Source organism: Trematomus bernacchii, unplaced genomic scaffold (genome assembly GCF_902827165.1).
Source record: "Trematomus bernacchii unplaced genomic scaffold, fTreBer1.1, whole genome shotgun sequence".
Taxonomy (NCBI): Eukaryota; Metazoa; Chordata; class Actinopteri; order Perciformes; family Nototheniidae; genus Trematomus; species Trematomus bernacchii.
Window position 1 is genome coordinate 3,221,976 of NW_022987710.1, and position 144,179 is coordinate 3,366,154.

General features: G+C 42.6%; 2 protein-coding genes across 2 annotated transcripts; one reads left to right on the forward strand and one right to left on the reverse strand.

Moving 5' to 3' along the window:
- The first annotated feature begins 18,035 nt into the window (after window positions 1-18,035).
- LOC117491157 (voltage-gated potassium channel subunit beta-2-like) lies at window positions 18,036-104,122 on the forward strand. Its single transcript, XM_034141022.1, has 11 exons — window positions 18,036-18,109; window positions 19,023-19,067; window positions 20,244-20,288; window positions 34,843-34,886; window positions 35,071-35,157; window positions 58,150-58,235; window positions 58,916-59,036; window positions 59,254-59,348; window positions 87,706-87,826; window positions 88,677-88,765; window positions 104,033-104,122. The coding sequence occupies exons 1-11, from the start codon at window positions 18,045-18,047 to the stop codon at window positions 104,120-104,122; spliced, it is 888 nt and encodes a 295-aa protein (XP_033996913.1). The 5' UTR covers window positions 18,036-18,044.
- Window positions 104,123-121,997: 17,875 nt separating this feature from the next.
- On the reverse strand, window positions 121,998-135,792 carry dedd (death effector domain containing). The gene is given in 6 exon segments (XM_034140974.1): window positions 121,998-124,827; window positions 130,000-130,090; window positions 130,092-130,138; window positions 131,218-131,322; window positions 131,864-132,503; window positions 135,504-135,792. Coding segments are annotated over 5 exon segments (1,215 nt in total). The 5' UTR covers window positions 132,429-132,503; window positions 135,504-135,792; the 3' UTR covers window positions 121,998-124,420.
- Window positions 135,793-144,179: the final 8,387 nt, after the last annotated feature.

The window sequence follows — 144,179 nt, forward strand, 5'->3', positions numbered from 1 at the left end:
ATGGTTCAGGACGGGCAACTTGTGGAGGCTCCTCAAAAGAGTCCTCAGACAGAGGTGTGAGGTTCATCACAGCTTCCACCTGAAGTTACCTACTGTAACTCCAGCTTCTATGAGTATTGGCGTAGCCCTCTAAGGCTATCGCTATTGGGTAATCCCCCTGCGCACCCGCGCAGCACTGAAACACTTGTAGTCCACGCCCGCCCGCAAGGTGGGCCCCACCCTCGGGCTCCCTTCCGGTATAAATAGGAAGGAGGCCCGACAATCTGCTCCCACACAAAACAACTTTTGTTCAGCTATTCGTGGAGCCAGTGGGGCCCAGAACTTAGAGGGCTACGCCAATACTCATAGAAGCTGGAGTTACAGTAGGTAACTTCAGTTCCATTTCGTATATGGCTTCGCCCTCTAAGGCTATCGCTATTGGGTTAAGGGCGAAGCAAGATGTAGTCTGCGCCCCACTGGGTCGCCCCGGTACAAGAAGCACAACCACACCTGCTCAGATAATAACCCATGCCTATTGCGCCATGCGAATGGCGCATCACAGTCCCTGGAATATATCATAACATGAATATTTACCATGAGAGGACGAAGGCTGGGAATAATACATACCCGTCCGCTGTGAGAAAGTAGAGACGAAAGGTCACACTTTGCCCAGTGACAGAAGGAGGGGGAATAGCAGCTCTCTGTGTGCAGACAGGCAGAAGAGCGCACAGCTGGGTCCCCAACATCACACAGTCTGACAAGACATTCCGTACGAAATGTGTCAGGGGAAAAAAGGGGGACGTCCCTCTCATAAGAGGGAAATACAGGCCACTCTCCGTGTGCCGAGGCAGGAGAGGCGCACAGCTGGATCCCTGACGTCACTCACTCTGACAGGACACTCAGCACAGGGTGTGTCAGAGAGGAATGGGAGACATCCCTCAAATAAAATTGAATAAATGAACAGGGAGAAGACCAAGATGCTGCAGTTCAAATGTCTTCCACTGACATTCCTCCGTGCAAAGCCGTGGAGGAGGAAACATTCCTCTGGCTTTGAGGAGGGGGAAAGAAGCCAGCCAGGGTGATCACTCTTGACCTAAAAAAGTTTGTGATGACCTTAGCCTTAGGCATGAAGCCGGTTTAGCATAAACGGCTGTCCTCCCTGGCGATTGAGGTAGGCTGCCGTGGCCTGTTGGCTGGGCGAATCAACACATGTTTGATTGTACAGCAACGGGGCGAAGTGCTGGAATACTTCCCAACCCGGAGAAACAGCTCCAGCACATTTACCCCTGACGCACGGGGTCGGTGCGTGGGCGAATGAACCACCTCTGGAGACCCCTCCTGTGGGGGAGACCCCGGGGAATCCCCACGTGATCAGCTGACGTCATGCTGAGCAGCTGTATCACGGAGAGGGCTGTCACCACGCTGTGGGATGTGACACGCTGGATAGGGAGCTGTCAGTTCCTCCACTCGCTGCAGCGAGAGCCGCACTCTGTTGCTGAGTTTTATTCCACTCGCAGATAAATGAATGTCTGGGGGGGAAGAGGACAACTCGAGCGAGCTATGCAGTTTATAAACCAATAGGTTAAAACAGCAGGCTTCTGCAGCGAATGACCCACCTCTGGAGTCTCCTCCTGTGGGGGAGACCCATGGGGATCTTTGAGCTTTGACAGATGCGATACGAGATGTAACGTCTGTAAAGCGACTTCCTCATGCTGGATCGAGCCTAGCAAATAGCAAGGTCGTCGCTGCAGTTCCTCCACTCGCTGCCGCAAGAGCCGCGCTCTGGTGGCTGAGTTTAATTCCACTCCCAGATAAATGAATGTCTGAGAGGGGAGAGGGCAGCTTTTCTCCAAATTCATTATGAAACCCAGGCTTTGACAGATGCGATACGAGATGTAACGTCTGTAAAGCGACTTCCTCATGCTGGATCGAGCCTATAGCAAATAGCAGGTCGTCCAGAGAAAAAACCTCATTCTCATCCCTCCTCTCTGTGTAGTGGCTCCAGCCTTCTCTACACAAAAATGCGAGGATCCAGGGAACATCCAAACAGCAGACGATTCTCTGCTCTGATATTTCCTGAAAAGAGAAACGCAGGAATTTCCTGTGTTTCGGGATGGTGGGTATGGAAGTATGCATCATCCTTCAGGTGGAAGTGAACCAGTCGTCCTGGTGAACACATTCCAGCACCTGTTTGATCGTCAGCATGGGAATACTGACAGATCAAGGATGGATCTCACTCCCCCGTTGGAGAGGCTTCTCTGTGATATGCTGTAATGGTCGTCATGACCGTGCTCTGTAGGAGGCATATCTGGGACAGAGGAATGCCGCGAGCTATGCAGTTTATAAACCAATAGGTTAAAACAGCAGGCTTCTGCAGCGAATGACCCACCTCTGGAGTCTCCTCCTGTGGGGGAGACCCATGGTGATCGGACGCACATGCTCGAGATGTGTTGTGGTCGTCATGGCGACGAGCCACGTCAGAGCCCTCGCCGCCGCAGCCCGTGAGGCAACCCAAGGTGGGCCTGGCAAAAGGGCTGTGAGGGAGCCTCCACACGCTGCGTTTCACTCCGGCTCTCATCATGAGGCGTGTACACGCTCAGGGGATGAGTGGAGGTGTGTGTCGTGACGTCCACATGAGGCGTCATAACTGCGCTCATGGGTTTATTATGTGTGGAGGAGACCTATCTCGGACAGAGGAATGCCGCGAGCTCTGCGGTTCATTAACCGATAGGTTAAAACCAGCAGGCTTCTGCAGCGAGCCCGGCTGTCTACTAATCAACAGATTGGTGGCAGCTGGCTTAATTAGCGAACTCTGCAGTTTATTAACCGATAGATTAAAAACTGCAGGCTCTTACACAGAGTGGGGGGTGAGAAAACACTTGATACTGATGACTCAGACAAAAAGTTTGGAAAATGAACTCTCCTTTTATTTTCCACACAACCCCAACACGTCAAAAACGTCTCTGCTTCCTCGGAGGCTCTGGTGGAGCAGACCAAGAGCGGGAGTGCCTCACTCCCCGTTGACCCACCGCTGGAAGACCCCTTTGTCTCTGGGGTGGCGGGGGAGCGGAGACGTGGGACGGAGCCCCTGCAACCGCTGAAGGACCCTGACGCCGCGGCTGTGGGCGTCTCTCCGCCTGCCGCTGTGGCCGGGTCGGACGCTGCGGCTGCTGCGGGCGTTGATGCCGCTGTGGCCGCCCAGCAGGCTGGAGCCAGCTGACGTGCTGGCGGATGTCGTCCGCCTGTTCTGCAGCAGACTTCATGGACTCCACCATGGCGTGGAACTGAGGTCCGAACAGCCCGTCCGGGCTGATTGGAGCGTCCAGAAGCACCTTCCTGGCCGTCTCTGTAAGTGACGCCTGCTGCAGCCAGAGGTGGCGCTGAATCTGCGTCACCCACGCGGCGATCCTCGTCTGGGAGACAGCGACGGACGCGCACAGTGTGAGCGCCGTGCTGGCCGCCTTGCCGATCTCCTCCGCTTCATCAGCGGCCAAGGTGGTGGACCGCTCCACCAGCGTCACCACCGAGTTTGAGAGCAGCGCGATGTTGTTCGCCGCCGCCGCCGCCTGAAAGGCACACTGGTGCACCCGGTCGGCCTGGCGGGCGACATACTGGTCCCTGGGGGAGGCCAACGTAGGGCGCCGTCCGGCGATCACGTTGGCCTGTCTCACCCCAAAAAACGCCGTCAGGCTCGGCTCCAAAGAAGGGGTGGCTGGGAAACCATCATCTGTGAACCCCTCCACCTTGGTGAGGGGAACAAATGTGGCCACCGGAGCCTTCAGGGTTCTCCGCCGCCCCCTCCTGGTACCTCCTGATGGCGGGGAAGCGTGGCCAGACCGGGTCACTCCTGACCGTCTGCACCCACGAAAAAACTCCGGTCATATCGTCCGGAGCACACCTCTCCTGAGCTGGGGGAACGGGGAGACCTCTGCAGGCGGCCGCCTTGCATATGATCTCCGGTAGTTCCCCTAGGATGCCACCTATCACCGGCAGCGCCGTGGTGACGGAGCAGGGTGCCGGCTTGGCGGACGAGCATGCGGTCCCCTTCTCCGTCACCACGGCGACTCTGTCTCCCCCGTCTGGGGGAGAGGAGGGAGGGGAGAACCGTACGGTGAACCGTGGAGGGAGGCGGGGTAGGAGTCGTCCGACACCTGCCCGGCACTCGGCTCCAGGGACATGAGGCCGCCGTCCACGGGCTCGAAAGCCTGGACGGGCCAATCGTCCTCCTCGGCCGCAGCAGCGAGAGCGTCCGCTCTTCGCTTCCTGTCGTCCGCGGGGAGACGGGCACAGTGTGTGCATGCGACCTGCTGGCTGAGAGCCGCGTATGCGTGCTCTGGCCCCAGGCAGGATTCGCACATCGTGTGCTGGTCGTAACCCATAATGTATCCAGAGCCACATGAGGGACAATCTCTCACACAATTGCTGCTCATGATTGCTCTGTTAATGAAAGTGTCTCTTGTGCTTCAGTAACGGGGTGCTGAAGAAAAAGAGGGAGCAGATTGTCGGGCCTCCTTCCTATTTATACAGGAAAGGAGCCCGAGGGTGGGGCCCACCTTGCGAGCGGGCGTGGACTACAAGTGTTTCAGTGCTGCGCGGGTGCGCAGGGGGATTACCCAATAGCGATAGCCTTAGAGGGCGAAGCCATATACGAAATAGAAATGCCTCTTTCTTTCCCTACGTCGCCTCTGATTGAGCCTCCACTGATTGAGCCTCCCTCTTCTTTTCAGCAGCAGATGCTGTCAGTTCTGTGACGGACGAATGATCATGCTGTCCAGCTTGCGTCCTCTGTTTATACCTACAAAGTATTTATTTATTTAGTCATGTATTTATTTATTAGATATTCATTTGTTTATTCTTTTTAATGAAGATTTAAGCCAAGTTAACTGCCAAATGCACTTTGTAGTGGTACTGTAGATATGGAAAACAAATTCAGGCTTAAAGACAATGCATCCTATACTGTTTACTGCCATTACTGCTCTCATACACCTTCAGTTATACCTGTCCCTTCTCTTTGCTAGTCTCTCCTCCCTAGCAGCAGGATCTGCCCTTATCCTTGCACGGAAGCGTACACCCCTCTCCTTGTTGGACACAGGCATCTGTTAAAATGTTTTTTTTTAATAACAATAAAAAATAAAAATAAATAATAAAATTAATTCAGTTATACAAACTCTATAGCATGTTAAAACAATCAATAAAGAAAGAAAGAAATCAGTTAAATCCACTGTGTCATTCGGGATAACAGATGTCATTCAGACAAACGGTTTTACTGAATGACAAATTCTGTTTTGCTGAATGACACATTTCATAGACATTCATTCCTAACAGGCAGTTGCTTGGTCGCCTATTAGCAACAATGACCTTGACCTCAATTTGTAAACTTCAAATTTCATCTATAACTTAATGTTTTTAAAATAACAAACTTTATAAACACTTTTTTGACGTTTCACCGAATGACACTCAAATCTGTGACACATGGTACCACACATGGAAAAGGTGTAATCATCTCAAATTTAGGAGCAAAATGTAAACTTACCTTCAACTTGGGCAATCTTCAAGGGTCCTCTGAGTGATGTCATCACATGTGGCCTGACTAAAGTCATATGACTATAGTTCAAAATGGCCTCTGATCTTTGTTTTACCGAATGACATTCAGGAAAAAATGTCTTTGCGGAACAACGTTTTTTAGATATTTCTTTATGTTTTTAAAGGTGCATCTTATCAAAACTTTAAAATGTTTATCAAGAGACTTGAAAAAATATGCCGCATAGAATAGTTCATGATTTTAAATTATTTTCATCATTTTACAAACAATTGTCTTCATTGACTTTAAGTGAGAACCGTTTTTCCGAATGACATCTTACCACTTTAATACTAGAAAAATCACCCAATTTAGTATTATTTACACTATTTACGAATAGTGGTCAAGAAAGTGATGTGAGATTAATGCCTTCATACAATATTTAACTATTTTTATACAACAATATAAAGTTAACTGCTTGTGGAAACAGATATCTAGGCGTCACGTCACTGACCCATAGGTTCATGCTACCTCAATCAAACTTTTACATTATCATAGTGACATCCCAGGTACAGTCCCCTCCAAAACTATTGGAACAGGTTACTGACAGGACACATTTTATGGACAGATGAGACAAAGATCAACCTTTACCAAAGTGATCTAAAGGCTAACGTGTGGAGAAAGAAAGGATCTGCTCATAATCCCAAACACAAAAGCTCATCTTTGAAAAATGGTGGAGGTAATGTCATGGCTTGTTCTTGCATGGCTTCTTCTGGGATGGGCTCATTTATCTTCATTGATGACGTAACACATGATGGCAGCAGCATAATGAACTCAGAAGTCTAGAGAAACATTTTGTCTGCAAATTTAAAGAGAGATGCAACCAAACTGATCGGGAGATCCTTCATCATGCAGCAAGACAACGACCCAAAACACACTGCCAAAACCACCAAGGAGTTTATCAGGGAAAATAAATCGAAGGTCTGGCCAAGTCAATCTCCAGACGTAAACCCTATTTAGCATGCATTTCCCCATGCTAAAGAGGAGACTGAAGGGTGAAACCCCCCGAAACAAACAACAACTGAAAGAGACTCGGTGAAAGCCTGGAAAACCATCACAAAAGAAGAATGCAAAAGTTTGGTGATGTCAATGGGTTGCAGGCTTGATGCAGTAATGCAAGCAAAGGATTTGCAACTAAATACTAAGTATTATTCACTTTTCACACAATTTTAAGTCTCTGTTCCTTACTTTTGCTCACTTGAAAAATTGGTGGGTTTAAACAAAAGGTGCTATCTTCTCAATTTTTTTACAGATCTAGATGTTAAATACCTGGAATTAAAAGCTGAAATACTGACCTTTTGTCTCATATTCATCTTTTGATGTCAAACCTATGGAAGCCTGTTTGCACCACAGGATAACAAATACAAAAATCCTGTAAGTCAATATATTGACTTAGCTATCTCAATATATTGAAAACTTCCAAGCTCGCGCCAGGGCCGAGGGAGGGGTTTCAAGGCTTGCGTCTTGTGCTGCATTCACTTGCACTTGGACATTAGAGATTTTCTCTCATAAATGTCCAATGAGCCACAACTTTTTTTTCAAAACAAAGATGCCAGCTGGGGTGGCAAGGCTATTTTTTAGGGTGGCAGTTGCCACCCCATGCCAAACCCAGTAGATCCGCCCCTGCTTGTTTTTAGTCAAAACAACACAGCCATGCAGTACAAATATGTGCTCAGTGCTACGCCAGAGTATTACAATAATTGTGTAGTTTTCAATGTTGTGGATGAGATGACTAGCTGCTGAGCTAACGGAAATAGGTAATTCTTAGCATAAGCTGTTTCTTATGATGCTTTAGAGCAGGGGTGTCAAACTAAATTTCGTCGCTGGCCACATTAGCATTATGGTTGCACTCAAAGGGCCGGTTGTAACTATATACATATATAAATATATAATATATATATATATATAAAATAATGTATTATATTACATTTTTGCCTCTGCATTGGATTATTATCGGATAGGGTAATAACTTCATAATTAACTACGTCTGAAAGCAGAAGTTCAGGGCAAATAATTCCAAGTCTCTTCAGTGTGCATGTCACAAAACGAGATGCATTGTGGGACATGTAGTTTATGGGCAACCTGCTTCTGTAAAGTGGCATGTAACCGTATAATAAACGTATTATATTCTTTGCAAGCTCTTGCGGGCCACATAAAACGAAGTCGCGGGCCGGATTTGGCCCCCGGGCCTTGAGTTTGACACCCCTGCTTTAGAGGTTAAGGCAAGCCATGTTTGTGCTCTATCTCACACAGGCTCCGCCCTCTACTGGACTCTATGGGTACTACTCTCATCAATGATACGCGAGCGTTCACACACTGAAGTTGTATAAACGTAGCCGGCCAATCAGGGCGAGCCTACCTGAATGTGCGCGCAAATAAGGCAGCTACACCTCCTGACTGTCATCCTTTTCTCTTCAGCGAGCAGGACAACACCTGACAGAGAAAAGTAAAATGTTTGAAAGAAGAAGAAAGAAGTTATCATACCTTAATAGCGGGCGCCGATCCTCACCACCTCTGCTTCGAGTGTTTGGGGGACCAGGATATGGCGCCATTCACGTTCGCCATTCCAGCGGGGCGGATGGCTCCGTTTGCCGGTGAGGAGGATGAACATGTACTGGTAAGGAGCGACAACCGCACCACAGTGGCTTACATCAACAGGCAGGGCGGAGTCCGCTCTGGTTGTGGGCCTCAGAGAATGTTTTTTTCTCTAAAGGCCCCCCACATTCTGGCTATCCTATTTGCATGCTCTACGCCTTTCCACCGCTGCGTCTCATGCCCCACTCCTGGAGGGGGTGAGACGAGAACAGTTGTCAGTCATTCTGGGAGCCCCAGGTCGCCGCTCGACAAATGTGTGACCACAGCGCTTCAACCGCTTCGCGGCCATGGCATGAGGGTTTTATTTTATCTCAACGACCTCGTAGTCATGGCCAGGTCCAGGGAATGGGCAGATGTTCCACACAGCCCAATTGATCTTACACCTAACCAAGTTGGGGGTTTGCGGTCAATTGGAAGAAGAGCAGTCCCATACCTCACCAGCCTGGCGGCAGACCAGTCTTTAGCCAACCGCTTATGAAGCGTTTTTTGCAGGGGATCAGGAGACAGCGCCCAGTGGTGCATGTCTCCACCCCGCAATGGGAACTGCCATTGGTGCTCGAGGCTTTGGTTACAGAACCGTTTGAGGCTCTGGAGCTCTCCTCCCTGTAGGCGCTATCATTGAGAGAGAGAGAAGCAAAAATAAATAGCTTTGCTGCTTGCTTTGACTTCTGCCAAGAGAGTATGCGAACTAACCGCTCTATCGGTGCAACCGAGTTGCCAGGGCGACACTCAGACCGACACTCAGACCGAACCCCTCCTCTGTTCCCAAGAACCTAAGGAGTTCTTCCAGGTCGAGGGTTATACAGCTAGACGGCTTTAGTCGTCCACCTATGCACGGCGGCGTCTTGGTCTACGCCAGGCCCGTTCATAAGGTAAGTATCTCTTAGACATGTCTGGCTCCTTTTTCATCGTTGGTGCTTGCTGGGGCAACACAGGACTGGTGAAAGGAGGAGGGCTGTGGGTCAGTAAGCTGTATCTGACCCCCAGGGACATAATGCACTTACGTTGTCCCATGCTCCTTAGGGACCTGGGAAACGTGGTGCGCAGTAAGCCCCATACAGGGCTGGAAGACCTTCCCCACTACGGTCCATGCAAACTCTACACAAGGTAAGCGTGTGTGAGTGTGGGGGACATGGTGCACTTACGTTCTCCCCATGCTCCTTAGGGACCTGGGAAACGTAGTGCTGGCACCTGCAGGGTGGAGCTATGGGCTTGTTCAGACCCATTAGGCTCTACCGAGCCAAGTATTGCTGGAAAGGTTAGATGCCGCCTATCACAGTGCTCTGAGATTTGTTACTAACTGTAAAGCACTTACTCATCACTGTACCCTGTATGCCAAGGCAGGTCTGCCTTCACTTACGGGCCGTCTCCACGGCAGCGTTAAAAAAATCTTGGAGGTGGGCGTATCTGAGGCTTGGGGATTTTTTTGCGATCAACCAATCACATGAATCTCCCGCCCGCGACATATGAAGCCAAAAAGCCCGAAGTAAACTGGATATAAACTCCCCAAAACAGGCGAAAACATACCACTGTCTCTGCCACCTCCCTCCATGCCTGGCTCCTCCGGTTTATATCCCGGTAGGTCTGGTCATAAAGCACCGGGTGATTGATTCGCTACCGCTAATTTCTCCTCCATGTTTTGGAATATGAGGAAATGACCTGCGGTCTGTCTCTCCCAGCATACACGCCGTTTGATTGGCTAGAGCTTGAACTGTCAGATTTGCGTACACAGGGATTTGATTGGCTGACGCTTCCTCCTCAGCTTCAAAAGTTGAACATTGTTCAACTTTGGATCTTGAAAATCCTGAGAATCTCCGCTCGCCTGCCCACAATGCATTTCGGCGAAAGCGAAAAAAAGTGACGTCACCCCATTCAAAGTGAATGGGCAGAAGCGTTTCAAGATTTTTTAACGCTGCCGTGGAGACGGCCCGTTACTGTACGGAGGCTCAGTCATTGGTACATGTTCATCTATAAAGCTATGTTGGCTAAACTCCCAACTTATATATGCTCTTTGATCTCACAGAGAGTGGCAAGTAGCTATTGCCTGAGATCCCAGGATGTGTTTTTATTACATGTGCCAAGTGCTAGGACTGTTTTAGGTACTAAAGCTTTTATGTGCGCTGCTCCTCTGGCTTGGAACACTATGCAATTTTTTTTTAAACTGAGCATTTTGATTCCCTTGCATCATTTTAAAGCGCGGCTGGATGAAATGTTATTAGATACCTGTCATTGTGAATAGGTTGCTAATTTATACCCCTGTAATTATGTTGTGATGTCCTTTTGGTTTTCTGTTGTTTTTATGTGTAACCAATGTACTGCAGGTCTCCCTTGAAAAAGAGATCGTTGATCTCAATGGGATTTTTAACCTGGTTAAGTAAAGCAGTGTGAGAAAAAGTTTTTAGAGAGTACTTGTCCATGGACAAGTGAGTTTGGCAATTTACTTGTCCGAATACATTTTTCACTTGTCCATAGCTATACTTTGTGCATGCATTGCTGCACCTATTTTAAATATGATTAAATATCAACATAAAGCATACAAGAATCTGGGTTACTGTAGGTAACATTTTATTGTTTATTTGTTCATATTGTTCACAGTGTCTGGTTTCTGAACTTCTACCATCAAGGCACATCAAATGAATGTCAGATATAAAATAATAAGATAAAACAACTAAGTACTAACAATATAATGTTTTCTCCTCTGTGGGACTAGTAGACGTGCTAGCAGAAATGTATGGCTCCAGGCTCAGGGTGGTTGTTCACTGCAGCTGTCTCCCGAGATGGCTGTGGGGCAGCAGGCACAGGTAAGTTGCTGTTCACTCACTGCAGCAGGCTTTGGGGCAGCCTTGACATACCTCTTGGTCTTAGCAGATGTTTTCCATTTCTGGATGGCTGGCTCTGGGTCAAACTCTGCCACTGTGGTGGTGATGTGGCTGACCCTCATGAGTGACCCCAGAGTTTCATTGGTCATCTGGGATTTTCTGGATGTTCTTATGAGGTTCATGAGGGAAAATCCACGCTCCACGGCAGCAGAGGAGGGAGAAAGGGTGACCATGATGTACACCAGAACCAGGACGTCCTTCACATCTGGGTGGTTCTCAGTGAGCAGGTCACTTATGACCTCCTTGGGGGGCTGCCTCTGCCTGTACTTCAGTCTGGCCTTGAGAGCTGGCCACTGTCTAGGGATGTTGGTTACCTCCTCCTCACTGAGAACGGACTCGAAGTGGGTCACCATGTTCATCACCTGAACATCACCATATGCAGCTAGTTGTGCATCTGATCTTGGGACGTTCCTGGGGTCAAGAACATGGAAATCACTGAAAGGGGTATCCTTCAGGAAGGAAAATCTCTTTTCTAGGAACTTCACAGAATTCTCCAAGAAGGAATTCTTCACTGTTTCTGGAATACCTGTTCCTTTCAGTGAAGTGATGTGTCCATTGTTCTTACTGTCAAACTTGCCATCCTTGCAGGTTGCCATGTAGGCAGTGTAGACATCACCTCTATTATGCTTAAGGCCTTCCAACTTGATCCTGGCCTCACACAACTTTACATCAACATCATAAATGAACAGATCATTACTCTGGAATGCCAGACTCACGTTGGCCAACACTTCTAAGACATCTACCATAAAGTGGAGCCCATCAACAAACTTTGCAGACTTCAGTACCTTCAAGTACCCCACACACTTAGCTCCTTCTTCTGTTTTTCTGTTTGAAGCCTCTTCCATGTGTAGGATGACGGAGTTGTAATTTTTTATTACAGCCTTGTATGCCCGGAGTCTTGACGCCATCCACCTAGTGCCACAGGGTGCTGAGAAATAGACAGGATCCTCGTCTATAACGACTGATATGGCATTCACCTCCCTCCTACGTTTACCAGATCCATAGTAGAATCTGTAGATGGGGTCCACTCCTTTCTCTACGATGTCAATGAAGTCAGTGGCTTTGGTGGCATCTAGGAGCGACAGCTCCAGCTTATGTGGAGCACACCAAATCGAAATGAGCACATGCCCCAACCATTCCCGCAACTTCACAATAACTCCTCCCTTGGCACCTTGGTTAACGCTGGCACCATCAAATGTGCAGGCTATTATGTTCTTCTTTATGTCTCCATCTGTTAGGTCGACATGATGTAGTGCCTCAAGGAGGGCTGCCAGCACACCATTAGCATCAGCTGACTTTACAGCCATGATGTCAATGAACTCTGTGGTTGGAAGTCCATCTTTGACATACCTGAAGATAGAAAATAAATAAAGTACATCAATAAAGTGCAATACATTTTTTTTTAAATGATTTGGCTTATATAAACCTTCCCACACCAGTGTTGCCTTCACCTTTTTTTAAGACTAAGAACACTAAAAAGCAACTTCGCCTTCATTTGCTTTAAAACATTTATTTATATACTTTACCTGTTACAAACTTCTAAGTTAACTGAAAATTAAAACTAATAAAATGCATCAATAAAATGATTGTGAATTAATGACTCATAAACAAAAGGCCCTTTTGGAGATAAAATGTAACTTAAAGACAATATATGCACTTACAAAAGAATTAAAAATAATAATTACCTAACATATACATTCTCCTGTTCTGTCACAGATATATCCGTGGATCCATCTCCCATCAGAGCGAAGAATCTTGAAGTCTTGAGGTCTTCAGAAACTGTCCTTCTCGACTTCTGCAATGGCCTGCACAAATGCCTTGCACCCCTTGTCGTTCCGGTACTGTGTCGGCATTTTAATGCCATTCTTCTCTTGAAGTTCGATGAGGCCCTCAAACGAACGGAAAGGCAGCTTTTGTTTGGCAACATAAAACGCTGTGTTGAACATGGGTTTCAATTGGTCGTCCATATTTTCTGCCTGCTTCTTGAGAGCCACAAACATTGGCCCTGTGCCTTTCTCTGTGACCTCTTTCCTTTTAATGCAGAGAAGGTGATATTTGCTGGACTCGTGTGACTGAAGTGTCTCAATGCGTTTTGACCCTGTGACACCCTCGTACAGTTTACTGTTGTGGTCAGCAATGGATGGATATTCTCTGCAGACCCCACAGAACATAATGTCGTCCACACATCTTACCCACGGAAACTGGGTTTTCCAAGTCTCAATAAATGTTCTTTTCCTCTTGGGTGTCAGGGCGATGTCACTCTTGGCCTTTTTAGATGGACCAGCCATTGGTGAGATAATGGAACATGGCCTTTTAGCAGAGGCTTTCTCGTGACTGGGGGTGTCATCGTTCTGCTCATACTCTGGGACTTTCTGAGGACTCGTTTCAGCATGTTCAGTCTTTTGTTCAGACTCCTGTTCTTGCAGACAAATTATAGATTTTTGTCAACATGAATTTTAGGTACTCGTAGACTCCCCACAAACCTTTCTGCATTTTTTTTTTTTTTTTTCTGAAATAATTTGATATGCCCCCTTTCAAGCCCCTTGGTACATAAAGACCCCCCTTTCAATCCCCCCCTTTTAAAAAAAAAAGTGTTTTACATAGGCCTACCCCTTTTTTATTATTATTTTTTATTAATTTCTTATTTCATAGTTTTTCATTATTTTTATTTGCATCTTGTTGCTGTTTGAACTAGGCCTACTGAATTTCCCCACAGGGATTAATAAAAGTCCATCTTATTTTATCTTAAATTGTAGAGCCCCCTTTCAAGCCCTTAATCCACTATTTTCTGACAGAAGTTATTTCAATAATTTTCCTTGTTAACTTAACACATCATTTTACAACTGTGAGAATTATGTGTACAAACCTTCTTAGAAAAGAAAGAAATCTTCTGTTGCCCTCTTGGGGCCACTAGAACCTTCTTCTTCGCCATCGTATTTTACATTTTCACAGTTTTACGACATGACGTAAGTGAGCAAAAAGGAAACGTAAAGCGGTCGCAAACAACAACGGCGGACACTGTCACTACAGAAAAGCACCGAGAGAGATGAGTTATTGTTATTACAACGTGACTTCACTATTATTTAACAACTCTTTTTATTGGGTTCTTTTATTTGGGTTTAAGTACAATGTCAGAATAAGTGAGAAATGGATTTAACTTCTGTTACAACAATAACTCATCTCTCTCGGTTTTCGGAGTTTTCTTTATGTGCTTTGCCAAATGCCACTGTGTCAAGTGTCCTAGTTGGGTTGCCGTACGGAGTTGTGCAATATCGCGGACCATCTCGCACATGAGCACTGCAGATAGGGCAGGGCGGCAGATCAGGTAGTGACAGACACGGACAATTTGCGAATGAGTTATGCCTTTTGTAAGCTGAATTTATCAATGATTTGTCAATAAATAGCGGCGAAAAACGTCACTTGTCTATCGGACAAGTCAATTGAAATATCTACTTGTCCGATGTTGTGAATAACACGTCCCGGACGGTGGGACGTGCACTTTTTCGCACACTGTAAAGGCTACAAACAAACAAGTAAGTTGCGGCCCGACTTCTCCACGGTCACAACCGGATGACAGGAAGTTGGGGTGCGGTGGCTGTTAACCAAAGGCCGGTCAGGGGCAGTGTGGTGGGTCGATGTTGTAGGGCAGGGGTTCCCAACCTTTTTCAAATAACTCCTGTTGGAATTTGCATCCCCCCCCCCAAACTTTGAAACTTTAATTACCGCTGTTGCCGTCTCTGGTAACAGCGGTTACACACACACACACACACACACACACACACACACACACACACACACACACACACACACACACACCACACACACACACACACACACACACACACACACACACACCACACACACACACACACACACACACCACACACACACACACACACACACACACACACACACACACCACACACACACACAGCGTTAATTAGAGTTTCAAAGTCTCAAAATGCTACAACTACTGTCACAAACTGGATGAATGTGAAGTATTTCGTTAAAGGAGGATGAAAGCGTAATTAAGGAGCACTATTGGAGTGACTTTGATGGGTATTGGACTCGAGATTAATTCATTTGGATGCCCGCTGTATGAATAAATTAAAGGACGGCGCAAGTGGAAACAATTCGCAAAGAGATTAAACTGTTTAAAACACATGCTCAAAGTAAGCCGGATTTTGCCGATGTGTTTATGTGGATTCAGAAGTCGTAAATAATCTACAAAATGGAGGATACCGATCTGATCGGAGCAACTGTGACAAATAATCTAACTGAAACCGACACTTTAGAAGAAACATTTCTATTAAAGAAAAAATGATACATTTCTGTCTTTTTATGCCTTTATTAGCTACTAACTTGCAATTGTATGCATCATATTTATTTCAAATTTTGAAGAACAGGACACTTCAAAATAATAGACTATGCCTAATAAAAAAATGGTAATATGGTGGCATAGGCCTGTATAAAACAAAAATAAAAAACTGGCATATTAAGCAGGTAAATCAAATGCTTGTCTGCCATGGAACAGGTAGCAGAGAGAAGACGAGGTTCAAGTGGTTCATTAATGTGAACCTTGGGCTTGCATGCCCGCAGCCAGGGATGGAATGTCCGGTGTAATGTGGGGCCTTTTCTTTCAAGCGACTGTTAAATCCCTTGTTTTTCCCCATCATTGAGGCAGCTCCGTCTGTACAACATGCAACTAAATTCTCATAGGAAAGATTGTGGGAGAGGTAAGAATCCACTGCAGTAAAAAATGTCCTCACCCCGGGTGGTAGTGGTAAGGTTGACTGACATAAGAATGTCCTGCTTCAAATCTTCCCCATCGATATATTGCACATAAACGATCAGCACAGCCTCGTCTGCTACAGTTGTAGTTTCATCAAGTTGTATGGCAAATGGCCCCTTTCCAAGCTTTTCGAGCAGCTGCAGCTCGCAGTTACTTGCCATCTTGTCAATTCTGTCTTTCACCGTATTGTTTGACAGTGGTACAGTTTTTAGCTGCTCCGCCACCTGCGGGCCCGCACAGTTTCTCAACCATTTTAATGCAAGCTGGCTTAATGAGCTGCTCGCCAATGTTGTGCGGTTTCTTTGCCTTTGCTATTAAAAGTGCACATTCAAAAGAGGCCTCGGTGGCCTTCTGTACATCGCTGCCAGCCCTAACAAACGCTGTTCTGATATCCATTGGCTTGTTTGCCTTTGCAAGCTGTTGTTTCTTTATGAAAAAGTCCCGATCAAGCCCGACCGTTTCTGGGTGCATGGTCTGTTGGTGTCTCTTCATTTTGCACGGTTTCATGCTGTCGTTGGCTAGCTTCTCTCTGCATATCACACACTCTGGGCGGGTTTTGTCCGTTCAGTTAAGTTAAGTTAAGATAGCTCTCTAGGTAGGTCCTCATTTTCTTTTTGATTGCAGATGAGCTGTCATCTCCTTTACGTTTTTCAGAAATTTTTAGACAAAATATTCACCTTATGAAGTCGGTCGCTAGCTAGCAAGCACAGCAAACTGTTATTATTACGAAAGCTGACACAGTAACGTCAATGTTGGCGCGAATCGGAGGAGTATCAGATTCATTTGTAGAATTTTTAAATTAATTAATCAATTCATTTCTATATTTTATTGTAATGTAGAGACAAGGCTTTTAGCGACAATCATGTATTGCGTTACAATTATATGTAAAAAAAAAATATATATGTAATTTTTCTTTTTTTTAAAGTCTAAATATGATATTAGGCCTCAAATCATCTGAGGCCTGGCGCCCCCCCTGCGCCCCCCAGGTTGGGAACCACTGTTGTAGGGCGACAGGGCGTTTATCCATCGGGGCTCCACTCACTGTACCCATAGAGTCCAGTAGAGGGCGGAGCCTGTGTGAGATAGAACGGGGGGTTCTATAAGCACAGGCGGAGCCCTCTACCTAGGGGCCCTGTCTTTCCTATGCCGCTCGCTGAAGAGGGTGTAGGATGACAGTCAGGAGATGTAGCTGCCTTATATGCGCGCGCATTCAGGTAGGCTCGCCCTGATTGGCCGGCTACGTTTATACAACTTCAGTGTGTGAACGCTCGCGTATCATTGATGAAGTAGTACCCATAGAGTTCAGTAGAGGGCACCGCCTGTGCTTATAGAACTAGGGTTACAATACGTAACCCCCCATTTTTATTTATTATCTTTTTATCTAAATGCTTTTGGAATAATAGGCTGGTATATTTTAATGTTGTACAAGAATGAGTTCTTCCAACCTCTACTAGTCAGGAAACCCTTAATTCCTTATGAGACTTCATTAATTGGCTATCATAACTGCATTTGTGAGGTATTGCCCAAAGAAATTGCTTGGTGTAAATCAAGTCAATATGATTTACCATTATTTGTAAGAAAATGTATTACAATAATTATTAACTCCTAATAGCTATTTTGTTTGTCATGTTTTTTAAACTTGTGCATCTTAACTTAAGTGCCAGTTATTATCAACCCTATTCAGGATTTAAGTATATGAATAGTTGTATTAATAGAGATTAACATTAATAATTGATCATATCTATACTTGCTCATAGAGAGAACCTCAACAACCCTCAACATGGGTTCAGGCTTATGGCTATACATTAAATCAGGAATTTTAAGCTAAAATCTCACCAAGGGCAGCAAATTGTCTAGAGCCGGCCCTGACCTGGTGGTCCTCCAACGAAAACTCTTGGATCGCCAAAGTCATTGTGATTCATCCTCTGGTACAGAATTCTTTATCCATCTAATAGATGTTGAGTGGTAAGTGTTGAACATACCAAGCCCAAATCTGTCACTGCCAGTCCAATAGCTGTGCCACCGTCATAGTTTTAAAGCCTTTCTTATAAAGGTTATCTAGTGAAGCATTCCTCATACAACTGCTTGCATTCTGAACAACCTTTATACTTGTAAGCAAAAAAGGCTTTTCAAAGGAAAGAGGGAGAGAAAACACAACAGATTTAAACTTTGCTCATCTTTATAATCTCAAATGTTGCTTTTGAAGGTAGCAGAGGAGCTGATGACACTGGCATATGAAAATGGGATCAATCTGTTCGACACAGCTGAAGTTTATAGTGCTGGAAAGTAAGTATGACTCATCAAGTACATATAAAAAAAAGTTTTCTTGATACATTTTTGTCAATCATGCCAATCTACATAACCTCCTTTCCAGTCCAGAGGCCGCATTAGTGCACATGAAGCCATTTATTACTGAATGATCAGTCAGGGCAGAACCACATACCTCTCATGTCTAAAGCATGAAAAATGTATAGTGACAAATGCATACAGTATAATTGCTTTAAATTACTTGACATCTTACATCAGTCTTTTTAAGAACATATGTTGCTGACCTTCTAACCTAACAATTCAAGACCTCAAAGCCCTCTCCACAGAGAACCTATGTGTGAAGACAAGTATTTGTATATTATTTCAAAAGGGGGATCCTTTGCAATATGATTGATGAAATAATAAACAAAGGGTGAACTAGAGACTAATCGTGTGTCTATTCTTTGTAGGCAATTACACTAACGTGGAATAATGTAAACATTATTTGCAGTAATCTAGCAGCAAACAACTTTGTAAAGATACAGTGGAATAATGTAGTTCTGAGCTCAAAATGAAGACATTTTCTTTCTGTGTGGGTGTTTCAAGCCAAGCTTCCTGTGCTTCATTAAACTCGCTGTTGTTAGTCTAGCTAACGGTAGCTTGGCGTTGTTGCATTAGCTCACTGTTAGCTAATGTAACACTTTTAACTCTGTCAGCACTGTTAAGTTTTTTTTTTTCAATAGCTCTTAGCAATCAATCCCCTCAATCATAGCTATGCTCTACATTTTAACAGATACATTTGCCATGTCGTTTTACTTTTGTTTTTTTAACATTGGTTTGTTTACAGTTTACATTGCATGCAAATATTTTTTGTTTAATTTACTGAATATTTATAAAGATAACTGGTAAGGGAAAAATGCATGAAAATATTTCCCTCTCTCTTTTTCCCCAGGGCTGAATCTGTCTTGGGAAGTATCATAAAGAAGAAAGGATGGAGGTATAGTTTTAGATTGTTTGTACAGACTTGTAATTCTAAAACAACCATGACTATTTTTCCCAAGTCCATTATTTGTATGCATTGCCATATAAAGGGTTAAGAGTTTCCAGACTGGCACATTTACTGTGGTTGAGCTGCTGTTCAGTCTTATGGCTCTGGAGAGATCCCTACCTCACTGTCTGATAATGCAAACAAAGACTGCTCACATTGTCACATACACAATAAAAAGCAAACTAAAATATTTAAAACAATTTGGTGCATCAGTAACTTAGCTTATCCATGCTAGCATAGTAGTTGTGCCAGTCTTTTAGGCTCTAGTCATATCACCAGGTCAAGTAGTACAGTATTTCACCTCCTTTACTTAGAAAAAAATCCTTGCCCACACACGCTCATTTAAAAAAGGAGTTGGGATAACTGGTTAGTTTCTCATGGGACTTGGCTTCGGATGGTTGCCGGTTCAAGTCCTAATCAGATAATCAGATCAAAAAAATTAAATAATGTGGAGTGTGGACTGGTGAGCTGGAGAGGTGCCAGATTACCTTCTGGGCCCTGCCGAGGTTCCCATGAGCAAGGCACCAAATCCCCAACCTCTCCCTGGCAACAGACAGATTGGCAGCCTCTTCGCTCTGACTCCCCTCTAAAATGCGTTTGCACGTGTGCACCTATACCTGTATAACTGTGTGTGTATTTGTACTGTGTGTATTAAAACATATATTTAAACAGAGTGGAAAACTGAATTTCACTTATAGAAAGCTTAATCTTAGCAATACCCCTACTGTTTCCAGGGGTTATTACGCAGCGTCCACACGGCGGCGTGCGTTGAAGCTTGCCGGTGGGCGTGTCTGAAACTCGACCAACAACCAATCACATGAATCTGCCGCCCCGGACACACAAGCATGCGGTTTGATTGGCTAGAGCTTGTACTGGCATATCATTTGATTGGCTGACGCTTCCGTCGAAGCTTCAAAAGTAGAACATTGCTCTACTTTTGAAGCGAGCAACGCGAGCGAAGCGACGGAACCACAATGCAGTTCGGCAAAGCGTGACGTCACCCCATTCAGTGAATGGGCAGAAGCGTTGAAGCTTCAACGCACACCTCCGTGTGGACGGGCCGTTATTGACTGAATGAAACTACCACAGCCTGAATTCAATTTTTTCATATGTTCTCACATGCAGGCGCTCAAGTTTAGTCATCACCACCAAAATCTTCTGGGGCGGAAAGTATGTATATGTTATCTTTTCTTCTCCTTTTTTCACTTGTTCTATAATTGCAATAATATCAATTCCCTCCCTCTAGTCATAGGCTAAGGCACTATGTGTATTATACAGTACATCCTTACATGTTATACATTCTAGGTCATTTTATTATTGTCCAATACAATTCAAATGGGAAATTGTTGATGAAGTCACATTACATTTCACTCAAATGGAAACTCCTGTCAGTCATTAATCCAGTTGAAGGGAAATGTCATTACATTAGCAGAGAGAGGAGAGAGAGGAGACAAATTAAGAGGGTTAAAACAGCTATTGATAAATGTATGGCTCTTGATCAGTAGACGTTTTTCATATTATCTTTTGGAAACTTGCCTCTCTACGGAACATATTTTTTAAATATATTTCAACAGACCGCTCGAAAATAATTACTGAAATGTTTACAAGGCCTGTGACATATATTGTAGCAGACCAGAATATGTGAACTCAGCTTTTTACATCTACTTAGATCTGTCTATCAAGGTAGAAATTAATTAATTAATTCAGCTTTTGTTAATGCCACTCAAACAGGTTAAGAAGAGCCTGCAATTTTTCAGTTAGACACTATAACATTTGTTTGCTTTTATTTTCCTCGTCAAAATATTGACCATGATACCTTATTTCTCTTGTTCCTATGCCCCTACAATCCGAAACACATCAGTGGCAGAAACAAGAAATAAACCGTAAGGCCTGTATTCAGTCTGCTTCAACTGCGGACCCGCTCACACCAACAAATCTCACTGCCATTTTCTACACACTCTTTCTTCATTCTATGATATATTGACGTTGTTGAATTATAAATATATCTGTTTTCATGATATACTAAAATGCCTGTGTTCCACCTCAGTGTTAACAAAAGATTAACATTTCAAAAACATTTTTCAAGCAGCCACAGTAGTGTAAAAATGTGGTTCCCCTATAGGTTTCTAAAATACAATGGAAATGAACCATTATCAAACCCAAGTAGCTCCACTCTTAAGGTTCAGATAGTAATTAAATACAATATCACACAAACACTTTTTTTGGATGTAGGTTAAATCACTTGTTTTGCAGCAATAATTGAAAACATTTAACACAGAATAGATATTTTGTATAGTAAAACGTAATAATTATGCTTACAGTGCTGTCACTTCAGAATATTACATATAATTTACAAGAAGTGATAAGCTGCATAGAGATGCAGTTGTGATGAAGGTGGACAGAGGAGTCATTCCTTCTTGTAAGTTGGTTGTGAGAGATATCTGTGGCCTAGAAAAAAGTCCATCACACTCTTCCACTAGACAGCAAAGGTTGCATTTATCTACTGGGAACATCTTCATGACTAACTCATAGACACTAGGTTACGGGCCCGTCGGCCTTTAAGAATTGTTCACAAGCCTTGCTAAGCAGGATACCGTAAAGAGTGGGGTCTCTTGTCCACTATGTGAAACTTTGTGTGTGTTGTTCAGAGGATGTAGTTTAGAAGTAAGAAAATCCCAGCGAGCAAACCTGGCTCACCAAATTGGAGAGATTGACAAACAATATGCACAGACTAAAGATCAGGTCCTCTAAAGAAAATTACTGGAACTCAAGACCAGGTTTGACCTGCTGACAACACATTCACTTATAAAACAAAAGACCATGTTCTATATCCATGGAGACAAGTCAGACAAAATGCTGGCTTATCTGCACAAAGGCTCTAAGGTGAAGCAAAGCATTTCCAGTATCAAAAGGTAAAATGGCCATACAACATTGTCATGGCCTGGCTCTTGGCCATAACAAAAAGCGTGGGAAAGGACAAGAACATGTATGAAAAATATATTTATTAACAAAAGTTTGTCATAAACAAAGAAAAACGAACACAAAGGAAAAAGCCAAAAAAGGCTAAGCAACGTGGCTGCTCCGTGGTCAGGCCCTCTGCGGGAGAGAGCGATCGAGACTCCGGCTCCTCCTCTTAAATCCTCCGACAGCCGCCAGGTGTCCTCAATCAGGGCGTCACACAAAAGAGGAGAAACGTTAAAGGGCCATGCACCCCACAGGAGACCTTGAAGCAGGGGTCGTCACACCCCCCCCCCCCCTTAAAGTCGGTGTCCCCAGGACCACCGGCATACCGAACCAACCCCATCCCCAACGAAAACACAAATTCATATACCACCTTACACTGCAATCTCCGCCTTCAGCAACCAGCCACATCTTTAGCAACACAGGTATCTGGGAAGCACACTTTAAAAAGATGGGCAGAGCGAGAAAGATTTAGCAAAACAGTGACAGGTAATATATAAACCTCAAGGTCCAACCAACACCTACTTAGTGCCATGGAGCACGCGATAGCGCGTCAGCAATAACATTGTCCGATCCCCTAATGTGCTTAACATCAAGATTGTAAGCCTGGAGAAACAAAGACCACCTCGTCAGTCTTTGGTTAGGACATTTCATAGAATGGAGAAACGTCAGAGGATTATGATCTGTGTAAACCAAAATAGGTCCTCCTGCTCCCACATATACATTGAAATGTTGCAACGCCCAGATGAGCGACAACGCTTCCTTCTCAATCACTGAGTAATTTTTCTGGTAGCAGTTAAGTTTTTTTGAGAAGAAACTGACTGGTCTCACAACCCCTTCATTGTCACCCTGGAGCAAAACCGCACCCGCTCCGACCTGGCTTGCATCTACTTCGAGACTAAAAGGTCGATCAAAACATGGAGCAGCTAGTACAGGAGAGGAACACAACAGAGATTTAACATTATCAAACGCTCTCTGACAGTCAACCGACCAAGTATATTTGACCTTATCCCTAAGAAGTTCAGTCAGATGAAACACTGTAGTGGAACATTTTTCACAGAACCTCCTGTAGTAACCCACCATACCCAGAAACCTTTGGAGTTCCTTTTTGGTTGTGGGCTGTGGATATTCAGATATCGCCCTGACCTTGGCCAGAACTGGAGCCACACAACCCTGACCCACCACATGGCCAAGGTATGTCACTGTGGCCTTTGCAAAGGCACATTTGGCCAAATTAATAGTCAGATGTGCCTCCGCCAAACGTTCAAACAACAGCTCGATGCGCTGAACATGAGAAGACCAAGTATCACTGCAAATCACCAAATCGTCTAAATACACAGTACAGCCCTCCAAACCCGACACCACGCGATTCATCAAACGCTGGAATGTAGCGGGAGCATTTTTTAACCCAAATGGCATTACTTTATATGAATAAACTCCAGCTGGTGTGATAAATGCCGATATTTCTTGTGCCCGCTTGGACAAGGGAACCTGCCATAAACCTTTCAGCAGATCAAACTTTACATAATCAACCAAACTCCGTGGTGGCTCAGTGTCAACACAACCCTCTTTCAGCACTGCCAAGGGACCACGTACAGCATGTCCGAAAACCAACTCATTAGGGCTAAACCCCGTACCTTCATGTACCGCCTCCCTTGCAGCCAACATTAACCATGGAAGACCCTCTTCCCAGTCTCCATCTAGTTCAGTACAGTATGCACGTAACAAGGATTTCAACGTCTGGTGAAACCTTTCCAAGGCACCTTGGCTTTGAGCGTGGTAAGCTGTTGATTGGTTCTTTTTAATTTTCAAAAGTTTCAACACCTGACCAAACATGTGAGATGAAAAATTGGAGCCTTGATCACTCTGGATGACTTTAGGAATACCAAATATCGAAATAAACTGCGACAAAGCCTTAACCACCGCTTTAGTTGTAATCGACCTCAACGGATAGGCAGCTGGATACCTAGTGGTTTGACACATCACTGTCAGCAGATACTTGCAACCAGACCTTGCACATGGTAATGGTCCCACACAATCCACAATGAGATGTGTAAATGGCTCACTTACAACTTCTATCGGCTGTAATGGTGCTGGTTTGACCTTCTGGTTTGGTTTCCCTGTTAACTGACACACATGGCATGTTCTAATATACTGCGACACATCTCTTTTTAGACGTGGCCAAAAATAGTGTTTCAGGATGTTTAAATATGTTTTCCGAACACCAAAGTGTCCACACTCATCATGTGCGACTTTCAGGACAAGAGGACGAAACTTAGTTGGCACCACCAGCTGGAAAACATTATTCACCCCACCACCATCAGCCACAGGAACCCATTTTCTAAACAACAAGCCATTATGTAACAAGTATCCACTCAAAGCATTCTCCAGCTCTGCAACCGACACAACACAGTCGAAAATGTCTTTCAACGAAGAATCCTGACGTTGCTCATCTAAAACTTCATTGTGTGTAAGTAATACCGAAAACTCAGACAAAGATGGAACCCCCACTGTATCACCAGACTTTCCATCTGGTGACAAGTCATGATCTGTTTTGGCCATAGCCCGAGTGATCACCACCAGTGACTGAAAACGCTGGGGGAACATCATCCCAGACTCTGCTACCTGCCAAACCATTGCCCAGAATGAAATGTATCCCCTCGATTGGCAAAGCTGGCCGTACACCAACAACTACCTCACCCTTAACAAGATCACAGTCAATATGCATCCTGTGAACAGGAATAGGGAGAACCTTTAATCCCATCCCCCGACTCAGAACAGTGTCACTTTCCTCAGACAAAGGTAAAACAGAATCAACAATAAAGGAGTCAAATGCCCCTGTGTCCCTCAAGATTTTAACTGGAACTCTGACATCGCTACCTACCAATGACACCGAGCCGTCTCTTATAAAAGGGGCATACGATGCCAAAACCTCTGATCCACATAAGTGGGCTGTAAGCACATCGGTAACACAGCAGCTTTTCACAGGAGCAGCCAATGCAACCGGTTTAACGAAAAAACCTCCTCCCTTGGATTTTACCCTGAGCACAGGACAGTCTCCCTTCCAATGGCCCTTTTCCCGACAGTAGTTGCAAGTGTCGTTTTTTTTATCCACATCAGATTTTACCAAACTAAATTTCCTTGGATCCATCCCAACATCCCTTCTATTTCCTTCACAAACAGTTAGTGCCCCAGAGCGCCCTCCGAACCTGCTCTTATGAAGCAACACAAACTCATCAGCTGCCACAGCAGCTCCAGCCGCGGAAATTAACTTGTGCTCGGTTATGTAGGTAGCAATCTTGTCAGGAAGAATATTTTTGAACTGTTCCAAAATCATGAGTTCGCACAAATCGTCAAAAGAAAATCGATTTCAAGAGCAGTTAACCAACGCTTAAAATGAATAGACAAATCCCTCGCCATCTCCACATATGTTTGATCTTGTTTTTGCTCAAAGAACCTAAAACGCTGTCGATAGGCCTCTGGCACCAGTTCATATGCTCTAAGCACCGCCGATTTTATTTTACTATAGCTAGAGCTATCTTCCAGACATAAGGAGGAATATGCAGACTGCGCTCTTCCTGTGAGAACACACTGAAGCATCAAAGCGCAGTCCGCATCAGGCCACTCTCTAGCCCTAGCTACACGTTCAAATAACAAAAAAAACGTGTCAGGATCACTTTCATTAAAGTGAGGCAGCAAGCGCAGGTTACCAATATCAAAGCGATGAGGAGACCTGGTCACCTGTTCACCCAGCCCCTCACCGGACAACGCGCCATCTCTGAGAATAGCCAGACGATGTCCCTCCCACTCTATCTTGGCTTTCTCAGATTCTTGTCGCATCCGCTCCACTGTGATTTCCTTTTCAATTCCCAACTCATACTTCCTTTTGTCATGTTCCCGATCATGTTCCCACTTTATTTTTTCGTGTTCCTGCTGCAACAACAACATTTCCCTCTGCTGCTCAAAAGAAAGTACACTTGCCTGAAAACGAGGTTTTAACAAAACCCCCTCTTCCTTTGCAGCAAAAACTCCCGTCTCCCTTAACGTCGACACTATAGAGTCCTTTATGTTGTCTTTCACCCTTCTATCCCCGACAATAGACACAGAGAAATGCTCAGCAATTAAGAGCAGCTGCTCTCTTGAAAAAGTACCAAGCAACTCCTGAGACGGAGCTTCAATAAATGCCTCTACGTCAGCCATATTAACTTCCAACGACCCCTCACCGGAACACAACACCGGACCTTTAAACCGAGAGATGAGAAAGAAAAAAACACAAAAACAACCCGGACAGATACCACCACACTTATTATGCGTCCAAAGTGGAACAACACTAATGTTCTGATTGGAGTTTCCCCACTAACTCACCATCCCACTGACTAATCTCCTCCCTAGTCTTCATGCAGTTACTTGTGGTGGGTATTTATGCACCGGAGACCGCTGGCCCAGCAAAGCGACTAGCAAGCTAGCAACACTACTGTGACCACGGCCATGCTCCCAAGCCGAAGCTTCAACCACTTTCTCCGCAACACTACACACCCCGCTCAACAATCCCAAGGGAACCGCCGCTTAACCTGCCAGGGAAAACTCCGCACCGCTCCGCACTGCTCCACCTGCAACGCACCAACAAACCCCCACGAGAGAGAAAGGAGAAAAAAAACAAAAAACAAACAGCTGACCACGGCTAAGAACAACTAGCAACCACTCTCCCAAAATATAATACCAAACAAATCAAAGCCTCACAAAGTAATCAAATATGTCCCCAAACAACGATCTGAAATGTCCTTCCCACAACGAGCCGAAACAAAGAAACCGGCCGCACTGCAAACGCACTCCCAACAAACTTTATACACGCGCACCAACTCCCAACACAAATCTTACCTATCCGTTGCTGTATCACAGATAAGAGAAGTGGACGAGCCCCCATCTGTCATGGCCTGGCTCTTGGCCATAACAAAAAGCGTGGGAAAGGACAAGAACATGTATGAAAAATATATTTATTAACAAAAGTTTGTCATAAACAAAGAAAAACTAACACAAAGGAAAAAGCCAAAAAAGGCTAAGCAACGTGGCTGCTCCGTGGTCAGGTCCTCTGCGGGAGAGAGCGATCGAGACTCCGGCTCCTCCTCTTAAATCCTCCGACAGCCGCCAGGTGTCCTCAATCAGGGCGTCACACAAAAGAGGAGAAACGTTAAAGGGCCATGCACCCCACAGGAGACCTTGAAGCAGGGGTCGTCACAACATCTGACCACACACAAGCCTTTAGAGACTTCTACTTTCAGCTCTACACCTCAGAGTCTCAAACGGATGACAGTGAAATTCCAAATGTTTTAAGCAGTCTCAATACTCCCAAACTTTCACCTGACTTCAGGAGGACGTTGGAGGAGCAAATATCTCAGGCAGAAATAATTTCAGCCATCTCCTCAATGCAGTCGGGAAAATGTCCTGGGGCCTGATTTATAAACGTGGCGTACGCCAATTTCTAAGCAATCTTTGCGATTAATAAAAAACAAAGTTGACGGGAAAATGTGCGGTCCTCCACTTTGACCCATCCGTACACACAAAAACGGGAGAGATGAGAAACTGCGACACCTTTGGCAGAATGGAGAGAAACATGTAAGATAATACCGTAAATAAAATGTTACCTCATGTATTAGGAGGAATTAATTTGCAAAAATGAATTAAAACCAATCTAAAAATGATTTAACAAACGCCTGTTTGATACTCATGAGTGCACACAAAAACATAACTTGGAGAAATAAATAAATACGGATATGTTATTGATCACCCCTCAAATATGTTCTCTTACATGTTATGAAATGTATTCTCATGAATGATGCGGTAATTCAGAAAGACAGAATTACCTCTAAACTGACGCAGTTTTGCATTTCTATAGGTTGTATAGATACGAGTATGGTTTTATATACTATCATGTTTAATCATGTTTTATGCTGTTTGCCAAGACTTGATAAGTCGCTCGTAAAACACAGGAGGTATGGACACTAAGAACACCATATATTTGGTAAATTGTACAGCTGATATAATACAACACATGTTTTATTTCCTTTAAAGGTCCCCTATTATACTGTTTTTCATCAATATATTATAGGTCTCAGATATATACAAAACATGTCTCTGAAGTGTTTTGCTCGAAATGCCCAACAGATCATGCATCCCATAAATCCCTCTGTTTCAGCCCTGCTTCAAAAGTGCTGATTCTCTGTCTGTTACTTTAGATGAAAATAAGGTGCCACTCCCAACGCCCCTCTGCGAGATATTTGGTTAAAATTAACACAATGGTGCTCTAGGAGGAGATTCAGGTGATAAGGTGGGGGAGTTACCTTGGTTGGTTATTGGCTAATGGTTACACATACCAAAAATTCGTCATGACATCATAAAGTGGCCAAAATCTGATCAGCTCATTTTCAGACAGGTTTTTATATAAATGGATCAATAAAGCAAATCTTTTTACACAGAGGGGACACATGTGTATGTATAAAAGACATGAACAAGTGGATTTTGCATAATAGGCAGTGGTGTAGTGGGCGTTGGACTGGAGACGCTGTAGTACATATGCCAGGCCTGTAAGTGGCGCTGTAGTCTGCCACAAAAGCAGCGAAGAAGACTTCCCGCCCATGGTTACCCTTCTGTTTATTCTCCGTTGTGGCTTTTTTTCTCCCTCCCCGAGGCAAGTGTTTGCTCCCGCAGCGCTGCTTTAATTCAATGCAATCCCTCCCCGTCGAGGCAAGCACTGTAATTCTCTCCGGTTAGTCCACCAGCAGATGACAAACACCCACCTCTCCGCCTCTTCCAAGGAACGAGGGGACCGTGCGGCAGAGTTTCAGTTTCAGTTTCTTTCGCCGGTCAAGATGTCCGTTAAAGTTTAAATCTTCCGGACAAAATTAGAAAAGTGCCGGTCAAAGGTCGTCTTTGTTATTTATTGAGCTTTAAAACAAATGAATAACGACTCTATATAATAAAACACGGAGGACGGAGATCTCTTTTTCTCCCCCTCTTCTGACAGCCCAGCAGCTGATCAGAGCACGTCTCCCCTCTCCTGCAGGGGGGCGTGGTCAGCAGAATCAGACCCGTAGACAGCAAACAGCACATAGAGCGAAATGAGGCATGGCTAAAATGCATGATCTGTTTGGTATTTTGAAAACAGAAACGTATAAATATACCTTATATAGGTATGGCCCTACAATATATCATTTAAATATAGCATGATAGGTCCATTTTAAACTATACAGGTCCAGCCCACACATGACAGCGCAGTTGCTCCATCATTCCATCTCTTCTTTTTTCCTGCTCAATACGCTCCTTGGCCTGGGACACACATATTTATTTAGATATGTTTTAAACAAGTTTAAATAAAATATGCATAGTAATTTAATAAATCCTTCCAACACACATTGTAAGAACAGTTCTGTTTCATATGAGTGTTGAGAGCTGTATCCATAAATCTCTTAATTTTGCCCTCAAAGTACACAAGATTGATGCATTTAACTTCAATTTAAAGAAAAACATCTTCTGTTGTAACAACAATAACATTATAAATAGTAACATAGCTGAACATGGTATTGCACATTTAGCTTTGAGTGTTACTGACCTGAGATGTTTTTATTACATGAATTAAGGTGACTGAGGCTTTTTAACATAGACTTTTCAGTGTCCCACATTTTGCACAGAACTGTCCCACATTAGGAAATGCAGATTGTCTGAGACAACTTGGCACTAAGAGTACTGATATGTCTACCATTTCTTTTATGAGTATAATATCTGCATTTTCTCTTTTGGTTTGATTAGGACACATCCTGGGGATTGTGTTTACAAACATTGACCATACTGTTCACCAGCCCCCACCCCCCTATGTTGCCTACTGTATCTTGATTTTTGACTTTGTTTAGAGCAGTGATCTTCTCTTCCTCTCTGCAGCAGAGAGCTAAGCGCTGTCAGACCGGACCTAACCCTAACCCTGAAAAGTATTATCATCTGAAATTAATCATTATGTTATTAGTATTAAATTAAATACTAATACAAATTAAAAACTTGTATTTAGAAATACTCTGTTGTAATTATTGATGCATAAATGTGTTCATCCATTCAATGTGGCATCTGCTATAATGGGGTTAATGTATGATATTACTTAATAATACAATACATTATAATATATGATATGATAATTACATTTTAATTTTATTCATTTCTTATTTCATAGTTTCTCATTATTATTATTTTTATTTGTATCGCTGATCTTATTTTTGATTTGATTAATCTGTGTGAATCTGTGCTGTCCTGTTTTTCACTCTCACCCTGTTGCTGTTTGAACTACTGAATTTCCCCTCGGGGATTAATAAAGGTCCATCTTATCTTATCTTATCTTAAAGTATAAGTTGATTTACTTCGATCTACTGTACTGTGTAAAAACACCACAACAATATTACAAAAAATATACTGCATATTAAAGCAAACTATTGTAAAGGTAAAAGTATGAGCATAAAAAAGAAAGAAGTGTAAACATTTACATTATTATGATTATTTAATATATAAAGACTATATATTATTGAATTACAATTAAGATAATAAGATTAGATATACTTTATTTGATCTAAAATATTGATGTTTTTTCGTTATAGCAGCCTGTGAAAACCATAACAAATAAGTGATTAAATGCTACAGTATTCAGCAAACACAACTGCAGAGCTGCAACATTGCAAACAGACTAAGTTCTACAACACCCGGGGCCGTTCTCATTTCATCAAATCCCCCTCCTCGACTCCTCGGTCCTCCGGTAGTGACCCGGAAATGAATTTTAGCGCGCCATGTTCTCTAAATGCACATCGAGGACCGAGCATCGAGCGTCGAGGAGGCTCTCTGGAGGAGCTATAACCGAGGATACACTGATGGGTCCTCCACGGTCCTCCACGGCTCCTCCGTGGATGCATTTCCGGGAACAGAGATGTTTCAAAGAGACGTGACGCACGGCCGGACTTATCTCAGCCAATGACAGCTCTGCATGCATCCCCTGGATATTATTTTATTAACTGCTTTCATTGCGACGCGATGTTTACAGTGAGAACAGCTGTGAGGTCCGTGCAGAAAGCAGAGCAGTGTGTATAATATATATCACTCAGTATAACAGGCCTACATTACTCTCTTTATTTGCTTTAGTTTAGTAGATATCTACAAACAAAGACTCCATATTTTTCTAAAACCATTTAGTGCTTCACATAATAAAATACACAATGGCTGTAGCCTGATTATATGCTTTAGGAGCTGTAGGTGCGTGTGTGTGGTGTAAGTGTGTGTGGTACAGTGTGTGCGTAGATGCAGCGGACAGACAGGTCTCAGTTGGTTTGGTGTCCTCTGCTTACTTTTAATACTTGTAAATACAACTTTTGGCCCGTAATTTATTTTCCTCATTGTAGCGACCGGAGGGGGGGGGGGGGGGGGTATATCCAGTCTCTGATAGTGTTACGTTATTATGAGAGTGCTCTGTTTGATTCTGAAATTGTATATATTTATATAAATATATGTGTGTGTGTGTGTGTGTGTGTGTGTGTGTGTGTGTGTGTGTGTGTGTGTGTGTGTGTCTGCATCTGCAGCCTGTTATTGTCTCATTATACCGCACTGTCAATTAATTAAAAGTAAATATATAAGTCGTCATGAACACATCTGTCCATCAGACAGAGGGCTGCTGTGCCTCCTGTCATCATTAATGGACGTCTCTTTAAAATGACCGCTCAGAGGAGAGGAGTTCTCATTTCTCTAACCGCCTGCTGCTTCCCCTCCTCTCTCCTCGGTTCCCCTCCTCGGCTCCTCCACTCGCATCTCCTGTGGGCGGGACTAAGACACAAGGATAGGAGTCGAGGAGGGGAATTTGATGAAATGAGAACGGCCCCAAGTTGTCTGTGTGTATTTGTGAATGAAGCGCCATCTCATGGTTAAATCCTGTAATTGAACAAATGGGGAAATTTGGCAACGCCCTCTAGCAATTTGGCAACGCCCCCAGCCACTGGGATCCGCTGGGTTTTTGGTTGGGACACACCCATTGGAGTCCTATATGGAGTGCTACATCTGTATCTGAAAATAGCAAAATATTACTCTTTACTTAAACAATCTCATCCTCCTCAGCTTTTGTATACACCCCCTTTTTCAACTAATGTCTAGCGCCATTCTATCGGTTTGTTTTTATCTAACTGTTCTTGTCATCTTTTACTATGTCTCTGGTGAAATGTATGAATCTCTGCTGGTTTTAGTAGATATAGTTCTCCCCATCCACATTCTTGTTGACTGCGGGACAGAAGAATAATAATTCAAAACCTGCTGATATCTGGTTTCTATCTGTAAACTCATCAGGAGGCACCCTAATGCTGTCTTTAGCTAAAAACTCCCTCCTCGGACCATTTAGTTCTGCTGTCTATGGGGTGTTCTGCAAGTATGGTTAATTTAAGATTGAGTTACAGCCCTTTGATTGTTCATTAGATTTTCTAGTAACGTTTTATACTTTCACATGTCAAACACATGCTCTTTCATTTACACTTTTCTATTTAAATCTCACATTATTTTCATGTTTATCTTAAACTCCCTGTTTTAGAAGAAATAACGCATTCTGTTAGCTAACTGTACACTTTCAAAGTACACCCTGTAGCGAGTAAAACTCTAACACAGAAAAGACCTGTCTATGCTGCCCCAGAACGCCTCGTTGGAGATTTCTTGGAGAAAACTGTGCCACGCTTACACTAATTGCGCCGCTTCAGCGCATAAAGGTGCGCCGCATTTGCGCTTCAGTTGAGGCACCCTCCGCAAGATGAGGCCCCCTCCGCAAGATGAGGCCCCCTCCGCAAGATGAGGCCCCACGCAGTCTGCGTGATCTGCGTGGATGTGTACATTTGTGAGAAAATCCTGAGCACAATCACGGCGGAATATTACTGCCAAAGGTCACGTGAGAAGAAAAAGTTTTGTACTTGTAAAAAAAAGGTTGAACTTGTAAAACCTATGCTGAATTTGTCTCTGAAACATGATTTATTAGAAAAATGTAATGTGTTTGTTTGATAGATAGAAATTAGCTCCATATCCGTTGTTCATTTATGTTTGTTTATAAATATAACCATTGTTTAATTTGAATATGCATATATTTCGCTTTCAATTTCTAAATTTCAAACATAAAAAGATTTTTGATCGGAGGGTGTAGTTTGTGTACAAGTTTAGACATATAGAACAGACCGTACCGGACCACTTGTCGTCCCCGGAATGTTTTCCTGACGTCAGTGAATGCCGCTCTGGCTCTAGCGACACTGGAGGGGTAGTCGGGGGATATAGCGATTCAGTTCCCGTTATGGTTCAGCGGGGCCCGGTCTCTGGCTTTCCTTGAAATCTCCACACAGTCACTGTCTTAGTGCATCTTCGCGATGATGACCCGGGAGTTTCCTCTTTCTTGGTCCGATGCTGCGGGGTGAGCGATCTATTTTCACCTCATTGTCCAGTTGTAGCATTTCTTTCAGACGTTTGGGACCCCCACGATACGAATATTTCCTCTCAATATTCCTCATTCTTCCTTTCATGTCCTCACATTTATCTAGCAACTGTTCCACTTGTTTTTATCTGACCATTTTGAAAAATCCCCCCTCAACGTCCTTCATCCACTGTTTACACACAGCCCCCAACTCACTCTTTATCATGTCAAAAGTTTCTAGCACACTTTTAGCTCTTCTTTTATACCTATCGAGATGTACGCCTTTAAGGAGGAAATAATGTCCATTGTTTTCGCGTTGGTTTCCATGTTCCTATCCACGGGTCGCTCTGTATGGGTGGGAGACCGACCAGCGCCACCTGACGCCCTCTGCCCTGAGGCTTCAGGCCTTGCGCACGACGAGAACTTGTACTTTCGGAGATTTGCTGCCATCTGCACGAGGCTGTGGCTCAGTGGGATAGTTGTTGATCTTCAGATCAGGGGAGCACTGGTTCAATCCCCACTGCAGTCAGCATGTCGTTGTGTCCTTGGGCAAGACACTTCATCCCAAGTTGCTCCTGTGGGGATTGCCCACTGTATTGAGTGAATGTATGTCGCTTTGGATAAAGCGTCTTACAACTGACATGTAATGTTATGTAAAAAAAAGCTGTTTTGCTGTTTACCTTAGGTTATTGTGTGCAGCTGAGAAGTTAAATCAAACACATTTTCTGTCTTACAATCAATTCAACGCATGCGCTGAAGGAGCTCTGCCAAAATACGTCTCACCACATCTCTTGCAAATATCCTCTTGATGTCAATTTTAATAGTATTATTGTAGCAAATGAATTTATAATAAATAGTTTTTCCTAGTTAAACTGATTATCTTAAATATTGTATTGATGTATTAAGTTGTTTGTAATGAATATTATACTCTTGGGAGAAAATCCTTGTCTCTATCCTTTTGTTGTCTGCCAATTGTATTGTTTTATTGAATCTGTGGGGTTGGCTGCTTTTGCTGTCTGATTAATTCAATGAGTAGAACGGCAATTTTGGTCTCAAATAACACAGCTAATTTTAGGCCAGAGACACGGCCTTGGTCACATATGGTATGAACCATAGCAATATCAAACATGATGTGTATCTGGGTAATATCTACCATGCTGCTACTACGATTTTTTAAGTACATACACATATATCCTTCCAGAAAAAAACGAAAGTGTTTCTGTTTCGTCGTTTTGTTGGAAAACTGTGATTGCATTGGACTGTTACAGTTCATAAACCTTGAGTTTTAAAATAAATATATGTGTTTTTCAGAGCAGAAATGGAAAGAGGATTGTCTAGAAAACATATAATTGAAGGTAAGACGTTATGCTACCATTGCAAATAACTATAGGACTAGCCTTTTATCATGACAACAGAGGTACATTAATTTGTATAGAAAACAACAACCAAGGTGTTCATAACTGCACATGTCCACATGGCTACATTACCTCAGAATGAATGTTATGATACAATAAGTATGTCATTGTTTTTATGAAACAGGTCTGCGGGCATCACTAGAGAGACTTCAGCTGGAGTACATAGATGTTGTTTTCGCTAATCGACCAGACCCTAACACTCCAATTGAAGGTGGGTTTGCTTAGCTTTCAACAGATCAGTCTTGTTTTTATTTTTGCTTTGGTTGGATTCAACATTTTAATGAGACTTATAAACTTAAGTCGAGCCTGGTCAAACAAAAAACATATTATTCTAAACCATTAAATCTTATTCCAGAAATATGACATTTTGCTTAGGTAGAGTAAATGAAGAGCTAAAAGATGTGTTTACGGTGACATATTGTGCCAACTGCACCTTTTGAATTGCTTTTTTTTTCTGCTTTATATATCAGAAAATATGCTTACCAGCAAGATATTCAGATTTGCAGAGGTGGGAGAAGTACGGTGCCCCTAAAGCAGTGATTCTCAAACCTTTTATGTCATTCCCCACTTTGAACAGGTGGGCCTTTTCAAGCCCCACCTGTTCCTCATCGCTCCAATAAAATGGTAGGCCAAGCTTAAAATTGTCAATGTATCGTTCTATAATAATAATAATAATAATATATTTTATTTTTATAGCGCTTTTCTCGAACCCAAAGACGCTTTAACAGGCGTCTCCAACCTTTTTTAGGATGAGAGCTACTTTCAAAAAATAAAACAAGTCGTGAGCTACTTTTACTCCTCTTTTTTTTGTTTTTTGCAGTGTATATATTTAGCACATTTTAACATTATGATATGCTGACCTTTAACCTTTGTGTGCTGTTTGGGTCTGTGGGACCCGTTTTCAGTGTTTACTCAAAGAAAATGTATGCAATCTAATTATTTTAACCTGCTTTATTTGGGGGTGGACCTCACATCCTCTCGGGGGGTCCGGGGGCATGCACCCCCGGGAAGATTTTGTTTTCATGTTGAAGTTAAATGCATCAATCTGGTGCACTTTGAGCACAAAATGAATTTATGGATACAGCTCACAACACTCATATGAAAGAGAGCTGTATACTTTTCAATAATCCAAACATCTTTAGAATATGATCACAACCAATAACCTATAGCATTCTTTCTTTTTATTTATACATATTTTACTAATCACTCCCCTTTTAAACCGTTTTTTTTTTACTGACCTATAGTACACATTGGAATGATTTCTTACTTTATTTTTTACAACTAGGCTATATTAAATAGATAAAGGTGTGCTCTCTCTAGCTCTCTTGCCCTGTCTCTGTCTCTCTCTGTCTCGCTCGCTCACAGAGGCTGTGTGCTCCTCCGTGGCGATGACGGCTTGCGTTAAAAAATTATAATAAACATAGGCCTATTTGTAAAGTGGGGGGACACAAACAGGATTTCGAAAAGTGTCACGGTTAAACTCCTTATGAAGTGGTGAGATGCCGCTCCACATTGCTTTTCTTCCCGACTGCAACGCTGTTGTGTGTGTGTGTGAGAGCGTTTCACATGTGTGTATGAAAGATTTTTACATATGTCTGTAAATGATTTTGGTTTCAGTTGTGTGTGTGTGAGCATGCTCGGATTGGCCATCGGGAGATTCTGGACTTTTCCCGGTGGGCCGCTGCCGTTGGTGGGCTGCTGCCTTCGGTGAGCCGCTGGCTCTGGCATAGGTGGGCCGTGGACTTTCACAGCGCCGCTGCACCGGTAGCGCATCCGCCGCCGCAAACACCGGCGGCTCTGTGAAAGTCCACCGCCGTTGCGCGTCTCCGGCTGTAACAGTCCACTACCGCCCACGAGGACCCAGGTTCGCTTCCGGCCTGAGGTCCAAAAAATGTATTTAAAAAAAAGTCGGGATAACGGGTTAGTTTCTCGTGCGCACGAAGAGAAAGTTACCGCTGAAAGTTACCGCTGCTGTGTGTCTCCTGTGTGGAGCACACAGGAGACACACAGCAGCGGTAACTTTCTAAACCCTTACCTTGCCTGGCCTGGTCCTTGAACACAACACAAGCCTAACGTGTCATCACGTGGTATATGTCTCGTCTGACAGGGGTGCAGTGCTGACGGAGAGCACCAGAACGCCGCTCCGGCACTTGCAAATTGCAGTACCCATAAGGAGCCGTACACATGCCGCAGTTTTTGCGTGGCTGTGACTTTAGTTGAAAGCCCAGTGGCGATCTGTTCATCTGTCATACTGATAATACAGTCAATAACTTTGTTGTTATTAGCATCTGGTTAGCTAGCTATGCTAACGAATATAAGAAGCTTTTTCTACAACCAGTGAGGTAAAGGCACATCTTTATATGATCATTATACAGATACGTACATTACGTACATACGTACATTATACAGTACGGGTGCTGGAAATCCTTGAAAATGCTTGAAATTGTACGAGGTGTTTTCAAGGTTTGAAAAGTGCTTGAATTTTGGGAATGGTGCTTGAATTTGGGATAAAGTGCTTGAAATTGTAAATGCTTTACTTCGCTTTTTAGATTAAAAGAAAATAAAGAAGTCGGAGCGCGCTTAATTGCTTCGCTTTTACATAAAACAGCTCCGCTCCGGCCTTCCCGCGCAATGCGCGTGACCGGCAAGTGTTTTTGTTACGTGTGTGACCTGGGCATTCTGATGAGAGTGATAGATGACAGTATGCCAGGAGGTTGCCGTTTCAACGAGCGTTGGCTAGCAGAAGACAAATACAAGCCATGGCTAAGACGAGGGTCAAGCGAAGCCCAAGAGTAGCCTCCTGCAAAGTGTGCAACAATAACGATGCGAGAGTCTGCGCTGACGAGCCACACACCACACGAAAGGTACGCCAGAGTAGAGCATTTTAGATTAGGCTATCGTTGCATGTAAAATACATGACACTTTTCTCTGTGCGCGGCAAAACAAGCTCGCCAAAATGGCTTCACTAGTCTGGCAGTATTTTAAGTGTCCGAAAATGACAATAAAATAGCGGTATGCAACGTGTGTGTGAAGCAGAAATCCTGCAGCTCCACCCGCTGTGACGGACCGGTGAGCGGAGCAGAACACACATTAAGAGTTAGACCTAACACACTTAGCTATTTTATCTACCTCTGGAACAAGCTAAACTAGTTATAAATATATTTATTCTTCACTGTCGGGTCGCTCATTACTGGATCAGTGAGCTGCAGGAGATACTGACGGGCTGTCAGGAGAGAGAGAGAGAGGGGGAGAGAGGAAAAGAGAGCGATATCGGTATTGATATCCGGCGATCGGAGCATCCCTAATAATTGTATATGATATGTTTTATAATGATTGATCATGAAAGTGTTCTCAAAGCTGGTAAAGTTGCAGCTAGTTTGAATGCCTTTGTATACTACAGAGTAGCTTGTGAATTTACTCCAGGTGGAACTAAAGTCTGATTTAACACTTGATTATATTTCACATCATTCATCCACATCTGTAAAGTAACTAAAGGTATTAAATACATGTAGTGGAGTCAAAGTACACCATTTACCTCTGACTTGTGTTTACTGCCAACCTAAAAGTACCTCACAAATAGTAATCAATAATATATTGAAAAGTTATTTGGCTGATTGTTTTATATTGGCTCAGCCAGGTTATATGGGATGCCCAGTCACTCATTTTGAAATATTAAACTTAGTTTTCTTTTCTAACATTTTTAATTTGTCATCCTCATGTAGAATGCTATTATGAAACACACATGTGGTTGTTTATAGCATAAAGAACATCTGATTTAATGTGAGGTAGGGAAATAATCATTTGAGTATAAGTATGTGTATATAAATATGTAATTTACAACAGCTGTAAGATGCTTGAAAAGCTTGAAAATGCACCTTGAAAATGCTTGAAAAGTGCTTGAATTTGACTTTGGAAAAGGTGTAAGAACCCTGATTATAGTTATACAAAAATAAGAGAATAAAGTAAACGGGTATAAAATACTATATGACAGTAAAAAAAAGTTGTTATTAATTAACAAGAATACAGTTTAAAAGGAGAGTGATTTGTAAAATATCCATAAAGAAAAAGAAAATCTGCTTGCAGTTCTGTTTCATATGGGTGTTGAGAGATGTATCCATAGATCTCTCCATGTTGCTCTCAAAGTGCACCAGATTGATGCTTTTAACTTCAACATTTAAAAAAAAATCTTACCGGGGAGCATGCCCCTAGAGGAGGTTAGGTCCACCCCCCACTTAAATTATGTTCACATGGATAGGAAACTCAATACGTTTGCACACATCTTGTGTCCATATCTTTCTGTTTTGGTGGTCATGCCACAACCGTCCACGTGCATGCAAATGCGAGTCATGGTAAGATATCTGGATGAAGTGGTTGTTTTTTCTTTGCACAGCATGAAAGAAAGGCCAAATGAATGGGCTGTGATTTTAGTATTTTTAAGCAGAGGTCAATCATTTGTACGGCCATCGGAGGATGTTGAAAAAATTGAAATGGCCCTTGAGAGGAAAAAGGTTCCCCACCCCTGCTTTAGGAGCTCCATAGAGAAGTACTCATATCTTGTACTTAAGTAAAAGTAGGAGTACTATACCAGGGTGTAGGAATACTCTGTTACAATTAAAAGTCCTGCATTAAAAATGTTTCTCAAGTAAAAATACAAAAGTATTAGCATCAAAATATAGTTAAAGTAGCAAAAGTAAAAGTAGTCATTGTGCAGATTGGTCCATTTCAGAATAATATATATGCAGTGTTTCCCCTATATACAAATAGTGGCGGCGCAGCGCCGCTGCTGAAATATGCGCGCCGCTGCTAGGGGGCACCAGCCAGGTGCCCTTTTTATTAAAAATAATAATAATTGGCAGGGCCGATTTTTGGCGGTCGCCTAGGGCGCCAGATCTGGGGGGCGCTGCACTGGTAGCTCTGGGAGGGGAAAAAACATTTTTGACCGTTGGCACTCATCCTAATTTTCCTAAATTATGTAAACACATATTTCCAAGGCACTCCTTTATAATTATTAGGATAAATAAAAACAGGTTTGAAACCATTCCAATGTATATTATAGGACAGTAAACCAAACATATCGTTTAAAGTTGGAGAGATACAAAAATATGCATAAATAAATAAATGTTAACTAGCTAAAATAAGATATAAATGAACAACAAAAATAAAATAGTTACATTTATTTGTTATTGGCTATGGTAGGTTATTGGTTATGTTTAAGGTTGCAAAGGGGCGGAACATTTCTGGAAATTTTCCATGGGAAGTTAAGCTGGGGAATTTTGGAAATATTCGAAATTAAACAAAAACATGACATTTCAACAGATTTTTTTTTTTTTTTTAAGTAGAACAGAACAAGTTTTAATTATTTTATTGAACAATTATTTGTTTCATTGAAGAACAAAAACAGGAATTTTGAGTTAAATATTACTCATCCCCCCCAACCCCACTCATTAAAAAATGAACAAAAATGCACCCCCCATCCAAAAATTCCCACAAAGTCCCATTCAAAATGTTAAATGAAAAGAGCCCTTCTCCCCAGTGTTAATTTCGTCAACGAAAACTATGACGAAAAATGTTCGTCAACGACCTTTTTTACATGACTAAGACGAGACGATAACGAGCTAAAAATAGATTCTTGATAACGAAAATTTGACGAAATGTATATTTAGTTTTCGTTGACGAGACGAGACGGGACTAAGGTGTTAATGGTGGACTAGCGGACATTCAAAATGCAGCATATTTTCCCCCAATTGCCCGTCTTGTCTGTCAAAATGCATCTTACATTTCTAACTTGCAATATCATTATTTCCGCTCTCTTCACTCCAGAAGAGCGATCTCCCTGTGTCTCTCTGTGTGCGGGGGGCGGGGCCTAACAGACACGCTGCAGCGGCACACAGAGATCTGCCGGGGACGGAGCGTTCAGAAGTATAGAGACACTACAAGGCTCAATGTGGACAAAGCTCGTTTGTCATGTTTTCGCGTTAGCGCGTTGACACGAGTAGAGTAGTCTGTCCAAACAGCCGGCCAAAAGGCGTCATATTCAGTCGGAGAAATGCACAATTTTCGACTTCCTTAACTCGTAGCTCTGTTGCCCCAATTACGAGTAACGTTATCACATCAGGTGTGCAGAGGTGGGAGAAGTACTCAGATCTTGTAGCTAAGTAAAAAAATACCATAGTGTAGGAAGAGTTCCTCAAGTCAAAGTATGATCATCAAAATATATTTAAAGTAGCGACAGTACAAGTAGTCATTGTGCAGATTGTTCCATTTCAGAATAATATATATGATATGTTTTATAATGATTGATCATTAAAGTGTTCTCAAAGCTGGTAAAGGTGCAGCTAGTTTGAATGATATATTATATATCTGTATACTGCAGGGTAGCTTGTGAATTTACTAAAGTCTGAGTTAACACTTGATTATATTTCACATCATTCATCCACATCTGTAAAGTAACTAAAGGTATTAAATACATGTAGTGGAGTAGAAGTACACCATTTAACTATGAACTGTAGTGGAGTAGAAGTACACAGTAGCAAAACATTTAAATACTCCAGTAAAGTACAAGTACCTCAACATTTTACTCAAGTACAGTACAATATTTTAACATAATTATATATATTTAATTTATTTCACATTTTAAATAAAGCAATTAATTCGGTTAACAATTTGTTAGTTTTTTCCTTTAAAAAAATAACAAAAAGTAAATACAAGAATACCGTTAAAGTACCGGATCGATAAGCAGTATTGATAAGACTAGCAGTACCGTAGAAAACCTTAACGATACCCATCCCTAGATATTACACAAGTAAAGTGTTAAGAGAGTGAAATGTTGCTTTACGAATTTCAACACTTGATGCTGTCACCTTGATTACAATTTCAGATACCTGTATTTGCCTAACTGAATTGGTTTAAAGAGAGAAAACATTTTGACTAAAAGTTGACTAAAATGTAATTTTTCATCGACTAAAAGTAGACTAAAACGTTTTGAGTTTTCGTCGACTAAAACTAGACTAACACGTTTTGAGTTTTCGTCGACTAAAACTAGACTAAAACTATGAAGGATAGAAATGACTAAAATGTGACTAAAACTAATTACCATTTTCGTCTAAAGACTAACGGGCCGTCTCCACGGCAGCGTTAAAAAATCTTGAAACGCTTCTGCCCATTCACTTTGAATGGGGTGACGTCACTTTTTTTCGCTTTCGCCGAAATGCATTGTGGGCAGGCGAGCGGAGATTCTCAGGATTTTCAAGATCCAAAGTTGAACAATGTTCAACTTTTGAAGCTGAGGAGGAAGCGTCAGCCAATCAAATCCCGTGTACGCAAATCTGACAGTTCAAGCTCTAGCCAATCAAACGGCGTGTATGCTGGGAGAGACATACCGCAGATCATTTCCTCATATTCCAAAAAATGGAGGAGAAATTAGCGGTAGCGAATCAATCACCCGGTGCTTTATGACCAGACCTACCGGGATATAAACCGGAGGAGCCAGGCATGGAGGGAGGTGGCAGAGACAGTGGTATGTTTTCGCCTGTTTTGGGGAGTTTATATCCAGTTTACTTCGGGCTTTTTGGCTTCGTATGTCGCGGGCGGGAGATTCATGTGATTGGTTGATCGCAAAAAAATCCCCAAGCTTCAGATACGCCCACCTCCAAGATTTTTTTAACGCTGCCGTGGAGACGGCCCGTAAGACTAAATCAAAAACAGCTGCCAAAATTAACACTGCTTCTCCCTCCAAAAAGTCCCATTAAACATGCACATCTTCCTTCAAGCAATCCTCTGCATTTTTGCTAAACTCTTTCAGTCAATGGGCTCTTCCTGGGCCTCATCAACATCCAACTCTGAGTCTTCCTCTTCAGTGTCACTGTCCAGCCTTGTTGAGGATGGCTCTGTGTCAGGCTCAAAGAGCCTTAGGTTTGCCCGAATTCCACCCAGTTTTTCCACTTTTCACATTTGTGAGCCTGTTGCAAACCTTTGTGTGGTCTCAATAGCCATGCAGTAAGAAGTGTGCTATGGCATGGATATTCAAGTGTACTTGAATGGCATCTGTTTGTTTTAGTCAAGATTATGCTAAAATATACTTTCCCCAACTATATTTAAGTTCCCTATGAAGAGCCAACCTTCAATTTTGAAAATTCCCAGTCTATTCCCATAAATTCCCGTTTATTCCCGTGGAAAGTTTCCATCTTTGAAAATTCCCGGAATTTTGCAACCCTAGTTATGTTCATATACTTATTTGATTATTAAAATGTAAACCGATCTTTTTCATATGGGTGTTTTAGAGTTGTACCCCCTAAATCAGGTCTCTAGTAATTGTGTGCTCAAAGTGCACCAGATTGAAGCATTTTACTTTATGTTCAAAAAAATCTTCCCTGGGGGGCATACCCCCGGACCCCCCTAGAGGATGTGACGTCCACCCCCCAATTCAAACATGTTCATACAATACTGAATACATTTGAAGCCATTTTGACGTATATTACCTATGTCAATAAGTTTCTGTTTTTGTAGTGTATTTGTCTTTTGTAGAGATTTTTAATTTATTCTTTATATATAAAATCTCGCCTAGGGCAGCAAATTGGCTAGAACCGTCCTGGTACTAGGCCTCAAGAGCCTTTCTTGTGCTGGCAGACACATAGAAACAAATTGGCGGGGCGCACTTCGCACGTGCACACACACAAATATTCCACGCGCTCCGCTCTCACATTATGCTTGGCCCACGTGCCTTAGCACCGCTGCTATGACTCCATCCTAGGGGAAACACTGATATGTGACCCGCTCTATCGAAATCAGTCGGAAGTCGCAATGGCTCATTTCAAAATAAACGTGGATTTGCGTAAAAAAATAGTTTTTCGGGGTTCGGGTGTTTTGTTTGATTTTAAATAAACAAAGTCTTGGCTTTCAGAATATGAAACTTTTATTTCCAAAATCACACGATAAATGCATTTTTGAAGCTTGTAAAGGGATGATGACAGCTCTCAATCGCCACTCTGCTGTTCCGCATCGCTGCTTCCCCTCCCTCCCGCTGACATTATGAATGTAAGGCGTATAGCAATCATAGATAACACGGCAGGGTCCGTTACAGTTTGTTTTCATCTGATTTCAATTAAACAAAGTCTTGGCTTTCAGAATATTAAATTCAGATGATAAATACAACTTTGAAGCTTGTAACGACAGAATTACAAGCGGAGAACGGAGTAACTCAGGGTTGCCAACTCTCACGCATCTGGCGTGTGACACACGCTTTCACTCTCAATCTCACGCTGCCCAAACTATTCTCACGCCAAAAACAAGATGAACCGGCGGCCGTTTTTGGCTGGTTATTTACAATGTTGAGTTGACAGCATTATTTGTAGTACTTCCATTTACTGACGATGGGGGCGCTGCATAACTACGTAGCCTCGATTAAAGCAAACAGAAGAAGACGACATATATCAACAAACCACAGCAGCCCGACTTGTATCGGAGCAGCGGAGGAGTGATGAGGTATCTAGAGATCTGAGTCCAGTGGGCTGCTTGTGTTTCTGTTCATCAGGACATCATATGACCAGCAGATCCTGTGTGAACGCTCTACGTTAGTCAGTGGACGTCCGACAACATGCACACTAACTTATATTGCAGCTATAGGCTATACTTTGGTTTAAATTGTGTGAATAAACTAGTTAGAGAGCTAAAGTTAATTTCATTCATCCAATGTCAGAAGGATTACCTTTTAACAAACGTTGTAATGCTTTTCTTTCATTTCAATTTGAGTAAAACATTGAAGATATAACATTGTATTGTTTTTCTTTTTACACTGACTCAGATATAATGAAAAGACTACGTCAGTCGAAGCTCAGCTTTGGTAAGGAAGAGACAGGACAGAGAGAAAGAGAGAGAGAGAAAGTGATGGAAGTCAGGGAGGAACTGCAGGTACTGTACAGTCACACAAAAGAATGTAGGCTTAATAACCCCATCTATCCATCTATCTATCTATCTATCTATCTATCTATCTATCTATCTATCTATAACAATAGTCTTCATTTACAATATAGACAATATGCATCATTTTTAAAACAACTTACATCTATTGCAGTTATGATGTCATAATAACATACAATTGTATAAAACACAATTTGCTTACATCTTTGTTCTCTTTTGAGAATCAAACAACACAGATTTAAAAAAAAAATGCAAACAAACAAGTGAAATGAACTAAAATTGCTGAATTGCTTTTAATTCACTGGCAGGAGCGACAGGAGTGAGAAAAAAGTGAACAACGAGGGAGAGATTGAACAAAGAGAAAGATTAGAAGACAGAGAGACTAAAGAAGATGGAAGAGAGGGGGCAGGTTATGGAAAGGAGAGAGACATGGAAAATGAATGTTGACAACGTTTTGTGATCATTTTAGCCTCTTCTGCATGTCCAGATCATTCATAGTAACAATTAACTGATTCAAAAAAATGTATGCTGCAGCCCACTGACATGGTTTGAAATCGATATATTATCCAATTTGTGACCTCCCACAGGACTTAAAAAGCACCTAACTAGATCATGAAAATCCCGGAAATCTCGGGGGAGTATACCCCCGAACCCCCCTAGCATGTTTGGACCTCGGTATTTAGGAAATCCTGGATACGGCCCTGGTTCTACTAGGCCAAAATAGAGTCAAAGAGTATATCAGAGTGAGAGTGTGTTAAATAATATATTTGGCAGTTTGGAGTAAATCTGTAGATTTGTTTGTGTGTGTGTGTTTCATGTATAGGCCTCTCATGATAATTAATTTTGTTGGATACATTTTCCCGGAAATTATTGCGATAAACGATAATATTGTCGGCACCGTTGTATGACCATTTTAGACCACTGACATAATGATAATATATAATATAACTATAACTGCTAGTCACATCCTCATGTAAATGGCAATTTATCGAGTTCATTTTTATTTATCGAACGATAAGTCAATTATTTGCTTATCGCGACAGGCACACAATAAAACAGTGGAAACAAACATGTTTGACTTTCATTAGTGAATGAAACTGTGTGCCCTTTATAGTCTGTGTCCAATATTGTGTATTTGTATATATTGTATATATATATATCCTATATATATGCTAAGGTCCCGCTACTGACACGATAGCAGTCATTTAGTGTGCATATGTGTAATTAAACCCATGATATCAAAATCTCACTCCAGCCAGGTACCCAAAGTTGGCAACCCTGAGTAACTTAACGTCACAGCAGGCATAACAACAGCCGGTGTTTCTCGTGAGTGTTTTCCCCGGGAAACAAACACAATACACACAAACGCAAAAATACACAAACACACACACACACACACACACACACACACACACACACACACACACACACGTATACACACACACACACGTATACACACACACACACACACACACACACACGCACACACACACACACACACACACACACACACAACGTATACACACACACACACACACACACAGCTTCTCCCAGACCAGTAATCCAAACGAAAACATCTTCCCTCCGTAGTATTTCGATCATTTGCTCCGCTAATAATCAATCAGATCGATGGATTCCAGAGAAGAGGAAACTTTAAAGGCCTTTTTCTCAAAATGATGACTCGGTGACAGTCATTATATAATGTGACATATTTTGCTTAATATTTGGAGTACAACCACAATCCTGATATCATTAGAAAGCTAGGAATCTCCTCTTTCCAACAGTGTAGACAACTCAAAATGTGTCTTCGGGTCAATGCGACTGATTTCGATGGAGCAGGTCACATATGATATGTTTTATAATTATTGATCATTAAAGTGTTATCAAAGCTGGTAAAGGTGCAGCTAGTTTTAATGACTTTGTATACTGCAGGGTAGCTTGTGAATTTACTCCAGATGGAACAAAAGTCTGATTTTAGTCTTGATTATATTTCACATCATTAATCCAAATCTGCAAAGTAACTAAAGTTATAAAATAAATGTAGTTGAGTAAAAGTACACGATTTACCTCGTAAAATCGTAGAATTGTAGTGGGGTAGAAGTACAAAGTAGCATAACATTTAAATACGCAAGTAAAGTACAAGTTCCTCAAAAGTACTTCCCCACTTTGTGCCATGTGATGACCTTGCCAACCTGCTTACACAGCAGGAGCCAAGCACACTACTTGTTCACTTCCAAAACTCTCATAAAATTATTCTTTATTTTCATTTGAGGATATGATTACAGAGTGAATTTACTTTATTCTTTAACTGAAATTCAACTGGAAAGTTCATTTTCATTGGAGGCCAAGGTAAACACTAGGGGTAACTTGATGGTAACTTAAAGTAAATTTACTAAAAAAGAAATCAGCCCAGAACAAAAGCACAAAGAAATATCCACTTCACCAACCACAAGAATTGTCAAACTTAAAGAACTGTCTTCTCAATTTGACCGAATGATCAAGTACAAACCCCAATCAATTAAATTACAATTAAGTTGGGATGTTGTTTAAAACGTTAATAAAATGCTTCGTTCCTCTGTGAATAATATTGCATAAAATAAGTGGATTTAGACGTTGTGTGTTTGTTGTATAACTCCACACGCCTTTTCTCCTCATATTCTCATTCATGACTTCTTATTTAATACATTCTTACAGCTGAAAACAAAGATAACGTAAAACCGGAAGTGACGTCATGTAAACAACCGAGTTCTCCTTCAAAATAAAGCTTTTCAAAATAAAATGGTGCATTTATTATATTATACGATACGATACGATACGATACGATATACTTTATTGTCCCCGTAAGGAAATTTGTTCTGGACTCCGTCCTGCAGTGCATCCATGTACATATACAAACATAGTGGACATTAAGAGACATACACATATCATCAGTCATACACCGTTTGAACAAACACAATACACACACGTACATACTGACAATGGCGACCTATTGCACAACCCTCATGGCCAACATTAAAAAAAGTACATTTCATTACATTTGACTACATTTCATTTCATGTGAATGTTAAGAAGCTTAATCGACATAGGTAGGAATGAGTGCTTATAGCGGTTCAGCCTGCTCCTGGGAACCCTGAATCTTCTACCAGAAGGTAGGAGCTGGAATTCTGGGTGGAGTATGTGGGTGGGATCAGACACCATTTGTTTTGCCTGTCTGATAATCGACTGCTCGTATATGTTTTGGAGAGATGGGTGTTTTTTAACCCCCATAATCTTCATAGCAGTCTGTACTAGGCGAGCGATCTGTGACTGACTGCACTGTCAAGTTACCATACCAGGCAGTGATACCATACCTAATGATGCTCTCCAACACTGCATGATAGAACAGTAACATGAACTTCTGGTCGACTCCGAAAGCCCGGAGTCGACGCAGAAAGTACAACCGCTGCTGAAGTCTAGAGCACAGACCTTGAACATGCGCCTTCCAGCTGAGTGTATTATCTAGATGGACACCAAGATACTTATAGGAGCTGACCTGAGTTATGGGTTCATTGTGGATAACCACCGGCCTAAGGTCACCCACTGCCTTTGGGTCCCACACCATCTCCTCAGTCTTCTTCACATTCAGCACCAGATGGTTAAAATCACACCACTGCACAAATCTCTCTATTTCAGAGTGATAAGCCGATGAACTGCTGCCTTTGTGCATCAAGCCAAGGATGGCTGTATCATCTGAGAATTTGATGATATAGTTCTCCGGGTGGATTCTCGTACAGTCGTTTGTGTACAATGTGAAGAGGACCGGGGAGCTCACACAACCCTGGGGAGCTCCTGTACTGATGGTCCGGGGCTCTGAGAGGGCATTGTTGACCCTGACATGCTGAGTGCGATTGGTTAAAAACGAAAAATACCATTTCAAGATAAAAGGATTTATACTGATCTTTATCAGTTTTTGAAGCAAGATGTGAGGCTGCAGTGTGTTAAAAGCCGAGCTGAAATCCACAAACAGTAGGCGTACATATGCCTTAGGGTCTTCCAGGTGTTTAGTGACCAGGTGTGTGATGCTATTTAGAGCATCGTCTGTGCCACGCCCTTGCTTATAGGCAAACTGAAAAGGGTCTAAATGTACATCAACCTCTTTCTTTAGCAGCGGCACCATGATCCTCTCAAAACATTTCATGACAATGGATGTCAATGCAATAGGCCTAAAATCATTGTTTACCTTTGGACAAGGTTTTTTGGGGACAGGTTTTATTATTGATTTTTTCCAGAGGGTGGGGATGGTGTGAAGATCAACAGATTTTTGAAATATGGGACACCATGCTGATGTCAGTTCTTCTGCAAATGTCTTCAGAAGGAATGCAGAGATGCCATCTGGCCCTGTGGCCTTCTTAGTACAGGTGTGTTTGAAATATTGATTTTAATTTCTTACACCTGTAACACATTCCAAAAAAGCTGGGACAGGTTCATTGGATACAGGTGAGTGTCATGACTGGGTATAAAAGGAGCATCCCAGTGGGGCTCGGTTGTTCACAAGCAAGGGTGGGGCGAGACAACTGTGTGAGCAAATAGTCCAACAGTCTAAGAACAACGTTTAAATTAAAAACATTTGAATTTAGCGATTGCATCATCTACAGTCCATAATATCATTAAAAGATTCAGAGAATCCAGAGAAATCCCTGCACGTAAGCGGCTAGGCCGAAAACCAACATTGATAACCAATGACCTATGATCCCTCAGGCAGCACTGCATTATAAACCGACCTCATTCTGTAAAGGATATTACTGCATGGGCTCAGGAACTTTCAGAAAACCAGTGTCAGTGAACACAGTTCGTCACTACGTCTACAGGTGCAAGTTAAAACTCTGCCATGCAAAGCCAAAACCATAATGTGACCCGCTCTATCGAAATCAGTCGCATTGACCCGAAGACACATTTTGAGTTGTATACACTGTTGGAAAGAGGAGATTCCTAGCTTTCTAATGATATCAGGATTGTTGTTGTACTCCAAATATTAAGCAAAATATGTCACATTATATAATGACTGTCACCATTTTGAGAAAAAGGCCTTCAAAGTTTCCTCTTCTCTGGAATCCATCGATCTGATTGATTATTAGCGGAGCAAATGATCAAAGTAGTACGGAGGGAAAATATTTTCGTTTGGATTACTGGTCTGGGTGAAGCTTGTGTGTGTGTGTGTGTGTGTGTATGTGTCTGTTTGTGTATTTTTGCGTTTGTGTGCATTGTGTTTGTTTCCCGGGGAAAAAACTCACGAGAAACACCGGCTGTTGTTATGCCTGCTGTGACGTTAAGTTACTCCGTTCTCCGCTTGTAATTATGCCGTTACAAGCTTCAAAGTTGTATTTATCATCTGAATTTGCCGAAGCAAGTTTAATATTCTGAAAGCCAAGACTTTGTTTATTTGAAATCAGATGAAAACAAACTGTAACGGACCCTGCCGTGTTATCTATGATTACTATACGCCGTACATTCATAATTTCAGCCGGAGGGAGTGGGAGCTGCGCTGCGGAAGAGCCCAGTGCGAGTGAGAGGTGCCTGTCATCTTGCCTTTACAAGCTTCAAAAATGTATTTTATCGTGTGATTTTGGAAATAAAAGTTTCATATTCTGAAAGCCAAGACTTTGTTTATTTAAAATCAAACAAAACACCACACCCGAACCCCGAAAAACTAGTTTTTTTTACGCAAATCCACGTTTATTTTCAAATGAGCCGTTGCGACTTCCGACTGATTTCGATAGAGCGGTTCTATTTCGTATATGGCTTCGCCCTCTAAGGCTATCGCTATTGGGTAATCCCCCTGCGCACCCGCGCAGCACTGAAACACTTGTAGTCCACGCCCGCCCGCAAGGTGGGCCCCACCCTCGGGCTCCCTTCCGGTATAAATAGGAAGGAGGCCCGACAATCTGCTCCCTCTTTTTCTTCAGCACCCCGTTACTGAAGCACAAGAGACACTTAGCGATATAACCGAGAACATGAGCAACAATTGCGTTAGAGATTGTCCCTCATGTGGATCCGGCTATATTATGAGCTACGATCAGCACACAGTATGCGAATCCTGCCTGGGGTCAGAGCACGCGTACGTGGCTCTCAGCCAGCAGGTCGCATGCAAGCACTGTGCCCGTCTCCCCTCGGACGACAGGAAGCGTAGAGCGGACGCTCTCGCTGCTGCGGCCGAGGAGGACGATTGGCCCGTCCAGGTTTTCGAGCCCGTGGACGGCAGCCTCGTGTCCCTGGAGCCGAGTGCCGGGCAGGAGTCGGACGACTCCTACCCCATCTCCCTCCACGGTTCACCGTATGGTTCTCCCCTCCCTCCTCTCCCCCGGACGGGGGAGACAGAGTCGGAGCAGGGTGCCGACTTGGCGGCCGAGCACGCGGTCCCCTTCTCCGTCACCACGGCGCTGCCGGCGATAGGTGGCATCTTGGGGGAACTGCCAGGGATCATTTGCAAGGCGGCCGCCTGCAGAGGTCTCCCCGTTCCCCTAGCTCAGGAGAGGTGTGCTCCGGACGACATGGCCGGAGTTTTTTCGCGGGTGCAGACGGTCAGGAGTGATCCGATCTGGCCACGCTTCCCCGCCATCAGGAGGTACCAGGAGGGGGCGGCGGCGAACCCAAGGACCCTGAAGGCTCCGGTGGCCACATTTGTTCCCCTCACCAAGGTGGAGGGATTTACAGATGCTGGATTCCCAGCCACCCCTTCGCTGGAGCCGGGCCTGACAGCGTTTTTTGAGGTGAGGCAGGCCAACATGATCGCCGGACAGCGCCCTACGTTGGCCTCCCCCAGGGACCAGTATGTCGCCCGCCAGGCCGACCGGGTGCACCAGTGTGCCTTTCAGGCACCACCTTGGCCGCTGATGAAGCGGAGGAGATCGCCAAGGCGGCCAGCACGGCGCTCACACTGTGCGCGTCTGTCGCTGTCTCCCAGGCTAGGATCGCCGCGTGGGTGACGCAGATCCAGCGCCACCTCTGGCTGCAGCAGGCGTCGGTTACAGAGACGGCCAGGAAGGTGTTACTGGACGCTCCAATCAGCCCGGACGGGCTGTTCGGACCCCAGTTCCACGCCATGGTAGAGTCCATGAAGGCGGCTGCAGAACAGGCGGACGACATCCGCCAGCACGTCAGCTGGCTCCAGCCTGCTGGGCGGCCACAGCGGCACCAACGCCCGCAGCAGCCGCAGCGTCCAACCCGGCCACAGCGGCAGGCGGAGAGGCATTCTCAACCGCAGCCCCGGCGTCAGCGCCCGGCGGCGGCGGCAGGGGCTCCGCCCCGCGTCTCCGCTCCCCCGCCACCCCAGAGACGAAGGGGTCTCTCGGCGGTGAGTCAACGGGGAGTGAGGCACTCCCGCTCTGTGTCTGCTCCACGTGAGCCTCCAAGGAAGCAGAGCCGCCTTTGACGTGTTGGGGTGGATTGTGAGAAAAATAAAATGGGTTCATTTTCCAACTTTTTGTCTGAGTCATCAGTATCAAGTGTTTCTCACATATCCTCCACTCTGTGTAAACCAGCTGTCTTTAACCTATCGGTTAGTAGCCAGCAGGGTTCGTTGCAAAAACCTGCACTTTTTAATCTATCGGTTAATAAACTGCAGAGTTCGCTAACTAAGCCAGCTGCCACCAATCTGTTGATTAGTAGACAGCAGGGCTCGCTGCAGAAGCCTGCTGGTTTTAACCTATCGGTTAATAAACCGCAGAGCTCGCGGCATTCCTCTGTCCGAGATACGTCTCCTACACACGGTCATAATAAACCCATGAGCGCCGTTATAACGCCTCATGTGGTCAACACTGCATACATCTCCATTCATCCCCTGAGCGTGTACACGCCTCATGATGAGAGCCAGAGTGAAACGCAGCGTGTGGAGGCTCCCTCACAGCCCTTTCGCTCCAGGCCCACCTTGGGTTGCCTCACAGGCAGCGGCGGCAAGGGCTCTGACGTGGCTCGTCGCCATGACGACCACAACACATCTCGAGCATGTGCGCCCGCTCTCAGAGTATTTCTCAGAGTGGCAGCGCGTGTGTCTGATGGACAGATGGATGAGCAGGCTGATCAGCAGAGGGTACACCCTGCAGTTCACCTCCCCCCCCCCCACAGTTCAATGGGATACAGGAAACACTCCTGTCATCCCAGGAACAGTGTCTTGCGCTCCAGGCAGAGCTGCGGGAACTCCTGTTGAAAGAGGCTATTTCCAGGGTTCCTCAAGGGGAAGAAAATCAGGGGTATTACTCCCGCTATTTTCTTGTCCCGAAAAAGACAGGGGGAATGAGACCCATCCTCGATCTGTCAGTTTTCAACAAGGTCATAATGAAAAGGCCTTTTCACATGCTGACGATCAGACAGGTGCTGGAGTGTATTCACCAGGGAGACTGGTTCACATCGATAGACCTGAAGGATGCATACTTCCACGTAGCCATCATCCCAAAACACAGGAAATACCTGCGTTTCTCATTCCAGGGAATATCGTACCAGTACAACCGTCTGCCGTTCGGTTATTCCCTGGCTCCTCGCACTTTTTCGAAGTGTGTAGAGACGGCGCTGCAGCCGCTACACAGAGGAGGGATGAGAGTGCTGTTTTACCTGGACGACCTGCTATTGCTGGCTCGCTCCAGAGAGGAAGTTGCTTTACAGACGGTACAGCTCGTATCACATCTGTCAAAGCTGGGTTTCATCATAAACTGAAAGAAGAGCTGCCCTCTTCCCTCCCAGAGTATTATTTACCTGGGTGTGGAATTGAACTCAGCCCGCATGAGAGCGCGACTCTCACAGCAGAGAGTGGAGGCACTGACAGCTCTTCTCCGACGCGTCACACCTCGCAGCGTGGTGACAGCCCTCTCCGTGATGCAGCTGCTTGGCATGATGGCAGCTGGTCACGTGGTGATTCCCCTGGGTCTCCTTCACATGAGGAGACTCCAGAGGTGGTTTATTCGCCTGCGCATCGACCCCGTGCGACAGAAGAGGCGCATGGTGGCCATCCCTCCTTCCGTGGGTTCAGACTTAACCTATTGGAAAAGTCCCCACGTCCTGTGTGCCCCTGGGCAGAGTTACGTCACACATCTCGGTGTTCACAGACGCATCTCTCTCAGGGTGGGGAGGAACGTGTATGTCACAGGCAGTGGGGGGACAGTGGCCGGCTCACATGTCCCTCCACATAAACGTGCTGGAATTGCTCTCCGTACGGAGAGTAATCCAGTATTTTGCCCCGTTGCTGCGGAATCAGCATGTGTTGATTCGCACAGACAACAAAGCCGCGGCAGCCTACATCAATCGCCAGGGCGGAGTACGCTCAGCGCAGCTTCTGAACACAGCCAGGCCGCTGTTGATCTGGGCGCGCGCACACTTGCTCTCCATCAGAGCAATGTATGTTCCCGGCGAACTGAACAAAGGGGCAGACCTCATGTCCAGAGGAGGTCCTCTCCAGGGGGACTGGAGCCTCCATCCCGAGCTGGTCTCCCAGGTATGGAGCCGGTTCGGGAGAGCAGAGGTGGATCTGTTCGCCGCACGCGGGAACGCGCAATGCGCCCTCTGGTTCTCCCTGAAAGCGCAGGACCACCCCCCCCTGGGGGTGGACGCGTTCGCACATCGACCATGGCCCAGGGGACTGTTGTACGCTTTCCCACCAGTCCCGCTGATCCCTCGGTTCCTGGACCGAGTGCAGGAGGAGCGACTGTCAGTGATCCTAATTGCCCCGCAGCGCACGGGCGCTTCCTGGTTTCCATGCCTACAGCGTACGCTGTCAGGCAGACCGTGGGAAATTCCGTGGCGCGGGGACGCTCTCTCGCAGGTGGAGGGAGCGATCAACAGTCACCCTGTGATAGGCCAGCACTTATGGGCATGGCCCCTGAACGGGAACACTTAGAGGGGCTGGGCCTCTCTCAAGATGTTGTACGGACCATTCAGGGAGCCAGGGCCGCGTCTACCAGAGCGTCCTACACAGCCAAGTGGACAGCTTTCCAGCGTTGGTGTGTAGAAAAAAGCCTGGACCCCATTACGTGCCCCCTGCCTCACGTGCTGTCATTCCTCCAGCTGTTGTTGGACAGGAATTTGGCTTTCAACACAATCAAGGTGTATGCTGCTGCCATATCATCTTGTCATGTGGGTTTCGGGGTCGGGACGGTGTTTAGTCACCCCCTGACGAAACGTTTTCTGCGTGGAGTACGGAGACTCAGACCTGTATCACGCGCACTAGCGCCTCAGTGGGATTTGGCTTTGGTGTTACGCGCACTAAGCAAAGCCCCATTTGAACCTTTAGATCAGGTTCCCCTTAAGATGTTATCAGCCAAAGTAGTACTACTTTTGGCTCTAACATCAGCAAAAAGGGTGAGTGATTTGTCTGCTCTCTCTGTGGCTCCGTCATGCCTCCGGATCCAAGGAGATGGCAGTTCAGCTGTTTTACGCCCTAACCCAGCTTTTATGCCAAAGGTCATCACAAGCTCTTTTAGGTCAAGAGTGATCACCCTGGATGGCTTCTTTCCCCCTCCTCACAGGTCGGAGGAAGAAGCCACGTCTCATCTCCTCTGTCCTGTGTGCGCGCTGTCCTGCTATGTGGCGCGCACGGCTGCCTTGCGCCGTTCTCAGCGCCTGTTTGTGCATTACAGAGAGCGCTCGATCGAGCAGCCTCTGTCTGCACAGCGGCTGTCACACTGGCTGTGTGAGGCTGTGTCACAGGCATATGTCTCCTCTGGGGTGGATCCCCCGGAGAACATCAATGCGCACTCCACCAGAGGAATTTCCTCCTCCACGGCTTTGCACGGAGGAATGTCAGTGGAAGACATTTGCACTGCTTCTTGGTCTTCTCCCTGTTCATTTATTCAATTTTATTTGAGGGATGTCTCCCATTCCTCTCTGACACACCCTGTGCTGAGTGTCCTGTCAAAGTGAGTGACGTCAGTGATCCAGCTGTGCGCCTCCCTCCTGCCTCGGCACACGGAGAGTGGCCTGTATTCCCTCTTATGAGAGGGACGTCCCCCTTTTTCCCCTGACACATTTCGTACGGAATGTCTTGTCAGAGTGAGTGATGTTGGGGACCCAGCTGTGCGCTCTTCTGCCTGTCTGCACGCAGAGAGCTGCTATTCCCCCTCCTTTCTGTCACTGGGCAAAGTGTGACCTTCGTCTCTACTTTCTCACAGCGGCAGGTATGTATTATTCCCAGCCTTCGTCCCCTCATGGTAAATATTCATGTTATGATATATTCCAGGGACTGTGATGCGCCATTCGCATGGCGCAATAGGCATGGGTTATTATCTGAGCAGGTGTGTCTGTGCTTCTTGTACCGGGGCGACCCAGTGGGGCGCAGACTACATCTTGCTTCGCCCTTAACCCAATAGCGATAGCCTTAGAGGGCGAAGCCATATACGAAATAGAACTGAATCTACCTACAGCTTCTATGAGTATTGGCGTAGCCCTCTAAGTTCTGGGCCCCACTGGCTCCACGAATAGCTGAAGAAAAGTTGTTTTGTGTGGGAGCAGATTGTCGGGCCTCCTTCCTATTTATACCGGAAGGGAGCCCGAGGGTGGGGCCCACCTTGCGGGCGGGCGTGGACTACAAGTGTTTCAGTGCTGCGCGGGTGCGCAGGGGGATTACCCAATAGCGATAGCCTTAGAGGGCTACGCCAATACTCATAGAAGCTGGAGTTACAGTAGGTAACTTCAGGTCACATATATCAACAACACATAGAAACACTGCCGGCTTCTCTGGGCCGAGCTCATCGGAGATGGACTGACGCAGAGTGGGTAAGTGTGCTGTGGTCTGATGAGTCCACATTTCATCGTTTTTGGAAATCATGGACGTCGTGTCGGCTAAAGAGGAAAAGGAACATCCAGATTGTTATCAGCGTAAAGTTCAAAGCCAGCATCTGTGATGGTATGGGGGTGTGTTGGTGCCCATTAATACTGAAAGGTACAGACAGGTCTTGGAGCAACATATGCTGCCCTCCAAGCAACGTCTTTTTCAGGGACGTCCCTGCTTATTTCAGCAGGACAATGCCAAGCCACATTCTGCACGTGTTACAACAGCGTGGCTTTGTAGTGAAAGAGTGGGGGTACTACACCGGCCTGCCTGCAGTCCAGACCTGTCTCCATTGAAAATGCGGGGCGCATTATGAAGCGCAAAATACGACAGAGACCTCGGACTGTGGAGCAACTGAAGTCATACATCAAGCAAGAATGGTAAATAATTCCACCTACAAAGCATCCACAATTGGTGGTCCTCAGTTCCCAAACGCTTATTGATTGTTGTTACAATGATTTTTGGACTTCTACAGGCTCCTACCTTTACTGAACTCTTTGACTACTACTCTTCACAGATCACAGGCATGTGTTCGCCCAATGAAATATGCATAAGGTAACGTAGCTGACCAATCAGATAAAGTAGGTGAACCCTTTGGAATAACCTGCAAATAAATGTGTTCCAAAACACGCTTTACAATAATCAATAAACACAATCTGTTTTTACCAAAAGCACAGAAACTATTGTTTTTTTCTTGTCCATATTGAACATTTCATTCAAACATACAAGGTTCTCCTGAAGCTTGTGCAGGTACAGTCCGGAGCTACTAAAATGCACAGTACCAGCGGCTACGTTACATGATGCATGATGCAAATTTCAATGGGTGAATGCTTGTGTGTGATTGCTGAAGAGTGTTTTCCAAAAGAGTCCATTAAAGGGCTGTGCCTGTGTTTATAGAACTGGGGTTACAATATGTTGTCATAGTTCTTCTAACTAGATCCATTTGCATAGAAATTAGCAAATTTTGCACCAAATGTCAGCAAATTTAAAATGTGTGCAAATTACAGGTATTTGCCTGGTTGTGCTCTTCGGGCTGCAATTCACCTTTGGCTGTGAGCTCCTCCGTTCACTTCCAGGTTAAAAGGGACAGAAGGGGAAGGAGTCAGGGGAAGAGTTCAGGGTTTTTTATTGAACCAAATAATGACACAACGGAGCCGTGGTGCGGTGTTGTCCTGCTAGCTCGTTCTGCGGCCAGAAAAGTCCTTCCAGGACCCAGCCTATTGCAAGAGACCAAAATCAGGTTACCGGCATGCTTTATACTGAGCCTAATTACCTGATTCTGATCAGCTGTCTGGTCTCCGGCCGAGCCACTCCCATCACTCCAGCAGCCGGCGCTCTAACCACACCCCGCTGCCACAGGCTGTTCCTTGGATAATTTGAATTTGTGTAATAATTATAATTGTGTTTGAGAACCTTCATTTGTGCCGGATTAGTTGCTGCGGGGAAGTCAAATATTTTACTTGGTAAATGTTGCTTCTTTTTGTGCTGTTTTGGTAGAGACTGTGAGGGCAATGACTCATGTGATCAACAAGGGGATGGCCATGTATTGGGGGACATCACGATGGACCTCCATGGAGATTATGGTGAGTTCAAACACTAAAACTTATTGTAAATGTGTTACGTTCCCTACTGGGCTAGGGGAACCAGAGGGAAGTAACAACATATGAAATAACCGGGAGAGAGAAAAAAGGAGAGGAAACTGAGCTATGAAGCCACAAGATGGTCTTTAATTAATAACAAAGTAAAGAGGCTCACCAGCCAACACACTTAAGGTAAACTAGAACAACTCTCTAGTAACAGAAAGGGAATAAATTAACACATTACACAACGATACACTGGAGCACATCTCCAAACAGTTCACAAAAACACAGGTCAGAGACAGAGACACCACACATGTTCCACACATGTTGCACACATGCAGCCCAGAGGAGAAGGAGAGAGCAACTGCAGCCTTCCTCAGGTCCTATATGGAGGCCCTGATTGGGGATTGGGAGCACCTGGGGAGAGGCTGCACCTGGGGACAACCAGAGGGAGAGAGAGAGACACAAACACTACGGCACGTAACAAAATGGGATTCAGGTTCAAATGATTCAGCCTAAAGGTCAAGTGATGCCAGGTTCTGTATAGCATTTACATTTCCCTTCATCCGTGGATCCTAGAGTTTAGGGTTTCTATTTTTACAATGCTATAGGGTAATTGGCTTGCCTTTGATGAAACACAACACATTTTTTTCCCTTCTGAAATGGTTCCCTCTTTGTTGTAGGAGGCATACTCGGTGGCTCGACAGTTTAACCAGATACCACCCATCTGCGAACAGACAGAGTATCACATGTTCGAGAGGGAGAAGGTAGAAGTGCAACTCCCTGAACTCTTCCACAAGATAGGTATGCAATTGCCATTGTCGATTTGATAATCTTTCTGTTCAGGCCATTAGATTCTTTGTGAGACTAATAACTGTATTAGTTTGAACAGGGCTATAGCCTCCTAGTCCCCCATATTGTAAAACTGGAATAAACCGCTGACAAACAAGTAATTGAACAACATAGCACATATTTTCTGAATGTACTTTGATCCATAACAATGCCTGTTTTGGGCATACAGGCATTGGAGCTATGACATGGTCTCCACTGGCCTGTGGAATCATCTCAGGGAAGTACAATAGTGGGATCCCGTCCTATTCACGTGCCTCGCTTAAGGTAACACTCTTACTTTTTGTGCTTTTTATTGTGATTTTATTTTGTCCCATCCTTTAAAATACCCCAACCCTACAATTGATCATGTCACTAATTCCTCTTAATAATTGTCATCTTCACCCAGTTTGTTAGTTAGTTAGTTGTTGTGTTGGAGCCGTAAAGAGACAACTTCTCTATGAAGGGCCGTTTAGGCCAACATTCAAAACTACTGAAAACATCTGGCCTTGCACACCCACTACTGAAATACTCTCACATTCACTACTGAACACCTCACACACATACAACTGAAAATTAACCTCCAGGGCTCAACGCTAACTTTTAAAAGTGGTTGCCAGGCTGGCAACCAGGCATCAGCTTTTGGTTGCCAAAACTGAAATACGGTTGCCATTTTTAGTCACCTTATATTTTAAATAATTAAGATACTATACAGTTATACATCAACTTAATAATGAAAATGTGACACAAAAGAATGTTCAAATGCTTTACAATAAGTAATTAACAGAATTATTTGAAACTTAAGTGGTAGTAAACTTGTCCACCCTCAATTGCTGGTATACAAAATACCAGTAGTGCAGCTGTTGTCATGTTCTTCACAGATCCCTCACAAATGAATTCACTAGTTTCTTGGTCATCCGTTGTCTCCCTTTCAAATGTGGGTTTTGTGTGCTGATCCCCACCATAGATCCATTGGCCCTTCAGCATTGAAGTCTTGGATTGGCCAGACTAATACATTTCTAATGTTAAATAAATGAAAACCATTCACAGTTAAGAATTAGATATGAATTATTAATGCTGTAAATTACCTTTAATATGTCTAACTATATTTAAAATGTGTTACCTTTTTATAGAAGTGATTATATTGTTATGGTAAAGTTTCGTTTTGCACTTTTATTTTGGTAGTAATAAGATCGGGACTCTTATTTTGAAGGAACTTTTACCGGAAGTGAATGGACAACGGAGCAGAATATACATATATATTTCGCCTCCCAAGACTTTACCCATTTCCTCTTTGCTTTCGTTCGGGTTCATCTTGCGCTTTATCAGTTGAATCACTTTGAACATTCGTTTGAGATGTTGACGGGTTGGCCGAACTTTTTACCCCACAGTCAAACAACTTAATTTGCTTCGCCATTTTTTGTAAAACAAACACACAGCGCACCGCGCAAGTGAGTAAACATGCATCGCTTTCTGGCTCCGTAATCACACCAATGCACGTGCAACTTAAGTATCAGGTTCCGACTGGTCACAACAATAATTAAATATCACTCTTAATACAACAAATAATTAACATTTATCTCTTTTGGGGTGCACATTTTGCTGTTTGCTGTCCTTATTTCTTTATGTAAAAAACTGGTTGCCACTGATGGCAACCAAAGGCCAAGAAGTGGTTGACATTTTTTCTGAATGGTTGCCAATGGCAACCTGGCAACCGTTACTGTCGAGCCCTGACCTCACACACACACTATTGAAATACTATCACATTAACTACTGAACACCTTACTGTTACAAAGTGAGGTGCAGGTGAAAGAACGATACGTGGAAAGAGGGTTTTCTTGCAAAAATAGACAGGCGTTTTATTCTCAGCCTTCCACATTATTCCACAGAAACAAAAACTGCATGCCTGGTGCTGCGTTCACCAGCAAGGAACAAACACCAAATCCCCCCTCCCCTCTCTTCCCAACCACATTTATAGGAGACTTGCCCGCCTTCCCAATCCAACCTGGCCAATCAGGTCATGGTTCTGAAAGCGGACTGAAGGGTTAAATACAAAATTAAACACTGTGGTCTACATTTAATACAATCCTAAAGGCTTAAGTAAATTCATAATTGCATCAACATAAACATTGTACCTTCAGAAACAACAAGTTCTGCTTAAAACGGATAGTTTTTAACCTAATTGACACTCATAAAATCACTCATTTCCTGACCAATCACGTCCAAGACTCCGCCTACTCATACGGCACACATAAGGAGTACTTTGGAGGCGTGCTCCCCCTTTGAGCAGTGACACAAAATGGCTTCCAGGTCTGAACAAAGGAAATGGTGATTACTTTGTGATTGTGTGTTTTACAGACTGACAAATTAATCTAGATGCCCTTTACTAGTTTTTCTATGTAAACTGTTTTTATAACTTTAACTGAAATAAAGACAACTCTGAAGAAACATGTACTACCTTTCTTAACAAACAAATTGTTAAGCCAAAATGTTAGTGAGGGAGTGTGTGCGCTTCATCACATTTACACACACACAACTGAAAATTAAACCTCACACACATACTACTGAAAATGTACCTCACACACATGCTACTGAAATACTCTCACATTGACTAATGAACACCTCACACACACACACTCCGGAAAACATTTTACTGAAAAGTTCTCAGTAGGGAATGTACATGTGTTTCACCTGTGTGTGTGTGTGTGAGGGGGATTCTTGCTGTAACAGAAGTCCTTGTAATGAAACGGAAGTCATTGTAATGAAACGGAAGTTACTGTGGCTGCTGCTAGTGGTCGTGACTACCCAATTTGCATGTCTGCCCGATTTGCACTGCGCAAGCGCGAGTTGGTCCGCCATATTGGACCAATAACACCAGCTACGTACGGCAACCCAAGTACGACATTTGACACAGTGGCATTTCGCAAAGAAGAAAATTAATCTGAATGAGAGAAGATGAGTTATTGTTTTTACAAAATAATTTCCCGATTATTTGAGAAGAAATCCTTTAAGTGGGTTAAGTACATTCTTAGAAAGAGTGAGAAATGGATTTAACTTCTGTTTGACAGCCTTCACACTGGAAAAATAAGAAACTGTAAATGTATGCAATCATTTATGGCATTCATAATTAATATCTAATTCTTAACTGTGAATTGTTTTAATTTATTTATCATTAGAAATGTATTAGTCTGGCCAAACTTTTTCTGTTGAGATTCCTGGAAAAGAGAAATGTCTTTTCATAAAAAAAGTTGATTCAAGAACAAAACTCTGTTATTAGATCAGTACGGACGTCAAATGTCCTGTTTGGATTGCCGTACGTAGCTGTCCAATATGGCAGACCAACTCGCACTTGCGCAGTGCAAATCGGACAGACATGCAAATCGGGTAGTCACTGTGACTTCCCGATGCACTTATTTGCATCAACTTTTTTTATGAAAAGTAATTTCCCTTTTGCAGGAATCTCAACAGAAAAAGTTTGTCCAGACATTTCTAATGTTAAAATAAATGAAAACAATTCACAGTTAAGAATTAGATATTAATTATGAATGTCATAAATGATTGCATACATTTACAGTTTCTTATTTTTCCAGTGTGAAGGCTGTCAAACAGAAGTTACATCCATTTCTCACTTATTCTAAGAATGTACTTAACCCACTAAAGGATTTATTCTCAAATAATCGTGAAATTACGTTGTAAAAACAATAACTCATAACGCAAAGAAGAAAATTAAATAAAAAAAAATAAAAACCTAGAACATTATTATTATAACAACGTAATTTCCCGATTATTTCAGAATAACTCCTTTTAGTTAGTTAAGTACATTCTTAGAATAAGTGAGAAATGTATTTACCTTCTGTTTGACAGCTATCATAGTGAAGACATATTTGTGACCTGCTCCATCGAAATTGACCCGAAGACACATTTTGAGTTGTATACACTGTTGGAAAGAGGAGATTCATAGCTTTCTAATGATATCAGGATTGTTGTTGTACTCCAAATATTAAGCAAAATATGTCACATTATATAATGACTGTCACCGAGTCATCATTTTGAGAAAAAGGCCTTTAAAGTTTCCTCTTCTCTGGAATCCATCGATCTGATTGATTATTAGCGGAGCAAATTATCAAAGCAGTACGGAGGGAAGATATTTTCGTTTGGATTACTGGTCTGGGGGAAGCTCGCGAGTGTGTGTGTGTGTGTATACGTGTGTTTGTGTAATTTTGCATTTCTGTGTATTGTTGTTTCCCGGGGAAAACACTCACGAGAAACACTGGCTGTTGTTATGCCTGCTGTGACGTCAAGTTACTCCGTTCTCCGCTTGTAATTATGCCGTTACAAGCTTCAGAGTTGTATTTATCATCTGAATTTGCCGAAACAAGTTTAATATTCTGAAAGCCAAGACTTTGTTTAATTGAAATCAGATGAAAACAAACTGTAACGGAACCTGCCGTGTTATCTATGATTCAGTGACGTGCGGTGAGGTTCATGGCTGGTGAGGCACTGACTCACTGAGTCAGATTTACAAATATTATATTTTGACCTTAATCGAAATATTCGGTTATTTTCAAAAGCTTTTTTAGTCTGATGCTTCGATTTATTTTAAACAGACCGTTCAACAAAAGGATACCCAAAATCTAAATATTGGATTGTTCTTTCTTAGTAAGATCCCATTTTCATTACAAATGTGGTCTTACCTTGACTTGAAGATGAAGTCCATGCTATCCTTCTGGACAACAATCTCTATTACTTTTTTGTAAAAGTCCTCCTTATCTTCCTGTAGTTTAAAAAGTCTAGTTTGTTGTTTGCGTCTACCGTCTCTGCGTAGAATTACAGTAGCAACAAGAACCTGTGGGCTCACGTGCGCCCCCTTCAGTGCGGCAGAGGTTATGGCTGCCTCCCCTGGTGCATTTTCATTGCCGTCGTATGATGAGACCAGCGAGCCTAAATATCATATATAAGTGAAATAAGTTATTTAGAGACTATGGATGGCGAGGATAAATGTAATAAAGGGATCTACAAACATTACATTGGTGACCTACAGTGAGATGGTAACAGGCATGCGCTTAGGGCCCGCTTTCCAGCCAGTTTCTGTGGGGTGACGCATTCTGAGGTGAGGCAGATCTCACCTTACCCCACAGTAACTGGCTTGAGCGCGCTCACAAAATAAGTGCCCGCGCTAAATTAGTGCCCGTGCTCCAGCAAGTTACTGTGGGCTTACGAGAGGCAGAGCACGTCCCTGCCTCACTTCTCATCGCTCCTGTAGCGGAGCTCGGCAAATTTGCTGATTTTGACTATAAAAAGCGATTGGAATCATACATAAATCACACTTACAACACAGATCAGTGGAGACATTTTATTATTATTACTATTTAGTTTTTCTTTAGTTGTTTTTCCGTTACATTGGAGGATGACAGGTGAGGCTCTGCCTCCCCTGACTGCACGTCGCTGCTATGATCAGGGGTGCACATAACTGGTACGCAGGTACGCATGCGCGGCACAAATCTGAATTGCGTAACGTCACTTGTGTCACTACGCGCCTTTGCGTACCTCAAAACATCAAAACAAAACACATATTTCGTCTACACGTGTTTCTTGTCAACACTCAATGGAGTAAACTACTAGGCATGTCAAAAAACCCAAAGACATTAAGCAGCTACGTTGCCGTTTCGCTCCCTGCAAAAAATCTTTCTATGACTGATTGAACTGGAGCTGGGTGAGCCGCGCAGGACATAACCGACGGACCTGTGAAGCTTTCCAGGAGGCACAGGCTTAGATGACTGGACGACAGAGTTGGTCGCCGTGTGCACAGACAGGGTTAACGTCGGTATAAACAACAGAATTGTGCCAAAAGTCCGCCAACTGGCTGCGGTGGGAGACTCCCCTGTGCACATTCTGTGCCCCGCGCACACACTGGAGAACTGCGCAAAATCATCTGATCACAACGTTCACGCTCTGTGGTCAAGCTGCTGCAGTTTTATTTACACCAAAGTGGAGTGAAACACACAGCTGCAAACTTACTCAGGGTGTTATGGAAGAGTTTGAAATCAGACAGAGGTGGAAGAAGTACTCAGATCTTGTGTAGGAATACTCAGTTACAGTAAAAGTCCTGCATTCAAAATGTTACTCAAGTAAAATTAGAAAAGTATTATCAAAATATAGTGAAAGTAGCGACAGTAAAAGTATTCATTGTGCAGATTGGTCCATTTCAGAATAATATATATGATATGTTTTATAATGATTGATCATGAAAGTGTTCTCAAAGCTGGTAAAGGTGCAGCTAGTTTGAATGACTTTGTATACTGCAGGGTAGCTTGTGAATTTACTCCAGGTGGAACTAAAGTCTGATTTAACACTTGATTAGATTTCACATCATTCATCCACATCTGTAAAGTAACTAAAAGTATTAAGTACATGTAGTGGAGTAAAAGTAGAAGTACAAAGTAGCATAAAATAGAAATACTCAAGTCAACTACAAGTATCTAAAAATTGTACTTGAGTAAATAAGTGTGCTTTGTTACTTCCCACATTTGAAATCAGATATGACTTCAAGTCATGTGATAATTTCTTAGTATTTGATCCTTCAACTTGGCCTCAGGAAATGCAAGGACTTCACAGTTTTGGCAACAAGTTTTGGAGAAAGCAAATCGGAGGCTTAAAAAGAGACAGGGAGGTGCATCATCATCTTCATCATCTAGCATGCAAGAAGTGTAAATTGAGGACAGTGAAGGAGACACTGAGGAGGACCACGCTTCGTGTGGGGTGAGTACCAAACGCTGTCTCTTGGTACTCATCTGAGTAACTCACTAAAAAAGTTATGTGCACCCCTGGCTATGATTACTATATGCCTTACATTCATAATTTCAGCCGGAGGGAGGGGGAGCGGCGCTCCGGAAGAGCAGATTGCGAGTGAGAGCTGTCATCGTCCCTTTACAAGCTTCAAAAATGTATTTATCGTGTGATTTTGGAAATAAAAGTTTCATATTCTGAAAGCCAAGACTTTGTTTATTTAAAATCAAACAAAACACCCGAACCCCGAAAAACTATTTTTTTACGCAAATCTACGTATTTTGAAATGAGCCGTTGCGACTTCCGATTGATTTCGATAGAGCGGGTCACATTTACTGTAAATGTATGCAATAATTTATGGCATTAATAATTTAAAAATCTAATTCTTAACTGTGAAATGTCCATTTAAAATTAGAATTGCATTAGTCTGGCCAAACTTTCTATTTTGAGATTCCTGGAAAAGGGAAATTAATTAAAAGATTTTCCATTAAAAAAAGAAAATAAGATCAAAACTCTGTTATTAGATCAGTATTTTTCTCATATGACAATTATTGCGCAGTCTTTCCCAGCTTTGGAATTTCTCTGCAAAGAGAGGGAGGGCCTCCTACCTGGCTTTCCCCACTCCCCTTTGTGATGGACATTAATGTTGTGGGGCTCTACTGACAATCATTAACACTTTGATTTTTTTAAACCCTCAAACCAATATATGCACTGTTGGACTCTTATGATATTGTCACCCTTTTCAGTGATTGACTTGAACACTGAGAATTTTTTTGTATTAACTTCAGACATTATCATATACAAATGGGATCATACACCAAGACAATTTATAAAGATATACATTTTTCAACACACGACCATTTACTAAATTAAACCATATCCCATCATAATACGAGCCAGAAATGCAATCTATTCATAGCATTTATTGTTTATTGAATTACATTACACTGGGCTCAACATAATTATGTAGAGTACAAGTCCACAGTCAAGTCAAAGTCAACTTTATTATCAACATCACTGAGTTGTACAAACAGGGAGACCGACATGCTGTTTCCCACCGTCCTAAAGATTAAAACTAGGGCTGTCTAGGGCTGCGTTAACGCGTTAATAACGCGTTAACGCAAAAAAAAAATAACGCCACTTATTATTTTAACGCGATTAACGCATGTGTATTTTTTGTCCTCGGCCGCCCCGTAGTTTCGAGTTTAAAATACCATCTACAAGCTAATGCTGACAGCCCCGCTCCTGCCGCCCGCTTGTGGCAGACCACACTTCCACGCTCACCGGCAGGCCCGGACTGGCCATCGGGAGGACCGGGAGGGTGTGTGTATGTGTGGCGCGAGCGAGGCACACCTTACGTGTTGTTGTTGTTAGCATCTGGTGCTAGCTAGCTGCGCTAACGGATATAAGGAGCTGTTTCATTTTGCCGACAACTGCGCCGACAACACACACACACACACACACACACACACACACACACACTTTGTATTGTATTAATGTATGAGAGAGGTTCCAGGTTGAATTGAGGCGAATATTTGCAATGTTCAGAGGTTGTTGTGTTTAATATTCATGAGAATATTTGTCATTGTTCAAATGATAATAAACAAACATATAAAGCATATTTGTCCACTCATATGTTGATAAGAGTATTAAAAACTTGATAATATCCCTCTAAGGTACATTTAGAACAGATAAAAAATGTGCGATTAATTTGCGATTAATCGCGATTAACTATGGACAATCATGCGATTAATCGCGATTAAATATTTTAATCGACTGACAGCCCTAATTAAAACATATTTAAAAAAAGAAATATATATAAACATTTATATATGGGGGGGGATGTTAAGATCAACTCAGTTAACATGCTAATAAGTAGAGCAATCCTTCCTAAAATAAATTCTTATCCTCCAGTATTTTTCACAAGTCCAGTATAGTATTTGACTAGACCAGGGGTCGGCAACCTTTTTGATATGAAGTGCCATTCAAAAGTTTTTATTTTATCACCGATAGGGGGGGGGGTGAAGAGCTCGACGCTCGTGAACTGTCAACAGGAGGGCGGGGGGAGCCTCGCTGCGGGGAAGCAGTGTGTGGACCTGTCAGCGCAACTTACATGATGCCGAATTTAACAAACAAATTTAAATAATTGGTTTAAACAGCAAAATAATAAGGACGATCGTCCGTTCTGTGATTCTCCTGAACACACATGGCCAGTCCGCCCCTGTGTAGCATGTTATTTCGATGAGAGATGAGCAGATCGCCACTGGGCTTTCAACTAAAGACACAGCCACGCAAAAACTGCGGCATTTGTACAGCTCCTTATGGGTACTCCAATTTGTGAAGTGCTTTCCTCTATGGTGAAACGATCAGCACTGCACCACGGAGGAAAGCGGCAGAAAGTCGCCTGGAGTTAAAGAGAGCGGGGCTGCGTTGCGTGCGTTCCTTCTGCAGGTAACAGGGAGACGCGGCGGTCTCGTTCAGGATAATACAAAAAAAATACAATTTAAATATTTTGCACACTTATTCCTACTGTGCCACTGGTTACGGTGTGTCACGCGTGCCAGGGGTTGCCGACCCCTGGACTAGACCAAGGTAGCAAGAACTAGTTTATCTTTGTTAGAAATACAGAGCACATTTACAGAATGTGTAAATGGCATATTTTTTTAGGATAAATCATGTTATCAGATACAAAGTATTTACCATAAGCATGAGGACACCACAGTGGTTTCCAGAAGTTTGTTGTGGAAAGCCCTGAAAAACACAAAACTGATTCTCATATTTTGTATCAGTGTGTTAGAAATACAAATAAAAGTAACATGTTCATGTGGTGGTCTATAAATGTGACTGACAGAGTGATTAGTATGAAAACTGCAAGTATGTACAATACATTAGTATGACACTCAGTCGACATAACACTTAAAGCATTTACTTGAAAGTCACTGCCAGTTTTCTTGGTCCAAGGTCCTTTATCAAGACCATGTGCAATTTGTCTGAAAAGCAAATGAAAGCACATACCGTATTTTCCGGACTATAAGTCGCACCTGAGTTTAAGTCGCTCTTATAAAAAAACGTGTCGTTAAGAGAAAAAAAACATATATAAGTTGCTTCGGTGTATAAGTCACATTTATCCACTGTGACGCTGTCAAACACTTCCACCGACAGGTGTTGATGTAGCAGCATGTCCTGCTCCGGGCTGTCGTCAGACTCACGATCAGAATCAGCTCCGATTAGACCTTTCTGAATCCAGACAGGATGGTGTCGGTCTTCACTGAAGCCCATGCTGTGTCGATCCATCCCACAACATCCTGGAAAGTTACGTGATGCATCCTCCCCGTTCTTATTATACATCCATGATCCTCCCGTGACTTTTTTCTTCTTCGGTGGTACAGCAGTTGTCAGTTATCACGATTGTGTATATAGTGCCATCCAGAGCCATATAATAGAAGAGTTACGACATCTCCGTTCACTCCAATGGACCAGTTTTTTTACAGCAATGGCGGATCGTGGAGCCGTCAATAGTTCCCCGGAAGTTAGCTTGCCGCTGACTTCCGGGGGACTATTGACTCGAGAGGCTCCACGATCTGCGGCTAGCAGCGCAGTAGAGTTGCAGCGTTCGTGATGGACTTTTAAAGGTAAGAAGACGTTTAAAGATTTATATTGCGGATATTATCAGCACATCTGAGTCAAATTAACATGTGTATTAAAGGATGTTAGTGGATTATCCCATAATCTACTGATTTAGGGAACGTTTACAGATAACAGATTAGGCTAGGATACCGGATAAAGTTAGCAACACACGTTAACCATGAACAGCCTATTAATCCGTTCTCCTAATGTTGTTTCATCCAACGTTGTGGAATTAGAGAAAAAGGGCTTCTAAACGTGATTTTTTTGTGGGGTGGAGGAATATAATATTAGTTAAATATAACATTGGGGCACGTGTGATTGTAATGAGTGGAGGTGGAGAAATTACGATCTCCATTTTGGAGTAGGCCTACAAGCTAGTATAATAAAGTTAACGTTACACAATAATAAGGAAGAGAGCTATTTGTGTGATACATCGCTATTGATATGAATTTAGAGTGCATATTTGAGACTTCCAAACAGTAAACAAAAACGTAATTTATGGGTGAGTGTTTTTAGTGTATTCTGTTGATTATTACCTGTCTGTATTATGTTGCAGCTCAGCTGATTTTGAAATGATGGCAAAGTGAGAGTGAAAACACAAGGTAAATGTAATACTACTGTTGTATATAAGTAAGCATACTAAACATGTATTATATCACTGTATTATATAAGTAATCTTGTTAGTGTATGTTAGTAACCTACTGTATGGCAGGTGGAGGGGCAGTGATGTTACAGGTGGAGGAGCAGGGATGTTGGCTGGGTGCTGGCAGGTGGAGGGGCAGTGATGTTACAGATGGAGGGGCAGTGATGTTACAGGTGGAGGGGCAGTGATGTTACAGGTGGAGGAGCAGGGATGTTGGCTGGGTGCTGGCAGGTGGAGGGGCAGTGATGTTACAGGTGGAGGGGCAGATTCAAATTCATATCACATCCATTACTGATGCCATTTGTCATACTTTGTTAAACTCACAAATAATAAAGTTCCATAACTTCAGTTGGAAACAAAGACCACACCTTATCTCCCCAAGGCAATTTCCCATCCAATAGGTGTGCTATATAGGTGTGTATAACCCTTTCTCCTGTCTGTTTCTCCCTCTTTCAGCACAAGAACCAGAGGGGGATTCAATAGAGCCTGAATACCTGCACTGAGACCCTCACCCTGCACCCTGAGTCTCAACTCTCAGAGTTTTTCAAGCCTTTCCCTGTTATTTGTATTAAACCAAACATTAAGCTTCCCAATGGTGTGGTCTTCGTTTTGTGAAAAAGTGCAAATGCAGTGTTTGAATATGATTACCTCGCATATTTTGTTGCGGCTGTCTGTTTTGATTGTTAAATTGCTCCTGCTGACTTGAGCTAGCCATTTTTTCCTATTTACAATGGATGTTCCTAAAACAACACTTTTAACGTCATAATCATGCTGCTGCTAGTCCATTGATAGTCACCTGTTGGTCTCCTGTCCTTTCTGAAAGTTATAAAGATTACATTAGTCATTTAGATTACTTATGTCCTCAGGTACCATGGGATTACTGAAACCACCATGAATTAAAAAAATGGTAGAAATTAATCTAATCTAAATTTTGAAGCATTCCTTGCCATCCCCTTCCTCTAAATATATCAATAAACATTAGGAAGTGATGCTCCTGACTACCATACCTGTTTAAGAAGATAATATTTGTTTTAAATAATTCAAACCAATACACAACAGCAACAGGCTCTTTAACCAAGGCTACACACCCACCTGAGACCAAAGAACGCGTACTGAAGGCGTCCCGACTTTTACGTCAGCTTCGTCGCCTGCGTCGGCTACGTCGCCCGCTACGCCACCCGCCCACGAACACACCGCAAATACTTCAGTCGACGAGTGGCAATAACTGTCCTTACCAGCAGGCAGCGGTAGTGTGTATTCGTCATTCAAAAGAGGCAACAACCGGAAGACAGACTGCCTTTTATACACCAAGAGAAGAAGAACAGACTGAGTGATATAAACAAACAAACACAGGGTCTGGCCAGGCGGTTTGTCCATTGTGGCAGATGAGGCATTTCCCCTGAAGGAGCACCTGATGAAGCCCTATCCGAACCGCAGGCTAGCTGTAGAGCAACGCATCTTCAACTACAGGCTGTCGCGGGCTCGGAGGGTGGTAGAAAATGCCTTTGGCATCCTAGCCAACCGTTTTCGGGTCTTTCTCACTGAACTATGCCAATATTTTAACGGTGTCGGTGCAGTGCCTTTTCAGTGGGATAAGATATAGCAAATATGTCTAAAGAACTGTACAATGTCAACAATCGACTACAATACGATAAAAATAGTGTGCAATACAATAAAAAAAAGAGTTTGCCAAATATGTCTAATGCTGTGTTATCAATGGCTGTAGTATCAAGGTACGAAATAAAGTTTTGTATTGCCTATCCTGCGATTTGTGTTTATTCTTTTAATCACACAGCGTTAATAAAAAATTAAAAATGTGCCTACATAACTGCCAGTAGCAGCCGCACATTATTATTGGTTTAACTACTAACAGTATATTTTTAACACATTTTAAAATGACCATCTTGAACAGCTACAACGTTAAAATACTTCTAGGCAGATTGTGGAGGATAATGGGAGAAAGAATAGAGGGGCAGACAGAAACACTATCTGAATAATGGCCACTTCTTGCAAAATGTACATGACTTTCCCGACGCCTCCCGCGGCCGATTCAACATCGCGGGAGGCGTACGGAGGTGTGAAAAGGTGCCGTAAAGAGACGACGGTGCGGGACACACAAACCTGAGTAGGGCGCCGCGAATGCCTGACTGCCTCTGACGGCCTCTGACGGCCTCTGACTCCCAAAATCGGACTGGTGTGTCCGGGCCTTAACATGTATATGTTAACAAGTAAACTAGCTGTTCACACTATTCCTAATATTATCCATAAATATTAGCATATTCTATTTTATTTTAAAAACATATTGATGTAAATACATACACATCGGTATGTTGTATAAATATTGCAAATCAAAACCTTTATTCACTACTTATTACCAAAAATCGTAGTTCTATCTCCGGTAATCATTCATTCAAATGTCCCGCCAAGAACTACCGGAGAACTATTGACTCTCCCTGAACCACGTGGCGATCAAGCATTTTGGACTTCCGCTGTCGTAACTCTTCTATCTATATGGCGCTGGTGCCATCTATTGGCCGGAGTTTGAACACAGTCAGACAAAATTCAATATATAAGTCGCTTCGGAGTATAAGTCACAGGACCAGCCAGACAGGTAAAAAAAACGCGACTTATAGTCCGGAAAATACGGTAGTTACATCTCTGCTGTGGACCAATCATGATAACCCTAAGTTAAACTAGGCCAAACGTTAACTGGGCTTATATCAAAACATGTAGCCATAGAACAAGGCTTATATAGAAATCTGAAGCCATAGAACATGGCTTATAGAAATCTGAAGCCAGAGAACAAGGCTCCTCATGAAACATGCCACTATTAACCTGTTAATTGTGGAGAAACATTGATGTGGAGAAACATTGATGCGCCGTGTTGTGGCAAACACCGTGGTGGTGGCTTAAAGCCCACCTCCGCTACGCGCCGTTCGTTAGATGAGCCTGGTTAGATTTAATAAAACAAGGAGTTCAAAACACCGGAATAAAGGTTATAACAATAATCTGATTTTACTGGTAAAAAACAAAACACTTATACAAGTTTACAGAGTACTCTGGACTTCCAGTTCTACTGCCGTGCGATACAGGTATCAGGACCAGCCAGTCAGAAACAGGAAGCATTTCGCATGAATAAACAACAGTATACATAAACATATTTTGGGGCGGAGATGTGTTGACTCTTCCGTCCCATTTTACTCCGAAGCGAATCAGAGAGTCCGTGGGGAGGAGCTGTGTGAGCTGCTCACTCCCCCAGGTGTTTTTACTGGTTGGATTCACTTCTGGTCGGGTCCAATACAGCGAATCAGAGTTCTGGGAAAAAAGTATGTTTCTTCTGATGGAGCGTGAGATTTTCGGAAGTACACAAGGACAGAGTCAATCTTTATCTCTGCACCTCAATCTCAATCTCAATCTTTATTTATTTATATAGCACATTTAAAACAACCTTCAGTTGACCAAAGTGCTGTACAGGCAATAAATATTAAATAACACAATGGGAGTACAATAATAAAACAATAATTAAAAACATGATAAAAAGCACAATAACTAGAAAAATATTTTTTTTAAAAACACATACAAATGTAAAAATGTAATGTTCAACTAGTATTAAAAGCCAGTGCAAAGAGGTGGGTTTTTAGCTGAGATTTAAAAAGTTCAATTGACTCAGCAGTCCGGATATGTACTGGGAGGCTGTTCCACAGTCTGGGAGCTGCAACACTGAAAGCCCTGTCACCTCGGGTCTTTTTCCTGCACCGAGGAACCACCTGTATTCACTCCTTTACTTTCCCAAGGAATGTTTCACACAAACTATTCTTTCCCAGACAACCAAACATTGTACACAGATATATTGATGCCCAGAAAGGACCTTGAAAAGAATATGTGTGTGTGCTGGTGGGAGGAGGTGTATGTGTGTGTAGCAGGATATCTGAGTCAGTGAGTGTAAGTGAGGATTACTTAAAACAGTTCAAACAATACATGTTCACTAAAATACAGTTCAAAACCATATCTGTTTACTTTAGCCGGTGAAGATGGCCGCATCGTCTTTGGGCTCCTCTCCAACTTTGCCCCTTTTCGTATTTATTTTACTTTTGCCGTTTTACTTTTAACATGGTTCGCAACATGCAAGACGACCGCACCTACTCTGCCATACAATATAGCAGAGAGGAACTTCTTCACATTTGAAACTTCGTGGACAATAATAACCCTCCGACAGACAATGGAGATTCGCCATGGCTACCTGTTGCTGTCTTACCTGAGACACGCAAGAAGAAGATAAAGCGAGGGTGCCGGGCCGGGCTGCTGGTCAGACTGAGGAAACGAGAGAATCGACCCCCTCTTCCGAGTATTCTTCTGGCTAATGTTCAATCCATTGAAAATAAGCTAGATGAACTCAGAAGCCGGATTGCTTTTCAACGGGACATTAAGAACTGTAACGTGTTAATTCTCACTGAGACTTGGCTCAACCCCGCTATCCCGGACTCCGCCATTGTTCCTGACGGATTCACTATTTTTCGTCAGGACTGGACTGCTAACTCGGGGAAAAGTAAGGGAGGCGGTGTGTGTGTAATGACTAATAACAACTGGTGCACAGATGTGAAGATTATTTCTTCGGACTGTTCCGCTCATCTAGAGCACCTCATGATCACATGCTGGGCCTTTCACCTGCCGAGGGAATTCACATCTGTTGTGATAACAGCAGTGTATATCCCGCCGCAGTCGCTCGCCGACAACACGGCACTCGATCAGCTGTTTGGGATTATTGATAAGACCGAGACTTCACGGCCAGATGCGGCGTTCGTTGTGGCCGGAGATTTCAACACCGCCAACATGAAGAAGGTCTTGCCAAAATATTACCAACACATCAGCTGCCCGACGCGCGGGGGAAACATACTGGACCATGTTTATTCCCCTTTTCGACATGGATATAAGGCTCTCCCTCGCCCTCCCTTCGGCAAATCAGACCACATCTCACTGCTGCTGCTGCCTGCTTACAAGCAGAAACTTAAAAGGGACAGACCAATAACAAGGACAGTACAGCGATGGAGCGAGGAGTCAGATGCAGCACTGCAGGATTGCTTTGCATCTACGGATTGGAGTGTGTTTGAGGACAATAACATCAACACACACACGGACACTGTCATCTGCTACATTGGGAAATGCATCGATGACGTGGTACCGAAGGTTTCTGTACGAACTCATTTCCAAAGCCACCAGGGATAAGAGAGTGTAACAAAAGGATTTCACATTCTGCTATCAATAACACCTGCAATAAAAACATTTCTAAATGATCTCACTGCCAACACATTGGGAATATAACTTTGATATAGCAGAAATTCAATGTATCTCAATACATAGCAGGTAGTGATCGGCTTGATCAGGTTGTCTGCTCCATGCAGGAAACAAAACGGCATCCTTAGAGCCCATGTTGTCCTGGTAGCATTGGAATATAAATACATAAATACAATACATAATTTTTAATTTCATGTCATTCAAATATTACATTTTTGTATCATTTCATATTCCAGCTATTCCTCCAAAAACATTTTTTATATCATGCCATTTACATTTTTAACTTACGTTTTAATAAATTGTAGTTTTTGTATTACTACCCCAAGCTTCCATAAGTGGGTCAAAAATGACCCTAATGCATTTTCTCAAAAATGTTTAACATTATAAATAGTGAAAAATAAAATATAAAATCATTCTTGTGTGGACCAAAATATAACACAAAATATTATACAAGTGATTATTCTTAACCAAAATGGCATAAAAACACATATTATTCTAATAGGGTAATTTTTGACCCATTTATGGAAGAGTGTATGGTCAAATCACTTGTGCATCTAAGGCAGGGGTCAGCAACCTTTTTGATGTGTGGCGCAGTGGGCTACTGCGTTGGTGTTCGGATCAGGGGAGCACAGGTTCAAACCCCACTGCAGTCAGCATGTCGTTGTGTCCCTGGGCAAGACACTTCACCCCAAATTGCTCCTGTGGGGATTGCCCACAGTATTGAGTATGTAAGTCGCTTTGGATAAAAACGTCTAACAAGTAACATGTAATATGAAGTGCCATTTAACCTGTTCAGCACGAAACTGTGTCTCAGGACTTCTTAACATTTAATAACCTGTTAATGTGTAATACCCAGTTAACGGGAAGAAACTCAGCTAACTGACGATACGAACCATTTTTACCGAAACAAAACACAAGTCTCATAAGAAGCGTCTAAATGAGCCCTGAGCGAAAAAATGCTAACGCACTTAGCACAGAACTCACGGTAGAAATACTTTATTATTTATCGGATCTGCACAAACAAGATATCAGCTAGCAAGCTGCGATTCCACAGATTCTAGGGGTATAAGTATCATCACTGAGCGATCAAAACTCGCGGCAGGGGAAGCAAACCCAGACATCACACAAGGTAGCTTTACGGAGCAAAAACGGGACATTGTCTTACCTTTGCTGTTGTTCTGATCAAAAGTTGTGTTCAATGGCATTACAACGATAAAAACGCTGCCAGAGGTTAATCCATAGGTTAATCCAGTGGTTCTCAAACTTTTTCTGTCAGGCCCCCCCTTTGGAGAAAAAAAAAAGTCGGGCCCCCCCCCAACACAAGTCAGGCTCAGTGGCGGCGCCAGAGATTTATTTTGGGGGTGCTGTGGGGTAGCTTGACGTTTCATAGAGGGTGCTCAATCATTTAGGGTTTCCCATTAATGTACCGGTCGCTACAGTGGAATTTTCTACTGCAACAATCCCCACACATATACACAATGTACCTGCAACTGTTACAATGAAGGCTCGATAATCAGCTCACGGCATATAGGTGTAATCAGGGAAGTGCTATTTTTTATAGGTGGTGTGTGGACCTCACATAGGGGGTCCGGGGGCAAGCTCCCCCGGGAAGATTTATTTTTAAATATTGAAGTTAAATGCATCAATCTGGTGCACTTTGAGAGCAAAATTAAGAGATCTATGGATACCTCTCTCAACACTGTAGGAGTAGAATACCTCTGCTACGCGCCGTTCGTTGGATGAGGCTGGATCTCTATTAAATTAAGAAAGGAATTGAAAACACCGGAATCAAAGTTATAACAAATTATCTGAGTTTACTGGTAGGAAATCAAACACATATACAAGTTATACAGAGTACTCCGGGTACCCCGGGCTTTTAGATTTGTGATGCGATGCGGACAAATGCGTCAGGACCCGCCAACTCATCAAACCAAAAAGAAATTGGACTTCAGGTTTGTGATGCGATACGGACACAGTTCTCAGGACCTGCCACTCACCAAACCCAAAAGCAATTTTACACACACAAACGTCAGTATTTCTATCTGTCTTTGGGGCGGAGATTTGTCGATTCTTCCTTCCCACTTTTCTCCCAAGCGAATCAGAGAAGCCCTGGGGAGGAGCTGTTTAAACTGACCACCTCCTCCAAGTGTCCTGATTGGCTGGATTCGCTTCTGGCCGAGGTCAATCAGAGTTTCGAACAGAGTGAGACCCCAAACCACACTAGGTCAAAAGTCAATGTTTATCTTTACCTTATCTTACTCTACATTCCTTCCCAGGGGATCTTTTCCTATTTTACGATGTCTTTAACGACTTAGAAACAGCATCTGGCTCTTAGTGGTGATAAGGATCAATGTTGGTGTGTGAAACACAGAATCTCTGAGTCAGTGAGTTTGAAAGTGAGAATAACATTCCTATTCTATATATAATTACCCAGACCGTTGTGATTACATAAAACAGTTCAAACAATACATGTTTACTTCAATACAGTGTAGAATCATATCTTCTTACTTCAACACCCATATGAAACAGAATTGTAAACAGATTTACTTTTTCTTTATGGATATTTTACAAATCACCCTTTTAAACTTTATTCTTTTTTTACTGTCATATAGTATTTCATACCTGTTTTTTAATTTATTCTCTTATTTTTTTATAACTATAATGATCATATAAACGTGTGCTTCGGAAATAATTGTTTATATTAATGGTGACCAAAACGTTTGAGACCCACTGAGATAATACTGAGAGAGTCCTTTAGCTCACTGAGTCTCAGTCTGACAGGAGAGGACTCTCCTCCACTTTGTTGTGGAAAAAACTCCTTATATCCGTTAGCGTAGCTCGCTAGCACCAGAAGCTAACAACAACGATCTCCGGTACCGGTGCGCTCTCTCTCGCTCGCGCACGCACACAAAATGGCGTTCCACACACACACAGAGCCAAGCTTTAATGAAACACAGAGACCCAGACGTAATAGTACTGTACTGTATCATATTATTTTCGAATCAATAATTTTTCAAATTATGATTTCTTTTTTTTTTAATCTTTTTTTTTTTTTTTTAATAACCATTTTTCCTCCTGGTTTCTCGCGCCCCCCCTGTCATGCCTCTGCGCCCCCCACTTTGGGAACCACTGGGTTAATCCAATGTGTCTGTGTCACTTCCATTTTTGTCAAAAACTGAGATTTCATATTAGCTGTTATTAGCACTATTAAAGCTACAACCCAGCTTCCGGTTTTGGGCATTCTGGCTACGCATCACTCATTCACCAATGGGTAATGTTTAGATGGATTTGAGGAACTTCCCCTCGATTCTATTGGCTCTAACGGTTAAAAAGAGATGTCAATCATCAAAATCGAAGAAGGGGGGCCAGAGATATGGAAAATGCACCCAAATGACCCCAGAAGTGGTTGTTTTTTTCTAAATCTCTCTAAAAAGGTACATTTTCACTTGTTTTGCATCAATCTTGATACAGGGTACTTATTATATGTTATAGTTTGGATTATTAAAGCTTTTAGTCTACTATCCCATCATTCAAAGGTGGTTTTCACTATAAGTAAAAAAAAAATTTGGACGGACACTATAATTTACATTTTTTTTTCTATGTTCAATCTGAATTGAACATGGAGAGACCAGGAGGAAAAATGGATATGAAAAAAAAAATCATAATATGGAAAATTATTGATTCGAAAATAATATGATACAGTACAAGTACGTCTGGGTCTCTGTATTTAATTCAAGCTCGGCTCTTTGTGTGTGTGGAACGAGCCATTTTGTGTGCGAGCGAGAGAGAGAGCGCACCGGTACCGGAGATCGTTGTTGTTAGCTTCTGGTGCTAGCGAGCTACGCTAACGGATATAAGGAGCTTTTTCAACAACAAGGTGGAGGAGAGTCCTCTCCTGTCAGACTGAGAGGCTCAGTGAACTAAAGCAGGGGTTCCCAACCTTTATTGTGCCAAGGACCGGCAGATACATTAAAAAAAAATCGCGGACCGGTTGTCAATTTTAACTGATTTTAATATTTACTCACCACCAGCAGGTAGCAACAGAGGCTAATTGTATGTAACAGCCTGAACAAATACTAGAACAATATGCATCCAAAACATATTAACAAAGTTTAAAAAAGAACCGACGTTATTCAGTTTTTAAACCAAAACGGGAAAACAGATAAATCAACGTTTTGGTTTTGTTTGTATGATTTACGGATAATCCAGTGAATGCTGGGAAAACGAGGAGAAGGCGCATTATGAAGGAGATGTCCGGTCGCCAGGGTGTGTGTGTGTGTGTGTGTGTTTGTTTGTTTGTTTGTAGCCTTTATTTATCCAGGTTAAAAATCCCATTGAGATCAACGATCTCTTTTACAAGGGAGACCTGCGGCACATTTAGTTACACATATAAAAACAAACAGAAAACAAAAGGACATCACAACATAATTACAGGGGTATACATTAGCAACCTATTTACATTTACAGGTATCCAATAATATTTCATCCAGCCGTGCTTTAAAACGATGCAAGGGAATCAAAATGCTCAGTTTCAATATTTTTTGCATGGTGTTCCAAGCCAGAGGAGCAGCGCACATAAAAGCTTTAGCACCTAAAACAGTCCTAGCACTTGGCACATGTAATAAAAACACATCCTGTGATCTCAGGCAATAGCTACTTGCCACTGTCCGTGAGATCAAAGAGCAGATATAAGAAGGTAGTTTACCCAGCATGGCTTTGTAGATGTAGATGTGTGTGTGTGTGTGTGTGTGTGTGTGTGTGTGTGTGTGTGTGTGTGTGTGTGTGTGTGTGTGTGTGTGTGTGTGTGTGTGTGTGTGTGTGTGTGCGTGCGTGCGTGCGTGCGTGCGTGCGTGCGTGCGTGCGTGCGTGCGTGCGTGCGTGCGTGCGTGCGTGCGTGCGTGCGTGCGTGCGTGCGTGCGTGTGTGTGACACTGGCATTTGTTTTCAGAAGATATTATGATAGTGTCGTTCGTTCCGGTGCACTCCGACAGCATTTAGCACTACATCGAGATTAAGATTAAGGCGAGACACCCCAGGTGAATAGGGTAATTTCTTTAACTTAAAGATATCAGCTAGAGATTTCTCCAGTTAATTACTTACAATAAGGCAATTGTTTTTTGTATTACAAGTTTTCTGAAATAGCGGGTTTAAATATGCAAATTATCCATTATCTCATGAAATATGGACATATTTTAACACATTTCAGGAACCGAAATCTGAATTTTGGATAAAGCTAGGAGCAAAATTATTGTTTCATTTTGTAGTCATATTAGTATCTAAGGCTTTTACAGAAGGGATTTTGGATATCTCTTTGTATCACTCCATAAATCAGAAAATACTGTCAACAGCCCTAAAATATCAATTTTCACCATGTTTTTAGGTATAAAATGTTATATAATTCAGGCTATGAATTATATATGACCAAACCCTTCTGTAAAAGCCTTCATAATATTGATAGGAATATAACTGGAAGGTTTGGTGTATGTAACTGCTACTGAAGTGGAAATTTCGAACTCAGAGTAGGAGAAAAAACTCATTTTGAGAAAACGACCTTTAAAGATGCAGTGTGACGCTAGCTAAACCCTCCTGTTATCTGGATGATAGCTTGCGCATCGACGCACTCCCTGAAGGTATTTCATGTTCGGGGTCATTTGTTTTTTGTATAACCTTGCTTTGTGCAAGTGACAATTGTTGTCGTCTTCTCTGTGAACGTTTTTTTTTGCCGTTATTTTGCCATTTTCAGATTTAAGTTTCTAGCGGAAAGCTAACCAGGAAGTGCTTTAGCACACCACGTGACGCATCTGAACGAATTACGTTGTCAGAAATTGACACCAGCCAATGAGATTTCGTTTCTTGGTTTAAGACCCCTTTGTACTTTCACGATTGGTTGCTGATACAAAGGAAATGACCATATTTGGATCCGATGAGATTGTGCAGGAGAGACGGAGCTTTCCAACGATACCTCTGATGACATGGTGCAAACAGCGGTCGCGGTACTTTATGTTACGTTAGAATGCTAACTTTTGGTAAATTTAGGAGAAATCTACAGACGCAAATAGACAAACTATAGTAAAATAAACACTTAAATGTGTATTTTGTACGTTTTCCTTCCAAAAGCCTGAAAGAAAACATGTTATGGAATCAAAATAGCACAAAATCTCAAAATTGACCAGTGCAGGAAAAACTATGTTTTTGCCTGCCGTGTCTCGCCTTAAACTAATTTATTTTGGGAACAGCCGCATATGTGGAGTTAGCCATATGTGTGTAAATTACTGTTCATAAACATTTGAAAACAAATGCCGGTGTCGGAGAGACACAAACACACAGAGCTGAGCTGAGCAGAGCACATACAGACACACATCATGCGCCTTGGTGACTGACTGGACATCTCCTTCATAAAACTAATAAAAGTAGGAGTAATCGGGCAGTTCGATGTGTGTAGAGATGTGTGTATGTCCCGCTGCCTCCTGATGCTGCAGCCATTTCATGAAGTGAAGGAGGTTTTCCTTCTATAAAACAGCTGCGGGCAGCAGATACCGTGAGAATCCCGGACATTAATTGATAGATCAAGGCAGACTGGTTTACTCTCCTGTTTTGCCAATCCGGTGCTTAAACAAATAGCTCTACACTCCTGGCCGACATGTCCTTAAAATGAAGTCCGAGTTTGAAATATATCTCAAATAATGTATGCACCACCATTTCCCCACATAAACATAACAGTCTGCAATCAAACGGTTGTCTCCTGTGCGCTCCTCTTCCTACTTGGCGCACCGGTAACATTCTCGTGTGCACAAGAGGCTGAGACCTTAGGCTGAGCCGCCGAATCCCTCGGAACATCATAAAAGCCATTTTCAACGGTTTTCTGGTGAAAGATTAACTAGCTACTGGATGAAATAATATGACTGGTGGCATAGGTGCGAAAATTATTTTTATATATTTATAATTCTGCAAATATTACGATAAACTCACAGCTATTTCGCGGCCCGGCAGTAACACCTGAACTAAAGGACTCTCTGAGTGTTTAGATAGTTAACTTTAGTCTAAGTTATTTCAGTGGGTCTCAAACGTTTTGGTCACGATTAATGTAAACAATTATTTCCGAGGCACACGTTTATATGATCATTATAGTAATAAAAAAATAAGAGAATAAATGAAAAACAGGTATGAAATACTATATGACAGTAAAAAAAGAATAAAGTGTAAAAGGGGAGTGATTTGTAAAATATCCATGAAGAAAAAGTAAATCTGTTTACAGTTCTGTTTCAAATGGGTGTTGAGATGTATCCATAGATCTCTTCATTTTGCTCTCAAAGTGCACCAGATTGATGCTTTTAACTTCAATATTATAAAAAAAAATCTTCCCGGGGAGCATGCCCCCGGACCCCCCTATGTGAGGTCCACACACCACCTATAAAAATAGCACTTTACCCCTGCTTAAACCTATATGCCGTGAGCTGATTATCGAGCCTTCATTGTAACAGTCGTGGGTACACTGTGTATTTGCGTGGGGATTGTTGAGAACCACTGATATAAACCAACATTATTCCTCGCGACCTTCCCCCAGTAAAACGAAAATATATGTTTGAGCTCGGCCGCTCTCACAGTGCTGTGTGCTGTGGTCTATAGACCTCCCAAATACAATAAGGACTTCCTAAATTATTTCTCTGACTTTCTGGCTGAAATTATGCCGAAATATGACCGTGTCCTTATTGTTGGGGATTTTAATATTCATGTGTGTTGTCCTGAAAAACCTATGGCAAAGGACTTTTTAAACCTCGTTGACTCTTTTAGTCTTGTTCAGTATGTGTCTGGCCCAAGCGGCAAACTCTGGGGAAGAGCCGGGACGCCAATACGGAAGTGCCACAAACTGCAGTTCATATATTGGCCGATAGGCGCTGACTGCAGAAAGGAGCAATTTCCATAGACCCCCATGTTAAAATGCCCAATTTTACAGCCTAAAAAAACATGTTTCTACCTATGGATCCAATAAATATTATTATAGATATAGTTAGATTCCACCTTCATGATTATGAATCTGTGAGTGAATTGTTTTCTAACGCGACCCTTTTATTTATATTAGGTCTTAAAGTTTTTGCATAAATTAGGGCGTGGTCACATTGAGTGACAGCTCTGTCAAGTGACTGCTGCTGTTAGCTTCTTGTCTCTCTGCTAGCTGCCTGCTCCGTGAAGCTACAGGGACTCTGCCTGCTCAGTTCATCCAGGGAACACAACTTGACCCCGGCCGTGTTTGTTTGTTCTTCATGCTTATATATCGGACTATTGTGACTCGCTCTGCGGTTAAAACAGACGGTGCATGAATGCCGTTTTGCGGTAAGTGAAATTCGAGTACTTTATTTATGTGTTTATGATTTTAATCAGCTACTAATGAATGTGTTAGCGTGTAAGCGTGTGGTAGCTACATCGGTGCTAACGATGCTAATCGTAGCCTCCAAGTTAAAACCATAGACCGTATATATAAAGGTTAAAACGAAATAGACAAGTGTTAAGCGTTAAGTGGGATAATACTGTAGAACAAACGGCTTCTGTTTGAGGTTGATAAAATAAGGTCATCCTTGTAACTTAGAGAGATATTTTATTATGTAGGGAACTTTATGCATGCTAAGGTTAATTTAAATTGGCTATGCTCGAGTATGTAGACAAGCTAACGTCGAAGTAGTGTATGTGAAATCAACCTCACAATAAGATGTGTGTATATTACAATTATTAATGTCATATTTCAAGATGATTACTTCGATATTACAATATGGTTGGTTGAGCTGGAGTTCATTATTGAGCTTACACATTAACGTCACAGTCATCTGAAGAACGAACCCAAACCTTGTTGTTTTTATTAATTGCATTACCAAATTGGTATCAAATAAATAGTAAGCATTGGTAACACAACTTCCAAAGTTACAGTAAAATAAAAAGGACCCTGACTCGGGCAATACACAATCCAACATGTTCAACAGAAGAGAATCAGTTATATTGTTTGTACACATGGTACTTTACATATATATCTGTTTGTTTAAAGTTTTCAGGTGATGCAGACAGGCTGGACCAGAGAGTGAGAGACAGCACTGGACTCCTCACAGCAGTGAACTTCAGCACAGGTACAAATACTCTTTTTTCATACTGTACAAAGAATCAAGAAAGATATTGGTTTAAATAGATGAAGTATTGACTTTAATACACTGATATACATTCCATTAAACAATACTAAATACTAGATCACCTACACATCAGTTAAGTTGAGGGTTTTTTCCATGCAAAAGGTTACATTTAGATGTTAACAAGCAATATGACTTTGTCAGCTTTCTAATTTAATGTATTGAAAGCAAAGCTATTTAACACATAGTGAGAACTGCTATTTATCTCTCAATATTGTCTGTAAAAACGTGGTAAAAGTGATTCTTTCAGTGAGACAACAGAGCAAGCTTCTACAGTTGCACTACGTTTTGATAAGAGTTCAATATTATTTTGATAATAAAATATATTTCAATGTTGATGCATTTCATACTGTTCATTCATAATCTGATTGTCTTTGTAGCTCACTGTTGAAATAAAAAAAAAACATACAAAACATTTAAAATAATTATATCTACAGGCCCCTAAACACACAAACACACCTCTTTCATAAATAACACAATAATAATATGTTTTAAGTTTCCTGTAATTTTTGTTAGGAAAGGACATGCCTGAAAGACACGACTCAACATTTTCTCCTTCTCTGAGGGTCAAGAAGAACATCCAAGAGGAAAATTAAAAGCTGATGTTATGAGATTTTAAGACCAGTACAGGACATTCACTAAGAAACTACTTTTATTGTGAAAACACAGTCAGCTGATCGAATGCACCTATTTCCACATCTACACTCCATCAGCTGATTATTTCTATTTGCCTCACTTTATGAGCTTCACAACACTTGTGCCTTGTATCGCAGAGTTTAAAACGTCACAAATAAATGGGGCCAATCTTCAGTCAGATGTGAATGTGTAATCTAACATTTTCAGTAAGAATAATGGACAAAAGGAGTGCAAATACAAATTCAATTTATTGAAATGTGAACCAAAAGTTAATCAAACATGTTTTAAATAAAAAAGCACATATGGACAGAAGGTGTAAACCTATTCAATGTATAAGTAAACACATTTAGTCAAATAAAGTGACAGACTAGGCCTGTGCAGTTGGTATCAGCTATGCCCAGCATGGGCTCCTCCATCAGGCCTGGTCCTCCTCGCTGAGGAAAGACCCTCAGTCCTCTCCGGCCAAACCAACAGACAGGACGTCCATCACACGGAGGTTTCTCCCTGAAGTCTCTGCAGCTCTCTGGACACCACGCTGTCTCAATCCGTCCACACTCCACACTGAATATGAGAGGGGAAAAATGAAAATAATAAATGCTTTAGACAATAAGAAATATAAAGTTGACTGTTGAGTTGCTCAGTTTTTTTAGATTGTCAATACTATTACTGTATAACTAATACCTCAGGTTAAGAGGCACATTCAAATAAAGATTGGTCTTTAAATACATTTTGTCTTTTGAATTGTTTGTCTAAAGTCAAGGATCTAGAACTGGTACTTATAGTTTTAATGATACAGTCTGTTTATAATGCTGTTTGGAGGAAGCCTCACAGGTAAGAGCACTAACTAGCTACCATCACATGTACCTTAGCTTAACTTAAATGTATTAAACGTATAATTAAGTGATAGCAAAATATAAATAACTAATGTCATGCAAACATATTAATAATTTGCTTGATTCCAGTGTTGCATTTAGCACATTGCATTCAAACGTTAAGGGATTTTAAGATTCTGAAGTATTATGCTAAAAACTCAATAACTTAGATTATTATTTATAGTTTTGCTGAATAGTCTCATGTCCGCTTACCTTAGAAACGTAAAATGTGACGGCAGATGGGGAGCATGTTAGCTTAGCTTCTTAGCTTGAGCTAGCTCTGTTACTTCCAGCTCGGAGGCAGCAGGTCCCGCCTCGGCTCCGCCTCTTTGCCCTTATTTGGAGCAGGCGGGAGTTAGACTCTGACGTCACTGTCGAGCCGTTAGTGGCCGACTCCGCCTACTAAGGGCTTCTCGGCACCTCTGCAGAATCCTATGGGTGACGTCACGGACCCTACGTCCATTTATATATACAGTCTATGGTCTGGCCCCATGCAAGAACGCGGACACACACACTCAATATTGTTTTATCATATGGTTTGCCTGTTCTTAACTTGGAGATCTGTGACGCTGTTTTCTCAGATCATATGCCTGTTTTATTTGATGTTGCACTTGCCTGTACTACTGTCAAACCGCGTGCTGCTGCCCGGCTATCTTGTATTATTAACACTTCCACTGCTGGTCAGTTCTCGGCCGTGTTTAATCACAAAAACGGTGTTATTCATGAGCCTATGTCTAACACTATGGAGGAGCTTAGTTTATGGTTTCACTCCACATGTAAAGCTGCTATAGACACTGTGGCTCCATTAAAAACAAGGCAACCCAAAACTAAATCCGAGCCTTGGCTAAATGCCACTACTCGGGCTGCCCGACGTGCATGCCGTAGAGCTGAGAGAAGATGGAATAAGGACAAACTACAAGTCTCTTTTCAAATGCTGAGGCAGTGTTGGCGTCTCTATCAGACAACTGTGAAAGAGGCAAAAATAAAACATTTCTCTGACATCATTCTTTTAAACTGTCACAAACCTTGTGTACTGTTTCAGACAATAGATTCAGTTCTTAATGCCCCTCAGACTACCTGTGTGGAGACCTCCCCTGCAGTCTGTGAACATTTTCTTCAATTTTTTATTAATAAAGTCACTTCAACTAGGACTCAAATCACTACTCCAGCAAACGACACCTCTGTCTCTGCCCCCTGCTTTTCTGTTTTTGACCGTTTTGAGCCTATGACTCTGTCCTCTGTGCAGGAGATTGTCTCCAAAATAAAGCCCTCTGGTTCTCCAATCGACCCTGTCCCTCCTCGATTTTTTTAAAGAGGTATTCCACACTGTTGAAATGTTTGGGAACATTTCCCATTATGTGCTGAAAAGGCTGAATATTTTGATATTCGAATGGTTTGTGTAGCTGAAAGTATAATGAAGTTATTGAAAGCCAAAATATTGGGTTAAATAATAAGGAAAAGAAGAAGATTAAAGAAAAGAAGATCAATAGTGGAATGCTGTTGAACAGCATTCACACTTAAAATTGGAAAATAGTCATCCTTGCTTTCAGGGTTGGTTGCACTTGGAATATCTTTGTCATGCCCTTTGCCATGTACTCTGTATTGTGTTGTCTTCAACAGGGTTATCAATGGATGAAGGACAAGGTCCTGAGTGAGGAGGGGCACAGGCAGCAGGTGAAGCTAAAAGAGCTGCAGGCAGTTGCTGAGCGAATGGGCTGCACTCTGCCCCAACTGGCTATTGGTAAATCCAAACTGAGTTGCTGTCTATATGTATCTTCCTATATGATTGTCGATGTGTTTTCTTCTTGAACAGCTAACGTTTCTGTCTCCGTCATAGCCTTATTCAAAAGCTACATGCACTCAAGGTTAATTGTATGCACATTTTCCTACATTTCCTTAACTTTAAGTAACCTGTAACCAGAGGAGTTTCCATATGCTTACCGCTTATCTATACAGAAAAATGAGAACATTAATATAGCACAAACATCCAGCTGTTTAATATATACTGGAGTCATTTGGTCCTGAGCAGAGAATTAAGTCAGTCTCCCTTGGATAACACTGTCCCCCATCTGCACATTAACACATCCCCCTTCCCCCAGCTGTCAGCACTGTTGCTGTTGTTTGCACTCTTCGTGCAGTTGTGTTAGCTGCTAACAGTCATTCAGCCACTACCCTTTTTTTTTTCTTTAAAATTGTTATTTTTGGGGCATTTCATTTTTTATTGATAGAGCAGCAATACAAATAAAGAGGAAGAGGGGGTGAAACGCAGCTGGGGCGCTGCCAGGGTGTTTGGAGGAAATCCCAAAATTATTATTATATAAAGAATCTTTAAAACACAGTGTAAAACTATAAAAACATGAATAAAAACACACATTGGCCATTCATACAACAATCAGGTCAACCACTCACAAATCAGCCTCCAGAAATACTTAAGAAAGAAGAAAAAGAAAGACTACTTAATGTGTTAAGCACCCATAGATCTGGGAAATCCCTATACCATGTTGTAGATCAATTTAATTCACTCTTTGCTTCTAAATAAAATGGCTGCTAAAGGATTGACTTCCCATTTTTATTTTTCCTGTGCTGTCTAGCATGGTGCCTGAGGAACGAGGGGGTGAACTCAGTCCTGCTGGGAGTGTCCAGAACGGACCAGCTGATGGAGAATATCAAAGCAATACAGGTCAGAAAGCATTAAGGCAGCAGGTCATATCACTGCATGTTATCTAATGTTGGTAAAAGTTCAATAACATACATTATTAATAATAATAATAATAATAATAATACATTTTATTTATAATAATAATAATAATAACTAAATGTATATAGCGCCTTTCAGCGGATCCAAGGTCGCTTTACAGGAAAACAGGAGTAAAACAAAAAAAAACAGTCAGACAAACAGTCAGACAGACACAACAACAAATAAACTAGGGGCCAAAGGCCTTGGCAAATAGGCGGGACTTGAGGGCCCTTTTAAAGGCATCAAGAGTAGGGATGTTGCGGATCATCGCAGGGAGAGCGTTCCAGAGGGTGGGGGCTGCCACACTAAAAGCTCTGTCCCCGAAGGTTCGCAGGTTGGTGCGGGCGGTGGTAAGCTGGCCGGAGTCTGAAGATCGCAGGTTCCGGGGAGGGGCATGTGGGCGGAGGAGGTCCGATAAATAGTGGGGGGCATGGGCATAGAGGGACTTGTAGGTGAAGAGGAGGATTTTGTAGGAAATGCGGGACTTGACTGGCAGCCAGTGGAGCCAGGTATCAGCAACAGACTCTGAGAGTGACGGTCGGAGTCTGGCAATGTTCTTTAATGCCCTTTTTCCACCAAACCGGTTCGGGTTCAAGAACTGTTCTTGTGCTTTTCTGGTGCTTAACTGGTTCTTCTCTGTAGCACCGCTCAGAGCCCGACTGGTGCTGCCGCTGCTGCGTCATGACATCACGGTTTACGTAGCTGATTTTCTCCCCAACGCCGCTCACAACAACAACGGGGGACTGCGTTGGGTCGATGATCGTGTTACTTTTAATCATACCGTGCCGTGGTTCATTGTTTATTAATGTGGTTCATTAGTCTACCGTTAACTCACGGCAGCGTCCGCTGGACAGTATTCACTGTCTGACTGTCACACAAGCAGCTGATAAATATCCCCCATCCCCATAAGTGAATGTGTGTCAGTATGAATTGACGCAGTTTGGCATAACAACGGTGTTATGAAAGTTCTGGTATAGAATGGGTGATGTTAGCATAGCAACCGAAGCTAATCTGACTATCTTGACTACTTGTTGCTATCCTATTGTGGCATAAGCCGTTTTCTACAGTCACATTTTACCGCCGTATTTTTCATTATGATTCTACTTATGATAGTCGGACATGACAACCTGTGTAGCCCATGTATTGATTCCATCCGATAGCTGCTATAATACAAAACAACAGGAAAACGTCTGCCTGCTCTCCACAATGATCAATAACAGCGAACGGATGGTCATTAAAGTAAGGTAAAAATAAAAAGCATCACACTAATGGTGTGCCTGACTTTATAACGTGTGTTTTTTTACAAGTGTGTGGTTGCCTTCTAGTCACTTTGCTCAGCGCTACTGCTTGTTAAAACTTTTATATGCCATACTCGCCATGGAATGTTATTGCCCAGGTTAATCTTGCCCCTCTCCGACGTAAGCGTGAAGTATTGGTTCTTGGTTCTTGCCGGGCAGCCGAGTGGGGCCGGCTAAGAATCGGTTTGGTGGAAAAGGGGCATAAGTAGAAAAAAGCGCTGTTCCTGGTGCTCAAATCGCTTTACAAGCAAGTAAAGAAGAAAAATGACAACAATAGGAAAAAGTGCTAAACTAGGTGGAATAGGGGGGAGGGGTTAGTGGATTAGTGAAAAGGTGAGTTTTGAGGGATTTTTTTAATGACGTGAGAGTGTTGGCAGATTGGACGTGGCTGGGGAGGGAGTTCCAGAGTGAGGGGGGGCTGCTGCGAAGGCCCTGTCTCCCCAGGTCCGGAGCTTGGTTCTGATGGGCAGCAGTAGGTAAGCGTTAGCAGACCCGAGGCATGGGGGTGTGTTGTTGGCTGAGGTCACTGAGGTAGGGGGGGCAAGGTTGTTGAGGGTTTCGAAAGTGAATAGTAAGATTTTAAAGTCAAAGAGGTGTTTTGTTGGGGAGCCAGTGGAGGTGGTGGAGGATAGGGGTGATGTGGTCGGAGCGTCGGGTGGAGGTGAGCATACGGGCAGCAGAGTTTTGGACGTATATTGAAAAATATATTGTAGGGCCATACCTATATAAAACATGTCTGTGAAGTTTTTTTTTCAAAATACCAAACAGATCATGCATTTTAGCCATGCCTCATTTCGCTCTATTTGCTCTATTCCAGCCCTGTTTTTGCAAGGGCTGATTCTGTGACGTAGCTTTAATGCAAATGAGCTGCAGCTGACCACGCCCCCCTGCACCCTGCAGAGGGGGCGAGGCACAGTCCCGGCACGAGCGTATGCAAATTTGTAAAACGTATGCTAATATTGTTCATGAAAATAAATACTGGTGTATATGGTTTTATGCAATCTTTCATTTCATTCTGTCATTGTACATGGCGTTACTATTATATTATATACTACACAGCAATGGCATAACACACCCATTTGTTGATGACAAAAAAAAGTCCACACACAACCTTTTGCTTTTGAAATCTGCATATACTTTACCCATCTAACATGAATAATCACGACACATTTTATATAAACTGTCGGAACTTTATTGTCAAAATCAACGGTTCATTGAACCCATAAAAACTACAGTACGCAGCTTCGGTGGGTCAGTTTGACATGCAGAATCTATCATCACAGGTTTTCCGCTGGTAGTATGTGAGGTGCTGGCCTGTATAAAAGAAACATAGTTAGAACAAAATCATCTCAATTTAGTATTCAGGATGATAAAATACTATTTGTATAATTATAATAAATACAATTTCAAAGTTGTATTTATCATCTGAATTTGCCGAAACAAGTTTAATATTCTGAAAGCCAAGACTTTGTTTATTTGAAATCAGATACAAACAAACTGTAACGGACCCTGCCGTGTTATATATGATTACTATACGCCTTACATTCATAATTTCAGCAGAGGGAGGGGAAGCGGCGCTGTGGAACAGCAGAGTGGCGAGTGAGAGCTGTCATCTTCCCTTTACAAGCTTCAAAAATGCCTGTAGCTAATGAGATTGAATATAACAATAACAAATAACAAAATATACACAGCTAGATCAGATCGCGTTTTAGATGCGACTTTAGAGTAGAGGGGAATTATTGAAACGGGATTTGTACTGTGTTCTGCGGCATCCGCCGCTGCGAAAATGTAGGGCAGGGCTCAAAAGTGGGGGGGCCAATGGCCGATGCTGAATCACATCACGTCTCATTCGCGTAGCTTAGCTTAGCTTACAGATCGGTGATATTTGATAATTCTTATAGACTACAATCACAAAAGCTTTTACATAAAACGCTGGAAAAAACGGCACTTACCTACAGAAGATTACGTTTGTTATAACTTACTCAATATGATTTTAGAGGATCAAAAATACTAATAAATAGGAGAATAAATACTTGTGGTATCTGCTAGGCTTTACAGCCTTCACACAGATCGCCATTACAGCAGTATGTCTGAACAGGTTAGCAAATGCCTGATAGTTTAAATAGAAAAGACTGCGGAGCTTACAAAATGAAATAAAATGTTACAAAAACATATAAACACCCAACCGATTACTGTTTGGGTTTGAGGCGACATTGATACGGCGAAGCTACATGCTACAAGCTACGTAGTAGAGATAACTTTATCAGGAAAAACACCGCTAAATAAAAAGGAATGCAAATATTAACATGGAAAAACGTACAGCTTCCAAATTGGATGTGTCCTGGTCCCGGATAGTTGTATTGATCCAGTTTTTAGCCTTAGATTGGAAGCATATCCTCGTTTCACTTGAGGGAGGTTGATAAACATGTCCGAGGTCAAATGTGTAGACCACACAAGCAGACATTTGCCGAGGTGTTCTGGCACATTCCCCTTGAAAATGAAGTCCAGCCACAGATTCTTCTGTTTTTCCAGGGATGGCATTGCATGCAGTCCCTTGTCACGATTTTTGCAGCCAACAACAGTACAACTTTTCACTGCCTTAGACATGCTGGCAAATAACACAGATGGGTTGGCCCATGGCCGTGGCCGTGGCCCATCCTCTCATTCCCATGATAGGTGGAGCGTTGCCCACGTAGGCGGAGCGTCACCGCCCACTATTCCGGGCTGACGTCGGGTCGGATGGAATCTGTATCCGCTCGTTGTAGCCCCGTTTTTAAAAGATTTGGGTACGGAGGAAAAGAGAGAGGGTTGTATTTTCTGACACTTGGTGAGTTCCCTGGAACACCGGGGACACATATTCATGTATAAAAGACGTACAAAAGTGCATTTTGCATGATAGGTCCACTTTAAGTGGAAGGCTTTTTTGACCTGGTTAACATGAGGGAGGGGGGGTCGAGGATGATACGAAGGTTACAGTTGACAATGGAGCCGTCAATGTTAAGTGAAAAATCCTGGGTTGAGTGGGTAAGTGAGTTTGGGCCGATGATTATGAGTTCCGATTTGTCGCAGTTGAGTTTTAGAAAATTATTTTAGATCCAAATGTTGATGTCAGTGAGGCAGGTCGTGAGCTGTGTGGTTGGAGAAATATATGTTGTTGATAGGTAGAGCTGTGTGTCATCAGCATAACAGTGGAACTGGAGTTGGTGGTGATGGAGAATGTCCAATTGGGAGGATGAAGATGATGAACAGAAGAGGACTAAGTACAGAACCCTGAGGGACGCCATGATTGACGGGGGCTGTGGGGGATTTGGAGTTGTTGATGGAAATTAATTGATATCTGTCAGAGAGATAGGATTCAAACCAGGAGAGGGCAGTGCCAGTTATGCCAATTAAGGACTGAAGGCGGGTGATAAGCATGTAATGGTTGATCGTGTCAAATACGGCGGTTAGGTCAAGGAGAATGAAAATTGAAAGGGAACCAGAGTCAGCAGAGAGGAATGTCGTTGGTGACCTTGAGTAGGGAAGATTCTGTGCTGTGGCGAGTACGGAAACTAGATTGTAGAGGTTAGAGATGGGCCGGTAGTTATTGAGGGAATCAGGGTTGAGTCCAGGTTTTTTGAGTACGGGAATGACAGCAGCAAGTTTCAGAGCAGGGGGGACGAGGCCAGTGGACAGAGAGGAGTTAATGACTGTGGTGATCAGAGGAGTGAGTTGGGGGAGGCAGGCCTTGACAAGGGTGTAGGGCAGGGGTACTCAAATACAAATCTTAAAGGTCCACATTTTTTTTTTCAATAAGACAAAGGTCCGTTTATTACGGTCATTCAAACTTTTAAACAATTGCAACAAGATTCTTAACACGAGGTTGCAAAAACAAAAATAATCTGTATGCAGCAGTTTTCATTGTTATTGTGTCTGTGCTTGATCCCTCAGAGTCGCAGTGTAAGAGATTGTTAGAAATTAAAATCAATGTTTAATAGCATCATTTAGTCTAAAACATATCGTCAGTTTAAAAGCTGTTTTATTGTGAAAAATCCGGAAGTTCTCAGGAAATCTCAATGCCAAGCTTTTATTCTGAAAATCCTTCATATCCGGTCAGTATGTAGAATGTCGCTAACAATGTGTTTTCTGAATGTAAAGTGAAAATGACATGGAGTGTTACACACCAAAACCTACGGACTTTAACACTACATCTATAGACGTCGAGATATTATTACTGCTGAATATTAAATGAAGGTACAGTTGATCGTAAAGTGTTTTCACATACGTGAGTAGCTATGACGTCAGAGGGAGTTACCGTAAATGAGAACTGTGCCGTAAAGGTGTTTCTAGGATTTCTAAACTAACTATTACAGCTGTTTATAAGGTATTAAATAGAAAGTCATGAAGGAGATAAGGAGGAGAAAAGGCTTAAGGAAGTAGGCAGGGAATACAGAATGTCGAAATCCTCTGTTTCACGCGATGTCGAACCATGCAGATGAGGAGGGCGGTCCCCCTATCTGCACAGCGGGAGAGAACAAGAAAAGTATAAAGGAGATCGGAAAGTACAACCCGCCCTCTTTCCTACGCTGCAGCCTCCCCAGGGACATCGCCGGCTTTGTCTCTTCCTTACCTTATGCTTGTTCTTTAACCACGTTACTTAATTAAAGTACCAATTTGAACCTTTTCAGAGACTCCATTAGTCTCATTATTTTAAGTTTCTTTCCTGGGAGCGAGAAGATCACGATTTATCAACAAGCTGCACAGTTATGAATAAAGGCAGCTGCACCCTCTTTCATTCAGCATTCCCATTATTGCTTTATAAATGTCTTGCCCCCTTCTGTGTCCACTGAGGTTCGTCAGGCCCAACACATCTCCAACAAACTAAATATATTTACACACGTAAGGTCATCATCTTAACAGTTTTGTATGCTCATCCGTGAGCAGAGCATCAAGTTGACATGTCTATTACAGCTGAATGCGGCGATTACCATTTTGTTCAGCAAAACGCCTCACAAACGTATTAAGATCAACAGCTTTAGTGCGTTTTGATTCAATGCTGAGTACAGCCAAACTTGACAGTCTCTTCTCTGTCATTGTAGACCGCAAATACCTCATTCCTTCGGTACTTGGGTCCGAATGTTTCTCGTTTTGCGCCGTCCCGTTCAAATGAAATTGCCGCCAATCATATTTCCACGCTCGCGCCAGGGCCGGGGGAGGGGTTACAAGACGGCCAGGACAACTTTTCTTTCAAAACAAAGCTGCCAGCTGGGGTGGCAAGGCCTATTTTTAGGGTGGCAGTTGCCACCCCATGCCACCCCGGTAGGTGAAACTAGGCTACTAGCTACAGTACAGATGCAACTAGATGAGCTGTTAACTCTCGCTCTGACTCTTTTTTTTTTAAACACACACGCATTTTTCCCACCCGCATTCCGCGAAGACCCGCCCTACTGTGCCTCTGATTCGCAGACTGTTGGTGGGGAAGAAAAACGCTGATGGGATGCTGAATGTGATTGGACCAATGCGTTGACAGACACACACAGACAGTGGAACAGTACATGCAGAGCGCTGTTTGCAGTGGACATAGCGGAGAATTTTTACTCGTTGCGTTGTGGCGATAATACAGATAATACAGATAATACATATGAAAAGTATAATTTGCTCAGAGTCCAGAGACAGTTGTGGTTCGGTCCGGATCCAGACCGGGGTCCGGACTTTGAGGATGCCTGGTGTAGGGCATGGGGTCCAGGATGGAGGTTGAGGTATTTATGCCGGTGACTTGGGCAACTATTTCCAGTGAGGTAATTTGGCTGAAGGCTGTAAAAGGGTGCCTGGAAGGAGGAGGGGAGGCAGGTTCCGGATAAGGATATTAAATGGTACCCAACAGTTTTGAGCCATGGACACACAGATAGCTGATTCACCCGCAGCCTCAACTTCTACACCAGCATTTGTGAAAATAAATAAATCACGTTACCAAATTGTACCCAAAGCTGCTCCTGTAAAACCAGCACAGATGTTAACCATGAATCGCATGGCTGTGAAAAGCCAAAGCCACAAGAGGCATGCATTGACCTCAGAGATATCAGTAAGCAGCCATAACGATTGTTCACATAACAATAGGAAATATGTGTTTTGTTTTGAGGTACGCAAAGGCGCGTAGTGACACAAGTGACGTGGCATGAGCAAGCCCCTTGTCCACCAGTAGCTATAGATAGAATAGAATAGAGCCCAATAGATACAATAGAATCGTTTAATGTCATTATACAGGTACAATGAGATAAATAAATGCTTCTCCCTTTCAAGGGTGCCATCAAAACAAAAAAAACATCACAACATAAGACAACAAATACACGCAGCATACATACTTAGGAATAAGGAATAAAGTGCAGTAATTATTTCCAGGAGTATAAAAATAAAATCTAAAATGTCTATAATGTAATAAATAATAATAGCATTTATTTATAATAATAATAGTAATGATATATATGTATATATGTACAGAGTCACATTTATTTCACATGCAGGATGATTAAGAGGTATGACTTTCAGGTGTTAAGAGCAATGATGGCTCTTGGGAAAAAACTCTTTGAGTCTGTTTGTTTTGGATGTGATACACCTGTAGCGCCTGCCGGAGGGCAGCAAGTCGAACAGCAAGTCGAACAGGTGAAAGCCGGGGTGTGAACTGTCCTTAACAATGTTTTTGGCTCTAATGAGGCAGCGGGAGGTGTAAATGTCCATCAGGGAGGGGAGAGGGCAGCCGATGATCCTCTGTGCTGCTTTTACAACTCTCTGGAGCCTCATCCTGTCGGCCTCAGTGCAGCTGGTGTACCACACTGTGATGCAGTATGTTAATAGGCTCTCGATGGTAGAGCGGTAGAAGGTCACCAGCAGCTTAGTGGCCAAGTTGTTCTTCCTGAGCACCCTCAGGAAGTGCAGACGCTGCTGGGCCTTCTTGATGACAGCTGTGGTGTTGTCCTTCCAGGAAAGGTTGTTGGTGATGAGGACGCCGAGGAACTTGAAGGTGTGGACCCTCTCCACACACTCGCCGTTAATGTTGAGGGGAGCGAGGTCGGTAGTATTCCTCCTGAAGTCTACGATGATCTCTTTGGTTTTTGTGGGGTTCAGTGCCAGGTTGTTCACTGAACACCACGCTGAGAGCTTCAGTACCTCACTCCTGTAGGCCGACTCGTCTCAATGTACCGGACAGAGGCTCTAGACTCCTTTCCTCGCACCAACGTTCAGTCTGCAAACTGCCTGAAGCAGGGACGTCTGTCTGTTCTCTGACAGAGTGGCACGTAGCCTGCCCTCCTTCTCGATGGGGCGTATACCTCTCTCTTGATGGGGGAGTACACCTCGCTCTCGATGGGGGCTGCATTGAGCAAAATCCCCAGATACCCCACCTGCTGGTGAGGTATGAGACTGCTCTTCTTCCAATTGAACGCAATCCCCCAACTTGGTTAGGTGTAAGATCAATTGGGCTGTGTGGAACATCTGCCCATTCCCTGGACCTGGCCATGACTATGAGGTCGTTGAGATAAAATAAAACCCTCATGCCATGATCACGAAGTGGCTAAAGCGCTGTGGTCACACATTTGCTGAACGTGCGTGGGGACAGGGAGTAGCCGAACGGTAGTCTGTTGTACTCGTAGGCTATCCCCTGGAAGGCAAAACGCAAATACTTCCTGTGTTTTGGCTTTCTAGCAATTTCGACATGAAAGTAAGCGTCCTTCAGGTCGATGGTTTGTGAATCAATCGCCCGGCTGCACCAGTTCCAGTAACTGTAGGAATCCCAACCACTTCGTCCTGTAAAAGGCTGTGGTGGATCCCGTTCTTGCTGCCTGGATAGTCTGTATAACTTTGTCAGACAGTCCACCCCTTCTCAGCCTGTCCCTCTCAGGAGCCAAGCCTGGAGAGGTTGGTCCAGAGTGGATAACGCCCCTATTGCACCCGCTTCCTGAGACAGCGCCCCCGGAACTGAGGAACCGTAACCGGCTTACCGGCTTCGGCGGCAGTGGTGGGGGGAGCGGTAGTCCGGCATCCCCAGGGCATCTGCGGAGGGGAGCTCCACTGGGGCGAGTGACCTCCTATATCACAGTCTTTACAGACACATCAGTGACAGGATGGGGGGGGGGGACATGCCTAGAGGGAGCTATAGGTGGTGGCTGGCCTCTGACAGAGGCTCGGCACAGCAACCTCCGAGAGCTGCAAGCAGTGGTGTTGGTCCTACAGCACTTCAAACCCTTGATACAGGGCAAACATGTGCTAGTGAGGAGCGACAACCGCACTACAGTGGCGTACATCAACAGGCAGGGCGGAGTTCGCTCCGTAGCCTTGTTGACCGCAGCAGAGATCCTGTGGTTGTGGGCTTCACAGAAAGTGTTGTCTCTAAGCGCCCTGCACGTCCCGGAACGGGAGAGCGGGGGAGCAGACCTCATGTCGAGAGGCGGGCCCCTACCAGGCGAGTGGAGGCTTCACCCGGAGGTGGTGAAGCAGGTCTGGACTCATTCCACAATTAAAGTGTATGCAGCAGCCATTTTGTCCTGCCATGAGGGATTTGGAGGCAGGTCAGCCTTCAGTCAGCCGCTTATGTTGCGGTTTTTGCAGGGGGTCAGGAGGCAGCGCCCAGTAGTGCATGCCTCCTCCCCGCAATGGGACCTGCCATTGGTGCTCGAGGCAGAACCATTTGAGCCTCTGGAGCTTTCCTCCCTGAAAGCACTGTCATGGAAGATAGCGTTGCTACTTGCCTTGACTTCGGCCAAGAGAGTGTCCGAGCTGACTGCTCTGGCGGTGCACCCAAGTTTTCTTTTGATCCGGGGTGACCATAGCGGGGCGACACTCAGACCGAACCCCTCCTTTGCTCCCAAGAGCCTAGGCTTTAATCTTCCACCTCCTCTGCCCAGTGCGTGCGCTAGCATGTTATGTAGAGCAATGGTTCTCAACTGGTGGGACCCGTTTCGAGTGGGTCGCAGATGTGTGAGTGAAGAAAAGAAAATTGAAAAAGAAAAATATTTTTTTTTTTTTTTTTGGGGAAAAAAGTCAAACTTTTATTTTGAAGGCCTGATTTTCTAACGCTGTGCATGCAGTAGGCGTTGGACTGGAAGTACCGGAGACCATAAACGGTTTTGAAAACTTCTTTCACGTAGTGATCATCTTCTCAATAAAACATCTTTGCTGATGTTTTTTCGAGTCTTCTGGCCAATCAGAATCAAGATTGTTGCCGGAAGTCCCCACGGAGAATAACTTTGCTGTAGAAGTAGTCTTTATACATCCATGGGTACAACTTCAGATAAAAATGAACACATAATGAAATATGACCCCCGGTTTGATGATTGACAGGTCACAGAACAATGGGAGCTATCTACCCTTATACACAATTTAAAGTAATTCACACAAACTATCTCCTCTTTACTCTTCTCTCTGTGTGGAGCAGCAAGTTCAGCTGTCAGAACAAAGTGAAACACAAACCATGGCATCAAATATTATTAATAGATCGGGTAGTAATAGATTTATTTATTTTCATCTCAGAGTGTACCAGAATGCGTAGTTTATATGTTAGTATTTCAAAAAATCTCCTGGGGGACAATCCCCCCAGACCCCCTTCTGGGGTTGGGTTTTCAGCACGTGTGCCTTTTTATGTTATACAGTTCAGTTTTGATTCCATCATCTCATTAAACCTTTTTTAAAAGCATACTTTAGTTCTGTGAAGGGATATATGCACTGTACTTCACTTTAATAATGTATGCTGAAAAGCGTATATATTACAGCACGATTTTTTGTTGAATAGATTTGAGTGGTTCAAAATTTCGGGTCGCGACAAAGGAAAAAGTGGGTCCCGAGGCCTGACTAGTTGAGAACCACTGATGTAGAGCGCACGGCTGCCATTAGGCACACTGAACAGCTGTTTGTGTGCTTTGGGGATGGTGTGGCTGGAAAAGCTCTCTCCAAGAGGCGCCTGACAGGATGGCTCTGCGAGTGCATTACACATGCCTATGGACGGGCGGAGAGAGCCCTCCGCACTGGTGTCCGTGCACACTCTACACGAGCTGTGGCTGTACCAACAGCCTTATTCAGCGGCGTGAGTGTAGAGGATATATGCACGGCGGCGTCTTGGTCTACGCCAGGCCCTTTCATAACGTTTTATCTCTTGGACATGTCTGGCTCTTTCTCATTGTCTGTGCTTGCCGGGGCAACACATGACTGGTGAGAGGGGACATAATGCGCTTATGTTTTTTCCCATGCTCCTTAGGGACCCGGGAGACATGGTGCGCAGTAAGCCCCTTACAGGGTGTGTGTGTGAGTGTGGGGGACGTGGTGCACTTATGTTTTCCCATGCTCCTTAGGAACCTGGGGAACATGATGCACGGTAGGCTCCATACAGAGTCTCCGCACTGTTTTTCCATGCACACTCTACACGAGGTAAGCGTGTGTGAGTGTGCCTTATCCAAGCTGCGGCCCCGACTTCTCCACGGTTACAACCGAATGGGAGGAAGTGGGGATGTGGTGGATGTTAGCCAAAAGCCGGTCAGGGACAGTTTGATGGGTCGATGTTGTTGGACGACAGGGCGTTTATACATTGGGGAGCCTGTGTGAGATATAACGAGGGGTTACGTATTGTAACCCTGGTTATATAAGCACAGGCGGAGCCCTCTACCTGGGGGCCCTGTCTTTCCTATGCCGCTCGCTGAAGAGGGTGTAGGATGACGGTCGGAGGGTGTAGCCGCCTTATATACTGTGTATATTCAGGTAGGCTCGCCCCGATTGGCCGGCTACATTTACGTAACTCAGTAGGTGAATGCACGCACGACATGATAGAGAGTAGTACCCATAGAGTCCAGTAGAGGGCTCCGCCTGTGCTTATATAACCACGGTTACAATATGTAACCCCTCGTTATGTGGGAGGGCTATGTTTTAATTGGAAAGGCATGTGAAAATGAAAGGAACCGTCTTTTTATTAGTTCCAATACATTTAATTAGTTTACATTTGAAAATGTTGTGATGTAAATACAAACTATCAGTAAATCCACATGTTTCCATTACTTTAAAAAATGCCTCTTTCTTTTACCCATTCCCTACAATATTTTTAAAGAAAACTGAATACATATATTCCTGCATGATTATGGCCAAAATAATAGTCTGAATTATTTTGTATAACTATCAAGAAGATCTTTATCAAGAACGTTATTATTTATTATGATTATTCCTTGGTGTCTTGCTAATGTACAAATAATGTACAAGGAAAAACAGACATTGCATTATACATTTTTACAGCAAGATCTAATAATAATAATAAAATGTATTTATAGAGCACTTTTAACTAAAAGTCTCAAAGTACTCAAAGACCATTTATGATGCAGTTTAATAGAATGACACATTTAAAACACAATATAAATGACAAATTAAAAGCAGCTGTGAAAAAGTTGTGTTTTAAGTTTTGTTTTAACATGGAGAAGGCTCTGCCCACCCGGGCTGCTTGGTTTGTCAGCCAAAGTACTAGTACCTCAAAATTGTACTCTAGTACAGTACTTGAGTAAATGTAATTAGTTTACTTCCCATCTATGGCGGCAGCCAAAGTGCCATGGTCCATGGTAGAGAGCCACCTCCACCAAGCAGACCAACTATAGCTGGCTGCTGACTGGCTGTTTAGCAGAGCTAGATACGACAGTCTGTCCACCATTTGAAAGGTGATTTGCACTGTGTAAGGGGCATTCAGGGGCACAGTTCAGAGTGATCCAAGCTTACAAAACATTCTGCATCACATGAATGCACATCATGCAACCAATATCTTGTTCTTTTAAATATTGTAAATATGCACAACATGTTGCACATTTCTGCCTCACACTACCTCTTTTCAAATCAGCACAGCTCTCCACCTTGAATATAGTATATGTCATATTTAATTATTTTACTGTACTCAGTTCCTTACATAATTATATTTTGTGTAGTCTTTATTTTTTATAATTGTCTTAAAAAATAGCTTTTATAATAGTTCTATTTTGTTCAGTTGTTTTGCTACATATTCTTCTTTCTGTGTCTTTGTACACAATTATTAGGCAAGATCTTTAAGGATTTATTTTATTATTGAACAACTACAGTGCTCTCTCTCAATCCAAAATGTTAAAGTGGACCTACAGTATCATGCTATATTTAAATGATATATTGTAGGGCCATACCTATATAAGGTATATTTATACGTTTCTGTTTTCAAAATACCAAACATATCATGCATTTTAGCCATGCCTCATTTCGCTCTATGTGCTGTTTGCTACGGGGCTGATTCTATGAGCTGCAGCTGACCACGCCCCCCTGCAGGAGAGGGGAGCCGTGCTCTGATCAAGTCAAGAGGGGGAGAAAAAAAGATCTCCGTCCTCCGTGTTTTATTATATTGTTATAGGCCTATAGAGTCGTTATTCATTTGTTTTAAAGCTCAATAAATAACAAAGAAGACCTTTGACCGGCACTTTTCAAATTTTGTCCGGAAGATTTAAACTTTAACGGACATCTTGACCGGCGAAAGAAACTGAAACTGAAACTCTGCCGCACGGTCCCCTCGTTCCTTGGAAGAGGCGGAGAGGTGGGTGTTTGTCATCTGCTGGTGGACTAACCGGAGATAATTACAGTGCTTGCCTCGACGGGGAGGGATTGCATTGAATTAAAGCAGCGGGAGCAAACGCTTGCCTCGGGGAGGGAGAAAAAAAGCCACAGCGGAGAATAAACAGAAGGGTAACCATGGTAACTATGGGCGGGAAGTCTTCTTCGCTGCTTTTGTGGCAGACTACAGCGCCACTTACAGGCCTGGCATATGTACTACAGCGTCTCCAGCGCTTTCGAGCGGCAATGGCCGGCCGTGGCCCAACCCCACATTCCCCTGATAGGTGGAGAGTTGGCCCAATAGCCGTAGCGCCACTTCTGTGACGTCATTGAAGTGTTCAAATCTGGATCAGTTTTTATCAGATCCGTTGCAGCCCCTTTTTTTTAGATTTGGGTATGGAGGAAAATAGAGAGGGTTGTGTTTTCTGACACTTGGTGAGTTCCCTGGAACACCGGGGACACATATTCATGTATAAAAGACGTACAAAAGTGCATTTTGCATGATAGGTCCCCTTTAATAAACCTCAAGTCTCAATATTTAAGAGAGTAAAAGTGAGGTTTGGCTTTCTGCAGAATTATTATGCAACTAAAGTGTTCCGGTCTCACTTGTTTATTTTCATCTGTTAAAGTGAGAACTCAAAATGTACAAATAAACATTTCTGTCATTTAATTATTTTTTTTATCAGTGACCACCGTTCTCTTCACAGTCTCAAGCCTTCCATTCATGGAGTCTGTCAGTTTCTGGATGTGTTCAACCACAGCCTCCCAGACTCTGTTCACAGAGGGGTACTGTCTTCCTTCACCATAAATCTCCCGTTAAAGAAGGGCCCACAAGTTTTCAATAGGGTTTAGGTCAGACGAGGAAGGGTTTAGGTCAGACGAGGAAGGGTTAAGGTCAGGTGAGGGGGCTATGCCATTATTCTTTAATCTTTAAAGGTGTCCTATCATGCAAAATGCACTTTTTGATGTCTTTCATACATAAATATGTGTCCCCGGTGTGCCAGAGAACTCACAAATTGTCAGAAAATAAAACCCTCTCTCTTTTCCTCCGTACCCACATCTCTAAAAACAGGGGTACAACGGAGCTGAGCCCACATTTCCGATATGACGTAATATCGGAAATGTGGGCTGGCTTTACACCCACGGCCCTATCAGAAACGTTGCTATCAGAAACAATTCCAACTTCCATCTCAACCCATACAACTTGCACTGAATAGCCACTGATAGACGTATAACCATGTCTTATTCTGTACATACGACAGCTTTATCAGCAAACACAAAAAAGTTATTTACCAAAGTTTTAAGGTTTGACAAATTACAGTTATCCCTTTTTCTTCTTATTCAACAGGTTCTGCCGAAGTTATCACTGTCCATTGTATCTGAGGTGGATAACCTGTTGGGAAACAAGCCCTATAGTAAAAAGGACTTCAGATCCTAGGAGTTTCAGAGCTGAGCTGTCATGCTATCCTGCCAACCAATGAGAGACAGCAACCAGATTAGCAATATGTATGAAGGTGAAGAAACAAGCCAAAAGAAAAAGTGCGGCTTTGCACATCACCAAGTCAATGCACGTCACTCTACTTGAAACATTTGCACTTATTGCCACTTAATAGTTGGTAAGTTGTATAATATGCAGTACTTGTTTTAGTAGTTTGTGTGTTTCCAACACCAGCAGAGCCGCTGAAGCACTAAAGTAACTAGCTGATGGTTCAGGAAGTAAGGCAGCCTTCATCACTGTCTGCCTACTGCTGCCTCAGCAGGTTGCACAGTGTGTCCCTACAACATTAAACACATTTTGCACAAGACCAGAAAACTTACTGAGCACAAAGCATTATTGTTTTGATGGATGAGCCCTTTCAGTGTAATACAGGGATGCAAACTTGTCACCTTTCGGCGAAATTCGCCGTTTTGAATCCAAAATAGGTCGTTTGTGTGATTCATGTAGATCTGCAATAAAAATATTTTTGGGGTATGGGGGGGGGTCTGGGACCCGGAGTAATCTGCGGCCGCGAGCTGTTATGTGCCATCATGACACGCATGGTGTTCTTTTTTTATATATTATAATGAAGCGCGAGCTGTGTGCTCGAGTCTTCCTGCCTGTCGGCTCTGCTCATGGATGTATAATAAGGCTCTGCTGCTCCGGGATGAGGGTCTAGCTTCAGCAGCTACATTACCTACGGGTGCGTTCGTTAATATTAACTGTGCGGTCCGGAGTCACTGTGGCACAGACTGGACCGCTGGTGAACAGCTGTTAGAACGGGCCGTTCAGGTGTTCAAATCAGAGCTCCCTGTCGGAGCGGCAGAGCGTGATGTGCACTGAAAAGTGTTCCTGTCGCAATATTATCGTTGAGCTAGCTAACTAGCATACATTGTCACTATCTGCTAACGTTAGCTTTAGCCTTCGTTTTCAAATAGTTTTTTTTATAGGCTATAAACGGAGGTGGTATAAGTATATTTCTTCTACTTCTTAGAAGCACTCAGATCTTGTACTAGAGTAAAAGTAGAAGTACTCAGATCTTGTACTAGAGTAAAAGTAGAAGTACTCGGGTCTTGTTCGTAAAAGTAGAAGTACTCAGGTCTTGTACTTGAGTAAAAGTAGAAGTAGAAATCCTGCATTCAAAATGTTCCTCAAGTAAAAGTAGAAAAGTATTCTCATCAAAATATAGTTAAAGTAGCGACAGTAAAAGTAGTCGTTGTGCAGATTGGTCCATTTCAGAATAATATATATGATATGTTTTATAATGATTGATCATGAAAGTGTTCTCAAAGCTGGTAAAGGTGCAGCTAGTTTGAATGACTTTGTATACTGCAGGGTAGCTTGTGAATTTACTCCAGGTGGAACTAAAGTCTGATTTAACACTTGATTATATTTCACATCATTCATCCACATCTGTAAAGTAACTAAAGCTATTAAATACATGTAGTGGAGTAGAAGTACACCATTTACCTCTGAACTGTAGTGGAGTAGAAGAACAAAGTAGCAACACATTGAAATACTTAAATAAAGTACAAGTATCTCAAAATTGTACCCAAGTATAGTACTTGTTGAGTTTATGAACTTAGTTACTTTACACCACTGGCTATAAAGATAGAAAGACTAAGTCTTGCACAGAGGCATGAAAATACATTTTCAAAATGCTCAACAGTGCTGCCAAAATTATAAACTGACTGCTACACAATTCAAATAAATGCTTTTATACATTTCTATTAGATGTGACTCTTTGGCGTTTCTGTTATTATTAACTGCTTTAGTTGTTCTGACTGCTAACATCCTCTGTTATTCCTAATTTTAAAGCCGATATTCCGTGGGGTCGGGGGGCTCGGATCCTTGTCACCTTTTTCATACCTGATGAGTTTGCATCCCTGGTAATAACAACCGACAGACAGTGTTAATACTAGTATTAGGATCTATTTGTATTCATTTATTTTTTAAACGTGTGTATTCAATTACTTTATTCACAGTTTAAGCATCTTTTTTTTTTTTACATTATTGTCCTGTTTTTTTCAGTTTAAGTGACAGTTATTCTTCTTTACAGCAACCTTTTTTGTCAAACTTTACAATGGTTGAGCAAGTAATTTTTCTCAGGAAATTACAAGAATATCATTAGCCCTGAAATTACCTAACATTTTGTCGAGATAGATATTACCAGTCAAAGAGTTCAAAGGTTGCCAAAGAGGCAACAATAAATAAAGACTTAGAAACTGATTGTATATTACCCATGAGTCCCTTCTCTCCTCCTAAAAAAGCACTTTTTTCCATCTAAAATTCAACATTCTTTCTCGAACCGAAAAAACGTTCTCTAACTTCTCCACCCTCCCTCTCCTCTGTGGTCATCTCCCTGTTCTTTCTGCTGCGTTCCACCGAGTAAACCACTAGATCCTCTTTCATACTCTCCAATAACTGAGAGTCTCAGGCTGTGCACTCTACCCGCTCACATCCTTCCTCCAAGAATGAATCAACAACATAACCCTTTTTTAACTAAGGGGTCACTTACGGTACGTCCACACAGCAGCATTAAAAAAATCTTGGAGGTGGGCGTATCTGAAGCTTGGGGATTTTTTGCGAGCAACGCGACCAACAACCAATCACATGAATCTCCCGCCCCCGACATACAAAGCAAAAAAGTAAACTGGATATAAACTCCCCAAACAGGCGAAAACCTACCACTGTCTCTGCCACCTCCCTCCATGCCTGGCTCCTCCGGTTTGTATCCCGGTAGGTAAATAGGGACTGGTCATAAAGCACCGGGTGATTCCCTCCCTATAATTAATTTCTCCTCCATTTTTTGGAATATGAGGAAATGACCTGCGGTATGTCTCTCCCAGCATACACGCATACATACATTGGCTAGCGCTTGTACTGTCAGATTTGCATGAACGGGATTTGATTGGCTGATGCTTCCACCTCAGCTTCAAAAGTTGAACATTGCTCAACTTTTGAAGCCTGAGATGCCTGGAAAGCTCCGCTCTGCTTCCCACAATGCAGTTCGGCGAAAAGTGAGGCAAAGTGACGTCACCCCATTCAAAGTGAATGGGCAGAAGCGTTGGAAGATTTTTTTAACACTGCTGTGTGGACGGGCCGTCAGGGTCCAGAGATCCAATATTTTTTCTCAGTTCACCAATTCACTTGGCTCTTTCATTTGCTTTCATGGCTTCTGCTAACACAGCAACACATGTGTCATTTGCTCTGTATTAAAGATTCAAGATTCAAGGCTTTATTGTCATTTGTACATTAGCTACAGTGTAGATATGTCCAACAGTGCAACATATATAGGACAAAGAACAAATAAAACGGATAAAATAGTGCAGGTAAATACAAATAAAATAGAATAGAAGTAGTGCAAGAAGAGTCTATATACAAGTAAATGGAATATGATATATTAGATAAATAATCTGTAAAATGCAAACAGATTAATGTTTATGGATGTTCTTTAAAGTTCAGGTGTTTAATAGTCTTATGGCCTGTGGAATGAAACTGTATGTTTCGAGATCAGCCAGGCTGTGGAGGCACAGAAGGATCAGGATCCCTGCCCATTTGTTTTGCAAATCCTTTAAAAGGGTTAACCCACACAAGGCTCCTGGACCTGATGGCATCCCTGGCCGTGTTCTCAGGGTGTGTGCAGTTCAGCTGGCAGAGGTGTTCACAGACATCTTCAACAGGTCCCTGCTGCAGTCTGTAGTCCCCACATGTTTCAAACACTCCACCATCGTTCCTGTCCCCAAAAAGACTAAAACCACCAGCCTCAACAACTACCGCGCAGTGGCACTCACCTCCATCATCATGAAGTGCTTTGAGCGGTTAGTCAAAACCTTCATCACCTCCTCCCTCCCTGACTCTCTGGACCCCCTGCAGTTTGCCTACAGAGCAAACAGGTCCACAGACGACGCCATAGCCCTCACCATCCACACTGCCCTCTCACACCTGGACCAGAGGAACACATATGTGAGAATGCTGTTCATCGACTACAGTTCAGCTTTCAACACCATTGTGCCCTCCAAGCTGGCCATCAAGCTCAGAGACCTCGGGCTCAACAGCGCCCTCTGTGACTGGATCCTGAACTTCTTGACGGGCAGACCCCAGGCAGTGCGGGTGGGAAACATCACATCCTCCACCCTGATCCTCAACACCGGAGCCCCTCAAGGCTGCGTGCTCAGCCCTCTCCTCTACTCCCTGTTCACTCACGACTGCGTGGCCATACACAGCTCCAACAGCATTGTGAAGTTTGCTGACGACACGACCGCCATCGGCCTGACACACGGAACATTTAGTTCTAGTTTCTATTATTCATATCTGATTATAACAATCCAATAAATACTATAGAGGAAACGGAAACACTGAAAATATGAGCGTCGGCAAAAATCCCTCCGCACATTACGCCCTCATCATGAAATTAAAGCTTTATTGTTTTCTGAGGTCAGAATGATTATATATTATAGGTCTATATATGTGAATACAAAGCTAGGCTACTGCCTGACTCACTGCTGCTGTTTTCCTCCGAGTCTGAGAAAGTAACACACGTTGTCGGATAATTAAGCTCCGTGTTTTGTTATGAAGCCGGCGTTCAGGAAGCTGCTGGTGTGGATATGGAGGAGACTTTTTGATCCACACTTTGGATTTCCTGCCCGACCAAATGAACTTAATGACCAGGCACATCTCGGAATGAAGTCTGAGGGTTTCCGGCTGACGCGTCATAGCACATGCAGCGCGCGGATGGAGCTTTTATTATTTTTTAATATAATCCTTTTTTTTTCAACTAATCGACTAATGAAAGATTGCTCGATTAAGACTTTATTAGTCGACTATTAGGGGGCAGCCCTAGTTCGTTAAGTAATCTTCGGTACTACGTCATTGATGCATTTGCCAATGTAGCAGATGACCGCGTCCATGTGTGTGTTGATGTTTTCGTCCTCAAACACACACCACTAGTTTCAAAGCAGTGCTGCAGAGCTGAGTCTGACTCCTCACTCCAGTGCTGTATAGTCCGTGTCACCGGCCTGTCCCGTTTAAGTTTCTGCCTGTAAACTAGCAGCAGCAGCAGTGAGATGTAGTCTGATTTGCCGAAGGGAGGGTCGAGGGAGAGCTTTATATCCATGTCGGAAAGGGGAATAATCATGGTCCACTGTATTTCCACCGCGCGTCGGGCAGCTGATGTGTTTGTAGTACTTCGGAAGGACCTTCTTCATGTTGGCAGAGTTAAAATCCCCGGTCACAATGAAAGCAGAAGTCTCTGTCCTGTCGATTACACCAAACAGCTCTTCCAGCGCTGTGTTGTTGTCAGCGTGTGGCGGAACATACACTGCTGTAAGCACAACCGCTGTAAATTCCCTCGGCAAATGGGCGTCCGATCATGAGGTGCTGTAAATGAGGAGAACAATCCGAAGAAATAATCCCCACATCTGTGCACCAGTTATTGTTCACCATAAAGCACACACCTTCTCCCTTACTTTTCCCTGAGTTTACAGTCCGGTCCTGGTTAAAAATAGAAAATCTGTCGGGGACAATGGCGGAGTCCGGGATAGAGGAGTTGAGCCAAGTCTCCTGTATTGACCAATTGGCTCGCTGCTGCCTAACTGTGACTTGGACCCAAGTACCCTTCAACAACGATTTCCCCATTTATATCAGGACAGCAGAACATCTACCTATATTCCATCGCAGAGTGAAACCAAGCGGTTTCCAATGCATCAAACTTGACACAACAAAAAAATATACTACTTAAAAGGCTTCGCCCATTTGAAACCAATGCACTAGCACTGGTAAAACAGTGGTTTAGCTGATTTTAAGCATCTGATGGAATTAACAACACATACAAACTTCTTACTCAATATAGCACCAAAACTAAACACAGATTTGTGTAGATTTGTTGGCATGTCGTAAAGTCGTTCAGAGACGTTTTGTAAAATGTCCCCATTTCAATGTTTTTCCTTTTTTTCTTTATTCTTTGTGGTGACGATCATTTTCCTGTAAATACTACAGCTTTAAGCCACTGGCTAGGTAAATGAATATGTGTCATTGCGCAACAATAAAAACTATTGATTGACATTTGTTACTTGAATTATAAATATTGCTTCAAATATGAATTTGAACATGCTAGGAAACAGACCACATGCTGCATCAATACAAAAGCTGCATAGTATGGTTATTTGCATGTATTTATATTTGTGTACTATCTAATAGGGACACAAGCAAAATAGAAAAATATCATCCACTATTTTGGGTGAAAATGAATGAGTGTAACTAACATCTTCTTTGCAGTATCCAGTTATTAGTTTTTGTGTTATGGTAGTGCACCTTTATATTTATTTACATGAATGTATTTCAATGTCATGTGCATAGAAACAAAATATTCTGTCTTTTATGGTTATACAATTACTTATTCTTCCTTTGTGGCCACTTGATTATTGTAATGGGATTGTTTCCCTTTTGAACTTTGAACCATTTCACTACCTGATTTGACCCTTACCTGATAAATGGGCTCTTTAAATAAACCATTGTACTACCAAACTAAAAGATCTGTGACACTGCATGGATGATTTTATTCCGCATTGGCCTATATTCTTCCCTAACATTAGTAATACTTTTTCAGTCTTTACTGTGCAGTGAAGGAACAATTGGAAATCCTTCATGTCTGTCAAAAGGTGATTGTGTGTTTTGTGATTAACATTTGAAAACGAATTAAGATGAACTAAGATAAATTATCATATATACCATAGGATAGATTTTCAGAATGAATACCTACTTATTGAAATATGAAGTAGACATGTTGTAGGTTTAGCCTTTTCCATGTTGATTACAGCTTAGGGCTTAGGCAGGCAATAGGAATAAAAAAAAGAAAAGAAAATTCAGATTTTGTATTCAAGTTTGTATTGTTAAAATTGTAAGATTGAAAAAAACAATAAAAAGACGATAGATTTTCTGAGCTTTCTGTCTCTAGGGATTAGCCTATAATTTACACACATTAAAATACCATTATGGATCCTGAATCTGGCCAATACCTGTCCCTGGCTATATTACAAGCCACAAAGTAAACTGACAACCCTAACTAAGTAAGATATTTTATTGACATTTTATACAGTATGATACTAAATTCACAACAATAACAGTATAGAACAACTTCTAAACTGTATGGTTAACCAAATCCAAACTTAAAATTAATTATAGAGAAATTAATTCATTTAAGATAAATGAATGATATCCAAAAGTAAAGGCACGCCATTTTCATTAATTTGTTTAATCTATTTTAATAGTATTGGTGCAAAGTTGGATCATAAGTGACTTAATCCTAGCTCAGTTTGATAATCAACTGTAGAGTATCCATGGAAAGACAGCAACATTTACCTTAAAGTCAGCAAGGGAACAGGAATACGCACCAAATCATTTACTATTTTGATTTGGGGGATGTGCTGAAAGCTTTACCATAAACTGGCAGCTTGTACAGTAGTTCACACATACATGACAGTTAAGTCTCTTCACATTCAGAGACTGTATCAAAATAAAGGCTTGATTTCTGTGACAAAATGTGTTGCCTATATTTCCCCTTCCTCATATGTCTTCCTCACATGGAGAGTGATGAGCTGAGGACAAAGAGGTGAGTCTGAGAGAAACAAGATGCAGCCAGGACCAGTCTAATGTGAATCTTAACACACAGTTTGAAAATGGTTTTAACATTCCACTTAACACAGGCTCTGTTAGTCTAAGGCGCCGTTTACACGAGGACAAAACTGCTTGTATCTGCATAGTTTCGCGTGCGTATAGCCCTATTATTTACACGAGGCCGATAGAAACTGACCCCACAAACGATAACGGGTCCCAAGGTGGATAGATTTGCAAACGAAACGCTCTGGGGGGTCAACCGAGTCCGTGTAATCACCTCTATACGAATATTTCCTGAAAAAATAACGATAGCCCCACCTCTCCCCACCTCTCCCCTGCTCACTGCTGTAGCATGGCCAGTAGCCATCTGTGACGATCAACTATCAAAAATAGCTGTGTTAATTAAACGCACAAGGGGTTCTTGAATGAAATAATATTATAAAAGGCAAACCAGAATTGTTAACGCCCAATATACTCCTTAAACAAAATAAACAGAGTCAGATTTCATGCATTGATCCATTATATTTCCAGCCAAACAACACAAACAAAATTAAACAGTCCGCTCTGCGATACACCAAAATTGTCTTTACTGCCTAATCCAGGCCATTATTGTTCATTGCTCCTGCGCCCGTCGGCGGCAAAAAGAGAAATGTTTATAATCCACACAAAAAAAGGAAACACGAGGACCGGCGTGTCCCAGAGGAGCGATCTCACCCGGTGTTTGTAGAGAATATCTCTCTTTCTGAGCGCGTCCTCTCCACAGAGACGTGCTTCTTGGTCGGTCGATGCAATATCCACAGATTCGGTTTCTTTCAGTTAACTTCCCCGTTGCATTTATCCATATATTTACATGCTGAGGAAATTACTATATCCCGCTGAATACCAATCGCCACACACACTTCCTCCTGTCAGTAGCTACTGCTAGTGCTACTGCTACTGACCATGCTACAGATATTAGTGCAAAATCTACAGCTCCTCTACCACAACCATCAGCAACAAGTGGACATGGAGAATTACATGAACTACATGTTGCTAAATCCACTGCGGGGCATAAACAGAAGGGTAGCCATGGCAACATTGCTGCGTGGCTGCTCCGGAATCTTCTTCTCTGCTTTTGGTGTATTTTGTGGCGGAAGTTACAGCGCCACTTACAGTCCCGGCATATGTACTACAGCGTTTCCAGCGGTCTCGTTTGAACAGACACGTTAAATGAAACGAATGCATGTGAACGAAAGACTTTTTTGAATATGCATACTGTGCATAAACGCAAACGTTCCCGTGTGCACAACGCCTAAGCGTTTTTTAAATGTTATTGTAGCTCATTAAAACTTGTCAGTTTAAATATCTCCTTTTAGTAGAGGAACTAAGGCCCCTTTCCGAGGTAGAACAAAGCACAACCATGTTTTTTCATTGCTGTAGCGTGAATCACTCACGAGGACAGCTCTGATCCCTCAGAGTGATGGCTAACATCACAGTGACACTCTAAGGCAGGGATGGGGAACCTTTTTCCTCTCAAGGGCCATTTCAATTTTTTCAACATCCTCCGAGGGCCGTACAAATTATTGACCTCTGCTTAAAAATACTAAAATCACAGCTCATTCATTTCGCCTTTCTTTCATGCTGTGCAAAGAAAAAGCAACCTCTTAATCCAGATATTTTACCATGACTCGCGCATGCATGCACGTGCACGGTTGTGGCATGACCACCAAAACAGAAAGATATGGACACAAGATGTGTGCAATTTAGTTTCCTATCCATGTGAACATGATTTAAGTGGGGGGGGACCTAACCTCCTCTAGAGGGGTCCGGGGGCATGCTCCCCCGGGAAGGTTTTTTTTTTAATGTTGAAGTTAAAAGCATCCATCTGGTGCACTTTGAGAGCAACATTAGGAGATCTATGGATACATCTCTCACCGGAAGTTGATTTGTCTGCGCCATCTTGAGTAGCGTCCCATGGCTCTTATTTCTGCCGGAGGACCGAGGATCGAGGAGCGAGGAGCGAGGAGCGATAATGGAGGAGCGATAACCGAGGAACCACCAGACCATCCTCCGGTGAAATCCTCAGATACTCGCTCCGCCCCCTTACTGTGTATCGCTCACTGATTGGACGATGCAGCGCATGCACTGATCTGATGCTTCTTGACATGAGAGCAGTTTCCCAGCGGAGTGAAGAAAACACATGAAACTCACGGGACTCACTCCTCAGTTCATACTGTGTTCTGTTTCAATTAATGTATCATTCAGTTACAAATATGTGATATATCTGAACAACAAAGTGGACAAAAATCATTTTATTCATTTATTGGAAACATTTTCATGATCGCTTTTTCGTTTTACATTTTCATTTATTGTCAGTCATTAAGTGCTATTTAAAATGTTAATTTGCTACATATCCACACAAACAAACAAAGTGTGCAATCCAATGAATGTTAATCTAACTGGGTTTTGATAGATAACATATCTCTTTTTCTTCTCTCAATTATGTTATTTCTATTGTGCACTCTAATCAATATTAATCCAACTATCCCTCTGACCCCCACTTCCCTCAAAAAAAAAAAAAAAAAAGTTCAGTTACTATAGCGGGCCCTCTGTGAATTTACAGCAGGACCACCAATCAGCTCCTATCTTCACAGTAACTCGCAGAGACAAGGAGCTTCTTTCATTTAACCCTTCACATTCAAACAGAAACTGAATAGGCAGATTTGAAGGATTTCTTTCTTTGGAAATGTTATTTTAAATACAATTAAAACATTTTTTTTAATGTTTTTCAATATTATTTTGTAGAATATCTTAGGTCCTCAGAGAGGGCCCTGACGGCTCACCACTGCATCTGGATGTATGAGAATTGTATGATTTCATGTTGCCTCATTTGTGAGGATTGGTGATTTAATTATGTTACTTGGTTAAATCAAGTTACTGTGTACTAAGGTAACTGTCATTCAATCTGTATTGTGTTTAGTCTTTCTTAACAGCTCAAACATTGCAGATTTCAGATATGGGAGAGTTAGACATTTGAAACAATTACTCTAAATTTAATATAGGAAAGTTTAATTTTAGGAAACCTCAGCCAGAAGCTTTATTACCTGGGAGGAGTGTGGTAAGCCTGCCTCCTTCTTCAGACATACAAAAGAGAGATGCAAAGTTTAAACATTCTCTTCATTTTTCCCTCTTATTTCTCTGATCACTTTCCCAAAGGACCCAAATTGTCAGGGCGAGTGAAGCAGGCAGGACCCAAATGCAGAAACAATACACATACAGAGCAGAACTCTCACCCCAGTGACCACATTCAACTTAGACAAGGATCTCACAAAGACTAACAGAAAAACCAGAACCTAAATGCACACAGGACTAATCAAACAAACAAGACACAGGTGAGGAGGGAGGAGAAAACACAGGGGCACAAGGTGAACACAAACAGGTAATCAAGCAGGAGGGAACACAGAGACAGGAAGCAACAGACAAGACGGGGGGTGAACACTTTTCAAACTAAAACAGGAAACCAAAGACAGATCTAGACAGGACAAAATAAAACACAGACAAATCGTGACACAAATGGAGTTTCTTAGTCTCATCTTAGTTATTAGTTTAAGTAACATTCTTATGTCTTAAAAGACTTTCCTTCAACGGACTCTTATGGCGCATTTCCACTACAGCGCGGAGTTCGCTTGAAGCGTGCCGAGCCGTGCGGGGCCCGTTTTTGGTTGCGTTTCCACTTAGCGTAGTACCGGCTAGCGGGTACTATTTCACAGTTTTTCTGGCCCCATAAAATCGAGGTTCTTTCCGGGCCAACAACCAGGCTGAGTCGGGCTGAGTATGCTAAACTAGAGAGAGAATCGCTGACAAGGGGGCTACAACTACAACAAGATGAACATATTTGACCGTGATTTAATTGTAATACATGATGCCGAAGTAACAACATACTGATACCGGTTAGTAAAAACCATGAATTAATGCTTTGACAAGTCTGCAGACAGACGGCAGGCGAAAAACCTTTTAAAATCCTCCGCAGGTTGAGGAGGTTCAAAATGGATTCCAGGATACTCTGCAACTTCTACAGGTGCACGATAGAGAGTATCCTCACTGGCAGCATGACGGCCTGGTACGGCAGCTGCACCGACCTCGATCGTAAGGCTTTACAGAGGGTGGTGAAAACTGCACAGCACATCACCAGGACGGCGCTGCCATCCATGGAGGACCTTTACTCCCAGCGGCTCACGAAGAAATCACTACGGATTATCAAAGACCCCCATCACCCCAGCCACAAACTGTTCTTTCTGTTGCCGTCTGGCAGACGTTACCGCAGCATCCTGGCAAGGACAAGAAGATTCGGAGACAGATTCTTCCCGCGGGCAGTGAGACTGTTAAAAAATTGAACTGTTGAAACAACATCAAACATTCATCTGCTACTCAGTAGTATGTATCTAATACCTAATATATATATATCATTCCAATAACTTGTATATAGACTCGTACTGCACTATTCCACATCATAACTTTATTTCATTTTTATAACTATTATTATTTTTGTATTGCTCATGCTCTTATTGTTATTATGTTATGTTATTATGTTGCATTGTTGGAGAAGCCTGTGACATAAGATTTTCAACTGCATAATTACTCTGTAGCTATGTCAGATTGACAATAAAGAACCTTGAACCTTGAACCTTGAAATGCGTGTTGTCTAAATGGAGATCGGCTATGCTCCGACCGTCCACACTCACAACAACGGCCTATACAGACATAAATAAACCAGCGACTGTATTCGCCATGACACAGACAGTCTGTGGTTTGTACTTGTTTAACTTTTGTCTAGTTTCTGAACATATATGAGGAGCTGTGAGCTCTGAGGGCTAACAGCTAACGGCTGATGTTGTTTTTCTGGGGTTCTCATTGAAGATGATGTCACGGCTCCGCCTACACTGCGTTACTATAGATACTACCCCAGTTCCTAAACTGTAATGGAAATGCGCCATAAAGTGAGCCAGTCCTAACAAGGCCTAACGAGGCCTAGCCATAGCGAGCGAGGCCGTGTAGTGGAAATGCGCCATTAGTGCTACACGAAACGTGCTTTAAAGACTTTGAAATAATTCCCCACTGTCCCAAGAAAACAGGACAAACAACACTTCAGACACCATCACACTGAGTACGAGTTCCGCCCAAGGATGTGTGCTCAGCCCCCTCCTCTTCACCCTGCTGACCCACGACTGCACACCCACCTACAGCTCCAACCACTTCATCAAGTTTGCGGATGACACAACCGTGGTGGGTCTCATCAGCAACAACGACGAGACCCACTACAGGAAGGAGGTGAACCAGCTGGCCACGTGGTGCATAGACAAAAATCTATTCCTTAATGTGGAGAAAACAAAGGAGATAGTTGTCGACTTCAGGAGAACCTCAACCCAACACCCCCACCCCCTGACAATCAATGGTGCCGCAGTGGAGCAGGTGAGCAGCACCAAATTCCTGGGGGTGCACATCACCGAGGACCTTTCCTGGAGCAACAACACCACGTCACTCGCCAAGAAAGCCCAGCAGCGCCTCTACTTCGTCTGCAAACTGAAGAAATCAGGAGCTCCCACACCCATCATGCACACCTTCTACCGAGGCGCCATCGAGAGCACCCTCAGCAGCTGCATCACCTTGTGGTTCGGAAGCTGCACAGCATCGAACCGCAAGACACTGCAGCGCATCGTGAACACTGCTGAGAGGATCATCGGTGCCTCACTCCCATCACTCCTGGACATTTATAACACCCGCCTCACCCGCAGAGCACTCAGCATTGTGGGTGACCCCTTCCATCCCTCCAACTGCCTCTTCACCCTCCTGCCATCAGGGAGAAGGTTCCGCAGCCTGAGGTCGAGCACAACCCGACTGAAAAACAGCTTCGTCCACCAGGCTGTCAGGAGGCTGAACTCTCTCTCCCCTCTATCTCACCTCTCCACCCTGGCCCCACTGGACCACCCCTACACACACAGACACAAAAAATCCAGCACCAGTCACAGTCACTTTTACGCTGCTATGGACAATTTTGCACTCCCTTTTGCACTACGTGCATCATCATTCTTTATTATTATTTAGTGGGAATGCTGATACAGCATTCCAACTACTTGTTCTTCTACGGACAAATTCTTTATTCTTAATCCGCTGGGTTATTTTGACGCTCTTCTGCTCCCACATTCCACATCGCAGAAACTTCATTCAAACATCAAAACGTTCAGCACGATCAGGACAAGTACACAAAAGCACACTTCAGACGCTCAGGGTCCTTGACATGCTTCACGCGTTGAAATTTCATCGATATCTGTTACGGTTCTTCAACAAAACGTTCACATGTATGAGGTTTATCTCTAATTCAGAACAATGGAAAGGCTCTCCTCTCACTGATTACTGCACATCACTATGGAAACCTTTGATCTCTGGGCTCAAGCACAGGTGTTTCATAACGTCGTTAGCTCAAACATAAACACCTGTGTGTTGGAGATATGACATGATGATGTCATAACTCCAACTGACATGCTCAGAACGCCACCAAACATCACATGATGGTTAACAATGTGGCCCTGAACAGCTCTACATCAAATCTGATGTTACGTAATGTGGTGTTACTATGGCAACGCATCCCTCGCCATAAAACACGATGTCGCTGTAACTCCAATGGACACGGTCCGATTGTCCCCCAATCTTCACCTGTATATCACCTCTCCATGCCTCAATAGCTCTACGTTAAATCTGATATCTCACCCTATTCGTTTCCATGGAAACGCATCCCTCGCCAAAAAACAAGATGTTGTCGAGATACCTATGCAAATGGTCAAAACAGCACCAGACTTCAGATCATGGTTAATGGTCCGGCCCTCAACAGCTCTACGCCAAATCTGAGATCTCACCATAGGCTATTTCCATGGAAACGCATCCCTCGCCATAAAACACGATGTTGTCGTAACTCATATGAAAATGGTCAAAACACCACCAGACTTCAGATGACAGTTAATGGTCCAGCCCTCAACATATCTATGTGCCATTAGTGAGTTTTCCTCAAAAGCTGTTGCCATGGAGTTATAGCAATATCGTGTTTTACGGCGAGGGATGCGTATCCCTCGCCGTAAAACACGATATTGCTATAACTCCTATGAAAATTGTCAAAAAGTGCTCAAACTTCACGTGTGCTAACAGTCCAGCTGTGAAGACATCTACATGCTTACGTGGGCCTTAGCTAATCTGAACTAAACATTGAATACTGCTTTGAACCGGTATTCTGCATCTTGTGACTGTAACACTCTCTTGTATATAAGGCATGTGAAGGACACTGATCTGATAACTATTTGTCCCATGCAGCTCTGTATGTGATGACTACTTCCATTCTAATACATGTAATAAATACATGTATCCTGATAATGAAGACCAAGCCGGTGACGAGTGATATTTTCCTAACAGTTCTCCAGAGAATACAATGAATAGAGTGATATCCTTCATACTATCCCATGTCATCATGACACATACAAACAGTATACAATACATGATTTGTATTCCATACATTTAGTAATAGCATTGTTTGAGGGAGCCTGACAACAAGAACTTGACCAATCTTTAAAAAATCGTGAGGCCCTGCATGCTCAGTCCCCTCGAGACCCGAGTCCTCCTTCAGTATATCAGACTGATCTGCTGCAGGCTCCATGTTGTTCCCCACTAGTCTACAGATGGAAATGAGGCATTGTTTCTTTCGTCTTGGCGTGGACAGGAACAACAATGTGAACCATGTCTCTATGCTTTGCACATAACTTAGACCTATGTGCCTAGTCGTCACACATCACATATGATGAGTCAGCTCTCTTCAGCATCAGGCCATGCTACATGTTGGTTACGGGCCGTCTCCACGGCAGCGTTAAAAAATCTTGAAACGCTTCTGCCCATTCACTTTGAATGGGGTGACGTCACTTTTTTTCGCTTTCGCCGAAATGCATTGTGGGCAGGCGAGCGGAGATTCTCAGGATTTTCAAGATCCAAAGTTGAACAATGTTCAACTTTTGAAGCTGAGGAGGAAGCGTCAGCCAATCAAATCCCGTGTACGCAAATCTGACAGTTCAAGCTCTAGCCAATCAAACGGCGTGTATGCTGGGAGAGACAGACCGCAGGTCATTTCCTCATATTCCAAAACATGGAGGAGAAATTAGCGGTAGCGAATCAATCACCCGGTGCTTTATGACCAGACCTACCGGGATATAAACCGGAGGAGCCAGGCATGGAGGGAGGTGGCAGAGACAGTGGTATGTTTTCGCCTGTTTTGGGGAGTTTATATCCAGTTTACTTCGGGCTTTTTGGCTTCATATGTCGCGGGCGGGAGATTCATGTGATTGGTTGATCGCAAAAAAATCCCCAAGCCTCAGATACGCCCACCTCCAAGATTTTTTTAACGCTGCCGTGGAGACGGCCCCTTAGAGCTGTGCAGGAAAGTGTTAACGCCTGGGGGGTAAAGCTCAAAATGAATAGAAACAAAAGCTGAAGCTGGGTGAACTGATCAAAGGCTGTTTTATTCCTGATGTCTCCCTGAAATGTATCATCGACCAATGAGTGAATCAGACCAGCAGTAAGGCCAAATCAGGCCAGGGGAGCAGAGTGGGGGGCGGGGGGGCTGTTTGATTACTGATGTGTCATTATTAGAGACATAGGATAGTTTGAAGAATATCACTTTTTTTGCATCCTATAGAAAAACTAGTTATATTTAAAGAACATTGGAATAATAAATAGAAGGCTGGATGTCATCTTCATATCTGATTTGAATGAACAACAACAACCAAAGGCTTTATAACACACATACAAATACTAGGCACCCAAGTGTATATATAAATACTGTATATAATTGATCATTCATTTATGATTCATCTTTGATTTATCCATCTAATAATTGAACATTTTAATTTAAATCATGTTAAAATGTTGCATAGAAACCTGTTAGCTAATGGCATCAAAGTATCTACTGTGTTATTAAAAGATTATGTAAAATACAAACAATGTGTTAAGAATGAAAAAGTTTGACATAATTATAAAAATGAAAATAATAGTTATATAATATTTCTGGATCTCTTAATCTATGCTTTGTGTCCTTCCCTTCACACAGGTACACCCATAGGGCCCCATTCTGACGGCCATTTTGGCTGCAGGTTAGCTGTTAGAGGCTGGTGACAGCAGAGGCTGAAGTGAATAGTCAAAGATAACTATTTTTATGAGAACATAGCAGTCTCTGGTAAATATAAATTACATTTTTGGGTGATTGGGTTTAAAAATGACAGAAAAGTATAAATATACCTTTTGCATTTTAAATGTCCTTTTCTATTTCTGCCTTTGGTTCATTAAAGGTGGGGTAGGTAAGTTTGAGAAACCGGCTCGAGATACACTTTTTGTTATATTCCATGGAATGCTCTTAACATCCCGATAGCAATGAATATCTTAAGTGCTTTGACAAAAAATCCATACAAAAATGTCATCTGTGGAAGCCGTAGTACTGTAAAAAGCATGGCTAAAATAACTGGATGGCCTACCTGCCTGTCAGCCTTCCATCTGTGCACAAACTTATCTCGTGCCCTCATTGGTCATGTTCGTGTGTGTAGGAGGAGGGGCTCTGTAAGGAAGTGGCAGATTTTTTCCGGCTGTGTATTTTCAAATTCTAGAGCACTCAAGCGGGTTTCTCCAAAATTACCTACCCCACCTTTAACTGTTAATATTACAAGGATGGTAAGAGGTATTGATATAATTTGCTTTGCTTTATTGTATGCTATACCTCTCTGTGAACATCCAAGTCAAATTTGGTGACATTCTGGTCATTATTTCCAATACATGGGATAAGGCCAACAGGCCCCCCTTCAAAACATGGTTGTGCTTTGTTCTACCTCGGGTAGGGGTATCTCGAAAACTAAAGCCATTTTGGGGGGTTTGTTCCTCTACTTATAATCCTGTACATTATAAATTGCAAAATGTACAGTTTTCCACCTAAAGATTTTGGTTGTATGTGTCATGTGACATGAAAAAATAATAATGCCTTGGATTTCAGCAAAACCCATCCATTTAATTTATTAACAGAACTATTTGTCTGTTTTCTGAAGAAATGCAAAATTGATGTAAGAAAACTGGAAACCCAATAAAGTTAATTACAAAATATTAGCACTGCAAGTTTCTACGACATTTTGACATAACAGGTTATATGCAATTTTGCGAAGGAGACAGCTGTATTTAACTAACATAACATTTATTCAACAGAACACACACCAACCTATATAATAGATACTAACTTGCAACCTCGACATAAAAAATAAATAAATGTAGACCGACTATGTAATAGAGGGCAGTCAAACATGACTTGTGTTTTAATATGAACCCACGGATTGTATGATAGCAGAGATAAGAAAGAGCATGTTTAGCAGGAAGAATATATTTGGCATGACGACGACTATTTGGCTATGTGCACTGAGTAAAAGAAGGATGAATAGAAAATGTCAAATATAAGCATTTGAGACTGGCCTTGCAATTGACAATTGTGACTTAAATGACATTTAAGCCTGTAATCAAATTCTGTTATAAATTCTAAATTATCTATTCCCAAATCAACATTATGCGCAGTCTTATATATCTTATGATTAATATTAATCACGTCCAAACAAGTTACTTTTTGCATTAAGTAATAACCTGTCCTGGTTCGACAGCAATGACATTACATTTCCAATTTGGAGAATCTTAAATTGCATGACTCAAGATTGACATACTGTACATCACTGTGTCCTCTATGCTGCTCCTCCAGTCAGTGTGGAGGTCGGCTGATGCACAGGCAGCTATGTGTCTGACTATGATGCAGGAGAATGGTAAATCCATCCCATCAGAGTCATAGACATTGTTATTAGTTCACTGACACTCTGGCGATTATGTTTTTGGACACTGGAAAGTTGAACTTCAACAAAGAACAGGAACTTCAACCTACTGCTGCAATAAGGGAGGCTGTGCACCTGCAATGAAACAAAAAGCCTAGAATACCAATCTTTTTGTAATCCACAAAGTATAACAGAAAGATGAACCTAACATTTTCATACCACTGTGAGGCCAAATAAACAGTGAACAAACTGTTGATAAAACAGGACTCTACTAGATGTGTGGATGATGTTAAGGCCCACAGCAGCACTCTGGGCTGGAACTATGACAGGAAGCTTTAAAGCTGGGCTCAACTTCCACAGCTTGCTGACTCAGCAATGCTGATAAAGCTAGTGACTCACCAGTATCTCAATGTATAGGATGAATTTGTCAGCGGACCTAAAGGGTGTTCTCCAATAAAGTGGCCACTCAGTGTATTTTACCACTCTATAATATTTTAGTTGTCTGTCACAGGCACCCATTATACCTGATGTCTTAAACCATGGATACCAAAATGAAATTCAATAATATTCAAACGTTGCTTGCCTTGCTGCATTTCAGAAAATTATGTTAAAGTAGTTTTGTTCCACTGCAAGCGCATGATCAGCACCTGCACTCAAAATTGTAGAAGCGTACGCTCTATTCCCGTTTCAAAGCCTTAAGTATCCAGTTTGCTTCGGGAAGCATTGTGGATGGAGGAGGATACGCAGAAACATCTTCTTCCTCCATCAAGCCCAGCAATTGGGCGAGGAAGTAAAAGCACCTGCTTGTACTGCTTTTTCAGCATGTGATTGACAGTTGGTTTAAATATTTTAAAGTTCACTGTTATATGAGTAAACATGTGGAGACGGCAGGTAGGTGTGGTTTGGGCTGACAATGAAACTTGCAAATCCCAAAAGATGTCAAACACAGTGAATGACTACATTTTTCATTGAATATGATTCAGAACATTTAAATGTTCTACAAAGTTTAAATATCGGTGTTGACTAAACAATTAAAATGTCACATTAGGTCAGAATCACAGCCGCTGGTAACAAGTCACGTTGTTAATGAAATAATCTGAAAGACACAAGGATGTAGACAGTGAGACCAACTGGGAGCCAAGGCTCTTAAGGGTTTATCTTTTCACACAAGGGAACTGTGTTAAGTCTTAAGGAAAGTAAATGAAAATCTAAATGTAAGTCATATGTCTGTGCCTGACTAAATGTAAGTCATACGTCTGTGCCTTTCTATAACAAACAGAACACTCTTCCCTTGGGGTTAATCCAACCAATCTGTTATGTACCGGAAATGGCTGGACAGCAGATCGACCAGTTTGACCCTAAGGTACAACTCCCACTGAGAGTAATTTACATCATAAACACGAGATTTTTAAACAGGTTGTCAAGAGTGTAATCAGGTAACAAATGCACTTCAATGAGCTAAGGTTCAAGAAACAAAATTAGTTAAATTCAATGCACACATGTATGAGTATTCTCCTCAAATAAAATGAAAAGCTTAACATTCAAAATAATATCCACCTGTATGCACCTACTTCTGCTAACAAAGTTCTAAATCACCTCGCATGCTACGCTCAGGAGGGCCAAGTTGATATCCTATGACCTAAGCTCTCAAGGAATTGAATGGGAAGCAAGAAGTCCTTTAGTTTATTTTCAGGCACCTCAAACGACACAAACACATCTCACGCAGTTCCCTGTGGGGGGTCCACAGCAGCGTTCTGCTGCACAATTCCACCAATAGAGAGTGTGCCTAAGGTACAGAATCTTTGCTAGCTCCACCTGGGCTAACTCCACTTGTCACCAAATTACGAAGTAGTTTGCGCCGACCAGCCTGGTAGTCTTCTTCATCAACATTGACCAATAGTTTTATAGCTTCGTGGCCAACAGCCTGTTTTAAGGAATCTGTGATGAAGACCCCTTTAAGGGCCTCAAGCAATGAGCCGTTGATGTAGTCCCTCCAGAAGGCATCCAAATAGGTGAGCTCAGAGAACTTGATGTCACAGATGATGGAACCCAAGTCTCGGGATTTGAGGATAGTGTTTGCCTGGTTGAAACGCTCAAATTGGCGCTCCACTGCCTCTTGCTTGTTGGAGAAGACGTTGCCCTGAAGTGCAGACTCATGCTGGCAATATTCAGCACGAACCCGGAGGCGGATATCTGAAGGAGGAGAGCACAACGTAAAGTCAATAAGATCATCAAACAAATCTGCTAGTGATACTCTACAAGGCTCTATGTGGACAATGCTCATTTAGTATTTTTGCGTAAGCACAGAAACATGAGCAATCTCTCCAAACATCTGGCCAAAAGGCCTCATATTTAGACGGAGAAATGCACAGTTTTTGTTTACCTTTACTTGTAGCTCTGTCGCCCCAATTACGTGTAAAGTGGGAGAAGTACTCAGATCTTGTACTTGAGTAAAAGTAGAAGTACCAGAGTGTGGTTCTACTATGACTACTTTTACTTTTTGAAAGTAAAAGTAGTCATTGTGCAGATTGGTCCATTTCAGAATAATATATATGATATGTTTTATAATTATTGATCATGAAAGTGTTCTCAAAGCTGGTAAAGGTGCAGCTAGTTTGAATGACTTTGTATACTGCAGGGTAGCTTGTGAATTTACTCCAGGTGGAACTAAAGTCTGATTTAACACTTGATTATATTTCACATCATTCATCCAGATCTGTAAAGTAATTGAAGATATTACGTACATGTAGTGGAGTAAAAGTACCATATTGGGGGAGTTGTGGTGGTAGATGTCTTTTAGACTCGGTTCAGATTTTTACACCACACCGGTTTAAACCATGGTCCCCCATTTCCCTCTCTGTCACTGGGAAACAGAGCTTTCTGTTGATCGCTCTCCTCACAGGTAAACTAGTGACCTGGCAACATGGATGGAGGTGAAGCGACTACAGGGTGCGTCTGCTGGATTAATATTGTCTACTTATTTGTCAGATAAACCATCACTTCCTCAAATTCAATAGTAGCAAACACCCAGGCGGGCTACTAGCTGATCACCAACTCCAACTTCCAGTGATTGATTTGAATGGTGTTTACAGCAGAAATAACCAGAGGTCCGAGAACACACCTTAAAAGTGAACCAACACCGGCACAAACGTTGAACTTTTTATGCTGTTTGGACCAATTGTCAGGGGGTACATCTCAATTGACAGAGTTGTTACGACTGTAGCATCTCACTTTCCCATCAGAGCAGTTCCAATCGTCAGGTGTTACAATTCGGGGGACAAGCTACAAGTCGTGGAGCTTGACCAAAGAACGCTTGTACCAACAGTTTTGTCCTTCACTATTAGGAAAAAAGGTGTGGTGTGACATTGCCATGTTAGCCTTTGACTTCATGTCAACATTTATGTTTGTCACAGTACACCTAAGATCTAATGACATGCTATTGATATCTACACTATTTCCGAGTAGTAAATGTAGTTGTCCAGTTAACACCAATATTCATATGGAAATCTTAGTGGTATTTATTAAGCAAATAAAAGATCATCATCAAGCACTTTCTCCAAACAGCTGCTATTTATCTGACTGAAAGAAGCAATTTAAGTTTGTCCAGTTAAGTGTGGTGAATAAGTGACAGAACACAGAATGTTCTTTTAAATAATAATTAAAAGTTAAACAGATGTATCTTTTGCAGTGTTAGTTACATTAACTCTAATATAAAAGCAAAATACACTCTAGTACTCTGGGTCTCAACAGCCGTTTAGATACTTCTGAACTTCACATAAAATAAAACTATAATAATGAACCTTTGAAAGATACATTTAAAAAATGTTGCACATAAAAATTGCACTGGTCACAGCGCACAGCGGTTGAAGCAGGCTGTCCATCAGCTGCAAAAAGAGCAGAAGCTCCGTTAAGGATTCTTAGGAGACTTTGTGCAGCGGTGCAACTATCCCATCATCAATATAAGATATTGGTGGGAAATTAATGCAACTCTGGACAGAAATACTTTTTTTGACATTGCAGAAGCTTATCGAAATGATGCCACGGCGACTGTGTGCCGCACTTAAAGGGCCCATGTCATGGCCATTTCCACTGATCATAATTCCATTGTTGAGGTCTACTAGAATAGATTTATATTGTGCATTTTTCCAAACTCACATTGGTTTCTCATACAGCATCTCTGTAAACTACGTGTATTCACTGAATTTCACTCTCTGCCTTTAACGGCTCGTTGTAGCTCCAATAGCTCCAGCCCCCACCCTCCCTGTGAGCACAGTGTGCCAGGGCTCGAGTTTAAAGACGTCCCGTCGTCCCGGGGCCGAAAAAAATAGGGTCGGGGAGGATAAAAAATAATCTTGGGACGAATTTGGGACGAGAGTTAAAATAAAAATACCCTGATAACTCTACTACAGTACGAACGGCGATGAAAATGAAACTGACTGCACGTTTTGTGTAGCACACAGTTATTAAACCTCCTTGTCAACATAAACACACACGCACAAAACATTTAGCAAACCGCGAAACACACACACACACACACACACACACACACACACACACACACACACACACACACACACACACCACACACACACACACACACACACACACACACCCACACACACACACACACACACCACACACACACACACACACACCACACACACCACACACACACACACCACACACACACACACACACACACACACACACACCACACACACACACACACACACACACACACACACACACACACACACACACACACACACACACACACACACACACACACACACACACACACACAACACACACACACACACACACACACACACACACACACACACACACACACACACACACACACACAACACACACACACACACACACACACACACACACACACAGCTGTGCCCGCAAACTCCTGGCCCGCAAATTATTGGGTCTAGCTATGTACTGAGTGTGTGTATTTCGCGTTGAGTGATGTACAATGACAATGGCATCCCGTGGAGGAATTCTGCAATTGTTTACGTTACATCACGAAAACGCACAGCAGAACCTAACCCTGGAGCGCCGGCCTCTTTATTTACTAACTCCTCTTCATCCCCTATGGGTAATAAGGCTGAGATGAGAACTCTCCATCGTATTTAGTCCTTAGCAATATGCTGCGTCTCTCCCCATGTAGGGATGGGTACCGAGCCCCGGTATTAAACGGGCCCCGGGCCGGAATTATTAAAGACAGTGGTAGCGTTAAGCTCCGACGTTATCTGACTTTTTATCGGTAGTGGAGACATTTAAAACATATATGTCATGTATTATTGCTACATGAACATTATATCGCAGTTTTAGTTTCGCCAACTCCGTTTCTAATATGCAATAAGTCTACAAAATGCGTCTATGATGTATTTTCGATCTTATTTTCGATCTTTCCAATCCAGACGAGAGAGCTCTCTCCCCCGTCTGTGTGCGAGGGGGCGGGGCAGTTTGTTAAGGTCTCCTGACTGTGTTACAGACTGTCATCCTGGTTAGTGGTTACTCTGGGTTCTGTCTTCTGTCTTCAGGACAGAGTGTTGGATGTTTTTGATAATTGGATAGAACTTGATTGGATTCAATATTAGAGTAACTTTCTCGCTTGTGTGTTTTTTTTAAATATATTTGGCCTTTGTTTATGTGTTTGACTGATTTACTCAATTAAAAAGGTTGATGAATTATCATCTAATGATTTGTATGATGTTTTATTTATGTTAAAGGTCACTTTGAATGATTTTAACTAATGATAATGTAGAAAAACTAATATTTTAAATTCGGGACGGTCCACATTAATTTCGGGACGGCTTAGATTGTATTTCGGGACGGTTCCGGGAGGATGGTGAAAGAAGTTAGCCGAGAGCCCTGCAGTGTGCTCTGATTGGTCGGGACGTTGTGAATCGCGCTGAGCTCCGTGGAGGTGTTGTTTCCTTGTTTAGGATACATAGCGAAACACAGCCAAACTCATCCTGAGCACACACAAAGTCACAGCCGAAGTAAAAACAATAAGTGTGGCTTGATATTGAGTAAGAAAAAGGTTGATAAATGCTGTGAGAATGGGTCTGCAGAGAGAATTTCGCCGCGATCCCAACTGTCTGTTATCAGCCTGCAGCCAGGGAGGAGAAATCAGCTGAGCTGCCTGCTCCCTGCACACAGATGTGTGTGTGAGGAAGTCCGTGGATTGGTCAATTTGGACCAATCACCGGGGGCTTAACGTAACGGCTCCACGGATTGGTCCATTTCGTTCCGGGTACGGCTTGACATCATGCCGTATCCGGAACGAAATGGAAGAATCAAATGGACAATGATGTATCTCCAACGAGGCGTTTTGTGTTAGAGTTTTACTCCCTACAGGGTGTACTTTGAGGGTTTGTGACTCTGCACACCGTTTACATGCATAAAAACCTTCATAACACACAAGGGGACGGGTAATAACCGGAAAAGCATGACATGGGCCCTTTAAAGCTAAAAGCGTTCCCACAAAATATTAGAGTGTGCATCTTTTTGTTGGACGGGCATTGTATATTTGAGGTCTTGTGTGTAGATACAAGGCTAGGCTACTGCCTGACTCACTGCTGCTGTTTTCCTCCGATTATGAAAAAAGGAACACACGTTGTCGGGATAGTTACACTCCAGGTTTTGCAATGATGCCGGCATGGCGTCGATATGAAGGCCACTTTTTGCCTGCAGAGTTTGCATGTTACGTTGTGGGGCTCGTCCTTTAAATGCTCAGTAAGATCCCACACTTTGGATTTCCTGCCCGACAAGATTACCTTAATGACCAGGCACAGCTCTGTATGAAGTCTGAGGGGTTTTCCGGCTGACGTTTCTTTTCTTTCTTCGACTAATAGACTGATGAAAAATTAGTCGACGAACATTTATTTCGCCGACTAACGTTCAGTCGACTAATTGGGGGCAGCCCTAACTTTAATATACACACACAGGTTACTCAGAGTAGCCAGGTCACACTGTTAAACATATAATGCGTTTACATGCACTGTAGTAACATGGTCTACTTCGTGTAATTCTAAGTTACACTCGGACTGGTTGTAATTATTATAAATTACAAGGATGCATCGCTGCATTAAAATCCCTCCAGGAAATATCAAATGTCTCTAATCCCTAACCATGACTCCTGTAACCCGGTTCTCTTTTAAAAAGAAAACATATATATATAATATATAGTATACTGAAAAATAACAATTGTTACCTACTTATTTAAGGCATGTAAAAGGGTTGGTAACTGTTGCTTTAAAGTAAGCAATGTCACTAGACAGGTCTTATTTTGATGTATTTGTCAACATATTCATGAGGCCTTCTCTGTGTTGTGTTTCCCTTTACCACATGTTTGCTTCTCTCTGCAGTCAGCTGAAGAATGACTTCTCTTCCGTTTGCGGTTTGGTGCAGGAGGAGCTGGCTTTGTTTGGGGGGGGGCCAACGTGGGGTCCTGACGGGGAACAGCAAATGACTGGTTGTGGACCTAGAAAACGATATCTCAGTTACTTGGACAGACAGACAGACAGACAGACAGACAGACATACAGACAATAGGCTTGTTTGAGACGAGCTGCGGCTCGCCTCGAAAGTAGACGAGAATAGCCGATCGCAGCCGGGGGAGGTCTCAAAAGGCTCGCCTGAAGTCGGACAGCTCGGAGTCGGCTTCTTCCTCTTCTTCTTCTTCTCTCGGTTTTTTGGCGGATTGCAAACAACTTTAAGGTGCATACCGCCACCTCCGGAGTCGGCTTGACTCGGTTTGCATTTATAAAGAATGCACAAATGTGTTTAATCGTTAATGTCAGATATGTACTAAGTAAATACATTTGTTCCTGCTCAAGATTAGATTCAACTTTATTGTTATTGCACAGATTACAGGTACTGAGAAAAGCAGTTTAGCTTCTAACCAGGAGTGCATAAAGCAGTAAAGTGAAAAGTAATGTACACAATCTACAGAATAAAATATAGAATGAATTGAATGATGAAAAAACAGTGAGGGGTATGAATACACTATACACAGTAGCCTAGCCTAGTATGAACAGTGTGTTGTATGAATATGCTAAGATATATAAAGTATGACAACGGTAAGCAGTGCAAGTGTAGTATAAAATATATAGATATTAATGTAATGATGATAAACATTGTGGAACAATGATGAAAAATGTGAATGGAAGTGGCGACGTAAAACTGACACAAAACAACAACACACTTTTGCCGAGCCAATGGAGAGTTTCATCTCCAGCACGGGGTAAAAACCACCAATGAGCGCTCAGCTCGAGATACCAGCGAGTCGTTTCCCATCAAGCATTTCGCTTCCGCAGCCCGTAGAGAGAAACTGCGCCGCCTCGCCGCGCCGCGCCTCGCCTCGCTCTGAAGTCTGGGGCGTCTTTGTCCCACGAGATTTCAACGTCTCATGTAGGCGAGCCTCCAGAGCAAGTCGGACAAAATGACTAACCATCATGCAACGCACTAGCAAGACGTTGATCGCAATTGCGCAGGTCTGCGCAGGTCTCGCTTGTCTCAAACAAGCCTATACATACAGACAGACAGACAGACAGACACACACCTGTTCTTCTGTGAGGCGCAGTGTCCTTGCCCTGCACCACTCCTCTGGGTGAAATGTAGCGCACTGATGTCTCTTCCAGGTACTTGTCCACAGGGTCCGGGCACACTGATGAAAGCAGATGATTTGAAATTGCATCACACAGAAAGCAGAGACATTTTGGCGGTGCCATGACGACATAAGTAGTCACTTCAGACAAATACAAACCAACATGTTTATTAAGTTATTTATAGTCAAATGTTATGCACAAGACAGTAAGATTATTCAACTTTTTGAAACCAATAACAATAAGGTGCCATATCCACTATAATTACTACTTTTTTCCGATTGCTTTCCAGCATCTACATTGCAAGCCTTGGCAAAGCAGAATCGCAGGACCTCGCATGTCCCTGTGGACAAGTATGAAAAACCCTCACAAAATATGTGGCCTACAGACAACAAACATGAACACGGAATACAGTTCACTAAGGTAACTTAGGCAAAGGCTAAATACAAGCAACAAACACTTGAGCACACTTTAAAAAGGAAAGGAGAAATGTACAATTGTTTCTCCCAATCCTGTATTTTGGAGTTTAAAATACACCCTTCATTTCCACTGATATGTATTTGAAGTCTTGTATGATCATAGTATTTACATTGCATTACTCACCAGACTGCCGTTTCCGGAGTGTGACGTACGGCAATAGGTCATGGCGTGTGATGATCCTTAGAAGCTGTAGAACATGTCGAAAGTTGGTTTCATCACAGCGACCCTGGCGCTCAAGGGCCAGCAGGAAATCCTTTCCACTCCTGATGCCACCTCGCTCATACTCATCAATCACGTCAACAAAAAGGAATGACAGTACCCTGACATCACGATGGGTAAGCTGTGCTCCAACTATGTCAAACATGCGGTGGAGTGAGTAGAGCCCATGGGAGTTGTCCACAGCTTCCTCAGGCCATGGCTCCAAGCTTCCATCTCTTCTGGAGAAGCTGGACTTGGTGCAGGAGGCCGAAACGTTTCTGCTGGCTCCCTCCCCGCTGGCTGCTGCAACACCAGAGCAGCCCGCCCTGCCGCACAGGGCTCTGTGATCCAGAGGCCTGGCAGTGGCACTGCTCTGACTTGAGTCCAGCGGATTGCCCTGAATGTGATGCCGGGCCTGCTGAGCAGAGGAGTTGTGAGCAAGCTGGGGAGGAATGGCAGCACTGGGAACCTGTTGCTGCTGTGATGTCATCTCAGGGCCCAACGATGATAAGGGATGTTGGAATCCCAACAGCCCCTGCTGTCTTTGAATGCTCCAGTTGACGAGCTGTACAGAGAGGGGGGGGGGGTCGCATAGAATTTTACAAACACTTCAGAGAACTGTTACCATGGGTGGACGTCATCATTTATCAATAACAGTATACAGCTGCAAAAACATACCAGGTTTCCCAAGGCTCTATTAGGTGCATTCAGCATTTATGATTATTCTTTCATGAAATAAAGATTCAGATAAATGGAACACAATCTCAACATAATGCAGAGATGGGCAACTTGTTCATGAAGGACACAATTGTTAAGTCCAGGATTGGTAACAGGGTCCTGGTATTGTGCAGCAGGGTTTCCTTGCAAACTTAATTTCAGACTGACACTTTACTGGGCTGGAAAATCGAAATAAATCTGTATAAATAAATGGTCTGCAGAGTCAAAAACCCTCAAAGTACACCCTGTAGCGAGTAAAACTCTAACACAGAAAAGACCTGTCTATGCTGTCCCAAAACTCCTCGTTGGAGATTTCTCTTTTTCCATTGTTTTCTTCCTGGGTTCTGTGACGTGTGAACACCCAAATCAACAACAAATGACCGGATTGGCCCAAATGGACCAATCCGGAGCACCTCACACACCAGGATCCCTTGGCTAACTAATGCGGCTTTCACACCAGCGCTTTTCCCATTCTAGCTCCGTGCTAGAGCTTTTCTGGTTCAGCTCCGGTTTCTCTTTTCTGCTCCCGCTTTGTTCACACCGCCCAGAGCCCGACTGGTGCTGCCGCAGCTGCGTCATGACGTCACTGTTTACATCGCTGATTTGCTCCCTAACGGCGCTCACAACAACAACGGGGGACTGCGTCGGGTCGATGATCGTGTTGCTTTTAATCATACGAAGCCAGATTAAATTAAATAACGACTTCTCCAACCTTATACTTTTCTCCAGAGTGCCGTGGTTCATTGTTTATTAATGTGTTTCAGCGGCATTTACCGACCGCTGCAGTGCTGGCTGCTCTTCCACGGGAGTTTATTCTCCCGTTAGCTCCGGGTTAGCTCACACGGCTCTAAAGTATTCACTGTCTGACTGTCACACAAGCAGCTGATACATATCCCCAGTTCCCCTTAAGTGAATGTGTGTCAGTCTGAATTGACGCTGTTTGGCATCACAACGCTGTTATGAAAGTTTCTCTGGTATAACATGGGTGATGTTAGCATAGCAACCGAAGCTAAACTGACTACTTGCTAAGCCGTTTTCTACAGGCACATTTTACCGGCGTATTTTTCATTATGATTCTACTTGTGATAGTCGGACATGACAACCTGTGCAGCCCATGTATTGATTCCATCCGATAGCTGCTATAATAAAAAACAAAACGTCTGCCTGCTCTCCACAATGATCAAGAACAGCGAACGGATGGTCAAAGTAAGGTACAAATAAACAGAATCACACGAAGCCTGGTTAGTGTTGCCTGACTTTATAAAGTGTGTTTTTTTTTATAAGTGTGTGGTTGCCTTCTAGTCACTTTGCTCAGCGCTACTTCTTGTAGGCAGGCATGACGAGACTCTTCAGTCGACCCATGTTCAGGGGAGGTGGGTTTAGTTTCCTGCACGCCTCGACGTAAGCGACGCCGCCTCTTAGCTCCGGAGTCTTGCTTCTAAACCGACAACTTTTTGGAGCTGGAAACGAACCAGATTCCGGAGCTCAGAGGCGGCGCCGCTGCGGTGTGAAGAGGAAAAACCGGTACTTTTCAGGCTCTAGCTCCGAGCCGGCGCTGAAAACGCGTTGGTGTGAAAGGGGCATGACAGGGAGTCCCCATTGACTTGCATAGAGCTCCCTGAACGCTGGCAATAGACGAGTTGGGATCGTGGAGAAATGCTCTCCGCAGACCCCTTCTCACAGCGTTATAAACCTTTTTCTTACTCAATATCAAGCCACACTTATTGTTTTTACTTCGGCTGTGAGTGTTTGTGTGTGCTCAGGATGAGTTTTGCTGTGTCTCTCTGTATCGCCGACCCGGAAACCTGTCCGCTCCTCGCAGCAGCGAGCCTCGCAACGTCCCGACCAATCAGAGCACACTGGGCTCACAGGAAGGGGTGGGGCAGGAGCTCCAACAAGCCGTTTAGGACAGAGAGTGAATACACATACTATACAGAGATGCTGTATGAGAAACCAATGTGATTTTGGAAAATTGCACAATTTAAATATATTCTAGTAGACCTCAACAATGGAAATATAATCAGTAGAAATGGCCATGACATGGGACCTTTAATTGTTTAATTCATCTCTTTTAAGCCTAAAAGTGTTTCTATCCGTGATATTTTTTTTGAAGGCAAGAACTCAAAAGAGCCATCATTTAATTATTATTATTATTATTATTATTATTATATTTACTTATTTTTTATGTACTATTCATAATAGTCAAAACGTCTTCAGGGAGAAGGGCTGTCACGTCCCTGTCATATAAACTGCACGACTTCTCTTTTTGACTTTATGACCGTTTGGTTGAGGGGACACTGAAGGAACAATTAACACAAACACAAGTAAAAATGAATGATAATGGCTGTTTTGACTAAAATGTTCAGCTAAAGCAAATTTAGCGAGTTAAACGCTTAGTCGTGTTCAACGCTTCTGCCAATGAAAAAACTCCTAATATTATTGATATTGTTAGACCAAACAACACACTCACTGCAGAGCATCAGCTCTTCAGCAGGACAAATAACAACCTAGAAACGAGCTGCGCGCAGAGCGGAAGTTAGCAATCAAGCTAACGATATATTTATTTTAATGGTTAACAAATGAAAGACGTCAACTACGTGTGGTCGCTAAAAAAAAACGCACGGGGAACTGCTGCTGGTCCGTGTTATGCTTTTGCGACTAACGGTAAATAACTCAAGACTTTAGCCCCTGAGTGTGGCTCTGGGTTTGTTTTGACTGCTCATGGCTAGCCTTAGTTCACGTTGGCCGCCAGCGTGCAGCACTGCCAAGACTAACTTGTGTAAAGCTGTGTGTAAAGTTAAGTTAAAACTGAAAACAAAAACATTATTCAACGACAAATGTCCATTACCTCCTGGTTTGTGGATACTGTTGACGAGCCCGACAATCTCACAGTTCGTTAGGTAGCGAAGGCGAAGTTAGCATCCCAGTGTTCATAGCAGAGCTTCAGAACAATGTTCCGTTTCACCGTTTTGATAAACTACACGATAAATGCTCGATATATGTGTCCAGTCTGTTTGTGGGGGCTTATTTTAGGCCGGACATAAAAGTTTGTTGATTGTTTTTGGTCCTCAGACCGATATAGTGGAAAAACAAGCAGACTTGTTCTTCAGCTAAAATGAAAGAACTTCCAGTTCACAGCGCCCTTCTTCTTCTTTTGTTTTTATGGCGGCGACTAAACGGGATTGCCGCCACCTACTGTACCGGAGTGTGTACAGTCAAGACTGAAATATTTATTTTTAATTATTAAATTAAGGAAAAGGGGAAAAAAAAAAATCTCTAGAAGTTAAACATGTATTGTTCAAATATTTAACATTTAAAGCCGTTTCAATCTGAAGCTGTTTTTCCCCAATCTCTAGCAATCATTTTTAGTTGAGGAGCACCCCCAAAAAGGGCGTTAGTTTTCGAGATACCCCTACCCGAGGTAGAACAAAGCACAACCATGTTTTGAAGGGGGGCCCTTTGGCCTTATCCCATGTATATCTGGAAATAATGATCAAAATGTCACTACATTTGTATTAGATGTTCACAGAGAGGTAGGCCTATAGCATACAATAAAGAAAATGATATCAATGCCTCTTACCATCTTTGTAATATTAACACTTAAAGGTGAGGTATGTCATTTATTTCAGAAACACTTTTTGTTATATTCCATGGAATGCTCTTAACATCCCGATAGCAATGAATATATTAAATGCTTTGACAATAAATACATTAAAACATTTCATCTGTGGAAGCCGTAGTACTGTAAAAAGCACGACCAATCATTTTAACCGGCCCGGCTAAAATAACTGGATGGCCTACCTGCCTGTCAGCCTTCCATCTGTGCACAAACTTATCTCGTGCCCTCATTGGTCATGTGCGCGTTCGTGTGTGTTGGAGGAGGGGCTCTGTAAGGAAGTCTGAAGGAAGAGGCAGATTTTTTCCGGTTGTGTACTTTCAAATTCTAGCGCACTCGAGCTGGTTTCTCCAAAATTACATGCCCCACCTTTAATGAATCATAGGCGGAAATGCAAAAGGTATGTTTATACTTTTCTGTCATTTTTTAACTAAAGAGCCCAATCACCGAAAAATGTAATTTATATTTACCAGAGACTGCTATGTTCTCATAAAAATAGTTATCTTTGACTATTCACTTCAGCCTCTGCTGTCACCAGCCTCTAACAGCTAACCTGCAGCCATCAGAATGGGGCCCTATGGGTGTACCTGTGTGAAGGGAAGGACACAGATTAAGAGATCCAGAAATATTATATAACTACATATTATATATAAGAATGATATTTATTATTTTCGTTATTATGATTATGTCAAACATTTTCATTCTTAACACATTGTTTGTTTGTATTGTACATAATCTCTTAATAACACAGTAGATACTGTGATGCCATGGGCTAACAGGTTTCTATGCAACCTTTTAACATGATTTAAATTAAAATGTTCAATTATTAGATTGGATAAATCAAAGATTAATCAGAAATGAATGATACATGATATAGAGTATTTATACTACACAGGGGTTCTTTGTATTTGTATGTGTGTTATAAAGCCTTTCGTTGTTGTTGTTGTTCATTCAAATCAGTGATATGAAGATGACATCCAGCCTTCTATTCATTATTCAATTGTTCTTTAAATATACCTCGTTTTTCTATAGGATAATGACACATCAAACAGCCCCCCACTCTGCTCCCCTGGCCTGATTTGGCCTTACTGCTGGTCTGATTCACTCATTGGTCGATGATACTTTTCAGGGAGACATCAGGAATAAAACAGCCTTTGATCAGTTCACCCAGCTTCAGCTTTTGTTTCTATTCATTTTTAGCTTTACCCCCCAGGCGTTAACACTTTCCTGCACAGCTCTAACCAACATGTAGCATGGCCTGATGCTGAAGAGAGCTGACTCATCATATGTGATGTGTGACGACTAGGCACATAGGTCTAAGTTATGTGCAAAGCATAGAGACATGGTTCACATTATTGTTCCTGTACACGCCAAGACGAAAGAAACAATGCCTCATTTCCATCTGTAGACTAGTGGGGAACAACATGGAGCCTGCAGCAGATCAGTCTGATATACTGAAGGAGGACTTTTGACAATAAAAGTCATGCATTCAAAATTTAAATCCAAAAAATAAGAATTAAACACAGAATGGACATACAAATAAACAAATGAATTGTCCTCAATGTGAAACCAAAAGTTAACATGTTGTCTACATCATGTTATTCTCCTATAAGCAACTAATTTATATCAAAAACATGTTTGAACCCAAAATGTGATCTTTCCTTAAACCTAACCAGTTAATGTTATTGCATAAACCCAGTAACATCTTGTTTCTATAAATATTAGCAGGAGCATAGCAGAACATTTGGACCCTGCAGAACATCCTCTATCAGGGGTGTCAAACTTATTATGGTTGCACTCAAAGGGTTGGTTGCAACTTTAAGACTATATAAATATACATATATAAGTACATAATATATATAAAATAATGTATTATATTCAGTGGCGGCCGGTGGTCTTTTTTTTTTGGTGGGGCTCTTGACGTACCGTAAGTGACCTACCCGGGGGGTCCGGGGGGTTTCCCCCCGAAAATTTTTTTCGAGAAATGACCCCTTAAATGATGACTTCTGGTGATGTTAGAGGGGGGGGGAAAGGAGAAATCGAGGCTTAAAAATATGAGAAGACTGATCAATACCTCCATAATCTTCAGTGTGGAAAATATTATTTATCAACCTGAACATCTACTACTTTACCAGGAATTTGTGTTCTCAGAACTGGTCTGTTTTTTTCTTTCTTAAAACTGTTCATGTTTTATGAACCAACACCTTCACCAAGTAGCTTTACAGTGAACTGCATGTGAGATATAAAATTAATAGCATCTTTTCAGTAGCATTAATTATAAATATTTAGGTGGTTCAATACAAGTCACTACAGCATTTCAAACTGAACTGTGAATAAATGCAATTTAAAAAAAAATAACCACAGCACAAAATGTCATAAATTGTGTTTTTTCTTTGTTTCTCTGAGGATTATTTACAAACAGGCTTATTTACATATAGCAATAACTCAGAAATGAAAAAGCTACATCGTCTAACACGAACAACCAGTTAGCATAATGATAATATATGTGTTATGTACAATGTAACTGGCAAGGCTAGAGCAAGAAAGAACATAAAGTTTGCAAAAGGTTTAAATAACTTCAAGTATCTGTCTTCAGATTACGTGGAGGTTTTAGTCCGATGGGAAGCAGATTTTAAGCGACACCGAAGATAAACCAAAAATGTGGTGGAGCTGCAAACCGTGTAGTGTTGCTGGGACAGAACAGGAGCTATAACCGTTGGAAAATACATCACAGACAATGCAACAAACGTGGAGACAGAACAATCACTTCTGTGATAAATGCCCACTTATTAATAAACTTCTAACAACCATGGGAAACCTCCTCTCTACATATAAAGTGATATCCAAGCATGGGAAACAAAAGACAGCATTTACCTGTTTGCATCCAGCTAGCCAAGCCTTTCTTGTGTACCAGCTACTTGTGAAGCCTCGTGTATAAATTTTGTCTTTTTCACGAGATTGCTGCGATATATTCAAATCGGGTTGGTCCGGTGCAAGGTCTTTAAGCAACAATTTATCTGCCAAACTTCTCCTTTCGAAAGGATTGGAGATTAGCTCTTGAACAGAATTAGGCGGGGACCGAGGTCCGGAGACTCCACCTGCACACGAAGCCATCCTCATCAACTACTGCGTCAACCGGATACGAGTCACTGTCCAAACTACTCACAGACTGCACTGGGCGCTGACATTGGCGCCCGGTGACCGTCATCTTTGACGACGCTGATTGGCTGAAATTATATTTTCGCGGCATAGTTTACACGTTACAGATAGCAACAGTCAGCTGCTGGTGGCTGCTGCTGCACTGGTTGAAGGCTCCTCTCTTAGCGCCCAGACGAGAGAAGGTGCATGGGCAAGGCCAGGCAGGAAACATGTGACTTATCAGTAACTTTAGACATCGTAACACAATTTTAAACGAGATTTTATTGTAGATTATACATTTTACTGATACCAATTATATAATATTTACCTTGTTCATTAAAAATAAAAATAAAAACATATATATTTTTTTAAACATATTTTCTTTTTTTTATTTTAATTTTAATTTTTTTTTTTTTTTTTTTTTTTCAATATGGGAAGAGGTGGGGCGGCGCCCCTAGCGCCCCTATGGACCGGCCGCCACTGATTATATTACATTGTTGGCTCTGCATTGGATTATTATCAGATAGGGTAATAACTTCATAAATAACTATGTCTGAAAGCAGAAGTCTAGGGCAAATAATTGAAAGCAAATATTCAACAATTATAGTACAGCAATTGTATTGTATATTGTATTCTGTGTAAGCTCTTGCGGCCACATAAAATGAGGTCGCGGGCCGGATTTGGCCAACGGGCCTTGAGTTTGACACCCCTGCTCTAGAAGCTCCATAGAATATAATGAATAGTGATATTCTTAAAACTATCGCAAATGACAAATCACAAATTTAACAGTATGCTATGAGATCAATTCAGCCTTTCTTTCTATCTAAGATTGCTGCAAGCTTGTGTGTATGTACAACAAATACACTAAAGCTGTCTTTGGTGATGAAACTCTTGTTGTCAGGCTCCCTCAAACAATGCTTTACAAATAATGGCGCCAGCAGGCCAATATATCAGGGTGGCCGTGGCCCCCCCACTCTCCACCCCACCACACGCAACGCTGTTTTTGAGCGTCCGTCACTCATACTCCGGCCCCTCCCTCTCCCGCTGTTACCATGGTTGGAACTGGCAGAGACAGGGTCAGAACACATTGACAATGAAAATCAGGGAGCAGCAGACCAGGAACAGGCAGCAAAATCCGTCAAAGAAGGGAGCCGTTACGTTACGTTACGTCACTATACCCAGCGTCGTATAGACAGAAGAGTTACGACAGCGGATGTCCAAAATGCTTGATCGTCACGTGGTTCATGGAGACTCAGATTGTTCCCGGAAGTTCGTGGCGGGCCATTTGAATGCATTAATAACAGGAGATAGAACTGCGATTTTTGGTAATTAGTGGTCAATAAAGGTTTTGATTTGCAATATTTATACAACATATCGATATGTGTATGTAGTTACATCAATATGTTTTAAAAAAAAAGTAAAATTCGCTAATATTTGAGGATTAAGATAAGACTAGAGAATGCAATTCCTGAAGAAATTGCTAGTGGGAATGCTTTATGCTGAAAAGCTGACGCTAAACTGCTATGCTGAAATGTAATGTGTAAGAAGAAAGTGAAGAATTTAGATTGAAATGATACATGAACACTGGGGGCTTGAATGTGTGATGAGAGAAGAAAATAAAGTAAAAAGGCTTGGAAAAGCAGCAGAATATTTGAACTGCAAACTTTTGAACTAACTTGATGGCGAATGATCTGTCGCCATGCCAACGGCATTTGATGACATCCCTTAATACGCTTAGAAAGTATAACATATTTTGAAAAAGTTGAAAGTTTCCCATCATGTGCTGAAAAGGCTGAATAGTTTGATATTTGAATGGTTCCTGCAGCTGAAATTAGGCTGAAGGAGTTAAATAAAGACATTAAATGTAAGTAGTAGTGAATGAATGTTTACAAACACCTGTGTGTGTAAACCCACAGATGAAAGGTTACCATGGTGACGACTTATGACGATTTTCCAACTGCAGCACTGAGTCCCATTAAGAATGCATTGAGGATTATATCTGACAATTTTGCCACCTATTCAAAAACTATGGCTCCTATCAAAAAATGACCAGACCGTGAGCATCAGGGAACCCCAATGAACTGATATATGTTGTTTTTTTTGGTTTTGTGTGTAAAATGTGCAGATGGGAGCAGTTTGTCTAAAGTGTACTTCTCTCTGTTCTGAAGAAAGTTCCGGAAAGATTTAACATGGGAATCAATTGGGAGCTAGCTGGACTTTTTGTCTCTTCATGCCCTCAAGAGGCATTTTGTTTAATATTTCTTCTTAATTTTTTTTCATTTTCCAACCTAGGAGAGGTTTTCCTACGTTTTTCATGAAAAAATATGTCTGAGGAGTGTAGGGTTTGGGAATTATGGCAAGTTTAAAACATTTTTGGGAGAGAATTTGAAGAACTGCTGCACTCTGTTTTGAGATCAAAGCACTCTAGACTTAACGAGCTGCTCCATCCACACTATTGTTAAAATCTGAAGAAAGCCTCTTTACCAAGCTCCAAACAAAGTTAATTATCTCAAAAAGTGTAAAAGATATCAAAAATAAAAGTCAATTTTGAATAGCTGAAGGTGTTGTGATCATTTGAAAGTTGGAATGAAGTGTCTAGCTGAAAGTATGTGGAAGGAGTAGCATTTGGCGCAAAGTGTAGGAAAAGAGGATTTGAAGGCATCTCCCATTGACTTCAATGTTAAAAAAAAGAGTTTAAAAAGCTGAATATTTCAAAAAGTATAAAATATTTTTAAAAAGTTGAAGGTTTCCCATCGATTCCTGAACAGGCTGAATAGTTTGATATTTGAATGGTTTCTGTAGCTGAAAGTAAGCTGAGGTTATGGAGAGCCAAAGTATTGGTGAAATAATAACTAGAAAATGCATTTCCTGCAGAAAATGCGTGCGAATGCTGTAAACTGTGAACATTTGTGGCTGAATTTAGCTGAAAATGCAGAAAAAGCTGAATGTTAATAGCTGAATGGTAGCTGCTTTTAGCTACAAAATGGAGAAAAAGCTTAATATTTAAAAGAAAAGGTTTAAACAAACATGTATAGCCTTGATGTCCTGAAATAGCTGAATAATGTAATAGTTGAATGGTTTCTGCAGCTGAAAATAGGCTGAAGGAGTTAAATATCAGATGTAAGTAGTAGTGAATGAATTTGTATTAAGATGAGAAAAGAAAGTAAAAAGGCTTGGGAAAGCAGCAGAATATTTGAACTACAAACTTTTGAACTAACTTGATGGTGAATTATCTGTCGCCATGGCAACGGCATTTGATGACACCCCATAATACGCTTAGATGTGTTGATGGCTGCATCGTTACCAAACCTGTGAAGTTTTGGGCCATTTCGATCATTTTCACTGAAGTTATGAGAAAACCGTGTTTCATGGTGAGCATTGTGTTGCCATGGCAACGGCATTTGAAGAAATCTCAAAACTGTCCCGTAGATGTCTTCACGGCTGGACTGTTAGCACACATGTGAAGTTTGAGCACTTTTTGAACATTTTCATAGGAGTAATACATTACATTAGGAGGTTACATTACTCTCTCTCTTCTCTTGATCACCCTCTCAATCTTCTATCTGCCTCTCTCTCTTCTCTAGATCGCCCTCTCTCTCTCTCTCTTCTCTCTCTCTTCTCTTGCTCGCCCTCTCTCTCTTCTCTTGATTGCCCTCTCTCTCTCCTCTTGATCGCCCTCTCTCTCTCCTCTTGATCGCCCTCTCTCTTCTCTTGATCGCCCCCTCTCTCCTCTTGATCGCCCTCTCTTCTCTCTCTTCTCTTGATCGCCCTCTCTCTCTCTCCTCTTGATCGCCCTCTCTCTCTCTTCTCTTGATCCCCCTCTCTCTCCTCTTGATCGCCCTCTCTCTCTCCTCTTGATCGCCCTCATCCCTCTCCTCTTGATCGCCCTCTCCCCTCCTCTTGATCGCCCACTCTCTCTCCTCTTGATCGCCCTCCTCTCTCTTCTCTGATCGGCCCTCTCTCTCCCTCTTGATCGCCCACTCTCTCCTCTTGAGCGCCCTCTCTCTCTCTTCTCTTGATTGCCCTCTCTCTCATCCTCTGATCGCCCTCTCTCTTCTCTTGATCACCCTATCACTCTTCTATCATCACCCTCTCTCACTTCTCCTTGATCACCTCTCTTCTCTTGATGTGTCCTGTGAGAGAGAGGGAGAGTGTGTGTGTGTTTGAGAGAGAGGAGAGAATGTGTGTCTGTCGTCGTCTGTGGTGAGAGAGAGAGAGAGAGAGAGATGAGAGAGAGAGAGAGAGAGAGAGAGGAGAGAGAGGAGAGAGAGAGAGAGAGAGTGTGAGAGTGGTGAGTGTGAGTGTGAGTGCTGTTGTGTGTGTGTGTGGAGAAGGAGAGAGAGGAGAAGAGTGTGTGTCTGTGCCTTGAGAGAGAGAGGAGGAGAGAGTAGAGAGAGAGAGAGAGAGAGGAGAAGGAGAAGATGAGAGGGAGAGAGAGAGAGAGAGAGAGAGAGAGAGAGAGAGGGAGAGGGGTAGTGGTAGTGGTGAATGTTTACAAACACCTGTGTGTGTAAACCCAGAGATGAAAGGTTACCATGGTGACGACTTATGACAATTTACCCACTGCAGCACTGAGTCCCATTAAGAATGCATTGAGGTTTGTATCTGACAATTTTGCCACCTGTTCAAAAACCATGGCTCCTATCAAAAAAATTACCAGACCGTGAGCATCAGGGAACCCCAATGAACTGATATATGTTGTTTTTTTTGGTTTTGTGTGTAAAATGTGGAGATGGGAGCAGTTTGTCTAAAGTGTACTTCTCTCTGTTC

Bases quoted from the DNA above. Each gene is read 5' to 3' on its own strand.
- LOC117491157 (XM_034141022.1), top strand. From the start codon at position 18,045: ATGACACTGGCATATGAAAATGGGATCAATCTGTTCGACACAGCTGAA. The intron at 59,349-87,705 runs GTAACACTCTTA...TGTCTTCAACAG, and splicing joins ATTCACGTGCCTCGCTTAAG to GGTTATCAATGGATGAAGGA. The intron at 87,827-88,676 runs GTAAATCCAAAC...TGTGCTGTCTAG, and splicing joins TCTGCCCCAACTGGCTATTG to CATGGTGCCTGAGGAACGAG.